Raw genomic sequence first — 116,784 nt, 5'->3', positions numbered from 1 at the left:
CCACAGGTAGCCTTTTAAAGCAGAAATTATTTTTACATCAAGAGTTCATAGGAAACACCTGCCTTTCTACACTCCTTGTGCCATTCACCAAACTTCACAAGGCGCTGGAGGAGCTAGCATATTTTATTTACAAAAACACTTGCATTTTTGTGCTGTGCCTAGTGTATTTTGAATAGAACAACTTTTATTGGAGACGATGGCCACTTGTCTCATAAATGAGAATTTCCTTTTCTTTGGGAGAATTACTTGCGTGTCTTGGAGTGGATTGCTTCTTCCACTTGGAGCAGCAGGCCAAGTCATGACAGACAACTATCTCTTTCAGTTAGAGGAGAGTGCCCTCATACTACTACGTCTTTCAGTACTGCCTGCTCTCCTCATGGGGCTTATGTATTGGTCTATTTCCTCTGCACTTTCAGATAGTTATTTGTGTGGGCCTGCCCACACAAGACCAGTTCCAAAGATCATCGTGAACACATTGTAAGCAGGTTCTCATCTGTAATGAGAACCTTGTGATTTGTTATTAAGTACTTTGGGTAGTGTCCATATATGTACATGGTGGCTCTTTCCAGGCTCCTGTGCAGGATTTCTGTACCTGCCAGAGGTATACCTCCTATTTGTTGCAGTCTTCTGTTCTCTGAGTACAGCAATTAAAAACCTGTTACATGTGTTAAATTCCCTTCTGAGAGAGCTATGACTGTGAAGTAGCAGTTTCTACACCTCTATAAAAGTAAAGTGTGCCGTCAAGTCAATTTTGACTCCTGGCGCCTACAGAACCCTGTAGTTTTCTTTTGGTAGAATGCCAGAGGGGGGTTTACCATTGCCTCCTCCCATGCTGTATGAGATGTCTTTCAGGATCTTCCTATATCACTGCTGCCCGATATAGATGTTTCTCATAGTCTGGGAAACATACCAGTGGGGATTCAAACCGGTAACCTTCTGCTTGTTAGTCAAGTGTTTCCCCGCTGTGCCTTTATACAAAGTGTGGATGTGTCCCTATTCAAATATTTATCTCCTTCCTGCTGTGCCGAAGAGGGATAACAAGATTAAGATGAAACAATTCAAACCATCATCAAAGTTAAAAGTAGAAGTCATGGAGCTAATGCAGATTTTACACTTACTATGGAGATATGAGATGATGTGGCAGTTGAGGTGGATCATTATCGTATGTGTTTAATTCTTAACTCCTCATAATAACTACTATGAATATTTATATAGTGGTTTTTCTTCCCATGATGTATTGCTCATGTTTGGGGAGGTTTTCTAGGACTTGCCTTTGTCTCTGCTCTTTTCCAAAATAGTCATCCCTTGCCAACCACGGTTTTACCAACCACAGTTTTGAGTATATGCAAGTGGGAAATTGTGATAGGCCTTGCCAACCGCAACCCAAGAATCTGTGGTTGGTGAGGGTTTTTTAGTGATGAGGGCGGGGTTCAGCAATTTGGGGGGAGTTCAGAGGTTCGATCTGCTCATTCCTTTTGGTGACCCTTGTTGACCTTGCTGTCCCTTGCCGGTTTAAAATGCCTTTGAGGGATTTTGGGGGTTCAAAAAATTTCCAGAGGTTTGACTGCTCATTCTTTTCTTAATATTACAGAAATTTTTGTTTGTTAGCAATTTTTTTGTATTTTTCCTTTATTTTTAGGTCTTTTGCGGTCGCGCTTCCCCTAACCCCATTTCCCAAATTTGCCAACGGCCAGGTTTTGCCAGAATGGAGCCCTAGCGGTTGGCGAGGGATTACTGTGCCATCGTTGCCCTCACTGCTTGGTCATACAAAAGATACTGGTATTTTGTGATAACCATAAAGAATTGAAATCTTAGTTTCTGCAAGATAAGCTACTCTGGCAGCTAAAAAGAGCAGCATTTCAAGTACAAGGAACACTAATGCAAATAATTATAAATAATGCAAATAATCATGAGAGAATGCCGACACTCCAGCTCGTAATGGAATTCATGATATAGATATCTGAGATGGAAAATGAGACACAGCATGGCTTGGGCACATGGCATGATATCTAAACCAATCCAAACACCACATGATCACAAGGTAAGTATAACATCTGCGTTAGCTGTCAATCCAACAGTTGAGAGAAATCCATTCCAAAGGCCTGCCTTCTGATTCCATTAATGGAAGACCAATTATGAAAGGGATGAAATATCTTCCCTAAATGACTTTTCAGTGCCACTATAGAAAAGACCCAAACATGTTTAACTACCTTAAAAGAATTGGGCAAGTCCCACTTAAACAAAAATTTTAAGGTGCTCTCGTTAGGCACCATTTTGTCACACAGAAGGAGTTCAGTTTCCAGGGTGTGAGAGATTTTGGTCTTGTTTCTCCCCCTGCCCTACAAACATTACTTAAATAACCTTAAAATCTAAAGCAACCTAGCATTCAAGATGGGGGCTCTTCAGAAATTTCAGTCTCTTGTGGAGAAAGTGGATGCAGAGGTGTGTTTCATCCCCCGCCCCCAATCCCTCTCATATAATAATAGAACTTGGAGGCAATCCAATGAAACGGATTAGCAGGAGATTAAAGACAAAAGAAAGTGTTCCTTATAATGCATAGTTGATTGATAGATGTTGTTGCCATTAGACTTGGTGATGGCCACCAGCTTCAATGGCTTTAAAGGGAATTAGACACATTCATGGAGGAGGGTGGGCCTACCAATAGCTACTGATCGTGATGACTACAGGCACTTCCAGACTCACAAACACCCAGACCTACAAAGCTCCAAAACATACTACATTATGTTAATGAATTCCCCAACTTACGAATGCCAACCCACACCACCAATATGTCGTCCCTCTGGGGAACCATATATGTTGCAGTTATAGACCTCTGCCTTATAAATGAGCTTTTAGAACACAACCCATTTGTAAGCTGGGCATTTCCTGTATATGCTACATCCAGGTTCAGAGGCCATAGGATGTGGAGCATAGTGGGAGGGGCACTATTGCCTCCATGACCTGCTTATGGGCTTCCCAGAGGTGACTGGGTTGGGCAAGTTGGGAAACAAGATGCTGGACATGATAAAAATTTTGGTCTGATGCAGCGGGATTCTTTCATTACTTCAGGGGGCCTTTTCACAAGTGAAAACTCTTTTACAGTGTGTGGCCACTCACCTTTCAACAGTTACAGATCCCACTTGAGTGGCAGCAATAAGCTTCCAGATAATAACATTTATTGGTTCTCAGGAGGGGGAAAATAGATCTTCTTTACAACCCTTTATATTAATTATAGGCTGATAAAAGGAAGCTTCTGATGGAGACTTGAGTCAATGCATTGGGCAAAAATCTGTTTTCTGGCATACACTACAAAAACAAAGGATCCATAAGAAGCTAGAGTGGGTGGCCACATGTAATTATGAATTTGCGCTGTGTTAGCCACTTACTGTAGGGATCGGTATAAAGGCAGCTCTTTGGCTTTATGAAGCTCACTAGACTAGATCAAAGCATACAAGTAATTGGAACCTACAGGCATGCATAATGAACAAGCGTGTCAGTCTATTGCTCATAGCACTGGTAGTGTTTGTTGATATACTAAATGCTACACATATTTGGGTTCCAAGGCAGCCTGGAGTGTTATTTCCCACTAATTTAAATGCGATTTAGTATATGTAACTTTGCACTATATTACAGCTGGCCAGTAACTAGGCTGAGAGTTATATGCTTCCTCTCATCTTTTAGATCAGATTTCAGGGATACCTTTTCAAGTGTTTTGGTGGAAATCCCAGCTTTTATTCTCTAAACTGTTTCACAACTATCATTAACCATGCTTGTGGAGTGTGGTTCTTTTCTGTCTTATTAAATCTTCCTGGTTTTTCTTCTTCTCTTCTTCTGTCTTTTTGCAGGTTACAAAAGTACGATCTCTTGCAACCCTTAGGATAGAAACTTATAAGGCGCAACAGAAAAACCTGTGGTCTACCTAGGCCTGCCTCTGTACTTTCTATTTGGAAAAGTTTACAGTCCTTTTTACACGCGCACGCGTACACACACGGTGCTAACTATGAATTTTCTTGAACAAGCCAATTATGGTTAAGAGATACCTTTTAGCTCAATTTTTGATTTTTTCTAAACTTTTTTTAAAAATTGAAATGACAAGAAAAAATTTCAGAAATGTTTGATATTACATTTCTGAGGCACAGGAAACAGAACCGTTTAATTTTTGTAGCTAAAATGGAAAACAATGTTGCAGAAGACAAACTTTACAACAAAAATGGATCTTTCAGATAGTGAGTCATATTCCTTTTCTGCATGGAGCCTGGTAAAAAGCAGGATTAAAAAGTCATTGCTATTTCACTTGCCTTGAAATGATCCATTTTAAACACATTTTATATTAAGCCATGGTGGTTCATCAGAACCAGATCAATTGATGGTTTGGCAGACTAATGAATCCCTTCACAAAGAAGTTTTTCCCCTAAGTATATATATAATCTGTGCATATGTATTTGAATAAATGCATCCTAAATGCTCATGAGACTGCTTGATGACTTATCTGCCTCAGATGAAGCTATTCTGCCAGGTGCTGCCAGATGGAGAACCACTGCAGCAGGAAGCTTCTTGGAGTGGGAACTAGGCTGGTAAGGCCCTCCATCTGTACTATTAAAGGTGCTGATCGCCAACCCACCTGATGCTGCCTTGAACTGCCAGACTAGTTTGAAGTTGAGCCAAACCACACCAGATCGGTCTGCCAGACTGATCCAAATTCAAGCCTGTACACACCTCTAATACTGAGTCAGACTATTAGCTCAGTATTGTCAACCCAAACCGGCAGCGGCTTGGGCAGTAATTTCTGCTGTGAGAATGGGATGTTACAAGTATCCTTATTCTCCCTCAGACAAGGATTGTATCTGAGTATTATGGGTTGTCACGCACTACTGCTCCGAGACAGGGCCAATCAGAAGTTTTTCTCTCTCAGCAGAAGGGAGGGACAGCCCCCTCAGCCCCCAGTCGTTTGCCCTGTCTCGCTCCAGCAGGTGCCTCTTCGCGTTGCTCTGTTCGTCACTGTTTTCTGGCCTTTTCTCCTTTACCTCTTCTTTGGGTTACTTACCAAAAAAAGGTGGGGGAGAGAGAAAGAGTTACTCAGGTTTTTTGGGGAGACCAGCATTTTTGTGCGGCTGCCTGCGGTTTGTCTGTTAATCCGCGGCGGCATTGCTTTTGAGGGCATTGGAAGCCCAGGTTATGCGCTGTGAGAGGGAGGCTTCTCCCTCCCTCTCCAAAGACTCCGTGGCCCCCTCAACTTGCCACGCCAAGTGGGCTGCGGCTACCTCACCCGTGCCCATCGCTCGGGCCCCCCAAGGCAAAAAAGCTCAAGAAGCTCACTAAGGAGCAGAAGGCGGCGCAGAAGGCAGCGGCTCATGCTGCAAACCGCAGCGGTTCACTTGCGGCTCTGGAGTTAAGGCCGCCAGCGACTGCCTTGGCTGAGGGGGAGAGGAGCGGGTCAGTTCCTTCCCCCCTCCCCCGCCGCCGCCGCAAGAAGGAAGGTCGGCCAGCAGTGGTCTGGTGGAGGAGAGGGCCGCTCAGGTAAGGGAAGATTGTGCCAGCCCGTCCCCTGCCGAGCCGCCTGCAAAGCGTTCCCGCCCCTCGGGGGCTTTGGTAGATGCAGCACCTGCATCGGCGGTTGAGGAGGAGATACCTCCCAGTTTTGCTGCCCTTTTGAGGTGGGTGGTGGCAGAGGAGTTCGGGAAGCTTGTTCCCGCCCTAGCTCGGCAGATTCCCGCCACAGCCCCAGCAGCCGCCATTTTGGACGCACGCAGGAAAGAATCTCTGGTCACCACTCTGCCACAGCTGGCTCTCCCTGCAATCCCTCCAGCAGAGCTGCCCACCCCCCGTCCCCCTGTGTCTCCCTCCATAGCCCTCTGCAGGCTCCCGTTCTTCAGGCTGGTGGGCGAGGGAAGCCTTCTGAGAACACTGATTCTGATTCTGGCAGGGAGGAGGGGAAGTTGGGAGATGAGGGGGATAGCCTGCCAGCGGTGCAGGTCCCCTATAGGTTGTTCAGCCAGCCAGATTTTCCTGTGCTTTTGCATAAGGCCCGCTAATCCTTGTGTCTGGAGGGGCTAGTTCCTGCGCCTCAAGAGTCTACTGAAGGTGACCCAGCTGTGCTGCCATCCCTCAAGGCCCCAGAGGTTGTGGTGCCTTGCCTGCAGCTGTTCTTAGACATTATCCAAGGCGAGTGGGATCGCCCCTTGGAAAGTAAGGGTCCTCCTCCTGGCGTTAGGCATCTGTATACCACCACGAGGGCAGTCATGGACAAACTCCAGGTCCCACCAGTAGATAAGGAGATGGCTTCCCTAGTGACTGGTGCAGTTCTTCCAAAGGATGGCGATGAGGTGCTGCGCAATATAGATGACAAAAAATGTGATGCTGCATTGCGTCGGTCTCATGAGGCTTCTGCTCTTTCTTTGCGGGCTTCTGTAGCCAACTCAATTTTCGCACGGGCTTCAGTTCTGTGGGTCAAGGAACTCCTCCTTCTGGTCCCACCAGATCTGTTAGCTCTTAGGCAGGGCCTCATCATGTTGGGTAAAGCTTCTGCCTTTATGGCTGACAGCTCACTTGACATGGTGCAACTGTCTTCCAGGGCTATGGCCTCTGACATTACAGTGCGGCAACATTTGTGGCTAAAAAAACTGGAAGGTGGACCAAAAGTCAAGGTGCAATTTGGCCAATTCTTCCTTCAAGGGGGAAAAGCTTTTTGGTGAGGCGCTAGAGCCAGTTTTGATTGAGACCAAGGATAAGAAAAAGGCGATGCCTTCTATGGTTCAGCGTCAGGACCACAGGTTCTTCGCTCCTAGTTCATCCACCTCCAGCAATTTTGCCTCCAGGGGGTTCTGGTCAGGTTTTCATCCCCGATGGGAAACAGGACAAATCTACCTGGTCAAGGCCACAGGGTTCTTTTCGAGACCGGCCACAACCTAAGTTCCAGCAGTCCAGCCAGTACCCCAAGACAGGTTTCAAGCGCCCTGCCTCCCAATGACTCTCCTTTGGGGGTCCAAGTTGGAGGCAGGCTGGGGATCTTCACACAAGTGTGGTCGGGGACGTGTGCGGATGCTTGGATTTGTCAGACTGTCTCCCAAGGGTACAGTCTGGAGTTTGTTTCTCGTCCCCCAGACCGCTTTCTACTCTCCCCTCGGTCCCGCAAGCAGACCAAGCATGCACTGATGTTGAAAGCCATCCAACAGCTGCTCAGCATCAGGGCAATCGAACAGGTCCCTGCAGGAGAGATGGGGTATGGGGTCTACTCTATTCTCTTTTTAGTCCCAAAAAAGAACGGGGAATGGAGGACCATCCTAGACCTAAAATTTGTCAATCGCTTCCTCAGGGGGAGGCAGTTTCGGATTGAGACTCTTCGCTCCATCTTGATGGCCCTGCAGCAAGGGGACTTCCTGTCCTCCATGGATCTCAAGGAGCCGTACCTCCATGTCCCTATCCATCCTCTGGACAGGAGGTTCCTGTGCTTTGCCTACGCTGGGGCACATTACCAGTATTGCGCGCTCCCCTTCAGTCCCTTGACTGCGCCGCGGGTGTTTACCAAAATCATGGTGGCACTTGTGGAGAACTTGAGGACCAGGGGAATTCATCTTTATCTGTATCTCGGCGACCTTTTGATCTGTTCCCCATCCCTTCTGAGGGCTCAGGAGGATGTCAAGGAGACCCTCGCAGTACTGGAGGCCCATGGGTTCCTTGTGAATTTCAAGAAGAGTTCCCTTGTTCCCCAGACCAGGATTCAGCATCTGGGGGCTGTCATCGACTCTTTGCAAGGGACCGTCTCACTGACTCCCGAAAGGAGATTGAAGCTGTTCTCGGCATGTCGGAGGTTACGGAGCCTTCCTCACTCGAACGTTCTCAGTTTAGCGCAGCTACAGGGTCTAATGGTGTCAGCGATCGGGATTGTGCATTGGGCGCGCTTCCATTCTCGGCCTCTTCAGTGGCTCCTCCTACCTGTCCAGGACCTAGTCACCTCCAGATCTCATCTCAGGATCCCGCTTCCTCCTCAGGTTCAGTGCTCCATGGAGTGGTGGATGTCTCGGGCTTTGCGCAGGGGGGTAAGCTTCCTCCCGGTTGATCGTGTCGTGGTCACAACTGACGCCAGTCTTCTAGGGTGGGGCGGTCATTGCAGTCGGCAGGTGGCTCAAGGCCAGTGGACGGAGGAAGAGCAGCTCCAGACGATCAATTGGCTGGAACTCTGGGCCATTCAACTTGCGCTCATCCAGTTTCTCCCCAAGGTTCACAACTGCCACGTCTTGGTCCGTACCGACAGCGCCACAGCCAAGGCGCATCTGAACCGTCAGCGGGAGACAAAGTCGTGGTCCCTGATGTGCGAGGCCGAGGTTCTGCTGCACTGGGCAGAGCAGAATCTGGGATCTCTGGAAGCTGATCATATCAGCGGGATAGACAACACGGTAGCGGACTGGTTGAGCCGCTCTCAACTGGACCAGGCGGAGTGGGCCCTGGACGATCAGGTCTTCCAGGCAATCATTCGGCGGTACGAATCTCCCCTGGTGGACCTGTTCGCAGTCTCAGGCAATGCAAAGGTGGACTGGTTCTTCAGGTACCTGTCTCCGGGGGCAGAGGGGGTGGACGCCTTGCTGTCCCCCTGGCCTCAGGGTCTGCTTTACGCCTTCCCACCCATGGCTGTTCTGTCCAGGACAGTTCAGAGGATCTGTCATCAAAGGGCAGAGGTCATCCTGGTGGCTCCGCACTGGCCGCGTTGGCCTTGGTTTTCAGACCTGGTCACTCTGTCAACGGAGCCCCCTCTTCCCCTGGGGAGTCGGTCTCATCTCCTTTGACAGGGTCCGGTTATTCACCCAGACCCAGCGTGGCTCAGCCTTAACGCCTGGAGGTTGAGAGGGACTCCCTAGTGGCCTGTGGTTACTCTTCCGCAGTTCAAAATACTATTCTGGCTTCCAGGCGCCAGTACACGGTCCAGGTTTATCAGTCTACATGGCAGGCGTATTCTCTCTGGTGTGAGTCCTCGGCGGGGGATCCCATGTTGCCTTCTGTTGGACAGGTCTTAGGCTTCCGAGCATTATGTATCCGAGCATTATGGTATTGCAGGCTGGGTTAGACAGGGGGCTCCACCCCAATACCCTCCGACGTCAACTGTTTGCCATCGCTTCTGTGCTATAGGTGCCGGGTGCTCCTTCTCTGTCGGGGCATCCTCATGTGCAGCGGTTCCTTAAGGGGGCTGCAGCCCCGAAGCCTCCCCCGGTCCATCGTTTTCCCACTTGGGATCTGAACTTGGTGCTGAGAGCTCTGGTTAAGGCACCTTTTGAGCCTCTGCACACCGTGTCCTTGCACATCCTTACCCTAAAGGTTTTGTTCTTGGTGGCCATTACCCCGGCCCGGCAGGTCTCTGATTTAGGTGCGTTGTCGGTCTGGAAGGAGTTATGTCTCATTTTTCCAGATTATGTGTTGCTCCGCACGGACCCTACATACCTTCCTAAGGTGAACTCCTTGTTTCATAGGGCCCAGGAGCTTATGCTTCCCTCTTTTTGTCCCAGTCCCACTTCTCCTAAGGAGAGGGAATGGCACAAGTTGGACGTTCGCCGCGCCATTTGTATTTATTTGAGGCGCACTAAGGCGTTTAGAGTTACTGAGTCCTTCGTTTCTTTTCGGGCCTGTTCATTGGGAAGGAAAGTATCCACTTCCTCTCTTTCATGTTGGATTTGTCAAATCATCCAGCTCGCCTATGTGGCAGCAGGGGAGACCGTGCTGGCGGGTATTACGGCTCACTCAACTCGGAGCACAGCAGCTTCTGTGGCTCTTACCACTTTGGCACCCTTAGCCGATATCTGTAGCGTTGCCACCTGGGCCTCTCTTTCAACGTTTGTGAGGCATTACAAAATACATGATTGGGCCTCTGCCGATGCATCTTTCGGTTGGCGAGTTCTGTAGCGGGTAGTTCCTTCTTAGGACCCGACACTATATTTGATCCCGCCCATTATTGCAGCAGCTTGGGTGTGTCCCATAATGCTCGGATACAATCCTCGTCTGAGGGAGAATGAATCATTGGCACTCACCTGAATGGTCATTCTCCTCAGATGTATGGATTGTATCTGACCCTCCCATTCTGTGTGTCTGATTCTGCTCCCCGCTTTTCTTCACCTTCCTTCCTGTACCCCATATTGCTGTGGGGTGGTGTTTTCTGATTCTGGGGTTTTTTGTCTCCTTGAGGGGGCAGTTCAGAGTTAACCTTTTAGACACAGTTAAGTTTTTAGACGCAGGGATGGCTCTGCAGTCTGTCTTTTCTCTGTTCTTGTTACCTTATCTGTCCTGTAGTGTTTTCCTTTTATTAGCCGGAGCATCGAAGTGCTTGTTAGCGACTGAAGGCTGAGGGGGCTGTCCCTCCCTTCTGCTGAGAGAGAAAAACTTCTGATTGGCCCTGTCTCGGAGCAGTAGGTCGTGACAACCCATAATGCTCAGATACAATCCATACATCTGAGGAGAATGACCATTCAGGTGAGTGCCAACGATTCATTTTCATCCACAATCTATTGGGGGCCATGTCATAGCCACTAAAGGCTCTTGCCTATTAAAATCATCTATAGTATTGCAACCTGTAGTTGGACCTTCTCTGCTGTAGAGATGGAGCCCTTTTGACTGTCCCCCACAGGATGACATTTTGTGTGCATCTCCCTAGAGCAGCGTTTCCCAGGCTTTTTTGTGACACAGCATACTCCCCACCACCAGGCTCTTGTGTGGGTGCCACTTTTCCTGTGCTACATCATGAGACAGGTCAGTCCAGAAAGTGAGGAGTTTAAACTTGTTCTGAGAGAACTTGTTCTGCATTGTGCTGCAAGTCAGCCCTGAAAGTGGGATGCTGAATGTTTTTGTTTTCTAAGTTGACATATCCCGTGATAGCACAAGAGAGGCGTGCTTCTCCTGCCGCAGCAGAAGTGGGCAAACCAGTCCCCAAAATGAGGCATTTCAACTCACTGCTTTCACAGCTCAATCATGGTACATTGGTTGGGAAATGCTGCCCCAGAGACCCAGTGAGTATTACATCATCTCAATGCTGCCCACTATTACCCTAGTTCTGGGCTGCACAGCTTCAGCCCTCCAGCTGTTGTTGGACTACACCTCCCATCATCCTCAGTGGCAACTAGTAGTATGATAGGTGTAGTCCAAAAGCCGGTAGCAGGCCAAAAATGAGCAGCCCTGCTGTAGTTTTGTCTAGTTCTCAAACTTGACCTTGTACACAGTTATACCTTCAGCCATTGTGCCTGGCGATGATGGAAGTTGTAGTCTAACAACAGCTTGGAGAATGCCTGGTCTATATCAACTGGTAGCAGCTCTTCTGCCTTGTGGACAGGGATCTTTCCTAGCCCTTCCTGGAGATGCTAAGGATTGAACCTGGGCTCATTACACGTGGTATCCCCTTTTCAGGTGATCTACTGAAGTATCTAGGCAAGGGAGGGGCTAGCTGCAAAGCCAGCTCCAGGGAGCCCTAAGGAAGCTCCCCTCCTGGTGAGGGAGGTGTGTGTGTGTGTGTGTAGCTGCCACCACTATCAGCTGAAAGCTCTGGGCTCAGAGATGGCTCGTTTCCACACAGCTGCAACTGTTACTCAAGCGACTCATGACATGAAGTTATTGCCAATTCATTGTTTTCTGGGTAAGACGACGATATGAAATTGCAATGCTTTTTAGTTCTTTCTCCCACTCAGTGACAATAAACGTACTACGTCAGCTGCAGTCTGTGAGGAATGGCAAACACAATAACATAGGAAGCGCCCTTCTACTGAGCCGGAACACGGACCCATCTCCTTCAGTATCTTCCTCACCGGGGGTCAGCAACTGTTGGGCGTGGTGTGCCGAGTCTTCATTTATTCACACTCATTGAAGGTTTCATGTGCCAGTAATTCAAGATGTTTAGATTCTAAACGCTGCCCCAAGAAGGTCAGAGGGTCCCCTATGTGGGTTGTCCCAGAGAATTTCTCTTGGACTTGACTCGAGGGGTGGTTTGCAGGAAATTAGGGTCAGGCAGAGTGGGGCAATACCCCATGGGGACACAGCAGGAGAAGGTCCCTCACAGGGGCTTGCCCTTTGTTTTATAGCAGCTTTTCTCACAAACACAAAGTAATCTTACATAGATTTAACGAAGAGTTCATTCAGAAAACTTCATTTTCTCCTTCCCCTCCCTTTCTAACTCCCCCCCCCATTGGGCCCTCACTGGGACAAACTTATAAATAACAAAACATGAAAGATACTGGGTAGAATATGACACCATTCTTTCCCCCTGCCAATTTCCAGCAGGCAGCCCTTGAAAACCACCCCCCAGAGCTGAGTGTCATTAATTGGACCAGAAGTGTGCCACTCAGAATAATTTCACATGCCAGTTTAGGCACCCCTGCCATAGACAGCTGATCCTTGGTCTACACCGAGTCACTCTCCAAGGTTTTAGGCAGGAGACTTTCCCAGCCCTACCTGGAGATGCCAGAGATTGACCTTGTGACCCTCAGAGTACAAAACAGATGCTTCACCCCTGAACTATGGGCCCATGCACAAGTTTATTACTTTAGAGTAGCTTCCTTTCTGCCATCTGTCACACGACACTATCCATGTGCTACCCTACAAAGCGTGAAAAACCCATTCTGCTGCAGACACCTGCCTTCCTCAGAAGGGAAACACATTTCTGCACAAGCCCACATAAAACCCAAGAACTCAGAGCAGATGATTCTCCCACTTTGCATCCAGGTTTGAACAAGTTTTGAGCAGGCTTTTGAAGCGGCCATGGCAAGGCAAGGTTCGGGTCTTTAGCCACAGTCTGCAATAAGCCCAGTAGGAATGGCACAATGAAAACATAAAACAGAAGTAGCTGAGATCTTTTTATATTCAAGTGAAGCACAGTATAGTTGAATTTCTATTCAGTTAAGCACATGCCTGTACAGGCAGGCGCCACAACACCCAAACCGTTTCCTGCTTTATAGGAGTTTCCCCCTCTCAGGGCCATTTTGGACCACACCCTGGATTACCCAGGCTGTGGACTGAATCGCTAGAAAGCTCTGGCTCTGAAGCAACTACAGTCAGTGCATGCCAAGGATCCTACTGTTCAGTGGTGGCACCAGAAAAAATGTTGGGGGCATAGAAGCAGCAAAGCGCATTTATGGGTGGGCAAGCTGTGTCCCACCACGTTAGATTTATGAAACAGAAATGGGGGGCAATGAAGAGGCTAGCCACTTGGGGGCCCCTTGCCCCCCTCTGCCTTCAGTGCCACACCCATTCCCACCCAACCTCTACCACAGATGGCCATTGGGGGTCCAAGCTTCAGAACCTCTGTTCTATGCACAATATGCAGGCTAGAGCAAGTTCTTCCACCTTTTATGTTGTTGGGATATACAGCAGCTACTGCTTAGCTGGTTGTATAGTTTGCGGGCAATCTACAATGCAGCCAGAGGGGGCACTATAGTTTCCTCTATATTGGTTGGGCTAGCTAGGAGTTTCTATTCTCCTTCCTGTTCCTTTTGTGTACGAGTCAGCAAGTTCTGTACTGGTCTCCGAGTGCCTATGTCTCACAAGTCATCTTTCAAACCTTTCACTGGCATTTGCTCTGTCTTCCATGCAGACAGAACACACTCTGCAACAATGTGCCATGCACATGTGGCCACTCCCAGGGCCACAGGGACCTCTGACTCTATCAAGTCACAATAAATATGCTCTTCTGGTTACACATTGTTTGAGACGTGGCAGCTGCAGCAAGTTCTTCCAGCTCCCACAAACAGGAACATAGGAAGCTATCTTGTACTGAGCAAGACCATTGGTCCATTGAACTTAGTATTTATTGCCCAAATTGACTGGAAGTGGCTCCCAAAGGTTTCAGGCAGGAGTCTTTCCCAGCCACACCTGGAGATGCCGGTGACTCTGCACTGGAGACCTTCCACATGCAAAGCAGATGCTCTTCTACTGAGCTTCAGCCCCAACCCCACTTTGAAGTACAGAGATGCTGTCATGGCTGCAGGTCAGGGCTTTGGTCCTTAGCCACTCAACTCACCCATGTAGACAACATGCTGTGCATGTATGGGTTCAGATAAAGGCAGCTAGCAGAACTCTTTAGCCTTCCACATGGAATTAGCCAATGTTCCTGAAGAATGGATAGCCTGCTATTCAACAATAAGAGAACACTGCAGCAGAACCAACATCTGCTTTAAAGATCCTGGCACTTGAGAAATGTCATTTAGATCATTTAGTAGTAGTAATTCATGATCATAAGAACAGCCCTGCTGCATCAGGCCCAAGGCTTATCTAGACCAGCATCCTGTTTCCCACCATGACTTTTCCTATAGAAATGAAACAGCACGTCAGATCCTCCAGATTAAATGATGTCGGGCCAGTCCCTAGTAGCATCTAATCGTTCCTAGCTCCAAGAAGCCATTCACCTTCGCAAGTACAGGCAACAATTTTGAGACTGCTAACAACTTAAAATGGTCTGGAAGAAAAATTGGCAACTTGTAAACAAATATGCCGTGCTGGATCAGGCTGGGACCCATTCAATCCATAGTCCCCCGACCCCAGGAAATGTCCTCCCAACCCCCCCCCCATTACCCCCAACCCCTGGCATTGACTCCTGATATTACCCCCCACCCCAAATTTTAAAAATGATCAAATCGCGGATACTCAGGTCGCGGTTGGAAAGGGCAGTCACAATTTCCCAGTCACGGATACTCAAATCCAGACTAGTAGCCATTGATAGACCTGACCGCCATAAGAACAGCCCTGCTGGATCAGGCCCAAGGCCCATCTAGTCCAGCATCCTGTTTCGCACAGTGGCCCACCAGATGCTGCTGGAAGCCACAGACAGGAGTTGAGGGCGTACCCTCTCTCCTGCCATTACTCCCCTGCAACTGGTACTCAGAGGCACCCTGCCCTTGAGGCTGGAGGTGGCCCACAGCCCTCTGACTAGTAGCCATTGATAGACCTCTCCTCCATGAAGTCATCCAAACCCCTCTTAAAGCCATCCAGGTTGTTGGTTGTCACCACATCCTGTGGCAGAGAGTTCCACAAGCGGATCACGCGTTGCGTGAAAAAGTACTTCCGTTTGTTGGTCTTAGACCTCCTGGCAATCAATTTCATGCAGTGACCCCTGGTTCTAGTGTTGTGTGAGAGGGAAAAGAATCTCTCTCTCTCCACTTTCTCCACGCCATGCATGATTTTATAGACCTCTATCATGTCTCCCCACAGTCTTTTTTCTAAACTAAAAAGCCCCAGGTGTTGTAGTCTTGCCTCATAAGAAAGGTGCTCCAGGCCACTGATCATCTTGGTTGCCCTCTTCTGTACCTTCTCCAGTTCAACAATGTCCTTTTTAAGATGTGGTGACCAGAATTGTACACAGTACTCCAGGTGTGGTCGCACCATAGTTTTGTATAAGGGCATTATAATGTTAGCCGTTTTATTTTCAATCCCCTTTCTAATGATCCTTAGCATGGAATTTGCCTTTTTCACAGCTGCTGCACATTGAGTCGACACTTTCAACGAGCTGTCCACCACAACCCCAAGATCCCTCTCCTGGTCCGTCACCGACAGCTCGGATCCCATCAGCATATACTTGAAGTTAGGGTTTTTCGTCCCAATGTGCATCACTTTACACTTGCTAACATTTAACCGCATTTGCCATTTTGTCGCCCACTCCCCCAGTTTGGAGAGAATTCGTCATGCCATGAATTTGTCTAAGCCCCCTTTAAAGCCGTCCAAACTAGTGGCCATCACCACATCCCATGGTAGAGAATTCCATTTATTAATTATGCTCTGTATGAAAAAGTACATCATATTGGTTTTTAATTTCCTGGCCTTCAGTTTCATGGAATGACCCTTGGTTCTACTGTTGTGAGAGAGGAAGAAAAAATTATCTTTGTCCACTTTCACTACTCCATGCATATTTTAATAGACCTCTATCAAGTCTCCAGATCTACAATGTCCTCTTAAGATATGTTTGTCAGAACTGTAAACATTACTCCAAATGTGGTTGCACCATAGATTTGTATAAGGGCATTATAATATCAGCAGTTTTATTCTCAATTCCCTTTCTAATTATCCCTAGCATGGAATTTGCCTTTTTCACAGCTGAGTCAAGTGTCAACTCTTTCAATGAGCTGTGCATCACAACCCAAGATTTCTCTCCTGGTCATTCACTGATAGCTCAGACCCCATCAATGTATATGTGAAGTTGGGGTTGTTGTTTTGCACCGCTATATGCATCTCTTTAAACTTGTTTACGTTGAATCATACTTGCCATTTTGTCGCCCACTCACCCAGTTTGGAGAGATCCTTTTGGGACTCCTTTGTTGTAGATTTCACTAACCTAAATAGTTTAGTGTCATCTGCAAATTTGGCCACTTCATTGGTTACCCCAACTTCTCATTTAACAACAGGAGAACGGGTCCAAGTACAGATCCCTGGGGACCCCACTTCTTACTTCCCTCCTTTATGAAAACTGTCAATTTATTTCTACCCTCTGTTTCCTGTCCTTCAACCAGTTAGCTATCCACACATTAACCTGCCCCCTTATCCATGACTGCTAAGTTTACTCAAGCGCCTTTGGTGAGGAACTTTGTCAAAAGCTTTTGGGAAGTCCAAGTGTACTATGTCAACTGGATCCACATGCCTGTTGACACTCTCAAAGAACTCCAAAAGGTTAGTGAGGCAAGACTTGCCCTTGCAGAAGCCATGCCAATTCTGTCAGCAAGGCCTGTTCTTCTATATGTTGAACAATGTTGTCATTACATATGCTGTCCATCAATTTACCCGGCACCGAAGTTAAGCTAACCAGCCTGTAGTTTTCTGGATAGCCCCAGATCCCCCTTTTAATAACATGAGTTACTTCAATAGCGTAGCTCCATAGTTTTGTACATGTTGATAATATTCCTTCCTGATTATTGATAAGTGAACATACAAAATATATAGGCTGACTCAGAGATGTTCCATATCCTGCTACATCTATGCATACACTCAGATTTAAGTGTGTTAGTGAATCTAATATGATCCATACTCCATGTTTGCAGGGGGAAAGCTGGTCTTGTGGCAGTGAGTGTGAATTGGCCCCTTGGCTAGCATATCCACTCTGATTTGCATTTGGATGGGTGACTACATATGAGTGTTGTCTGCTGTAAGACATTCCCCTTAGGGGATGGGGCTTTAGCTTAGTGGTAGAGCATCTGCTTGTGTGCAGATGGTCCAAGGTTCAATCCCTGGCATCTCCAGGAGCATTTCCTCCAGAATGGAGGATATGCATTCACATATTGGCCAGATTTCCTCCAAAGTCCCTGCGAGATATCAGGGAGCACTCAAGACACAATTCAGGTTTTCATTGCTTAACCCAATTTATGTTCGGGGTAAGAAAAAATCCACGTTTTGCATCATGGGTGGGGGGCAAATTCAAACTTGCAGTAAACCCTGCTGTCTAGGAACATAGGAAACTGCCATATACGGAGTCAGACCATTGGTCTATCTAGCTCAGTATTGTCTTCACAGACTGGCAGCGGCTTCTCCAGGGTTGCAGGCAGGAATCTCTCTCAGCCCTATCTTGGAGAAGCCAGGGAGGGAACTTTAAACCTTCTGCTCTTCCCAGAGCGGCTTGATCCCGAGGGGAATATCTTGCAGTGCTCACACATCGTCTCCCATTCATATGCAACCAGGGCAGACCCTGCTTAGCTATGGGGACAAGTCATGCTTGCTACCACAAGACCAGCTCTCCTCCCTGGAAATGGCTCAGGCAGGGTTTGGAAAAACTCCTGCCTGAAACCTTGAAGAGCTGCTACCAGTCAGTGTAGATGAGGGCTGCACAACTTCTGCCGCTTTTGCACTCTACAACTTCCATCATCCCTATCGGGAGAGCAAAAGTTGTGGAGCCCTGGTATAGATATTGCAGTACTTAGCTAGGTGGACCAATCTGAATCTGTATAAGCTTCCTATGTTTCTCACTCTGGTTTATGTGGCCTATCCCATTCACTTCAAAGGGAAGGAGTGGGGAAAGTTACACGCACATATCCTCTGGTGTGTATGAAACTGCCCCCCTCCAGTGAAGTGTTTAGGGTAACCAAAGGTGCCCTTACTCCTGGACTTCAGGGCTGAAGTCCAGGGCCTCCACAGCCCCTGCCCCCGCCCCCAATCCTCTTTAATTTGTCGCTGGTGATGTGGTCGCCTGGCCAAGCATGATGATGCTTAATTTGCAGGGGAGGGGGCCCTTTAGGTCTTAAAGTAGGCCTTTAGGTCCAGGCTACAAAATTACCTAGTTGCACTTCTGAGGGTAACTGTGCATTCAGCCATGGTCCTACCTGTTGGTCCCAGAAGGTGATGCTGGAGTACTACTGCTCAGCCCCTCAGCTGTTGTCTTATGTGGTTCTGTAAGGTGCCGTCTTGTTCCACAGGCTGTTGACATGCAAATGCTGAAGGAGGCCATCTGGGGATTTGCAGTGTGAGGTCATCAATATGCTGACAATACCCAGCTCCCTCGCCCCTTTCCATCTGGTCCCAGGGAGGCTGTGGATGTCTTCAAGCACTGTCTGCTCCAGTGCAGGGCTGGATGTGGGCTAACAACCTGAAACATCCAGGCAAGACCACGGCTGGTCATCAGAAAAACAGGTCCAGAATTGGGTCCAGAGTCTGTTCTAGATGGGGTTGTACTTAGAGGAGGAGGTGGTTCTCAGTTTGGGTCTTAGACCAGTTTTTGCTCCTGGAGAAGCAGATAGCTGTGGTGACCAGAAGTGTATTTACCCAGCTTCAGCTGGTGGGTCAGTGGTATCCTTTCCTGGAGAAGGCAGGCTGGCCACTGTGATCCATGTCTTAGTCATGTCATGACTTGCCTACAGTAACGAACTCTACACGGGGCTACCCTTGAAGAATGTTCAGAAGCTTCATCGGATGCAAAATGTGCCTGCCCAGGTGTTATTTGGGGCTCCGAGTATATAAATCCTGATGCTTTTTGATCAGCATTGGTTTCCAGTTTATTTCTGAACACAATTCAAGGTGCTGGTTATTACCTATAAAGCCCGAAACTGCTTGCAACCCAGTTATTTTGAAGGACTACCTTCTCCCACATGAATCTGTTCACTGGAGGCCTTGCTCTGCATGCCATTATCTTTGGACATCTGGCTGGCAGGGATGCGGGACAAGGCCTTTTCAGCAGTGGTGTCCACTGGCAGAACTCTCATGAGGTCTAGTTAGATCCTCACTGCAGGCTTATGGACAGGCAAATGAGATACATCTTTTTCGTTTTGTTTCTAATGTATTGGCCTGTGTTCTTACTGTAACTTTATTGCTCTTGTATTGACTGTAGTTGGTTTCCCTCTATTCTCACCTTATCATTTATATTATTGTTGGGAAGTACGTTGTTAATCAACTTGATGGTCCCTTGGGTGCCACCAAAAGGTTGAATATTTTAAACAAAGGAAAGATACAGAAGCTCCATGAATGCAAGGAATAACTGACCTGGGGCAACTGAAAGCAAACAGACATGCCTAAATCTAGATATGTCTAAGTGTCAACAATGGGATCTTAAGTTACCACCACATCCCAAATGGCAAAATTCGAGCTTCCACATGTGAGGCCACAATCACCTATATCAATAAATGAGTATGGCAGTCTAAGGACTACGATCAGCCTGCAAAAATGCTGTCACCTGTCTCCTACTGAATACCAGTATGAGTCACTTATTTTTATCCACTCTCTGAGTCACGCTATGAATCGTATTTACTTAAGTGGCTAACTATTTTCAAAACACTACAAAAGTACACAATGCAACATGATTTAAAACATCCACAGAAAGTGTCCATACTTTTACCATCAGGCCAGCTTATCACCCAGGATGGCAAGTCTAATTAAAGCTTATTCTCAAGCAACGTTTCATTGGGAGCCAGTGGCTGACATCTTGGCTAATGAAATGGGTGTGTGAGAAGGGGCTGCAGGGGCATGGCTGGGGCCCACACACAACTCCCCTAGTCCCTCTACACACACACACACACACACACACACACACACACACACACACACACACACACCCCAAACACCACACACTTGCACATGCGGACAGAAAGTCCCCGCTCTACCTGCACAGCAGAAAAGAGAAACATTGTTGCCAACCCTCAGCAATGTGTTTCACTTCTGAGGCGTGGGCAGAGTGGGGGTGTTTTGGCTGCTTGCAAAACAGCCAAGGGGGCTGGGGGAGTTGCATGCAGGTCCCACGGTCCCTCTTCACAAGTGCGCTTTATTAGTCAGGATATCAGCCAGTGAATACCCCTGGAAGGATATAACTGGCATATATAAATTATATTACTCAATACTTTCCTGTCATTTGCCAAATACAGAAAATGCAAATCATTTATAACAGTTTGGGCTGATTATAACAAATGTGACAGAAGAGGAGAATGTTTAAAATGTTATACAAAATGCCTTTTTAGACACAGAGGCTTTTAAAACAACCGGTTAAAAATATACGAGGATAAATTCCCCAGAGGAATAAACATAACCAATCAAAACAGACATTTCCCTATGCTGCTTTGATAATGGTCTTTCAAAATATAGATGCACAATTCTGAATCCATTGGATGCATAGTATTCCAATGGTACCAGGTCCACCCATATACCCAATTTTATTAAGGCGTTCTTTGCGCGATAAGCTGTACTAACTCCATGCAGGTGTGGGACTTAAGAGGCAGGGGCAATGGCTGCTTATTTCCTATTGGGCCATCGTAGGGGTAGGAAGAAGGGGAATTATAAGTGAGGAAAAAGACCATACGAGTGGGGTGGGGAACTGTGAGAGACTCAAGTGGCAGAAAGAGCTTCCAACACAGGAAAGAGGAAGGAGCAGTCAGACAGTAGAGAGAACATGGGAAGCCAGTGCCTAAGACCTAGAGAGCAGGCAGAGAGAAGATTGTGGGAAGAGAGAAAAACCATCAAAACTGAAACAGAACATGAAATAGAAAAAAGGGGGGACAAATAAGAAAGAAGTTTTTAAAAGTGACAAAAAAGATACAGGCAGAAAAATAGAGGTAGGCAGAAGGAGAGAAGCTAGTGTAAAGGCAGAAGAAAGGCACACATGAAATTAGAGTAGTTCATCATCATCTATTTTAATTTACAATGTAGCATAACAGATACAACATCCAAAGTTTTGCTTTGTCTTAGATAAGATAAAACTTGGGGAGTATTTGAACTGTTTTATTGCAGATTTACTGAAGTCACTATGGCAGAGGGAGCTTTCATGGGTGGTGTCGCCATAACGTAGTTAAACACCCACATTATGAAAGATTCACACTGTATATCTTCACCCTTACTTCTCAATTAGAAAACTGCCTTTAAAAAAATGGAAGAAATCAAGATGTTTCATTTTCAGTAATCATGCTAATATATCTCTTCCAAACTACATCCATTTTGAGGTAACCAACACAGCACATCAATAATTAAATGCCAACTGTAAAACGAACCTCCAACTAGATGTTAAAATTTAAATTAATCCAAAATTGGGCAATAATACACAGTAGTCAACCATATGTTCCATTAGAGATTCTAAAAGCATTTGTGAAACCCACAAAGAATTTGAAGAATCCCAATTTAGAGGACCCTCATTTTTCAAATAGAAATGAAAGAGACATTGCAAGAACTTGAATATTTGGGCCAAGTGTGTGACAGTGTTAGGGATTTCAAACCAAAGTGATGTATATGCCCATAGCCAGAGCCATTGGATGGCTTCATATGATTGCCACCAAGTCAGTAAGAAGGCAAGAGAGAGTGAGTGAAAGCATGTTCCCAACAGGTGTCATATGAACCAGTCAATTGGTGGTTCCCAACCTGTCCACTCAAGATTCTACCAACTTTCTTCATCCACTTGAAATGAAGATTTTAAGTTGGGTGGAGAAAGTTGGTAAAATCTCAGGTAGATGGATCGAGAAGCACTGGCTAGTGGGTTCACATGACACGCCCATTGGGAACCCATTGTGTTTGCACTTACTGGGAACCTGCGGTTCCAATTTGGCAGTGATCATGTGAAGCTATTTATTCTAAACTTCCATAAGACAGAAAAGAGAAGCTTTTTGGTGTTACTACGTGAGGTACTTTGATCTCATTCACCTCTCCAATTCAACTGCATCTTCCAACAGGGTACGGTAACACTCCAGCCTCTTAACATCACATCTTAGTAGTCAGAATATTTTGTTTGGGGGAGAAATAAGGGCGACAAAGGCTACTGAGAGACAAGCCATCTGCTAGTTGCTTTTCAGAGCAACGAAAAACTGCTGTCAGTATTGAAACTGAACATCTTTGCAGGTAGGTTAGCAGAACATAGGGGAGCCTAATGCATGGTGAGAAGTCATCAACATTATGTTTTATTTTCCACAGTATCATTAGATTTGCTCAGTTTAAAATATTCCAATATATATTAACCACAGATGTAAAGGAGTACCTACGACAACATGCTCTGTCTCCAGACAGGTAGTTTTTGGCATGATTGGGGCAATACCAATAAGCACATTAAGAAAGACAACTCTGGAGGAAAATAGTTAATATGGTCACAGTCACAAGGAGCAGTAGCAACAGAGTTAACCTCCAATGCCCATGGAGTAATACAAGGTGGTATAAAACTGGCAACATGCCTCAAACACATTAATGTAATATATGCAGAGAATATTTAAAAGCTTAATTTTGTCGTCACTGCTAAAGAGTTCTAGGTGGTTGCACAAGAGAGCAACACAATGCTCTATAACTATACACACCCCACACATACATTTTTATCCATATGTTACAAACACTGAAATGTTTCCAGTTTAATAGTTTACATCTCTTTTGCCAAGTGTTTCCAAATAATAATTTAACAGAGACACACAAAAAAGACTCTGCGCCATTTTCAGTGTTGGTTTGAGCCAACTTTTTCCATGGTGTTCATCTGTTGCGATCAATTACAGCAGAGCCCAATTTCCGACTTGTAAAATTAGAGTGAGCATACTTTAAAATGGACTGTTACAACGGCCTGGATTCAAACTGGCATGATTGAGTACTTTGCTTGTGCATGGGACCTTTTAAGATACGCCCCGCCTTCCAGCAGCAGCCTCCGAAGCACGAGGGACCCATAAGGCACAGAGAACTGATGCCAGAAGGAAAATCTGCCCCACCTCTTGCATTTTCCACTTGCGCAAGGGATTCCCACCCAATATTTGCACCAAGGAATTTACACAAAGCAGATCCGACATCTCCCTCGCATTACCATTTTCCTTTTTCCACACTGGCATGCCATTGCTGCATGCCTTTTAGAAATACAGGTGGCCCTCTTTATTCACGGGGGTTCTGTTCTCGCTTATAGGCACAAATATGGAAACTACAAACAACAATATCTTATTCCAGGGAAATCTGGGTTAGGTTCCTAATACAAAAAAAGGGCCAAACAAACCAACATAAACCAAACAAAACAAGGGATGCAGAAATAAGAGGAGAAAAGCACTGTCTCCAGCTCTAAAGCAATGCCACTCCAACCCCCAGTCGAATATTCACCAATTGTTTTAAATAAAAGAGCCACAAAATGGCTCTTTGCTGTCAAATGCCAGCCAGAAATGACATCAGAAGTCATTTCCGGGTCATTTCCAGCCACTCAAAACTGTGGATAGGTCAATTTCATCTATTTTTAAAACCGTGATCTGTGGATAACGAGGGCAACCTGTACCCTAGCAGGATCAATTCCAGGAGGTAGGTGGCAGTGGCAGCAGGTCCCAAGACTTCTTTACATCTTGGCAGAGAGAGAGGAACTTAAAAAGGGTTGCTTCTGTCAAAAGCAGGAGGTCCTCAAGTCAAGTCAACAAGCCCAGTGGCTGCACACTGGTAAAAGTGGTCAAGTAACTCCATTGCCTTCCTATTTGCAAAATGCATGTCAGTACGTAAAGAATGCTGTTCACAGCTGTGGAAGAGATCTTTTTGCAGCGCAGAAAGAATAGACTCTGGACCTACCCAAATCAATCAAGTCCTTTAAAGACTGAAGCTTCTTGCAAAGTATTAAACCAACTGTAGAAAGCTCTGGCAGAACACAGTGTAGTTGAGTCCCACCACAATCAGCTTTTAATGGCATCCAAGAAAGGCCATAAAGAGAAGACCAGACGTGGACATTCAAGCTGGACACTGTAGGCTCTGATGCAGGGTATGGAAACCTTCTGGGCTTTCTAGTCCAGCGGAGCCACAGGCAGCTGTATGTATGTATGAATGTGTGTATACACACACACACCCCATTTGGTATTATACATACAAGGTAGCAGCTCACTTCACATTTTAGCACACAGTACACAATCAAACCCTCTCAGAGTTTGTAGGCTGTGGCCAAGCCTAAGCACACAAGACGCCATAAGCCAGCTTCTGCTGAACCGAAAACAAATATGAAATTTATTTTTTATTGTTAAATTTATACCCCGCCTTTCCTTAAGAAAATCCCAAGGCGGCTCACAATAAAATTTAAAAACAAGATTATAAAAAAGACATTAAAAATTAAGCTAAAAAATATAAAATTAAATCTGATTTAAAAAAAATTAAAATACTAGCATTAAAAAATGGTTCTATTCCAGACATATGTTTCTGCATTCTGCACTTACTAGTGGCAGGAACCCATTTATATCTTCAGGAGAGACACACACATGAATGTGGCAAACAATATGGCCACCAACATGTCAATTGAAATGTAAACCAAACACTACACATCAATGGGTTTGAAACTCTCCAGTGGAAACCCCATTGCTATGAATGAGTGAAGTTTTGAGAAATGCCTATTCATGGGGGGGCAGGGTACAGGAAAAGTACATGATGTACAACCTCTCCATTAATAGTTTTCTACAGGCAGGGAACAATGAAGTGGAGGAAAAGAGAAGAACATGGATTTGAAGAATAGATTCTCTTGGAGAGAGAGAGGGCAGCTTCACACCTAACATGGCAGAAAAGTTTGCCATTAACCACCAGCGACCCAGGAATGTGCATGCACCTGACTTCTGGTCGGGAAGGATATGCCAGCACTGGATGTGACGTGCAAACCCACTGTCAGAATATTCTCCCCTACTTGCAGCTCTGAACCCAACATCTGTAACCTACTTCAAATCTAGGTTACAGATGTTGGGTTCATAACCGCAAGCAAGGTAAAATATCCCGACACTGACGGGTTTCACACCCAATGTTGGCATATCCTTCCTGTCACTGGAAGTCAGACACACGCATTCCTGGAGCTCCGGTGGCTTGCGGCTGATGACACACACACACACACACACACACACACACACACACACACACACTCACTCACTCACTAAGATAGCACCACCTGTTTGGGTACAAGAAATAATAACAGAACTGAGATCCTGCCTCAATAGTCAACAGTGAAAGCTGGGTAGAAGAACAATTCCTGAATGAAAGTTGCTGAACATGGTTCAGATTATTGGATACATCTATAAGCACAATGCTTTGCAGGAGCATTTACTGTATACCAAACTCCTACTTCTTGCAACACATAGTGTCACATAAGTAGTGAAAAATGTTTTCCTATTCAAAAGGTGCTTTTCAGGCAGCATTTTATCATTATTTTTTACATTTGAACTGAATTGGTTTTGTTTTAGAGGAGAAAGAGAGGCCAATTCAAAAAGGAGGGAGGGAGATCATAGGAACCCAGCTGTTTTGGGTTTGCAATCTACAGTTTTTAAATAAGGGATAAAATGTTGCCCAAAAGTCTAATCATCTTTACACATTTGTGTGTGTGTTTTTAAGATCTATAAATCAAAATAGTTCTCATAGTTAAAGATACAATTTGTATCAACAGTAAAAGGTACTTTCTGGTTCTACAGGGTTTTCAACAATGGCAGCTGTGCACCTAGTTAGCAGCAGTAATACTGGAAACTAGGAAATAATCACAGTGTTGCTCTGCAGGGAATCCTAGTGCAGTAAGCAGCTGATTAAGATGTTTAAGTATGCATCACTGACTGAGATCTACTACTAATCTACATAAAATTACACTGTAAAGAACTAGCAGAACCCACATCTTAAAACCAGAAATCTCCCTTACTAAATACTAAAAGAGACTATTCTGTCTGCTTCTCCGAGGTTGTTTGTGGAAGAATCAGCCTACATAATACAACAGGCCAGAAAAACTAATTGTGAAAACATCTATAATATCTTACAAAAAGAACAAACCGTTCTCAGCTATGAGACCATTACTATAGTGCAGTTAATAAAATGTTGCATATCCTCAACACAACATGAAGCCTTCTCAGGCCAGGCTTGATAAACAGAGTGAAAAATACACAGTATCTTATATACAAAAATTGCATTGAGAACAATTAGTTTCATTTAAAAACAGGTATTTTATGAAAGGGGGGAAAGCATTTAGTCCAGTATACCTGTGCATCAATCAGAAGAGCAACAGACACATCTAAACAAATCTTAATTTCATTGCTATTTCTGATGACTGGAAGTGTACAACAGCCAGATAAGGTTGTCACCTAAATGGATACAGTCTGATTTTAGACAGTATGAGTTGGATGAGATCAGCATCTTCAAAACCTGCCTGTAAGGCTTTTGCCTTCTACATAATAAATTAAAAATAGCAGGTTCTTCTCCCACTGATTGCATCTGCTTGCACCAAAATAAACAGTAATTAACAAATAATTTCAAATTAAAACAAAACAAATGAAAGTGCCATACTATAAAGTACTAATATATTGTTACCCATTTCAACATTAAAACTGGTAACTCACACATTGTTTAAAAATAAAGTCAGTGCTGTAGGAGACTTTTGTTTTCTATAAATAAAATGATTATAAAAACACAAAGAAAATCACACAATAAAATAAAATAACTTAATTGCATTTAAAAAATAGTTCATAATAAGCTTGGCTTGGAAAACAGTTTGCTGGGCACATGAAAATCCTCTCAATTTCTGCAGGGTTTTTTTCTTAAAAAAAACATTTTGCATTTTAAGGACAAAAACACCCATTTAATAAACATGTAACAACATTAGAAAGTGCTGCATATAAAACCCCCAATGCACCAAAGATTCTTCATCAGAGTCCACAGATAACAATATTAATAATAAATTAAACTGGATAGACCTTCCAGTCATGAAAAATATATATATATTATTTATATATGTGTGTATATATATATATAAATTTCAAGTCAGCATTTAAAAACAAACCTGTTCTCTTCTGACGCATGGGGTTGTACATACAGATTCCATAGCACAGTATTTCACATAAATTGATTACTATTCAACCTCCTTGCCGAGGAGATCACAAATGCTATTGTAGCAAACCTCCCTCAGCATTACAGCTGAGACTGAACTAATAGACACCACAAAGATGCATCATCACCTTGTCATCAATACCCTTGCTGAGATTTCTCCACTAAAATGGCTGCAGCCAGTTGTTGAGCGTCCGTCATGTGGGGATGCCTTTTCATAACAATCCTCACAAGATCAGGGGGAAAGATGTTGCACAGGTTGATGTAGACTTTCTCTCGGCTGTCCTGGTACCTCGGAGGATCTTGAGGTATCCCACAGTAGGGTATCCGCCAAGGCTGATCCTGCTGCTCGGGCAAGCTTTGGAAGGCAAACTGCTCGTAACATGGCTGGGTGGGGTTACTGGGCAAGGAGTACGTTTGTCGATAGCCATATGCCTCCATCCCATAGCCCTGCCTATCCCAACTACCAAGGCTGTCTTGGCCGGAGTAACATTTTCTTTGTCTTAATGGAGAATTATCATACAAACGCGAGTCTGAGATGCTGTCTATTCTTGTAGACACAAGGGCTCTGCCCAGGTGCACGCCCTTGGAGTGCTGTGAACTCTGAGGAGTAGGGTAGTCCCCAGGACAACTAGACCGAGCCCCAACAGTTGGATGCTGAAGGTGTACAGCCATGTACGGGAGCGGAGGTTTGTGATGGTGCTTTGGTTCTTCATGACTGTAACTTTGTACTCTGGTTAATGTATCATGGTACCCCTGCAGGAAGGGCTGTGAATTAAGGTGGCTATGGGGGTGCATATGCTGGCACTTTAAATTCTCCTCCAGTTGGGGGTCAGGAGAGCTCACATAAGATCGATCATTGTAGCCCACGTAGGAATCACTACTGCCACAGCTCATGCTCCCTTCACTACTGCAGTCAGAGGCTACCGAACTGATTCTGTAATCTGTGTCCAAAGAGAAACGCCTTTCGGGGCTTCGGGGGCCAGAGATACTTAGGTTTGAATATGCATTTAGCATAGAGTAGTAACCTACATCCACCGGAGACTCACATTTGGGATACTGTTCGTAAGGCATTGGCGTTCCATGATTTTTGGTTGCCATCATCACTGGAGGAAACTGTCCCTGTGGCCTTGGATCCTGAGGTGGGAAATGAACTCCAGATGGAATGCCATTGCTTAAAGGTTCAGTACTTTGGGGTTTTGCAGCAGCAGAATTCGGTATACTCACTAAAGAGGGTACAGACCTGGTTTCCAATTTGTTTTTGGTGGGAAGCTTTTCCTCCAAGTCTTGGTAGACCTGAGTCCTTATACTAGGATCTGATTGCCGCTTTGGGGCAACTCGCTTGAGATCTGAAGTGCTATCCATCTTAGTGCTACAAGGAACGCTGTTACTTTTCACCAGCCCTCCTTCACTAGCAGCTTTGGCAGCTGTGCTCCTAGACATGGCACGAAGTTCATCAGCTACTGACCTCTGAGGCTGGTTTCCTCTTTCTGGATGGTAGTATTTGCATTTGTGTCCATAAGTGCATTTTTTCCCTGCAGAAGTTTGTTTGAAGATATTAAGCAAGTGGGTAGGGGGAAAGAAAGAGAGAGAATTTAATGCTGCCAAAAGTTTAGAGCCATCCTTCTCCGCTATGAACTTGCCTGGATATTATCATCTTCCTACGAAGCCCTTCTACATCCCACCCACTATCTTCAGAGGCAAGGTGCATGGTGACCTGAGATGGAGCCCTACCTGTGGTGATATTATGACTCTACCCTTCCTTGGTAGAATATAATTTTTCAGCTCCAGGTGAACACCTTTTCATTTACCCAGGCCTTTTAGATTTTGTGTTTCGGGGCTGTGCTTCAATACTGAACGTACAGAGTTGCCTTATAGCAAGTTAGACCACTGGTCCATCGGGGTCAGTATTGTCCACGCTGTCTCTCCCAAGGTTTCAGATTGGGTTATCTCAGTCTTACCTGGCGATGTCAGGGATTAAATGGAGCCTTCTGCATGGAGGCATGTCCTTTACCCCTAAGCTACAGACTCACCGGATGAGTTGTAAACTTTAAAAACAATAAGTACTGTATACATATTGTATACAAACCAAGGAGAGAGCTTTCATACAAGTTAAACATGCTGCAGTTGGGTCAGTGACTGGACACAGTGAGCGGCATCTTGACCTTGAATGGAGCAGTACTTCTGTTCATGGAAGGCGTGCTGCACTCAGGCAACGTGTCCTTGCGTGAATGAAAGGAGCTGCCACTGACAGAGCCCCACTCTGTTAAAGGTCTTGATGCCGCTTAGTGTGTATGCAAACAATTCCATGCCAGCATAATGAAGACATATGGCAGTTAGCTCACTATTTATTATTTTGGCAACTCGTCAACCCTAGAAATCAGCCTTCCCCACAACTACTAGGTGGAGTAGGCCATTATTACGATTTTCAAGGAATGGAACTGGTGTTAAGAAAGAGTGTCCCAAGAGCATCCTTGGCTGAGTAGAGATTGAAATGCTTGTCATCACACAATATAGCCACTTAATACCTGCTGGTCATAGATTCAATAGTGGCTGGTGTGGGCGTCGCTGGGGAGGCGGCGAGAGGCACCTTTAAGTGAAAATTAATAGGTGCTTATCTCCGCTCCCGCCACACCTGAACGCTGCTTCAAGCAGCAGTGTGCCCCCCAGCACCCTCTGCGACAGTGGATCACATCCACCACTCACCTGGCTGCTGGCGGGAAATCGGCTCCGTGGATGCCAGGTGAGTGGCGGAGGCAATCTCCTGTCACAGAGGGTACTGGGCAGCACGCTGTTGCTCGAAGCAGCGTTCAGGTGCGGCGGAAGCGGAGGTCAGCACCTATTAATTTACACTTAGAGGTGCCTCTTGACGCCCTCCTGGTGGTGCCCATACCAGCCACTACTGCATAGATTCTAATATAATCATTCTGATTCTGGGATTAACGTCCAACGAAGGAGTAGGGTCAGGGGTTAATCGACATTAAACCTGCTAGCTAATGTAAGTTGTGACACAATTCTGTAGCAGCTTTTACAGACAAATCAGCAACCAGTCCTCATTGACAAAAATACACTGGCATTTATTTAAACAAAATTACCATATGGACACGGCTGCTTCTTATGTTCCGGTACAATAGGCTTCTTCCTCAGAAAGTTATCCAGACTTGGGCCATGGCGGCCAAGAGGATCATCAGGAGGCATGAATCTACAGAATATATAGCAAAATAATTAAACAACTGAAAAAGGCATTTGCCCACCCACATTCTCTGATTTAATACTTGAAGTAATTACCCATTGCTATCATCACTGTTTCTGAACAGATGTGAAATACTCTCTCACAGATGACTTCAGATCTGTTCCAGACACTGTCCTGAAAAAAAGGCCTGGAAAACTAAACCTACATTTTACAGCAAAGATTAAGGGGGGGAAACTATTTACCAGGCATGTGCAAGATTTCAAGATGGGAAACTATGAAAAGAATGCAGAGACATATCACTGATGGTCCGGTTCACACACTGGGCTGGCCAGTGCTACAGTCTGCATAGTGGAGGAGGGGGTGTGGGCACCACCCACACAGGATAATGTGTGAATCAGGTGCTCTGCCTAGAGACCCAGACACACATGAACATACATTCTCCTGCCCATTCTGAGGGAGAAGAGCAGCACACATTGGGCCCTGGTGCATACCGGCTTCCGGATGGAGTGTCTGCCTCCTGCACTTTTGGGATGAATGTGGGAGGAGTGCATGCCGGCTCCTCGGCCACATGAAAGGATCGGCAATTTGTGTGTGTGTCAAACAACCTTACAGCTCACTATTACATGATGGCAATACTACTACTACTGCAGAATATAAAAATCCATAGTAGTAGTAGTATGACTATGTACTGTCTCCTCCTTGGTGGTATTTGCTTGGCCTTTGCATTCTGAGTACAGCAATGAGTATCCATTCAGTTACGTGCGCCTATCTAACAGCAGCAAAAGTCTAGCTGGGGAATGGCAAAACCCTGCTCACAAAATAAATTCGAGTACTGCCCGGTATGAAACAAAACAGCCTTCTCAGAACCAAGATCTGTAACAGGCATTAGACACAGGCCTGCTCAACTTAGGGACTTTTTGGACTACAACTCCTATAATTCCCAGCCACAGTGGCCAATAGCCAGGGATTATGGGAGTTGTAGGCCAGTATCTGCAGGAGGTTCAAAGTTGAGTAGCCCTGCATTAGAGCATTATATATTTTCTTCCAAAACTTAATTTTCCATTTTGTAGAGCTCTAGACAGAAACATTCCCGAACCCATCTGCCAGTGTGTCAGTCTGCCTTTTGTAAGGGTTTGGATATCCCCCTCCCTCACACACACCACAAATCTATCTATCTATCTGTCTGTCTATCTATCTATCTATCAAATTTGTACACCGCCCCAAACTTTCTTCTCTTGGAGGTTAACAATAGTATAAAACCAGTTAAAAACATATACAAAAAACTTAAAAAACAATTTAAAAATAAGCCAGAGATTAAAACCCCAAAATTTAGGAAACTGAGAAAGCTTGAGCAAAAAGATGGGTTTTCAGGTGTTCTTTGAAAACTGCCAGAGATGAGGAGGATCGTATCTCAGCAGGGAGGCGCATTCCACAATCTCAGGGCAGCAGCCGAGAAGGCCCTAATATTTGCCTAATATTTGTGCAATGCTGTGCACTGGGAGGCTCTGGGCCTTCATTTTAATGCTTGTAACTTGCAGCATCACAAAATATATGCCTTGGAGGGAGGAATTTTCTGATATTAAAAATAGGTTTATAAAATACAACATCCACTGCTGCCTTGCTTGCCTACCCCTCATCCTGGTTCTGACTCAAAGTCTTGTTAAGAGTTATTTCCTAGAAAGAGGTAAAGGCACTGCAACTTACTTGTCATTGACAAATGAATACATTAGCAGCCGCTCATCAATGAACTTCTTCCATTCAGGCTTTTCGTTCGCTAGATCCCTGTAGTTATCATTCGACACAATGATACCATCTGACTCAAAGGCCAACTTCACAATGAACCTGTCATCATAGCACACCACCCTTCTCCCCTGAACACGGCGGGATGGGGTGAACACCAGGATTTTCTCCTTTTCTAGTTTACGTAAGATTTCTTGATCTAGAAGTATGGAGAGAGAGAGAAACAATGCAAACTGCTGAAGAGAACTCAAGACTTCATTCAGTATAACTGAATTCTGTAATAGGTCAGCAGGTCAAAGTGTTTAGACAGACTATGCCAATTTAGCTTAATCAAAGCAGTTCTGAATCTGTTAAAAGCAGAGAGTTAAATATACAGCAACATACAAACACAAATATGAACTGCTCTTACCCACAGGATCTGAAATCATGCTTACAGGGATGACAAAAATTAATTCTAGCAACCCATATTTTAAAAAGCATTGTTCTCTTCGCAGTTTACTTACCTGAAGAATGGGAAAATTCACCCTACTCTCCAAAAGGAGGTTCCTCTTTTCCATCAAACAGAATGTAATTGATAATCAAGCACAAAGTTATATTTTTAACCTTTAATCCATATCAAAATCAGGGTTTGAGCACAACCTTTATGTTCAGTCTGTGTGTTTTAAAGAGCAACCCAAGGGCCTAAAACCAGACCAACTGGTTAAGGTTTATTTAAGACTGGTATCGCCTGCATACTATTTCCTGAATATTTGGGCTCAACAACATTAAATGATAATGAAAGCCAAATGTCTGATACAGAATAAAATCCTATTAACATGCAAAGCTGTTTGGAAAAATAATTAATTTTCACAGATTTAAATTTTGACCACGGAAAGTTAATTCAAATAATATGGTCTTATTTGCGGGAATCAAGCGCAAGAAGAAGTGGGAAAACGGGGCTTTAAAAAAAATTTCAGGTAATATAGAGGCAGAAAGCGGTAAGGCGGGTAGAGAAAACAAGAATGGAGAAGGAAGGTTAATATAGATAAAAGTAATGGAGGAAAGGAAGCGAGTGACACGAGATACAACCTCTCTGGAGCTAGGCAGGAAGTAAAACTGAGGAGATCCGCCCACTGACTCAGGGTTAAGGATCTTCAATCAATTTCCACTTCCTGCCTCTTGGATCAATGTAGGAGACGTAATCCACAAGTTGGATGACCTCCTACACCAGCTGAGAAGTTGCCTTTAGAGACTTAAAATCCATAAAAATTACAATATAGGACTACATGCAGGTGTTTATTAGGAGTTGCCCTGCCCCCCAAACAAACTCTTTTGCCTGCCCCCAAACAAACTGGGCTGTTCAAGTGGCCCAACTGAACATGGGAAATCCTCAAGGGGTCTTGCCAAGCATTCAATGGAACACTTGGGAGCCGGTTCAGATGAACATGGTCCCCACTGGCCCCCTACATATGAAGGTGGGCAGGAGGCACCATGAATGTGCCCGCCCCAACATCACTCAAGGATGTGCTGATGGTTCTTGGCATGTCCTTTAATCGTCTGAGGGGTGATCACTGGAATTGCCCCTCTACACACACTCCAAGCACACCCTTGTGCGACATCAGGGTAGGTGCGTTCTTGGCACGTCCCTGCTTTCATTGTATGTAGTGGGGTGGAGGGGGATGTATTCATCTGACCCAACCATCGGGGCAGCCCACAACACAGCAGTAGAAGGTAATACAGAAGGTCAAGTTACTAGCATTTTTCATTTCCCCTAATTCTCACACTGGTGAAACAGAAATGTACTGTGACTTCTAGGAATACATTCAGCTAACACTGCATGTGCTTACTGAAGACAGCTTAACCATACTGAATGTGAACAAGGAATTATTTGTCACAGGCAGTAACAGCTTTCTGCAGTGGAATATAAATGCATCAAAGAATATCTTAATCCCCAAACCATATGATTTACAGTGGAGGTCATCCAGACTAATGTTGTGAAAATTGCCCCTCTTCCTTTGCGCATGCACAACTTCTAAAATTTAACGTTTCAAATAATAACATTTAAACTTTAAATGATTGCTGAATCAATATATTTAAACAGTATATTGTCGATTTCAGAGGCCTCTGAAAAGCTCACAAGCAGGCAGGATAGCAATAATCATTCCCTGTTGCTTGTCCAGAGCATATAGCAGAACATAAGAACAGCCCTGCTGAATCAGGCCCAAGGTCTCCCTGGTCCAGCATCCTGTTTCACACAGTAGTTCTTGGCATGCAGGTTCCTTTTGGCTATCAAAGCTCACATTGTTGATAGATTCAGCCTCCATACAGTTGTTTACATCCATGAAGGTCCCACCAACTCCCATCCTTGGACAGCAAGCTTTAAACCTCAATATCATTCATGAGCCAGCTGGGATGGTGGGTACCATCTGGGGGGAATGAATGCTCATTGTGAGTTCTGACAAGGTCTGTGTCCCTAGAGATGGAAAATAGGTGATAGCCTAGACATGGAAAATAGGTGATTTCAACTCTCAATGTGTTATCATGCTTTTATTGTCTTGACCATCAGGCCTGCAGCTGCCAAATTTGCAATGCTGCTTAAAAGTGTTTTAAAAAGAGAGAGCCAGCGTGGTATAGTGGTTAGAGTGCTGGACTAGGATTGGGGAGACCTGAGTTCAAATCCCCATTCAGCCATAATACTAGCTGGGTGACTCTGGGCCAGTCACTTCTCTCTCAGCCTAGCCTATTTCACAGGGTTGTTGTGAAAGAGAAACGTAAGTATGTAGTACTCCTCCAAAGAGCCACTCGGGGCTCCTTGGAGGAAGAGCAGGATATAAATATAATAATAATAATAATAATAATAATAATAGTGCTTAAAAGTGTTTAAAAAGTTTTAAACACAAACTACAATCAAATTTTCAGAGGAATGGAAGTGATAATTGGCAGGTATGTTCTCCAAAGAGTACTCCATGGAGTAAAACAATTTGTTCCTTGTTACCCTAACCCTTTGTTCTGTGCACAAATGACTGCAATTTTACCCTATTGGTTTGGGGGTAGGGATAAAGGAGGAGTGAAAACCCACAGAAAGCTATAAGTGCAACAATGCTATCATCCATTTTTCATCTCTATGGGGGTTGACATTGCAAAACATCACTATGAGCATTCGTCCCAAGGTGGTACTGATGGTCAAAATTTGTGGGCCTGGCTCATGATACATGGCCTCACCATAAAAGAAGGGTGCTGGGGAGTGAGCAGAATGGAAGTCACAACTTTAACTTTGGCAACATTTTGGCTTTAAAATATCCATCCAGACAATAGTAGCGATAGCAGAAATGGCTTTGCAATCAGGCAGAGCAGAGTATACCTGTGATGAGAGCATCTGGCCGGGACTGTTCTTTCCTCCATGCTGGCACAAACACCGTCACATCCTTGTGGCCTCTTTCCAAAAACCAGTCCACTGCTAGTTTTATCCCCCGACAAGAGAATACTTCTTTGTTTCCGTGACTGAAATAGACATCTCCAAATTACTTATCTCCACCATTAAAATTCTCACATGAGTTTGCCTGGAACGTACAACGTGTTACTAGCAATGTTTCTACCTGAATTGAGCTTCATCACAAAGGTCACCTGCATTCTGCCCTCATTACTACAGACAGCTCCAAAGGACTTAAGGGAAGCATGAGAGAGAGAGAGAGTTTTGAAAGGTTCTTGTAAACAATCATTTAAGCTCTATATGTATAGCATAGCCAACAAACTGAAACCAGAAACAGGACTTTTCACTTCAGAAGCAGGGGTGTGCACGGAACCGCACACCTGTGATCCGGCACTGTGGAGGGAGTCCCTTTAAGGGCAGGGAGGGTTTACTTACCCCTCCCGCCGCTTTGCCCCCTCCAGCGCCTGTAGTTAGTGTAGAAATTGGGGCGGCAGGATACCTCCCCGCCGCCCCTTCTTGCTCCGCAATTCAAAAGGCTGAAACAAGCCTTCTGCGCACGCGGCGCATGAGCTTCACGTCGACCCGACGCGACGGGTAGAACGGGCCTCCGGCGATCAGAGGCCCGGTCTACCCATCACGTTGGGTCGACGTGAAGCTCGCGCACTGCGCCATGTGCACAGAAGGCTTGTTGCAGCCTTTTGAATTGCGGAGCAAGAAGGGGTGGTGGGGAGGTATCCTGCCGCCCCAATTTCTACAATAACTACGGGCGCTGGAGGGGGCAAAGTGGCGGGAGGGATAAGTAAACCCTCCCCACCCTTAAAGGGTCCCCCTCCACCCGGACCGGACAGGTCCGCACTGGTCCAGACGGTCCGTAGGCCTTTACAATGGCCTCCGGACCGGTCCGGACCCACCCCTATTCAGAAGCACCAAGAAAAACATTTAAAATAGATATAGTTCTTACTTTCTATCAGCTTCAACCCTTTCATAACAATAACTGATTAAAGTAGTTATTTATTTAGTAAAGGCATCGCATACTGATGAATCCAAGGGTGCTTGGGTCCCACTCACTGATGGGCTTAGCAAAATTATTAAGGGGCATCCACAGCAAACAGAAAGCTGAACTCTGATACACACATAGCCAAGACACTCTGGTTATTATAAACATTTGCAAAAGAGAGGTTTACCTCTTTCATACGGAACCTGAGACAAAAAGCCTACTTCACAGCAGCTGGTACACAGAAAGGCAGCAAACTTGCATACATGTCACAGACTGCATGGCGAAGTTTCCTTTCCACATAGTTGAGTCAGCTTGGAGTTAAGGGGAGGTCAAGAAAATATCTATACTTGCAGCGCACAAGCGGAATTCTCTGCCACAAGATGTGGGGACAGCCAACAACCTGGATGGCTTTAAGAGGGGTTTGGATAACTTCATGGAGAAGAGATCTATTAATGGCTACTAGTCGGAGGGCTACAGGCCACCTCCAGCCTCAAAGGCAGGATGCCTCTGACTACCAGTTGGAGAGGAGTAACAGCAGGAGAGAGGGCATGCCCTCAACTCCTGCCTGTAGGCTCCCAGCGGCATCTGGTGGGCCACTGTGTGAAACAGGATGCTGGACTAGATGGGCCTTGGGCCTGATCCAGCAGGGCTGTTCTTATGTAAGCTATTATTTATTTTCAGCAAACTTATTTTGACTGTTTTAGGTGTATTTGTCTACATTTTCACTAAATTTCCAGAGAAGCAGGGGTGTAGTAAGAACAAGATTTGAGGATGGGTCCCCTCCCACTGTCTGCCCTTCCCCGGGCAGCGCCTATGTGTTGGTGCTTGGCTGCAACTCTGCACTGGCCAATAGCAATAGCAATAGCAATAGCACTTACATTTATATACCGCTCTATAGCTGGAGCTCTCTAAGCGGTTTACAATGATTTAGCATATTGCCCCCAACATTCTGGGTACTCATTTTACCGACCTCGGAAGGATGGAAGGCTGAGTCAACCTTGAGCCTCTGGTCAGGATCGAACTTGTAACCTTCTGGTTACAGGGCAGCAGTTTTACCACTGCGCCACCAGGGGCACATGCCAGTGAGAAAAGGACTGCCTTAAATAGGGGCTACCTGTTCTTGATGTGACCGGAGCAGCTCTGCACCAGCTCAGTGACTTTCGAGAGTGGCTGGCACCACCCAGAGATCCATGGCCCCAGACACTGGTCCCCTCACCCCAGTTCAATGGTGGCTGAACCACTACAGGGGAGACTCCTGCTTTGCACAAAGCCTATAGTGGCTTTTGCCCTTGGTTTACCTAAAAGGTAGTATTTGATTACCAAAGCTTGCATTCAAAAAAAGTGCAGGGATACTAAGATTGTACAGAAAGGCCCTTTAAGAATTAATGCTCATTTTTGCTTCTCTTTCACAGCACACAGTCCACACGTACTTTGCCCAGGTTGTGCTTTCGTTATCTGAAGAGGTAGAAGCACAATATTTTGAACCTGGGAAAATAAGTTGTGCATCCCTCATAGTACACCCATCGCCTTTTCACATGCAGTGAGGACTGGAGCTATCCAAGGAATTATGGCCATCTAGGGGCTACTGTTACAGAAAGGCGAGATACAAGTATTGCAGAATGGCTAGAATGTAGTTGGGACATGCTTCCTTTGAAATGAGAAAGGCTCTAGCAATACCTGGGGAACAGCTGTGTTTAGAAGGCTATTTACAAGTAGGAGACTCTTAGGGTTGCCGGACTGGAAGCCAAGATACTGTCGTCCCTCACCCCGCTTTAAAACAAAAGGTAAAGTGTGCCGTTGAGTTGGTGTTGATGCCTGGCTACCACAGAGCCTTGTGGTTGTCTCTGGAAGAATACAGGGGGGGTTTACCATTGCCATCTCCCACGCAGTATGAGATGATGCCTTTCAGCATCTTCCTCTATCACTGCGGCCTGATATAGCTGTTAGTCTGGGAAACATATAAGGGGGGATTCGAACCGGCAACCTCTGGCTTGCTAGTCAAGTCATTTCCCCGCTGCGCCCAAAAAACCACCACCAAAAACAACTTGTTTGCACAAACTTCCTTATGACTTCTCTCCCCTCAACAAACCCTGAGCCACAAACCATTGATAAAATGTCAATTTTATCCCTCAGCAACAGAATACTGCTTTGTATCAGTGGCTGAAACAGCCATCCTATTGAAAGAACTGTCCCCCTGACTTGGCAGACATCTTGCCTTTCCCTCAGTCAAGGATGCAAGGCCCCTTCCCTGAGGTGCTACTCATGGCAGTGGTCAAATTATCACACCTCAGCTGCTGGTTCCCAAGCTTTAAACAGAGTTTTTGGATTGCCAATTTGGCAACCCTAGAAACGAGACATTTTCAAGGATGGTGCATATTCACATTTGTCTTAGGAAGTTTAAGGAACCAATATTATATGGTCTGAATGTATTTCTGAGAACAGCACTGGCTATGCTCATGATGCTTTATTGACCGATTGAATTTATATACCACCTAGTATAAAAATCTCTAGGCAGTGTACAGAATTAAAACATAACACATTTAAAACCCATAAGATAAAAATTAGATTAAAACATGTTAAAAACACATTAAAATTTAAAAATCAAATCTCAGTTGAAGGCCTGGGAACACAAGTGCATCTTCAGGGCAAAAGCAAATAGAGAAGGAGATGCTCTTATTTCAGCAGGGAGCGTGTTCCAAAGCCCTGGGGCAGCCACAGAAAAGGCCCGGTGCCACCACCAAACGAGTTTTCAGTACCCGTAGTCGGACCTCTCCAGATGATCTTGATAGGCGATAAGGTTCATGACACAGAAGGCGCTCTCTTAAATACCCTGGACCTAAGCCATTAAGGGCTTAGAAAGAATTAACAAAGAATTAAAACAAGGTCCCAAGTTACTTGCAACTTAGAAGTATGGTACAGTGGTTAGTGTGACTAGTGCCAGGGAGACCTAATCCCCATTTAGCCATAAAAGTTACTAGGTGACCCTGGGCCAGTGATCTGTTTCAGCCTCATCTACAGAGACTGGGGCAAGGAAATTTCCCCCTTACTTGCATTGTGCACATGCAGCAGTGAGTGTTCCAGACTACTGCTGCACTGCCACTTGAGCAGTACACGAGCCTAACTTTATCTTGGCAGTTTCAGTTTTAGCTTAGTGTTTCTCTTTTCGCTTGTTTTTGTTTGCTTATTGTAGACAATTTTGGATTATGTGTTAGCTATCAGCGGATCAAGCTCAGAAATTATCTGACCGTTGGCGGCTGAAATCTAGCCAAGCTGAAAGCTAGCTGAAATTTTATGGATATTTTGGTAGTTTGGTACAGGAGCAACAAGCATTAAATATGCCTAAGAATAAAAAGCCAATGTTTCAGAGATTCTCTCCTATGAAATATCATCAAAACAATGTCTATTAACAACATCCACAGTTATTGGAATATATAAGAAATTACCTTGAATATCAACTAGAGTTGATGACCTCAAAGGGACTTTTGATACGTTTTTTGGGAAAAGAACATTAGAACCAGAAAGATTTGGAGACTCACTGGCTAACTGCTTTCCCCAAGAAGTTTCACTTTCCTGCAGCATTTCCTGGTCATAACAAACCTTGTCATGTTATGGTTTCCATGAGTGAGTAGGAGAAATTAACTCCCACACGGATTATTTATCCCACACAGGTGATGTTTCAAATCAGATTGATTGAAATGAATAAGCATTGTTGGATAAATCACTATGTTATTGAAATATCCCCAAGTAGTCTCCTACACTGCCAGCCTAAGCATGTTGACCCTGTCAGTAGAATGGCTTCCTAGCAGTGTTGTGCAGAAACTGATCTTACTTTTAGGTGAGTAGTAATCCCTCTCATGCTAATTAAGTTGAAACATTTCCTAAGAAATTATGAAATAATTCCTGTAAGAGCCTTTAAGGACAAATTTTGTGTAGCCATTGTTTCATTCTTCAAGACAACAAAACATATACATAGAATGGTATATATACCGTGTATAAAGGTCTATTCACACACACAATGTACATTAAAAGCATATAAATTTGGCATATATATATAAACACACAATTACAGAAGAGAGAAAGGTTTCTGTTTCACAAACCCCAAATGGTATTGCTTGAAGGTCAATTATGTCCACAAGTCCTTATTACATGTAGATTCACAAAGTCCTTCCAGATCTTTACGTAATATAATTGGTCATTTAGATATGAGATTGGATAAGGAGCACATCCCTCGTGATTAAATGGGAGTGAAAACATCTGGCAGACGCCGTAGGATATATTAAGCTTCATTAGTATCATTTGAAGCTAGTACAACTTTGTATCCAGTAGGATTTCCAACTTGAAACCACTGGCAAATGCATAGTCACTTTTGAAGAGATAAATGTAAGTAATGAACAGATTTCTAACCCTTTGAGTTAACATAGCAATTTGTTGAAGGTACTTTTATGCTAAAATGATACATGTGTTATTGTGATTTAGTTCACTTCTCCTAATGAAGTCCTGCTCAAGCAGGAAGAAACAGGTAAAAAATTACCTAGGATACTTGTTGAGTAACATTTGGACAAGGAGCAACAACTTGAATAAGAATTTGCAAGAGTAAAGATCTGGAAGGACTTTGTGAATCTACATGTAAAGGACTTGTGGACATAATTGACCTTCAAGCAATACCATTTGGAGTTTATGAAACAGAAACCTCTCTCTCTTCTGTAATTGTGTGTTTCATATATATATGCCAAATTTATGTACTTTTTATGTACATTGTGTGTGTGAATAGACCTTTATACACAGTATATATACCATTCTATGTATATGTTTTGTTCCCTTGGTCAGTGTATCCTCTACTCTTTCACCTCATTCTTCAAGGTAACAAGGGGTTAAAAGTCTGGTGCAGTTTCTTCCAACAGGCAAGAAGATGACCATGGAGAGAATACTGTTAATAAAACAACTGCAGCTGCCAAAAACCAACTCTGCATTTTGAATTTGTGCCAACACTCTTCTTGTCTGGGGAGCAGTTCATTCACAAAGCCAATATATTGGACCTTTTATCTCTGCTTTGGATTCTACTACTTCTAAATCAGGCCTGCTCAACTTAGGCCCCACAGTTGCTTTTGGACTACAACTCCCATAATCCCCAGCCACAGTGGCCAATAGCCAAGGATTATGGGAACTGTGGGCCAACATCTGCAGGTGGGCCAAAGTTAAGCAGCCCTGTAAACTGAGTGAGGAACAGCTAAAAGTAAAATATGTTGGCATAGTCATTGATAGATCAACTGGCTGCTTGTTTACCTCCAGCCAAAGCAAGTCATGGCAGCAGTACAAAAGACGTGGTGCCTACAGAACAAGCTGGTATTATAACTTTGTCTCCTATTAAGAGCCCTGGGAAAGACATGGGTATCAACTCCAAGTACACCCAAGTGTGTGATCTTTTAGATATACACACACTAATAAAGAAGTACCAGACTCAAAATCAGATGGAAAAGGAGCAGATTTAGCATATAACTCATGATCATTCTTCCCCAGTCTAGCATTTAAATCACCCCCCAAAATAAAATGTGCTTGTGGATAGGAAGCTCGTAAATTGACAGTATAATCCATTGTTCCTTGACCTGGTCTTTATTATGCTGGACTTTTTACAGTTAACCGACTGGATTTGTATTTAACTCAATGGGGCTGTTAAAAGTGATCACTCAGGAGAATATACTTTCTGGAGGAGCCATGGTTCATCCACAGTAGATTATGTAATAATATCTTGAGTTTCTTTAAATCATTTACTCCTATAGAATTGAGCCCCATTTGGATAGTGGTCAATTTCCTGTCCTGTCTGTCATCCTTTAAACTGAATGGAGGCCAGCGGTTTCCTTATATTGATGCTGAGTTAAGAGCTTAAGCCGTCACAAGTAAGATGTACAGTTAGAGACCAACATGGCTAACTTGCTGTATTCTGAACCCTTTATGAGGCTGTCCCCCTGACAGCAGCAGGCTCCTGTAGTGCTTCCTTGGATTATTTTAAAGAACTTATTGACAAATTCCAAGAGTCAGAAGTAGTTGGACAGCTACAAAATCTCCTTCCTGGCTAAAAAGCTTTAAGTCATGATTTGATAGGGAATGTCTAATGGCTAAGAAATCCTTGATGAAATATTTTAGATTAGATCAGGAAGGGAGATCTGATTTCTCTGTGCAAACACTATTCCTATATAAAAAAACAATGTAAAGCTTTGTTAAAAGCAAAAAAAAAAAGGGGGGGGGGAGATGAAGGCTATATGGGAGCAATTGAGTCAAGCAGTGAGTGACAAAGATTTCACCCTGCTCTGGCGTATTACAACAGCTGAAACCAAGAGAGGGCGATCCAGACTCAAGTACTGTATTCCAGCTGCAGTCTGGGGGGAAAACGCATTTCTATCAGAGAATTGTACTCTGATAGTAGCGGTATCCCAGAACAATGAACTTGGGTCCGATTCTTTGCCAGACTGGATCCTACACCAGACTGGATTCTACCAAAGACAACCACAGGACTCTGTGGTCTCCAGGAGTCGACACCGACTTGTCAGCACCCTTTACCTTTAAACCAGCAAATTATCTTTATGAATTGACAGTTCCCAGCCATCGTAGGTCTTTTTCCTTAGCTCACTGGAATGCTCTGCTTTCTGCAGTGGTATCTGGGAAGTTTTGGAATATGCCATATAATGTTTGTCCTTGTAATTCTGGTGCAGTTGAGTCAACTGAACATGTCCTCCTTAACTGTATATTTTATCAGTCAATAAGAAATTCTTTTATAACTCCACTTTCACTGCCTTTCCCTGGGCATTCAGAGTTATTTTATGTCACCTATTTACTTTCTGGAGCAAATCATCAGATTAATTTTAAAGTGGCTAAATTCTGTGTGGCTGCTTGTATGATTAGATGTGTTAATTGTGGTTCTTGTGATTGATATAGTTTTATTTTTTTCAGTTTTTTAATACTAGCTGGGTAAGTTGTATATTATTCCCTCCTGGACCTAGACAGTAATAAAATATCCATTCATTCATGCCCCTGAAGGTCACACAACTCTCAGGGACATATTTTGGTGGTGCACAGTGATCATCAGAGGGAAGGGAAGGTTAGTAAAAATTACCCCTTCTCCCTGTTCAAGCAACAGTGCAGAGGTATTCTGGAATGTGCACTGCTGCACAAACACAATGCTAGCCCAGATGTGCAGCACTGTTCTAGTAACAATGAAAGGATGCCAATGCAATACGAGGCAAGTTCAGTAATTTCAAAATTATAATTATTTTTAGGTGATTATACCAAGGAAATGTGTGAGAGGGTACATGTGTTTTATGAATTGAGTATTCCAATAAAGACAGTTCTTTCCACATAAAGCTTTGAATGTATTTAGTATAAAAATTAGAACACATGAAGTGTCATTATTTCCTGTTTCTTCATCAAATATTTCAGTTCAACTATTTGGCTTCTTGAGAAGCTTTTAAAATACAGTGTGGGAAATGTAACAAACACTTCCACCATATTACAATATAAATAAGTCAAACAACGTGCCAAATCGGACAAAAATCTATTTGGAGCATCAGGAAAATTTGTATAGTAATTTTTCCAGTAAAAAGGTTATGCACATTTTATGCAAATTAGGTATAAATTTGCATGGGAAAGCTTCCACATTTCTTTCCAATTCAAAGTTTTCTGGAAACCCACATCTCTGCTCACCTACCTCACAAATTCTTGAAAGGATAAGATGGGAAAAGAGAACCACACACAACTCTCCTCTGCAAAGTGGGCAAAGCAGTGGTTCTCTTATACAGTATTCAGCGGGGGGCGGGGGGATCAACTTGCCTACCCAACCCTGCACAGAATCCCTCATAGTGGCTGTTGCTGGAATCTTCCTTGCATTTCATTTTAAGACTGTGATCCCTTTTGGGACGGGGAACCATGTTCTCATTCCAATTGCTATGTAAACTGCTTCGAGAACCTTCTGTTAGAAAGTATTCTTAACTGAGCTCTTGGGAGAAAGGGCAGAATAAAATGCAATAAATACTTTCCCTCTTGTTTTGGAGCTATGCAATATTATATTTAAGGGCAATTAATTAATTGTTATTTCCCTGAAATAATAACTATCTGTCTTCCCTACAATAGAAAGAAAAGACATTTTTCTATCTGTTGGTCTAGGAAGTGGGTACAGCAATCTATACTTCGGCCAGCTTCTTGGAAATACTTTCCCCAGCTTCTTGGAAATGGGAACATGTCACTAGCTGTAATTGGATGAACTTTTAAGGACAAGCTTAGCTTGGTTCAGTATTCAGCTGGCAGCTATAAGACCAGATAGGTGAAAGCTTGATTCCATTAGAGACAGTGGGGGGGTGGGATTGCAATTAACTCCACTAGGATTTCAAGCTAAGGTCTTTGTGATTGACTATGTGACCACTACAGAGCTTACTAAGTTTAAAAAAAGAGCTGGGTGCCCCAGCCTCAAATTTACAATTACATTCAATTAACATAAAACTGTCCTGTTAACAGATATCACTTTTCGTTTAGGACAATTAAAACTGGTCCAAGAAAGTAAGAAACAGGTCAAGTTAAAATGGTTTTTTCTAGCTTTCTGGTGGTAAAGAAAAACAAAGTAGTCTTCAGACCTCATGATGCTCTTCAGAAGAAGAGTCAGTTCAGGTGATGCTACAATGCTTAGGCTGCTGATCAGAACAAAAAAACCTAAGTTACATCAGTAAACCCATGGAGCAGTGGCAGCCACAACTGAAACGACCACAGTATACAATTCAGAGCAGGCTTCAGCTGCAATTGCAAAGTCGTGAGGGACTTTCCACACACATGTAAAGGGACTCTCCACATTCAGCCAGAGTGTTCTCAGTGTTTCTTGTCATCATCTGGTGAGCCAAGCTCCTTATCTTGTTGGCTGCAGCTGCAAAAGTTGCTGAGAAAGCCCTGGCTGCATACATGGTTCTCTCAAGATATTTATAAACAATGTCTTTGGGTCGCAATCCTAGCCCAGTCTTACACTTGACTATAAAAGGCACAGTAGTGTACTTTTTTTTGGAGTGATATAAAGTTATTTATCTCATAGTAGATTTTATGACCCTTTGGCACATCTTGGGGGGGAAATATCCCTGGAACTCAACCACCTAGGAGTTCAATAAAGGTAACCTAGAAAACAAAAATGCTTATCTAGCCCTGTGTAGGGATAACACCTAAAAATTTGATCCTGAACTCTAGAAGTTTGGGGTTAAAATGCTTTCAATCTTTAAACACACACACCTGCAAATGTGTATTTTTGTCCACCCTTTCCCCCTCTAAAGTAAAAGGTAAAGTGTGCCGTCAAGTCGGTGTCGACTCCCAGCAACCACAGAGCCCTGTGCTTGTCTTTTGGTAAAATACAGGAGGGGTTTACCATTGCCATCTCCCACATAGTATGAGATGATGCTTTCAGCATCTTCCTGTATTGCTCCTTCCCAATATAGGTACCAGCGAGGATTCAAACCGACAACCTCTGGCTTGCTAATCAAGTCAATCAAGTCATTTCCCCACTGTGCCTCTACCCTTTCACATTTCAGATCATATTTTTAAATCATAGTTTAGTTCATAAAATAAAGATATATACCAAATAAAATCTTACACAAATTTTTAGATTGTGAGCACTTTTGGGACAGGGAGCCATCATTTCTTCTATGTAACCAGTCTGGGAACTGTTTTGAATGTGATATATTAATCATACTGTAATGCGTGTTTCATCACCGTTATATGGTCTTATTCAAATACTGTAATAGAAAATATATGGGCAAAAGCTTCATGAATACACCCAATAGAAAGTTACACACAGTGGCTCTGAAAATTATTCAAATATGTTTATCGATGGCCCACTAAAGAAGGGAGTACCAGTGCTGGAGGCACTTTCAAGCGTCTTTAACGCAATTATGAGACACACACACACCCCATCTCCAAGTATGCAAAACAAGCCACAAACTTGTTATCAAACTAGCACCTTGAAGTTCTTGTTGAAAAGCCGCAGGAAGCCAGTTCAAGCTCCAGAGCACCAGTGCAGTGTGTTCCCAGTAAACCAACCCTGCCAGAAGAATATGTCCATGCATCCTCCTGCCAGGAGAAGCCGCTGCCAGTATGTGAAGACAATACTGAGCTAGATAGAGCAATGGTCTGACTCAGTATATGGCACCTTCCTATGTTCCTAATAGTGCTGAGACAGGCAGTTAGTGGCTCTACGACAACTACAAGAACTGCTCTGTTTGGAAGCTTGCGATAGCCTTTGCAACTTTCGGGGACATTTTAAGTTTTTTCTGCTCAGGGTGGCCTTTAGAGTTTAGGCCTAAGAGGGTGTCTTATCCTTTAATTTGTCAAATTTAGACTTCGATTTGGAATTAATATTTGTTTTCTAACATTACCACCACCTAGCCCCTTAGAATGAAGCGGGCTATCAATTCCAAGAAACCAGCTTATACATATTGAACATAACACCAAGTCATAGTTAGGGAAACCTAACTATGGGTTTGGCATTATGTCAGAACTGACGAGTCAGGTAGCAAACTAGATAGGGCCATCGCTCAGCAGTAGAGCATCTGCTTGTATGTAGAAAGTCTCAGAGTCAATCCCTGGCAGCTGCAGATAGGGCCTGGAAAGGCTCCTGAAGACACTTTGGAGAGCCGCTGTCAGTCAGTGTAGACCAGGGGTTCCCAACCTGCGGTTCTCCAGATGTTGCTGAACTACAGCTCCCATAATCCCCAGCTACAATTTGTGGCTGGCGATGGCAGTTGTAGTTCAGCAACATCTGGAGAACCACAGGTTGGGAACCCCTGGTGTAGACAGTACTGAGCCGGATGGACCAATGGTCTAACTCAGTATAAGGCAGCTTCCTATGTTCCAGAATCTGAAACTATACTTTGAAGTGGGTCTGCAAACCATAGTTTGGGATAACTGTGGTTTGGCACAATGTCTGAATTGACAAAACTATAGTTAAAACTGCTGCTCCACTGCCAGTTGCAACTGCACTATCAAAATGGCTGTGCGGCACAGAGAGAAAAAAGTAGTGATTTTAAAAGTGGGATGCTTTTACTTTGAGGCTCAGGTTATGTTTGGGTTCTGAATACCATCCTTTGTTTGGGGTGATGTCTTAAGCAAGCCAACAAGATAACTATGAGCCAGAAGAAACCAAAGTTCCTATTCAGGCATCATGTTGAACATTGTGTACAGGTGTCTGTACATTTGAGAATACTTGCATTCATTTAAAAAGTGAACCTGGGTACTGGGCTCATGGATACAGGATACAGACAGGAAGTGTACTGCTATACATATGTTGAATGTTTGTGAACTGTGCATGCATACACAGTTCGGATTGTACATGCACTGAACATGTCAACAGGGCTATAGCTGCCATTGATGCTTCAATGTAGTCTTTTCCAATACTTTGAACAGCTTCACGTCATAAGGAAATGGACTCTAAGGGACAATTTTGTGAGGTAAAGAATTCCCTGTTCATTTATCACTCAATTATTATCTTGCCAAGCAATACATATTTCATTTTGTACCTCCCAACAATACAAAATCAACTTTTGTTGAGCCAATGTGTTTAATAAGAAACAAATTTCTTCTGTCGAAGTTTGTCTTGTGCACCTACTCTTGATATTTTATTATGCCTTCATTATATTTAGTTTTTCAGATAATCTTGTTGTACACATAAAACATCTTAAACCAATGTTAAATCTATTCAAGCCTTATCCATAGCTTACACTAAGTTGCACAATTTAAATTGCATATTTCAGGGCTTGGCAAATCCCAGGCACAAGGAAGCCATGGTGCCTAGACTAGAATATTCAGAGGCAGAGTTATTTAACAAAATCTTTATTTGCCCCAGGCAGCCCTGTTTCTGTTCTAAGTATGTTACTTGTAAAGGGGATAAAGATAAGCCCGTTTACCCTCCCCCTCCTCAGTGTCCATCACCAAGTCCAGTAACTTTGTCAAGTGTCTACTGGCTGGCACCTAGATCTCTGTGCCCTTGCCCATGTATGAGTCAAAATAGTTCTACTTCCAGCTGTGGTTATGGGCAAAATACAAAGTGCTGGTTATTAACTTTAAAGCCCTGAACAGCTTGGGTCCGGGCTACCTTAGAGAGCGCCTCCTTCTGTATGATCCCCATTGCATGTTGAGGTCATCTGGAGAGGTCTGTCTCCAGTTACCACCAATATGTCTGGTGGCAAATTGGAGCCGGGCCTTCTCTGTAGCTGCTCCTGGCCTATGGAATGCACTCCTGGCAGATATCCGCAGTTTAGGCTCGCTGTTGGCCTTTAAGAGAGCCCCAAAGACTTACTTGTTTGGCCTGGTCTTCCAAGGTTTTAAAATTGTTTTAAAGTATTGTTAATTGGCTTTAAATTATGTTAAAATTGTTTTTATATTGTTTTAAGTAGTGTGTTTTAAATGTATGTTTTTTAAACTAGTTTTACACCACCCAGAGCTTCTGCGTGGGGCAGTTTATAAATGTAATAAAAAATAAATAAATAATATTCATTAATGTTTTAGGCACTTAAACATTCACAGCCAGAAGATTTAAAGAGCCTTTGGTAATTCAGGAGACAGGTTTTTATAACTGTATACAATAATGAATATTACTACTTTAAAAAAAATGTCTACATGGCTAGTCTATGATAATTTTAATTCCACAACCCTACCATGGTATTCCCATGAAGGTCTAATACAGTATTAATGCACTGAGCTTGTAGGCAGTTTTGCAGTTCAGCAAGTTTTCTTTACAACTCCAATAGTCTGTTTAGCACTGCTATGGCACTGAAGAATTCAAGAACCTATTTTCATTGAGTTTTCTCCTTGAAGTTCTAATATGGATAGCCACATTAGTCTGGTGTAGCAAACACAAAAGAGCCACAGGACCGTGTGTGGTTTTTGGAACTCTTAGTTTGTGGAAAAGCTTCAAACGTATTGTAACCATGAAGTATTGACACTGCAACATATGTAGTAGTTAAGCACTTCCTTGCTGTTCAGTGAACACTATTTTGGGTAAGTCATACTACAGTTCTATGCAGGAGTTCTACAAAAGAGTAACCACAGATACAGCCATAGAAATAAAATTCTACTTTAACATACCTCATTGCCACATTGCTGCCATCAATAACTATTGGTCTCAGGTTATCACCATCCACTGGCACATCTTCCTGAAGGGGAGAGTCAGACCTCTGAGACTCAACAGAAGATGCTTCACGCATCATTCCAGTGTTAATGTTACTTATGTTCTGATCGGTCTCAGTTTTATTTCCAAGTTTGACAAGTTCTCCCAGTATATCATTGATTAAAGCATCAGTACCAAGCTTGTTCAAGACAAGCTGAACCTGTTCTTCAGAGTAACCTAACTTAAGTGCAAACTCCAGTTTGGTTTGATATTCTTTCACTACATCAGGGGGTTTCTTGACTTCTTTAGACACGATCTGGGCTTCCTCTAGTTTAAGGTCTTGCAAGATTTCGTTCCGCTTTAATATATGGGGTTCCAAGCAAGGAGACCTGCACAGTTGTCTGTGAGTCTTAGGCAAAAAGCATGATTTTGTTCCAGTGGTTGTTGGCCGCTCCGATTCATTATCGGAATTTGTGCTCTCCTCAGAATCACAACTGGAACTGCCAGTTTCTTCAGAAGTCTCCTTGTTAGCATCTTCCTTCCTAGAGTTAATTTTATCCATCGTTGGTTTTTCTACCATCGACCAAGGTGCAATTGCACTGATCTGCGTCTCAGCACTGTCCTCATAGAGGTGGCCTAGGTCATGCCCCAAGTGATCCTTCAAGCCCATGAAGCTGCTGCATGTACTTGGCTCCACTTTGTTGGTTTTCCTGTATTCCTGAATATAAAGGATTCCTAGAGGAGAAATAAGGTTGGAACTAGTTAGAGCTTTTGCTTGTAATTCTCTTAACATTTAGATAGTTTCCTTCCCAACAGTGGATTCGAACCACCATCTTTTAATCACCTTATGGTGAGATCCAAGTCCAAAAGGGACATTACGCTCACAGAAAAATGAACTTGTGAAGCTTTCAAACTGGGCTTTGCCAAACTAGTGCTGGCCTATGATCTGCGTATATATAGGCTTTCAAATAGATATCAAGGTTTCAAGCCAAGAGATAGCTCATTTAATGGATATGCAGTTATGCACTTTTAAATCATCAGTATTCGGACAAACTAACAGAGCAAATCATACAGGACAGAATTAAACTGACTAAAGTGTTTTAACACTATTACAGTGCAGAAAAAGTTCCAAATAGCTATATCCCCAAATACAGTCACCTACAATGCTCTTCAGAAACACCGAGCTGGAAAAGTCTATAGACAAACTAAGGAAAATCCTTCACACATCACCACCTAGAGTCTTTGGAGGCGGTGGTATATAAGAAACATTTAATAAATAATAAATACATAAATAATCTCCGGACATACAATAGAAATTAGAAATACATGACTCAATTGGCAGATTTTGGCAGTAGTAGCTCAAATATTTTATAAAATTGTGATATGCCACATCAATCTCATATATAAAAGGAGTTAAGTTTACTCTTTATTAAACTTTCTTAATTTCTACAATAGCTACTACTTCCTTTAAGCATTCCAGTATAGCTAAACTTCAGCCAGCTTCCAATGACTAGCTGGTGTCTTAGTTACAACTACCTGCTTTCAGTTTCTATTGAGCCTTTGAAATATTTTGGCATTGCAGTATTTCAGATATATTAGTCTACAGGGTCTAGATCAGGCCTGCTCAACTTCGCCCCTCCTGCAGATGTTGGCCTACAATTCCCATAATTCCTGGCTATTGGCTGCTGTGGCTGAGAATTATGGGAGTTGTAGTCCAAAAACAGCTGGGGGGCCTAAGTTGAGCAGGCCTGGTCTAGATCTAGACCACAATGTTCTGCAACCAGGGAAACACAAGGGGCAAAGGAGCAATGATACTTGCTTGAGGCATCTGGAACTAAGCCATGTGCTCTACAGAGGGATTAACACAGATCTTTAATCTACTAATCTTGTTTTGTTATTCTACATATGCATTCTGACAAAAGCAGAACAGTTATCAGAAAACATTGTCTTATAGCCTTAAGATGTTGACTAATAATATCACCGTGTTAGCAAGACTAGACATATAGAACCTCACATAGCTTACCTGACACCCACACTGGACACAACATTAATACTGGACTGTTGGGTGTGTTTTAAAAGCATCTTCGTGTTTTTTTTAAAAAGGGACAAATACTTCTGCACAGCTTCTTTTTCCTTTTTTGGGTGTGGCCCTAATGCAGAAATGACAATCAGCATAAAGAAACAGGCTTTGGCTTGGTAACTACCTTTGCAGATGAGGTCCTATGTGAGAGAAAGGATGCTGCACAGGGAAAGCCCCCTCTGTCTTCAACACCTTAAGGCAGGCCTGCTCAACTTAGGCCCCCCAGCTGTTTTTGGACTACAACTCCCATAAGCCCCAGCCACAGGGGCCAATAGCCAGGGATTATGGGAGTTGTAGGCCAACATCTGCAGGAGGGCTGAAGTTGAGCAGGCCTGCCTTAGGGTGATTACAACAAATAGTCACAGGTAGTGTTGATCACTGGAGGGGTGGGAAAGGTAATACATCCCAGGCAGCCTATCCTGCCTCAACAGGTGAGCACTGCTGCCACACCTGATGCCACCAACCACTGCTCCTCATGAGGACTCTGGATTGGGGCCAATATGTATAAAAGAAATATTTTCTTTTCAAAACAGAAGTGTGGGGAACTGCTATCTAAAAATGGGTTCCAAATGATTCAAAACACTTTCTTACTGTTCTTTGTTACTTACGGACTCTGAGCTTACAATTACAAACAGAGTTGCTAGATACTGTACTGCTGCTATTAATACTTGTCGGCGATTGGTTAATAAATTATCGCTGTCTTAACTTTTTCAATCTTAGATATAAATGTATTTTAAGTTCTTTTAATCTTTTATCTAATGTACTGTTCATATTGTACTGGTCTGTGACTGTGACAATAAATGACTGTCTGACACTTTCTTTAGATGCATAGCCGATCCTGTAGGCAGGGTAGGTAACCATGTATTTCTGTTCCCAAAGGGCTCACAGTCTTAAGCAGCATGAAGGGCTTGGCTGGCGTGTGTGTGTGTGTGTGTGTGTGTGTGTGTGTGTGTGTGTGTGTGAGAGAGAGAGAGAGAGAGAGAGAGAGAATCCAAGCAATTTGGGGGGGTGGAAATAAAAGTGAATAAGATGCCAAGTTCATCCCCTAATGCTCCTTTGACCCCTTTCTCAGTCTTCTATAACCCCAGCTAAAGAGGCACCTTTTAACATGGTGATTCTCTTTATATAGCAGGGGGAGAGTAACTGGCCCTATCCACCCCCTGCACAGTACCTCCAGTGACTTTTGCTAGTGTCTGTCTTACGTTTCGTTTCTTTTTAGATTGTGAGCCCTTTGGGGACAGGGAGCCATTTTATTTATTTATTATTTCTCTGTTGTAAACCGCCCAGAGATGTAAGTTTTGGGCAGTATAACTAAACAAACAAACAAACCACCCTGAGCCATTTTTGGAAGGGCAGTATAGGAATCAAACTAACAACAACAACAACAACAACAACCACCCAGGCAGAGCTAGAGATGCTAGATCGTAAGACCAGGAAAATAATGACCATCAATCATGCTCTGCACCCCCGCAGTGATGTAGATAGGCTCTACCTCCCTCGCAGCTCAGGTGGAAGACAGAGGAATGCTGCCAGTCCATCAAACAGTAGAGGAGGAGAAAAGAGGCCTTGAAGAATATATCAAGGACAATAAAGAAGATGCACTTCAAATGGTCAATGATGAGAAACTATTAAACACCAATGAAACAAAGCAGGCCTACAAGAATGAACCAGTCAAGAACCGAGCAGAAAAAATGGAAAAATAAGCCACTGCATGGTCAATATTTGCAAAAAATAAGTGGAAAATCAGACATCACCATGACCTGGCAATGGCTTAAGAATGGCAACTAGAAGAAAGAAACTGAGGATTTAATACTGGCTGCACAAGAACAGGCACTAAGAACAAATGCAATAAGAGCAAAAGTAGAAAAGTCAACAATGAACAGCAAGTGCCACCTTTGTAAAGAAGCAGATGAAACAGTGGACCACCTGATCAGCTGTTGTAAAAAGATCACACAGACTGACTACAAACAAAGGCATGACAAGGTAGCAGGGATGATATACTGGAACATCTGCAAAAAATACAAGCTACCTGTAGCCAGAAATTGGTGGGACCATAAAATTGAAAAAGAGGTAGAAAATGAAGATGCAAAAATATTATGGGACTTCCGACTACAAACAAACACCTGCCACACAATACACCAGATATAACTGTAGTCGAGAAGAAAGAAAAACAAGTCAAAATAATCGACATAGCAATACCAGGGGATAGCAGAATAGAAGAAAAAGAAATAGAAAAAATCATCAAACAGAAAGATCTACAATCTGAAATTGAAAGGCTGTGGCAGAAAAAGACCAAAATAATCCCAGTGGTAACTGGCACCCTAGGTGCAATTCCAAAACAACTTGAAGAGCACCTCAACACCATAGGGGCCACAGAAATCACCACCAGCCAATTACAAAAAGCAACTTTACTGGGAACAGCCTATATTTTGTGATGATATGTATAATAACCAACAGTAATGACAATAAAATTCAGCCATCCCAGGTCCTTGGGAAGGACTCGATGTCTGGATAAAACAAACCAGTCAATAACACCTGTCTGACTGTGTAAACAAGAAATAATAATAAATAATATATCTGCTCTTTTGCCCAGGTTTTTAGAAGTTAATTCTAGAAATTTATATAATACAATTATGTGTATTATATAATATAGTACCTACATATATTAACCAAACTCTTCCATCCTGTACCTTACAGTTTTAGTACTAAATCACAACAGCAATTTCTCTGTTTATTTTAGTCTCTTACAAAACTATTATATTCATTTCTTGGAGTTCCCAGTTTTATTTGTTTATTTATTATATTTATATACTGCCTGATATATGTAGCTCTAGGCGGCAGTCTAGAGATTCATTTAAGATCACACAGTTGCAAAAATGCCTCTTAAGAGGATATCAGGGTTAACCAAAAAAAATCCCAGTTTGACTTTATAAAAAAATAACAGTCTCGGAGTTCATTCAAACAATGCCACAGTCCAAATAGAAGGCGAATTCAGGAAGTAAAGCTGAACAACACGGTGATTTACTAACTACTGCAATTCACTTGTAGCCCATCGCCACTAACAAATCACAACAACAGTATTCTAATAAAAGAATACAGTTCAAAACCCACACTTCGTCAGTCTTCATAAAACTACCACGAAAAAGTATCTTAAACAAGAAAAACCTATGGAAAGCTATGTTGCTTAGCAACCATCCTTTCGTTGCTAGGACGCACTCCTTTAACAAGCCATCATGAATGCTAGCACAGTGCAAGAATAATTTGGTAGGAACAAAGCCTATGAAAAAAGATGGGGACTTAAGTGCGTCTGGTATACTCTCGGAGAACAATGCAGCTGCCAAACCAATCTGGAAGCTCCGACATCATTGTTTCGTAAACCTTGCAATCTGCTCTGACTGGAGGAAGTATATTTAATGGGCAACACTTTTAAGCCGGACTGAAAAGTTTAGGTCCGCTCATGTATTGCAAGAGTAACACATTGAGATAACGGGTCGCTCACCAAATCCATGCACTGTGAAATGCTGCCTTGGCACTCAGTGGAATGCTGCTTGGAAGCAACTACCATGGATTTACTTGGATTATTTCCATAGAACACATTAGGCTGCAGGTATCTTTTGAGGTACATTAGAAGTAGGTAAAAGATGAGAATAAGAATAGGAAGCTCACACCAGAAATAACTTTATGCTAGAGAGGTGTAACACACAGTAAACCTGTGAGAAAATGTGAACCAACTTTGGCCGCTAAATGAAAATAGTGCATGACATTGTGTCATAGAGCTCCAGCCACATGTTATAAAAGAAGACTTATCACTAGTTTGTAAGTTGCATACAACATGTGCATTTGACACAGTCCAAATGCACACTAGTAATATATCTGAGAAAACCACCAAGGAAACATTTTGCACTAAATATTTATGTTCTGCTCCTGAATACACATGCTTGAAAATAAATCCTACTGATTATGATAGAATTTAGAAGCATTCTTAAGGATCATATTCAGGTATTTTCTCAATATTTATGATAGTCATGTAAAGGTTTACTGCTCTCAAAAGGAGACAAACAAGAATATTTTATTAAGGTAAAAATTTCCTGTTAAACTCCACTGCAAACGCAAGAGAAAACCTTGTGGCACTAAAGTTTGTATTTCCAGAAACAGCAGTCCTGTAAGCACATCTGAAGTCTGCATCTCTGTATTTTATCTTTTCATGCAAATGTGGCAACTGTGACTTTTATACAAGAAATCTGCAGCTACACCTCTATAAGATGTTAGCCTTAGGAAATAACATTTCTAAATGATGTACTAGATCACACATATACATTACATCCAATAGAAATTAAAGCAACAAATACAATAGATCAAAAAGTATATTCTAGCCATTCCTAAGGTATGTCTTGAAGAGGCCTTACTAAGACACACCAAAATACATGAATTTACACCATTGTACATTAGAAAGTTTTCTTAATATTTTAGATTGGCCCAGCTATCAAATACTTAAATTCTTATTGCTTGTGTAAGGAAAACCACTTTCCAAGATTCATGCCATCATTTAACAACGCCAGTTCAGTCTGTGGAAGTATGTCAGAACTGCTTAGCCTATGATTACTCTGTAAAACTTCCTGTTCACTTATCAAAATCAAGAATTTCATTTGTATATTTTAAATCAAGCTTTGCTGAATGACCAAGTATAATTATGCTTTACAACAGAATCCATATATACTCGTATGATTAAAGTCTGAATATATGGCAACTGTTCTAAATGGTCAAGACAGTATAACAAAGCAAATCAAAATAATGAATATGTAATACATATCTACTGCAGGAGTTTTTAATGTATTTAGTTACCATTGTATTTCAGAGAGCGATGCAGACCACAGCCTCATTCTAACAAAGGAAGGATGTCCCGTTGAACAGATTGGTTAATGCTCTGGGGCAACAGATGTCTACTGGAACTGCAGGAGACCAGCAACTGGTGGCCTGCCCATCTTCTGAAAAACTTTCAATAGACTTATGCATATGTTCACACAATAGGGCATGTGGTAGAAATGCAAACCTCTTTTTAACCCTTTCGTGTGGCCCCTCTCCCTCCAAACCAGTACAGGAAGGCATCCCCTCTCCAACCTTTAGAGTAACCCTGGAACATTGGTTCAAATAAGTGTTAGTGTTCTTTAGCCTAGTATCTGAAGGTAAAATATATACGGACTGAATAGTAACAAACTCTAAAAGCATTCACACACACAAACAACATGAAGATCTGAAGTCATAAAGACACAGATATCAACAGCAAAACATTGATTTTAAGAGAGCTGGACTGTTGCATTAAAAATTTAGAAAGCTAAAGAATGAAGTAAAATGCTGCAATACAGATAATGTAAATTCATCCCAGCCTAACTGCTGCCAAGTTTACCTTAAAATGTCTACAAACTGCTGAAATTGCAGCTTGCCACAAGTTAGAACTAGGTTTTCTACAATGAAAAAAATCTTATTCACTATTTCCAAGCTTCTAACAACATAACTTCTTGCTTCTTTTATGTTTCTTCATGGAACATATCCAATTTAAATACTGTGTTTTTAAAAGGTTATGTTTTATTTCAGTTTTTACATTTTTTCCAGTTTTTACAGGGTTCTCTTTCTTTTTTGTTTTAAATCCTTGTGCTTACTTTGTTTGGAATGCACATGAACATAGTGGTGGAAAGTTTAAAAAAGTACTTAATCCCTGGCAAAGGCAAGTCCAAGTACTTACGTTAACTGGACAGCACACAGACACTGGTTTCTTGTAGCAGTTCCAGAAGCAACTCCTTAACACAATTTCAGCTGCAAACTTCCAGGCAGGCAAGCAGAACAATGAATGGCTGACCAGATGGGAAGGCAATGTCTTTGCTTAACCTATTACTGAGCAGAAGAGCAGCCAATCAGAGGCCAGGAAAGGCTCACAATTAGTTGGCCAGGCAGATGCAAGGCAACCTCCCCACCCTGTGTCAGGTTTGTAGGTTTCTAAGAGAAGCAAGTTGATGTCATTCTCAGGGTCTGCCCCGGGCAGCATGTGTATTAACGAGGGGTGTGCAGCAACAATAGGCCATACAAAAGAGACTAGCAGGCAGCTGCTGTATGAGAGCCAGAGTCATTAGGGAGCAGGCTGCCAACAAGGACACCTGGCCTGGGCAGACTTCAGCTTTTCCTCATTGTTTCTAATTCATGAAACAAAGAAAGGGAATTATTTGTAAGTAGCAAAAGTTGCAAGGTTCTACTAGAAGAACTCAAAACAAAACATACGGCTTACTCCGGAACAAAGAACATTTTACTTCTATTGGGGGAGAAATGCAACAATACAGAAATAGAGGCATAATTATACCTGTATTATTCTCCAGCTTCAAAAAGTAAAATCCAATTGAGGCAATGAAAGCAAGAAAAAAGACAGAGCCTGGAAGGAATCTTACATTACGTAATGAGTTACTTTTAAGAGTAGTCAGCTTCTTGAAGCATTTGCTTGTTTTCTTAAAAGCCTACAAAACCCCTGTTTTATTACATGCCATTGTGTGTTAGAATGAGGACATTTGCGTACTATTAAGGGAACCAGGAAGTGACAGATGACAACTAGTGAGAAATATATCTATCTATCACTTTTGGCTATTTCTTGCTGAGAAATTCTTAACAGTATTTGGAAACAAATTGAGAAACATTTGAAGGTGGCAGCGGGGGAGATACACAATACAACAGTGAGTTTTGCTTATTAGGTTTCTTCTTGTAGGATGTTTCTAAGAGAAACAGCTATTTTACAGCACATAACTGATGCTGAGATCTGTGTAAATGCTGTTTTGCTCATGACCGACAGAAACAGTCAAGCCAATTTTCCAACATTTACATCATATACCGCTATAAGAACAATAAAATGAGACAGTCCGTACCTCATATTCTTATACTTTTAACAGATAACCAGGGCAAGTAACTATTCAAAAGATACCAGTAGTTTTAAGACCCTCTGTTGTATTAGTCTCAGGGTCACACAGGTATGCTAAATAACTTTTGATCATTATTCCAGAGATATATATTTGGGGGGGAAATTATATCCTGCTTTTCCAAAGCGGCTTAAAAAAAAAACCCCATATAACTAGCTGCCTATCTTTGCTTGCACAGGAGTTCAGCAGGGAAATCTGAATAAGATTTAACTGGAGAAGAGAAAATGAATGGTTTATTGTGAAGTTTAGTTCACTGCAATCTGTTGAATTTCAAACTAAAACAAGAAGGAAACCGTAAAATGTAATACAACGGACTGGAATACATATACCCACCCCGCCCTCACTCCACAAGATCTCAGCCCTACTACAGAATACAACTCTGTATTCATTGTTGCACTTAATCCTTCTGGTGGTGGCAACGGACAAATTTAAGCCAACCACACAAGAATCTCAGAAATGATTTCTAAAAGGATACTGCTCATATTCTGAGACTATCATGACTATTTTGAGGCTTTTAATCTGAAACAGGAGTTGCCGCCTCTCTAATTTCTGCCACTGTGCACACAAAGAATAAGAGAAAAGTACCCCAGGCCACAGCAGGAAGCCTGATCTCCAGCACTGGATTAAGCTTCTTTGCAAACAGCAAATAAAGGCAGTGATCTGAAAAAGCTAATCAGTCCCTGCTGTGGTATTTAGACTACCTCATTTACTGGTATTGGATAATGTTAAGCGCATTAACACATCTGTAGGTGAAACGAGGGATCCCCCGTCTGGTTTATCCTGTTGCAAGCACCACCTTTTCCTCCTAGCAGAATCACATTTCTTGATACTTTTCACATAATTGCAGAATTGCTGATTTAGCAAGGATAAGATAGCAAAAGGACAAGCAGAACACTAGCCACAAAGAATTACGGGAGCATAATGGAAGCAGTGTAGTTAGGGAAATATGCATACAAGCAACCTAGTTCAGGAAACTAGCATGATTGTGTACGTTCAGTACAAAGTTTACATGCAGAAACCACTCCTGCTGATGAGTTTACATGGCTGGTCCTCTCTCAGTATTGTGGGGTGTGTGTGTCCCTGTTATCTTTACTGTCTACCTCTGGCATCTGATAAAGTGGACTCTAGCCCACAAAGCTTAATGCCACAATAAATATGCTCATCTTTAAGATGCCACATGATTCCCTCTTGTTAAGTAGTGGTTCGTAGAATTTTTTGTCCTTTACAAATAAAAAAGGAGCTACTTTAAGTTATGTTTCATCTTAGCCCCTGGAAATGGATGCAATGCAAATCTGGCAACCAGCAGGGCTTTTAATCTAGAGGCATTAAGATATAGCAGGGACTCCCAGCATTGGGTCCCCAGGTACTGTTGAGCAGAAACTCCCACCATCCCCACTTACTGTGGCCTTCGGATGGGGATCCAAGGTTGGGAAGTCCTAATAGAGGACTCCAAAGCGCCAGTTGTAGAGAACTCTCCTGAATGCCAATGAGATTACTCTAGCAATGGATGAACACCGCATGGCTTGCTTCATAATTAGCTTGGTATTTCCAAGCTCTCCTGGAGGAAGCTCAGGGTCTCTGAGAATCCTCTGAAAAACTTGGAAAAACCAAGCCCAGGAGAGTTTGTGACCACCCCTCCTGCCATTTCATTTTTTGCCATGCAACAGATTTATCTTGCTAAGCAGAAAGGAAGAGGACTAGCTATAGGAAGTGTTGGAAGAAGCTTGAAAGTCCCATCCTTCAGGCATGGATCTTTGCTTTTGGGATGCAAGGCAACTGAGGTTTCCAGTGCCCCCTGGCCTAATTCATTAAACCAGAACGCTTTTGGAAACAATGCATCTGAGCAGCAATGGTGTAGTGATCAGACTCCTGTCCCCCTAAAGAGTTAACTGGAAGCAGGGTGGATTTGATTTAAATCAAACTGATTTAAATCACGATTTAAATCACGATTTAAATCACGATTTAAATCACGATTTAAATCACGATTTAAATCACGATTTAAATCACGATTTAAATCACGATTTAAATCACGATTTAAATCACTAGCAGGGTGGATAAAAATAAAAAAAATCTGATTTTTTTTATTTAAATAGGATTTTTTTTATTTAAATCGGATTTTTTTTATTTAAATCGGTTTTTTTTATTTTTATCCACCCTGCTAGTGATTTAAATCGTTATTTAAATCGTGATTTAAATCAGTTTGATTTAAATCAAATCCACCCTGGAACTAAGATTTGTTGATCTCTGAACATGGCACACTATATAGTTGGGATGTGCAAAAATCGATTTTTTGATTCAATTTGTGTCCCAAACAAATCACCCCTGATTTGTTTTGTATCCAAATAACCCCAGATTCTATCTGTATTTGCTTTGATTTGATTCGGACCACTTAAGGTCCTAGGGGCATCAAATCTGGCTGGTGGGTAGGTCCCCATGGGTGCCACCTACCACCCACATTTCAAGGCAGTTGGACACTTGGTTTATTTTTAATTTTTACTTATTTTGAACATTTCCGCCATAGGAAACAATGGGGATTTTAAGTTGCCATATCCTAACCCTAAAACAGACCCCCAGCTTTCATTTAAAAAAAAAAAAAAGCTAAGCTCTAGCCCTTGTAGAAGTGGAGTTATGGAGCAAAGTGTGCAGTCATTTTTCAATTGTTTGGATTCTTTGGTGTATAATAACTTTTCCTCATAATGAATCATTATGAGGATTCATTGCACACTTTAGTTTCTTCTGTTCATTTTGACTGTCACTGGACAGTGCCAACTATACCCCCCACTCCACCACCACCTGCTGTTTGGATTCTTTGGTGTTTTCATTACACACCTTCATTTCTTCTGTTCATTTTGACCCCACTGCTTTGAAGGTGGGGGTGGGGAATTAGAGGCATCCTATGTTCCAACTACACCGCAATCCACAAACCACTGGGTATTCAGTTTATATTTTAGGAATTTTTGAAGTGTTTAGACTCTTTGGTGTGTAATGAATCCTTATAGGGATTCATTATGAGGAAGGGTTATTAGACACCAAGGAGCCTAAACACTTGGAAAAAATCCTAGAACATAAACTGAGTAATACCCCACTGGCTTGAGGGTGGGAGTGGAGTGGCGTAGTTAGCACATGGCAGTTGACACTGTCAAAAAGATAGTAAAAATGAACAGAAGAAATGAAGGAGTGTAATGAATCCTCATAGGGATTCATTGAGGGAGAGCTATTATACACCAAAGAATCCAAACACTTGAAAAATAGTGACCATGCATTTTGCTCCAAAACTCCACTTCTACAAGGGCTAGGAGCTTAGCTTTTTAAAAAAGAAAGAAAGAAAAAGCAACCTGGGAATCTGGGAGAATTAATAGGAGGGATCTGAATCTTGAATTGATTCAAATTGAATCAAGCACGATTTGATTTGTACCTGGATCCAGCCAATGGACCACAGGGGTGATTTGTTTTGTTTCCAAATCACCCGAATCAGCTATATTCAGGTACAAATTGATTTGTACCAGAATCCATTTGCACATCCCTACTATATAGTTATTACAGGTCATGGGAAGAAGAGATAATTCAGACGCAAAAAGAGAAAAGGGGAACCATGTGAGCATGCAGCATCTTGTCCTCCAAATTATGGTTTTCAACTTGGGTTTTGTAACATTTGAACTCAGAGAGAGCGAGAGTGCATATATCTGACTTTAATGTGCAGAGCAGTAAAAAGCCAAAATGCTTCTATATTTTAGCTTGCTTTAAATAATTTCCTAAATGCTTCCTAGAAAATTCTAGACATTTGTTCAAGACTGGAAATTGCCCAAGGCAATTTTATTAACACATGTCCATGCTATCAGAAAAGCATCTTAGGCTTTTAACTAGAACACTAGATTTCCTACTGGAAACATCAAGGGCAACAACAAAGGAACCTTCACAGCAAACAACGTGGGTCTCTTGTCACACTGGTGACAGGGTATAATGGCATTACCACAAAGTACACAGAGCAGATGAACAAAGAGCTCTAGTTCTGCACCAAAGCCTCCAGATCCAGCAAACTGAGCAGTCTAGCCATCGCCCACTGCTATATTTAACACACAATGGTGAAATTTGAGGGGTTACTACAGGTCACTGAAAAGCAGCCTGCAGAGCTGTTCTCCACACTTCTGGGATCAGCCTTGAGGCAGATAGAGGTTCTTTGCTCAGTCCTTGCAAGACAATGACAATATGCATCACAGTTCACCAAGTTATTTCTGGTTACAACTCATTCAAATCATGGTAAGGGTAAAGTGGATTTTAATAAAGCATACCAGAATCGATTTTGCTGAATCAGTCCAAAGTCCATCTAGTCTAGCAGTTTGAGACACAAAAGTAGTCAGAGGCTCTAGAAAACAATTAAGCACAACAGCACAGCAATAATTATCCTGTTGCTTGCCCCTAATGTGTTAATTAGAGGTGCACTGCCAATGAAAGCAGAGGCTCTATTTTTATCCATCTTGGTTCAAAGGCTTTGATAAACCTATTCTCCATGAATGACAGTTGGAGAACTATTTCTGTTTTTAGTGTCCAGTGATCTGGCATTCATTTCTACTAACATGTCAGACACATTTGACAAGAGTACTGCCAGCAAGAGATCCACAGATGCATCAGAAACTGTTTACGGTATTTAAACAGAGGTTATAGGATTTCCAACACATATTCAGGCATACACAACACTGAAATACCTGACACTGGAGATCTATTCAGACATTACTTTGTACATGCATACAGGTGTCTGTACCTACCAGTATACTTTTGTGTGAATGACTGTACATTAATTCATGTTAAATGTGAACCTACATACAGGTCGCCTCAAGTGCAGGGCACAGATAAGAAGATACTGCTGTCCGTGTGAACAATTGTACTTGTGGTTACAGGTGGCCCTCTTTATCCGTGGGGGTTCAATTCTTGGCTACATCCGAGGATAATGAGACCTGAGGCAATGGGGATTGGCGGGGGAGGGGGGGTAGATTCCTGGAGACTACAAGATAGCTAAAAATGGGAGATAAATAAAGTGCCATAGCGTACCCTGCAGCTCTCCAGCTGTCCAACAGTGCCCCCCAAACCCCATTTCAGCACTTTACTGCAAAAAAACATGGGCAATATATGAAGATGAATATCTATATACCACTTTTCAACAAAAAGTTCCCAAATTGGTTCATAGAGATATAAATAGATAAATTATTTTACAAGAGAGCCACAAAATGGCTCCTTTCAGCAAAATGGTGGCTGGAAATGACGTTGGAGGTCATTGGAGGAAATGACCTTGGAGGTAATTTCTGGCCACCTAGGAACTGAGGATAGGCAAATTTAAATCCTTTTTAGAACTGCATATACCGAGGTCGGGTCTCCATTGCCCGGCCATAGATATGCAAAACCGCAGGTGTCGGGACCGTAGGTGACAAGGGCCACCTGTATACTGTAAACAAACTGTACATGCATTGAACATAATAGTGCAATGTTGTAATGCTGGGCAGCCAACTGAAACATTGCAACTCTTGGAATGACAAACATGCAGAAGCATTCACAGGAATTTACAGTATTGAGGTGGAAATTTATACACTTCCCTTGTTCCACTAGCAGATATATCTGCCCCTCTTCATAAGAGATTAGGCTATCCAGAAAGCAAGCAACCCCACATAGCCACTCGCCCACAGTGACCATCCCTCCTGAAAATGGCAGGTACCCCTGCCCTGCATGATGCAGCAGAAATCTTAACTCCAAGTTTTATGTGAATGGCAGAGAACTTGAGGATGGAAGGAATGTTTTCTCTGCCTTCACCCAGAGAGAAGGAAGGAGTGTTTCCTCTGTATTTGAACTGGCACCTGGTTGCTTCTGCCGAGTCCTAGTGCAAAGCCACATAACTCCCCTTTCCCTCTCCCAAGCCACAGAGAACTTGGAAGACAAAGAAAAGGCACTCCTCTCCCTGCTGGAAGGGGCTCTGGTGATTGCATATAACAGCTAGCTATTAAACTAAGCCAAAATATTTGGGCACACGCACCCTTGCACTATCCCAGCAGATTTGCAGCATCAGAAAAAACATTTCCAAAATCTCAGTTTGTGACACTGCTGAGACAGCAGCTGGTACACTGCAATTCTTTGTTGCTGCTGCAATTTCAGGATTGCGTCAATATGTCTCACCAGGTTCAGCAGGGCTTATCTGATTTATATACAGATATGCCAGAGTTAAGTGGTTCCTAGGCAATATACTTATGTTTAACCATGAGTAGTTAATTTATACCTGCAGAAATGCAAATTTCACTTTCTTTTGGTCATTCACTACTCAGACTTCCATGGTGGACAGTTTTGTGCACTAAAAGTCCTACCTACGGTATTATTTATAGAAGTACAATCCAGTCCAGATTAAATTATTACACAACTACGCTGGTTAAAAAGTTGAACCTTAAAGCTATACAGGAATCTGTAGGATTAAGCTGCAATTGAAAAACATGGAGAAATACACAAGCCTGCTTTCTAGAAGAGAAGCAGCTAATAACACTTCGATATCAATTATTTCATAGTAAAGCAATCCAGTGCACTGAAAACCCAGCACAACCAACACTCGGATCTAATCCAATATTATGCTTCTCACAATAGCCAGAGCAGATTGCCTCAGGAGAAAGCTTAATACTCCCCCCTCCCTTCCCAGTCCCCTTTTTAGCATTGTGTAGGGAGTTGGATTTTCTATGACCTCAGCTTTCATCAACAGGCCCCAAGGCAAAACTATGGTTCACTTCTATGATCATCCCCTAGTTGGAGGAAACACCACACATTTCTTATTCATACCCATCCAACCCAGGCTTTCAAAAGCCTAATCACTAAAGCTACCTGAAAGTTTTACATAAGTAACAAAGTTGCTACTAAAAGTCTTAAAAATACTAGTTTCATTTTAAAGTTTCTAGCTCTCTTTGGTTGCCCTGAAAATCTAAGTTTAATACAAACATACTGAAATCTCTTAAAACTGAAGCACGACCAAGTTAGTTAAAAGCTATTTTTCTACTGAAAGAAATGTAGAGAAAATAAACCGAGGTTAAATATTATAGTGTCACCATCTCATATTGTATTTATTTGCCTGAGATTCCTACTGGACTGAGCACTAGCATGTCATTGCAAGTGTCAGAACCCAGGAGATAGATAACCAGGATCACCCCTGAAGCCTACATGGCCACATCTCCGGCTCCTAGTTAATGGTCTCCAGCTACCTGAGCTCTGTGATCTGTTCTAAAAATATATGAATATTTATGACTCCACCAGACCAATTTCCATCTCAACATTTCCCCCCACTAATCAGTCCTCCTTTTTATGAAGTTCAAGGCACCCGGACCAATCCTATGCATGATTATTCAAAAGGCAATATGAATTCAGCCTTTGCCCTTTTGCTTTAGAACCTTTTTGCAAGTGAGATCAGCAAAAAGTTAAACAGAAATTTGTCTTATCTCTAAGCAAAGATAGTTCTGCAGTGCATCAGACTACATGACCAAAGACTTTGGAATCGGCTTCTAGGTTGTATCAAAAAGATTCTATTTAGTTGCAAACCAGGATGTTCTCATTGTTATAGCAACCAGCCAGTATACATGTCTGTTCGGTAAGTAGTTTCTTATTTTTAAGATGTGTCAATCAACGAGCGCTCAAGGACACCCAGATTGCTGGGTTGTAAACCCAGATATTCAATGATTAAACTGAACACACTATCAGCTGGACCGCACTTGTTCTGCCATATACATAACATTTTTTTTTTTGCCTACAAATGGGAAAATAGTCATGACTGTGACCTTCCTGTATGGTCATTTAAGCCCCGGCCCCACCAACTGAACTCCTTCCTATTTCCCAACCAGGAGTAGTCCAAGAGCTCCAGATGGAGAAGCATGTGGGGTGTCTGGGGGGCTCTAAGTACCCCCAGTAGCCTTTCAAGTACCCCCAAGCAGTGTTCCCTCTAAGGTGTGTGCATGTGCGCACGCTCACAAGTTTTTAAAATGTCCGCTCAGTTAATTTTACATCCTGCTCGGATTGAATCAGGAAGGCCCCATCTGAATGCACGTGTGAACACACTGCCTTGACACTACCGCCCAGAACAAAACTCATTCCACACACAGATGAAAAAAATTAGAGAGAACACTGCCTCCAAGTTATCCCAGGGGTACTAGTACCCACTGTTGGAAACCTCTGGTCTATAGTACTTTAAAGAATTCCATATCCCAGTGAAACACAGTGATTAGTGTTCTGCTCAGACACTGAACTGATTTGTACTTTGCATAACAAGCATGTTTGCCATGTGTATGCTCTAGCCTTCAAGTCGCAAAACAGATTTTTATTTCCTCCAACAATAAAGGAAAATATATGTTCAGATGCGTATCTGTGAAGAAATGGAATGAAACAGGTTGTTCAGCGGAAATATGGAATCTCCATCTCCATGAGAGTTTTGAAGAATAGACTAGAAACAAAATGTTTGCTAGACATTAGGTATAAGGCTTCCCAATTCTGGCTACAGGCTGTAAGAGCTGGATGATCTTTGTATCCTATCTGAGTAGGAAACTGATACTACTACTGTATTTATTCTCCTTCAAAAAAGGTCCAAAATATTCTCAAATGGATGACAGTACACAACTGGGCCACAAGTAAGTTCTGGATAAATCTACTTAGCACCTAAATTTGAAATGAAAAAAGATCCTGTGGTACTAAATAACTTGCTCCCCATATACCATGACTTTTCTTCATAGAACACCAATCAGGCAATTTTGCTATTTATCTTTTATTCCTTTCTGTTCTCTAGTCAATTATGCTCCTTCAGAAATCCACACATCAACCTTCCAAAAATGATGAATTTTAAGTCTTGCCTGGAAACTGGAAATGGCAGAGCATCTCTCTGAAAAGTAACAGAAGTCTCTTCTCAGCAAATTAAAAGATAATGTTGTATTTTTTTAAAAAATCTTTCATTTGCTGAGAAGAACTTACTTTTCATATTCAATTCCCATCAACAACAGATGGTTCAGTGGATCAGTCCTAATAAAAGCTTATTAAAACCAAACAGATTCCGCCCCCACCCCCCATGTATTCTTCTATACATCTGGGGGAAAGCTATACATTTTCAGCTACAGGGAGATAACACTTAAATTGTTTAATGGAATGGCAAAAAGAGTAGATCTAATCAATATTTTAGAAGTACTCCCAGTCCAATGGACTCACATGCTACACAGGCAAATTGTTTAAAAATGTGTACAGCTGTACCTCATTATCCACAGGGGTTCCATTCCTGCAGGTAACGAAACTGCTGATAATGAGGAATTTAGTCTACAGGACTGTGAGGATTAGGTTCCCAGACTAAAACAAAATGACTAAAAAAAATGCCCCCAAAACACAAAAATGGGCCCAATAAAGTGCCCTACCATGCTCCATGGAGCTGTTGGGAGTCCAAAGATAACCCCCACCCACCCCAAGTCACAAATATTCCATGAAAATTCAAGTGTTTGTTTTTAAACAAATGAGCCATAAAATGGCTCTCCTCCACAAAATGGCAGCCAGGCATGTCCTCAGAGGATTGTATTGCCTCCAAAGTAATTTCTGGTCACCCCCAACCCATGGATATGAGGAATTAACCCCCTTTTGGCCATTTTTTTCCATATATATGTCAAGGTCGGATTTTAATTACCTCCCTGTATAGCGAGATACAGCTGTTATCAGCTTTAGTAAGGGAGTGCCATATACTGTATATAGTTCTTTGGATCCTCAGCTAAAATGTTCAGTGTTACTACTTTATGAAAAATGAAGGCTCTATCAGTTTTCAAGGGAGCACAGTTGAGGGCGACTAGATTGTATTGCCAGATATGGTTGGCAGGTCCTAATATTTGCACTGTGCTTTTGTCGTCAGCTTTTATGAAACGCAAGTCTTGTTTGCTCAGGCTTTGACCCAGAATCAGAATACCACAGTCCTCTTATCGAACAAAACTTATTTGTACAAATATGCCCTTATTCCAGTTATCCTAAAATAAATTCAGGAATGAATGTGGGGAGAATTTGGAGTCTGAAGTGGGTTTTGTGCCACTCTAACCTTCTCCAGTCTATGACAAGTCCATTATCTCATAACAATATGCTTCAGCTTTCCATGTAGGCTTTTGGCGATTATGGCTGGGGATGATGGGAGTTGTACTCCAACAACAAAGGGAACCTCCGCATTAAGAATTTATATCAGCCATGCAATTCATATTCTCTAGTTACCTGAGATAAGCAGTATTTTCCCCCAAGGGTTCGAAATCACAGACGAGGACTGGAAAATAGGATTGTCAGGAACCCCAACTAAGTTGCTCTGTGTGAATATAGACTTTAAACACACACTGACATTTTAGTATTTAATCTCAACAATGATCCAGCATGTATATGACCTGGAAGACATACTTTGTCAGAAGAGATGTCTAGAGACAGGGGATCCTACTTGTATCTGATGGAACTGTGCTAAAATGCAACAGTTTTGCTAACTGATCAGAGCCAACATTAAATAAATTACAAAAAAACAAATTACATGTTAATCTATGAACAACCTAATGGGCTATATCAATGACGACACAAACTATTTCTATAAGTAAGCCAAAATCTAAAAGCAGTGTACCTACCCAAAGTACCCAAGTATAAATGTTAACCAACAAATAACAGATTGAATATAAAAGATCTGAGATCTTGCAATAATGAACAAGTTAATAGCAGATCCAAACCCATTAAAGGAGTCAAAACACACCACTGTGGAAGAGTGGTGGCCTACTATTCCTACCTGGAACCTAAACCTATGGACTGGGATAAGCCAAACAAAACTAACTTTACAGGAAAGGATCAAACTAAAGGTAGTCATGACTGTCCTACTGAAATTAACAGAATTCAAGTTAGCCACGGGCAACTTGCCTAATGCCTTATGTATTTCAATGGTGCTTAGTCGTGACCAAGATTCAGGATCCTATCCTAATTGAACGAACTAATCTGAAAATGTCAAGCTTCAAAAAGTAACAGGGGTGGTATTTTCATCTGTGTGGTTTTTTTTTCAACCTCAAAATAGAAAGTTTAAAAAAATACAGTTTCACTCATATGGAGAGAAAGAAGTACACCTTCAGTCCAACCCTTTTCACCAGGTCCAAGCCTGGAAGCTGCCATTAATGCTGTGCTTCCCCAGGAGGCTTTTCAGGCAGCATGCTTTACCATGGATTCACCGCAAGGCTTTATTGTGGGTTTGGGACATAACGGATACTCTGACATGAAAAGAGGATTTTTTTTTCAATCCTAGACATAAATTGATTGATGGATTTGATTTCTATACTGCCCTTCCAAAAATGGCTCAGGGCGGTTTACATAGAGAAATAATAAATAAATAAGATGGATTCCTGTCCCCAAAGGGCTCACAATCTAAAAACAAAACAAAACATAAGATAATCACCAGCAACAGTCACTGGAGGTACTATGCTGGGTAAATCAGGCTAGGTTTCAATATGGAGGGGAAAACCCAAATCGTGCGTGACGCGTTCTCTGAAATATCATATGGACTTTGGGGTAAATCAGGCCGATGTGTGAATGAACACCCACCCTCCCAAAGTAAAGTCACAATAAAGTTGCTGTCTGAAAAAGCTCCTGGCCTTAGGGAGACAGAGCGCTATAACATTTGTGGGCATATTTTCACTTGTTCATGCACCCACACATAACTCACTCTCACTGTCTCAGCAAAATGACACACACATACACTCACGAACTCAAGCCAGCATAATTCTTCGACTTATTTCCTGACTGGGGAAACACAGAGGATAACCACCACAGGTATCCTTACTGCCCAGTTTCTTCCGACAGATGATATTTTACACAGAATGGTAGGATGCAAATGGCAGGGAGCAGGGTGGATTTGATTTAAATCAAACTGATTTAAATCACGATTTAAATCACTAGCAGGGTGGATAAAAATAAAAAAAATCCGATTTAAATCAAAAAAATCTGATTTAAAAAATCCTATTTTTCAAATTTAAATCAGATTTTTTTTATTTAAATTGGATTTTTTTTATTTTTATCCACCCTGCTAGTGATTTAAATCGTGATTTAAATCAGTTTGATTTAAATCAAATCCACCCTGGCAGGGAGACAGGAGAAAAACAGAAAAGTGTGCAAGTGACTGGAGTGGGAGATGGGACTTACCAAAACTACCTACACAAGACTTGCATAAAGATATACTTATTGACAAGACTGCTGCACATACAAACAAAGCTATGCTTTTCTGCAAGAGAGCTGAAGATTACTATTGAAAAATTTAGGTAAGCAAATTCTGAAAAAATCCAGACCATTACTTTTATTTGCAAAGAAGCAGTAATGCTATCTCGACCTCCCACATTCTGTTATATCCTCTACATGTTGAGCTTCCAATGTCTTTTGCTTATGCAAGATATCCCTCTTCAACAACATAGCAACCAAGTTCAGTTTTTGTGAATTGAGTAGAAATGAGAGAATTCATGTCTCATAAACCCAGCTAGATCAGCAATATTTCCTTAGATTCTCAGCATTATATTTAGCAAGTAATCTAGACAGATTCTAGAATTAATAAGGCAGCTAAGTTGTCTCCTATTATCCAGAATAGAGAAGCACATGCATTTGTTGGAAAGCGGACTTCAGCGATCTCTTCTACCCAAGGACTGTTCAAGAAACACAGTTAAAATGGTGGATTTGTGGCAGCCTTTGCTACATACATTTATTCTATAATTATTACTTACCTGTCCCTCTTAGTTGCCAACTTTCCAGCAATTGTTCAGCTAATAGTAACTCGTCAAAAGTGATTAGGGAACAGTCTGAACGACGAATGGTCTTTTTGATGAATGGTATTTTTTAAAGCATCTTGGTAAATGATAGGGTAATTGCCACAAGCCTTTGCTAACTCAGGGCTTTGAACCAGTTAGATTACCTCTACATAAAGCCGCAAAGAAGAAACTGGGGTTTTCCCCACCATCAGCGCTGCGATTATATATTTACATATTAATTATGCAAATGCAGTATTTTTCAATGCCAGCATGAATCCCTTCCTTCTGCATCTTAGACATGCTCACCAAGCTGAGCAGGTTTCAGGGTAGAGGAGCAGACCATTACATGCGTCCCTTATTCCCTAAAAAGGTAAGGTAAAGTATGCCATCAAGTCAGTTTCTACTCCTGGCACCCACAGAGCCCTGTGGTTTTCTTTGGTAGAATACAGGAGGGGTTTACCATTGCCTCCTCCCACGAAGTATGAGATGCGTTTCAGCATCTTCCTATATTGCTGCTGCCCGATATAGTACCAGCAGGGATCTGAACTGGCAACCTTCTGCTTGTTAGTCAAGCATTTTCCTGCTGTGCCACTTAAGGGGACATTCCCTAAAAGTGAATATTCTAGTTTAGACACCATAACTCCCTGGATCACAGTTAAATTTCTAGGTGTCATGGCTTCGTGGCACCAGGGATTTGTCAAGCACTGGTCTAGGCATAAGAGGGTTCCATCCCCTACAGTCACTGGACGAAGAACTTGCTAACTCCCACTTCCTTACCATGACCCACAGAGACATGTTTAGGACTGCAGAACTACAACCGAACACTGTTTCAGTCCTACTGAAACTGAGGGGATTTCTGTGCAAGATTGTCAAGTTAAAACTTGCAGCTCAGATGCTCAAAAGGTAAATATCGCAACAGGCTAAATTACACACAATACATTAAGTTGTACTATAGTGAATCAGACCATTGGTCCATCTGACACAGTACGGTCTCCTTTGATTAGCAACAGCTCTGTCTTAGGCAGAGATTTCATCTCACTCTACTACCTGAAGTTGCTGGAGATTGAAGGTGGAATCTTGTGCATGCATACAAAGCTTATTCTCCCACTAAGCTATAGGTCTTTCCACTAGCTACTGTACCTTAATTCTAATCACCAAGAATACTCTCACATGAGGCAGTTACTGAAGGTTATTTGATGGTCACAAGGCAGTTACTGAAGGTATGAGATTATCAGAGACAATGACCACTGGCATATGTAGAGAAACCCTGGTTCCTCAACTCCTGTTACTCTTGACATTGTGTCCTGGTTCACACAAATCATTCAAATCTAGGTTTAATGTGGATTATCAAGATCAGCAGGATTGTATGAATCCATGAAGCAGGAATCTCAGATTCTTCTTGGGCCATAAACCACCTTGGTGTGGGTCCACCCAATCATGCTTATGTTGGTTGGTAACACACATTAAAACTTTGAGAACTAGGCCTGTATCCATTTCTGTTTCCCAGAAAGTAGAGATCCATGTCCACCCTATCCACAGGAACTCCAGGAACAAACTGCAAGAAATTGTGAGTGCTAGTAAACATGGGACAAGACAGATATTGGATATTTTAAAAGGATAAATTTGTTGCGGAAAAATCCAGAATGAACTGAATTACACTGAGTGAACATCCATAAAACCTGCCCTAGTATCAATGGGAATGGAGCTTAGTTCATGAGGCATGTAGAAGAATGATAAGCTTCTAGGAGTTTGAGCTAATCAGCAAACTCACCTGGGCAGTAGACATGATCGCTCCTAAGTGTCCTCTCCAACCTGCTTCAAAATTGGCCCATTGGTATATGGAAGAACTATGGGAACTGAAGCAGCAAGGTAGATGGCTGGAGCACAAGTGGAGAAAGACTCAACTCAAATCGGACAGATTACAACATACAGTGCATCAGGGTGGATTTGATTTAAATCAAACTGATTTAAATCACGATTTAAATCACTAGCAGGGTGGATAAAAATCAAAATAATCCAATTTAAATTAAAAAAATCTGATTTAAATTTGAAAAATAGGATTTTTTAAATCAGATTTTTTTGATTTAAATCGGATTTTTTTGATTTAAATCGGATTTTTTTTTATTTTTATCCACCCTGCTAGTGATTTAAATCGTGATTTAAATCAAATCCACCCTGCAGTGCATTTGAAGATCTATGTGCAGGCAATATGTGCAGCAAAGAAGCAATCCTTTTCTGCCTGTATTGCATCTGCAAACTCACATCCAGCGGAGTTGTTCAGGGTTGTGAGAAGGCTAGTACACGCCCCTCCTCACTTGAATCAGAATCTGGAACCATCAATTACCTGTTGTGATGTTTTTAATTAGTTCTTTGTGGATAAAACATATCGTATTTGGGCTGACTTAAGACTCAGACCCCACAATTATTGCAAAGTCTAATGGGGAGGTTTCCAGCAACTCCTCTTAGATGATTAGGCTGGATCAGTTTCAGTTTGTGACTCCTGATGATATCAATAAGCTGTTTGGAATGGCGCTGCCTACCACCTGTTCTCTTGATCCTTGTCCGACATGGCTTATACTATCTGGCAGCGGGGTTGTTGTAGAGGGCCTGATAGAAGAAAGGGCAGGATTCCTGCTTGTCTTAAGGAGGCAATCAGACTTCTTTTGAAGAAGCCTGCATTGGATCCCTGAGCGTTAAGCAACTATAGGCCTGTCTCCAGTCTTGCATGGTTGGGCAAGGTAACTGATAGAATGGTGGCCTCCCAATTCCAGGCAGTCTTGGAGGAAACCAATTATCTAGACCAAGGCTGCTCAACTTTGGTCCTCCAGCTGTTTTTGGACTACAACTCTCATAATCCCCGGTCACAGGGCCCAACAACAAAGGATTATGGGAGTTGCAGGGCAACATCTGCAGGAGGGCTGAAGTTGAGCAACCCTGATCTAGATGCATTTCAAACTAATTTTCGGGTGGGCTATGGGGTGGAGACTGCCATGGTCAGCCTGATAGATGAGGTCTAATTAAGAATTGACAGAAGTTCTTTTGAATTTCTTGGCAGCTTTCAGTACTATCGACTGTAGTATCCTTCTGGACCATCTGAGACAGCTGACAGTGGGAGGCACTGGTTCCACTCCTATCTCTCGGGCAGATTCCAGATGGTGTTGCTTGGAGACTGTTCTTCCAAATGTGACCTTTTATATGATGTCCCTCAGGGCTCCATACATATTCCAATGTTCTTTAACATCTACATGAAACAGCTGGGAGAGATCATCAGATTTGGTGCAGGGTTTTATCAGTATGCTGATGGCACCCAAACCTATTTCTCCATGTCAACATTATCAGGAAAAGGCACAACCTCCCTAAATGCTTGCCTGGAGGTAATGATGGGCTGGATGAGGGATAACGAACTAAGACTGAATCAAAGTAGGACAGAGGTACTTATTGTGCAACAGCCACCTAATGGTGCAGTAGGGAAATGACTTGATTATCAAGCTAGACAGAGGTTGCTAGTTCAAATCCCCGCTGGTATGTTTCCTAGACTATGGGAAATACCTATATCGGGCCGCAGCGATATAGGAAGATGCTGAAAGGCATCATCTCATACTGCTCGGGAGGAGGCAATGGTAAACCCCTCTTGTATTCTACCAAAGACAACCATAAGGCCCTGTGGGCACCAGGAGTCGAAACCAACTCAACGGCACATTTTACCTTTACTTATTGTGCGGGGTCGGAACTCATGAGACAATTTTGATCTGTCGGTTCTGGACGAGGTCACACTTCCCTAGAAAGAACAGGTTTGCAGTCTGGGAGTCCTTCTGGCTGCACAGCTCTCCCTGGTGTCTCAGGTTGAGGCAGTGGTCAGAGGTGCTTTCTATCTGCTTTGGCTGATATGCCAGCTGTGTCCATTTCTTGACACAAACTATCTCAGAACAGTAGCACAAATGCTGGTAAGTACCAGACTTACTGCAATGCACTCTATGTGGGGCTGCCTTTGTATGTAGTCTGCAAACTACAGTTGGTACAGAATGTGGTATCCAGGTTGGTCTCTGGGTCATCTGGAAGAGACCATATTACTCCTGTGTAGAAAGAGCTACACTGGCTGCCGATAGGTTTCTGGGCAAAATACAAGGTGCTGTTTATAACCCGTGAAGCCCTAAACAGCTTACACCCAAGTTATTTAAGAGAATGTCTATGAGCCCCATCACCCATTGAGATCATCTGGAGGGGTTTATCTGCACTTGCTACCAGCTCGTCTGGCGGCAACACAGGGATGGGCCTTCTCGGTTGCTGCCCTGAGACTCTGGGATGCGCTCCTTCCTGAAATAAGAGCTTCTCCATCTCTCACAACTCTTTAAAAGCCTCTAAAGACACAATTATTCACCCACGCTTCTTAACCGGACTTGTGGTTTTAAACTGTTTTAACTTCTGTTTTAATTTATTTTATATTGCTGTAAACCGCCAGAAGTTTGGGGCAGTGCACAAATAAATAAATCTAGTCCAACATTTTGCTTTCTACAAGCATTTACCTCTATCTAAACAAGTAAAGGCTGCTCAGTCAATCTTGAGCAGGAAAAAATAGATTGTGCCACAGGGCTAATTAAGTAATACATGTCTACTCCGGGACAGTATGCTCAGATAACACAAAAAGCCTAGATTGATCTCCTGTTTAGATTTTCTGCCATCTGCTCACAATTGCAATGAATCACCCAGCCACTACACCAGCTGTTTAAAGCAGTTTGCTCTTTGCAAGCATATACACTGGATCTGGAGGTCTTCTTTCTAGATTTCACACCAGAAGCAGAAAAGTCTGTAGAACTAAGTTTGAGCAGTCCTAATTCTGCTACTGCAATTGCAAAACTACTGGCAAGACCTCTAGCCCCAGTGCAGATTGTGGACAAAGGAATAGAATAGTGACCTTTTGGAGATTGATATTTAGAAGTTCTCTCAGATCTATGCCTTGCCAACATTGGGACATGTCATATTACTCTCGAGTGCTGAACAAAAAATTAAGTGGTTCAGAAAATATCTTTACAGCTTCCTTTTGTGCAGTAAAACAGGATAGAAAGGAAATAAAGAACCAGGAAACTTTCCAATAATGTTGAACACCACTTACTTGAAATGAAAACCACCATGAATATTTATATTCAACTTTTCAACAAAAGTTCTCAAAGCAGTTTACATAGAAAATTAATGAATAAAGATAAATAATTAAATGTTTGAGACCATGAACTTTGGAGAGTCCTCATTTATGTTACAGGAATAGACACACACAAAATCATTTTTACCTAATAAGAAAGCTCATTTGAAGATGATGGCTAGAGACATTATAGTTGAAATAATTTGTTCTGAATAAATATTACAGCTCAAGTCACTAAAGTGACACAAAGTCTTGAGTTGAGCAGCTATTTGTGAAGGCCTTAAGAGTTTTTCATCAGACAGTAAGCGGAGGGGGGAGAGGGGGGGAGTAGAGTTAGGCCTGGTGCTATGGACTTAAAAGCTCTGCATTTAATCATGCCCAGCTCCCCCTCTCCTTTTGCTTGTCCTATCATCCAGTCTGATGAAGAGTTCTTAAGAACTCAAAAGCTAGCTGCTCAAGACTGGTCAGTTTGGTTGATCCCAATAAAGGGATCACTAGAATATGGCTTTTGACACACTCACCCACAATGAAACCCCCCTCACAATGAACTAACAGCTCCTTGAAAGTGCAGCAAAAGATGGGGGGGGGGAGAGAATTAGCCCTCATTGATATAACAATATTTATATTTTTGACACCATCGCCACACCATTTGCCCACACAAAAAAAATAAATAAATGCCATATATCTGGCATCTCAGTTCTTTCTCAAAATATTTTTGTGTATAACATTTTGAAAAAAATACACGATTACCCCACTTATTCACAACAGCAGCTCTTGAAAACTGCGTAGACGGGCTGAATCTTTCATTCAAGAAAGATGCCACTGAAGGAGAAAATGCCACTTTCTATTTTTGGTTTGTTACAGTGAGACAGCTCAAAAACAAACCAAAAAAAAAAAAACCCCACCAGAACTGCTGTCAGCCTGTGGCCACGTATTTGTGTTTGCCAGTGTTTTAAGATGGGAACATACACACACGTTAAAATAAGACACACTGTGATTTGCACTTTCCCAATCACAAGTGTTGAAAATAGCAACCACCTCGATAAGATACGGGGCTCCCCATTACTCCTCTCCTTGAAACCGGGCATCTGTCTAAGTAGCATGCTGCGACCAAAGTGGGGTAAACCCAGTAACTCTATGCAGACGCTGCCCTGCAGCGCACACCCGCCTGGTCTTGCGCGCTGCTAGGTGCTGCCGGCTGTGGCTCGCTCCTCCCCCCGCCCCGGCGGCCGCGCTGCTCCCGTGTCTCCTTCCCGCGCTGCCATGACGCGAGGGAGGCAAAATGGGACTCACCCGGACGCCTCTCGGCCGGCTACTACTCGCAGCTGCTGCTGCTGCTGCTGCTGCTGCTCCTCCCCCCCCCACCCACTCCGCCCACCCAGCAGCAGCTCCGGAAAGAAACACGGGAACCGTGACGCGGCGGCGAAGGAGAACTAGAAGCGGCCCGGAACCCGGATGTCTCGCGAGGGCGAAGTTCCAGCAGCCACGTGCGCCTGTGTTATTTATAGCCGGCGCGAGGCAGGGGTATCTGGTGCTGGGAGCGCGTGGTGTGGGTGCTTTTTTTGCCGGCCCTTAGTTCTTATATTGGGCTCTGAGAAATAGCTTATCCCGGAAAGCAGCTGTGGTCGCTTTGCACTGGCGAAGGAGTAACGAGAAGCAGCTCAAAAAGGGAGCGGCTGCTGGGGTTGGAATATGGGACCTTTTTGCACTCGTTCTTTTGTTACAGAAAAAGGTCGTCAAAAGGAACAAAGGGGGGGCGATGTCTGTAAATCTGGGTCCTCTTTGCTTTTGGGGGCTACAAAAGACAAGTTGATCACAGGGAGCAAACTGGGATTTGTGAATGTAGGACCTGCATTTTTTGGAAGGGAGCGGCAAAAACTAGTTCAGAGGGAACCAAACCGATTCTTTATATGCTGCTTTTCAACAAAAGAAAAGAGTGGTTTATGTAGAAAACAAATATAACATAAGATGGCTCTTTGTCCCAAGAGTAGGGTAGTGAAATCCGAAACGGATTGTGAGCAGCTCCAAAAGGATCTCTCCAAACTGGGGGAGTGGGCGACAAAATGGCAAATGCAGTCCAATGTTAGCAAGTGTAAAGTGATGCACATTGGGATAAAAAACCCCAACTTCAAGTATACGCTGATGGGATCCAAGCTGTCGGTGACGGACCAGGAGAGGGATCTTGGGGTTGTGGTGGACAGCTCCTTGAAAGTGTCGACTCAATGTGCGGCAGCTGTGAAAAAGCCCAATTCCATGCTAGGGATCATTAGAAAGGGGATTGAGAATAAAACTGCTAACATTATAATGCCCTTATACAAAACTATGGTGCGACCACACTTGGAGTACTGCGTACAATTCTGGTCACCACATCTTTAAAAGGACATTGTTGAACTGGAGAAGGTACAGAAGAGGGCAACCAAGATGGTCAGGGGCCTAGAGCACCTTTCTTATGAGGCAAGACTACAACACCTGGGGCTTTTTAGTTTAGAAAAAAGAAGACTGCGGGAAGACATGATAGAGGTCTATAAAATCATGCATGACATGGAGAAAGTGGAGAGAGAGAGAGATTCTTTTCCCTCTCACACAACACTAGAACCAGGGGTCACTCCATGAAATTGATTGCCAGGAGGTCTAGGGCCAACAAACGGAAGTACTTTTTCACACAACATGTGATCCACTTGTGGAACTCTCTGCCACAGGATGTGGTGACAGCCAACAACCTGGATGGCTTTAAGAGGGGTTTGGATGACTTCATGGAGGAGAGGTCTATCAATGGCTACTAGTTGGAGGGCTGTGGGCCACCTCCAGCCTCAAGGGCAGGGTGCCTCTGAGTACCAGTTGCAGGGGAGTAATGGCAGGAGAGGGGGCACGCCCTCAACTACTGTCTGTGGCTTCCAGCGGCATCTGGTGGGCCACTGTGTGAAACAGGATGCTGGACTAGATGGGTCGTGGGCCTGATCCAGCAGGGCTGTTCTTGTGAGTGCTCATAATCTGGAAAGAAACATGAGAGAGATACCAGCAACAGCCACAGGAGGGATGCTGTGCTGGAGTTGGGTAAGGACAGTTGCTTCCCACCTGCTAAAGCCACCACCTTTAAAAGGTGCTCTTCGCACAGCAGGGTATAATTTTGCACTCTTTTTGGGCAAAAAACCATGGTAGGGGGTTTTCTTTAAAAAGGCTTATTTTATCTGCTATTCTGCTTATGGTAGATCATAGAACAGAATGGCAAACCAGAGCCTTCTCTTCTGGTTAAAAAAGAAGTGTAAAAATATCTTCCATATTGTTCTCATAAAATTAAGAAAAGCATTAATCCCATGGTGGGGGGGTGCTGAAAATTGACTTTTGCCTTGTAAATAATGCCTGGAAACATAAGCGATGTTTCTCACTAGTGTAGGCTTATGGTCCTTGTTCATATTTATTTTTCTTGCCCCTGTGATGTGTGTGGGGAAACATCCTTAAAATGCCTTATTTTCTCATTTTATGGTAGGCATATTTGAAGTTGCATCCTCTTTGTAATATCCATGGATTTAAAGGTTTATATGGTCCTTGCTGTTCTCTGATTATCAATAAAATATTCCATCTTTAGAATATCAACTGTACTGATGACCTGGATCTTGTAAGGTTTTTTTTAAATAAATAAATAAATAAATAAATATATATATATATATATATATATATATATATATATATATAGGCTTTGGAAAGCTGATAAAGGTCAACTTATGTCTCATTAGCAACAGCTGACATGTGAATCTGGGACTTCTTTATACCACTTGCTAAACGATTATTCAGGCTAAGAGAGTTGGAGAAGGTGAGTGCAGACTCATCTTACATACCTTTTTCTTGTTGTTAACAGCTGACAAGGGATCCTGGAGTAATATTCCTTCTACGCTGGTTGATGCATTCCAAGCAGGAGTGTAGGGAGCTTGGATGTGGCTGGAGGACAAAGTCCTCCAGTGGCTCCCCTGCCTCTTAGGTTTCACAATTGCGTGCCCCCACAAGCCATGCCCCCATATCTGACATCAGATGCAAGGGGCAGGGCCAGTGCCAAGGCAGGGAAAGGAGTCCCCAGTCAGCAGTTCCATGGACTGCTGACTGGGGAAGCTCTGCCGGGGCTATTGGGTGCCATCTTTGGCATTGGCCCCACCCCCTTGCATCTGACATCAGATGCAGGGTCGGAGCCACTGCCCAGGAGAGGGTCCATTCAGACCCTCTGCCATCCTTCCCAGGCAGTCTTTCAGTGAAATGCTGGCTGGGGAGAAGAGGGGCATGCCTTGTGCTCCCAGTTGGCGAGAACTTCATTCGCTGGCTGGGTGCAGGAGTGAGCCAGGGGGCACCTTACAAGAGGGCCTTGGCGCCCTCCCGACTCTGGCAACCGGGGAACAGTCATCCCCACTTGCTCCACGGTTCCTATGCCTCTGGTTGTAAGGTTACCTTACACTGGTTCCAACGGATCACTTTCTTTGGATTTTGTAACCTTTGTTTCCCCCTTGTATGCCCTACCTTTTGCTTGATTGGTGCTGTCTTCTCCAAGTGAACAATCTTTTGAAGTTCATTTTCCAAGAATTCTTGGTTCAAGCTGAAGCGTTAGCATCTTTACTTCTCTTATTTATAAGTTCCTTCCCTCTTTTATTCATTCATTCATTCATTCATTCATTTATTCAATTTTTATACCGCCCTTCCGAGCTGGCTCAGGGCAGTTTACAATTAAAAACAGAAATCATTAAAAACAATTAAAACAGAAATACAAATATAAACACCCATTTAAAAACATCTTAAAAAACAATTAAACTATCAAAACAATTAAAACCCTGAAAACCAGGTTAACATTAAAACAATTAAAACTAATTAAAATCCCTCAAAGGCCAGGCCAAACGGATGGGTTTTAAGGGCTCTCTTGAAGGTCAGTAAAGAATTAAGATTATGCATTTCTGCTGGGAGTGCATTCCACAGTCCAGGAGCAGCTACAGAGAAGGACTGCCTCTGAGTCGCCACCAAACGAACCAGTGGTAACTGTAGACGGACCTCCCCAGATGACCTTAACGTGTGGTGGGGATCATGTAAAGGAAGGCGCTCTCTGAAGATATCTCGGACCCAAGCTGTTCAGGGCTTTAAAGGTAATAACCAGCACTTTGTATTTTGCCTGGAAACATATTGGCAGCCAGTGTAACTGTTTCAAAACAGGCATAATATGGTCTCTCTGGGTTGCCCCAGAGACTAATCTGGCTGCCGCATTCTGAACTAACTGAAGTTTCCAGACTACGTACAAAGGCAGCCCCACATAGAGCGCATTGCAGTAGTCAAGCCGGGAGGTTACCAGCTGATGCACCACTGTTTTGAGGTCATCGTCTTTGAGGAATGGGTGCAGCTGTCGAATCAGCCGGAGCTGATAGAAAGCACTCCTGGCCATGGCCTCCACCTGAGATACCAGGGTGAGGCCTGGGTCCAGGAGTACTCCCAAGCTATGCACCTGCTCTTTCTCGGGGAGTGTAACCCCATCCAGCACAGGAAGATCTAACTCACCCCTCAGATTCTGAGCCCCCACAATAAGCACCTCCATCTTGCTTGGATTCAGCTTCAATTTGTTCTCCCTCATCCAGCCCATTACTGCCTGTAGGCAGGCATTTTGAGAATGAGTGCCATTTCCTGAAGATGAAAAGGAGATGTAGATTTGGGTGTAATCAGCATACTGATAACACCCAGCACCAAACCTCCTGATGACCTCACCCAGCAGTTTCATGTAGATGTTTAAAAGCATTGGTGACAGAATTGAGCCCTGAGGGACTCCATATAACAGCTCCTGTTTTGAGGAGCAACTGTCACCAAGCTCCACCATCTGGAATCTACCTGAGAGATAAGAACGGAACCACTGCAAAGCAGTGCCCCCTATCCCCAACTCTCCCAGGTGATCCAAAGGGATACCATGGTTGATGGTATCAAACGCCGCCGAGAGATCCAGAAGAACCAGCAGAGTCACACTCCCTCTGTCGATTCCCCAGTAAAGGTCATCTATCAGGCCGACCAAGGCTGTCTCAACCCCATAGCCAGCTCTAAAGCCAGTTTGAAATGGGTCTAGATAATCAGTTTCCTCCAAGGCTGCTTGGAGTTGGTCGGCTACCACTCTCTCAATCACCTTGCCCAACCAAGGGAGATTGGAGATTGGCCTGTAGCTGTCCATATTTTATTCAGTCCATGAATGGAGTTTGTCTTTTGTCTTTACAGAAGGTGTTCCTGTACCTGCAAAGGCATCTTGCCTCCTTCCTGGGTGCTTTCCAGATTACCTGCTAGAACTGTTATAAAATGCTTTGGCTTGGCAGGATCAAATGGAAAACGATCCCCAGAATCTACAATGGAAAATACAGCTACTTTTTTGCAACAGACACATGATGTTATAGCATTAATTCGCAGTGATAAAATCTAAAGTAAGGCATCCGAAATGAGAATGGCACCCTGCTGACTGCAGTGTCACAACACAGGAAGTACAGAAGCACACTTAACAGTTAAGTTGTGACACTGTTGTAGGGGTTAATCTGGAAAGCACCCTGATTGGGCTTCTCAGTTATTCCTTCTCTCCTCAAATTTCCTTTCTTCCAGATTAGCTGTTGCCACCCAGGCCCAATAATGAGGCAGACACTTATAACTGACATAATAAAGGGCCACAACTATATTACTTAACAGGATGTGATTAACTAGATAATCTAAACTCACCTGGTTCAGGAAGCTGATTGAGCTACCTCAACTTGTTATCTCCAGTTGCAGCCAAAGCTTTAGTGCAAGCCCACACTAGGTCAGTGCAGGGCAGCTCCACGATAGCTGCCCTGGTTGTAGCCAATTCTCAAGTATCTTGAAAGATTCCAACTCTGCTCACCACCCTCTCATCTTATAAACCTGAATGAGTCAAGGAAACTTCATGGGGTTCTGGTCCCTTCCCTCTGAGTCCAATGACCCTGAGGGGCTGGCTTGTGGAGATGCCATCAAGTGATTCCTCAGGCTGCCTACCAAGTTGTCTAAACCAGGGTTGCACAACTTCAGCCCTCCTGCAGATGCTGGACCATAATTCCTGACTATTGGCCACGGTGGCTGGAAGTGATAGGACTTGTAGTCAAAAAACAGCTGGAGGGCCAAAGTTGTGCAGCCTTGCTCTAAACCTACCATTTTCTTCTTGCATCCTCCAGCCACAGAATGGGACTAGCCTAGGTTTAGTGCCATTTTCCCCACTGGTGCTGGATAAGATTTGCCATACCTTGTTGGAGATTCTCCCAGGAAAATGTTATAACCCATGTTGGAAAGGTGGGTGCTGTTACCTGTACCAAGTGGCGGAGAGAACATGACAACCGATCCACACCACTGTGATTATGAAATAGCCCACGGTCTTGTTGACTTCACTGCACATCCCCTCTTGGCGTCTGGGGTCACCAAGCCCACCGCCATACTTCTGTTGAAGCACTTGAGAGCAGGCCTTTGTTCAGCTAATGTCTGAAAGTCTATGGGACTTTCTATGGTAGGATAGCTGGTCTTGTGGTAGAAAGTCCAGCTTGTCTTCTTTACTAAGCAGGGTCTGTCCTTTGCATTTGAATGGGAGACTACAGAGAACTTGTGTTTTGGGCGGTATAGAAATGTGTTAAATAAAATAAAATATGTTAAATAAATACAGGTGAGCACTGTAAGACAATCCTTAGGGAATGAAGCCACTCTGTGAAGAGCACCTGTATTCTTGCATGTAGGAGGTTCCAAGTTCCCTTCCTGGCAGGCCTGTCCTAAGGCTCGGCTCCCAGCCTGAGCCTCCCACCATGTGTGCTCCTGCCTGCCTTCACTCCCTGGGCCCCGCAGTGGCACACACTGGCCGAGCGAGCGGTGAGTAGCCTGCCTCTCCACTCGGCAGCCTCGCCCTCAGCTCCCGTGTGTGCTCACCTGCCCTGGCTGCTGCTTTCTGCCTCTATATTTTCTCTCCTCGTGCGGGAGGCAGAGCACCCCAAGATTCCCCCCTCCCCAGCCGGCATTCGGATGGCAGAGTTTCTGAGTGAATGGGGTGCGGAAGAAATTGGCTGTTTGGCTTCTCTCCCCCCCCCCCGCCCCCACGCAAGTAAAACAACAAACAAAAAACCCCAACCCCTATCTGCTTGTTTTGTGTGAGAGGGTGATTTGTTCCCCTTGCTTAAGCCAGTGTATTTCTCTTCCCACCCACCCCCATGAACTCTGTGTGTGAGAGAAGTAATATCAATTTGTGTGCATGCGTGTGTGTGTGTGTGAGAGAGAGAGAGAGAGAGAGAGAGAGAGAGAGAGAGAGTTTTTTACACTTTATAAAAGAATCATTTTCAAAGTATGCCAACACTGTTCTGGTACAAACTTCTAAGAACTCCACCCCCACAACAATATTCCTCCTTGTGCAGAAATTAGTCAGTTCAAAAGTATTAAAAGCTTTAAAGAGAATAAGAGGGAAGAAAAATGCTCTAACAAAATGGATCTGGTTTTGATTATGTTCTTGAGGATGCTAAACTGCTTAGAGCTCTAATCTGGTCTCTGTGTGTGGGTTTCTCCCCCCGCCCCATTAAAAAATATTCATATGCTGCTTTTTGAGCAACAAAGTTATCAAAATGGCTTAAATAACAATATATAAGAAAATGGTTTTCTCAACATGTTTCCACTTATAATCATTACTATTTTATCTTGTTTTGTTCATATATAAATAACTTACATCGTATCTTTTTAATAAGTTTGTAATGTACTATGTAATGGAAATGCTATGAGCATTTCTGCAGTGCTACACATATTTTCTTGATGCCCATTAAAAGACTGTTTCAAAGGGGAAAGGAAAATAAAACACCACTTTGGTGGGCTGAAGCAAGGAGCAGGTGTTGGTGTTGTTAAGTTACATTAAACTTCAAGGGGTGAGGCAAGAGGGATGGATTGAAGAAGGGAAGGAGGAGGGGAAGCAACAGGATCAATCTGTGGTTTACATAGGAACATAGGAAACTGCCATATTCTGAGTCAGACCATTGGTCTATCTAGCTCAGTATTGTCCTCACAGACTGGCAGCGGCTTCTCCAAGGTTGCAGGCAGGAATCTCTCTCAGCCCTATCTTGGAGAAGCCAGGGAGGGAACTGGGAATCTTCTGCCCTTCCCAGAGTGGCTCCATCCCCTGAGGGGAATATCTTGCAGTGCTCACACATGAAGTCTCCCATTCATATGCAACCAGGGCGGACCCTGCTTAGCTATGGGGACAAGTCATGCTTGCTACCACAAGACCAGCTCTCCTCTCCAAGTTTGATATACTTGTCATTATTTATTTAATTTTATTTAACCAACAAGAATGGTAAGCAAAGAATTTCCGTGCATAAAGTGTACAGGTTTTGCTGAGCCATGCCCACTTTTAGGAACATAGGAAACTGCCATATACTGAGTCAGACCATTGGTCTATCTAGCTCAGTATTGTCTTCACAGACTGGCAGCGGCTTCTCCAAGGTTGCAGGCAGGAATCTCTCTCAGCCCTATCTTGGAGAAGCCAGGGAGGGAACTTGGAACCTAGATGCTCTTCCCAGAGCGGCTTCATCCTCTAAGGGGAATATCTTGCAGTGCTCACACATGAAGTCTCCCATTCAGATGCAACCAGGGCAGACCCTGCTTATCTATGGGGACAAGTCATACTTGCTACCACAAGACCAGCTCTCCTCTCCTCAACTTTTCTTCATGGTATTCTTGCTTTTGTGGCAGAAGCAAAGCAATAAACTTGTGTGCTTCACAAAGTGTTTTACTGTCCGCTTAAAGATAAGAGCAACTATCATATCTGGGTTTCTGTCCAATATATTCAACTAGTAGGTGAGGCCGATTGTTGCGTGGGCAAAGTCATTTTGCCTAGATTGTACTGACAGAGGATTGATCTACAGCATGATGTGGTTTGGGAATTACTGATCTGATTATTGAGTGGTGAACATCTGTTGAGAACAATGACAGTTAAAATCTGCTAGTTATCTTGAGGATTTCTTCTTTAAAAAATACAAACAAAATGATATTTTAAACACCACCTCCCCCAGCATATTCTTGTATAAATAGTAGTGCATTCAGTTAATTTCAGTGGTGGGATTGTTCATGCAAAATCTGGTATCTGTGGGTCATTAGGAAGTATGACTGCATTTTCCACCAATTATCCAACATATATACAGTAATGGATTGTTCAACTATAAGCTACACAGCGGCTGCCATCTAACTTTGAGTTTAGTGTTGGGAATCCAAGTGTCTTCCTTCTAATGAGATTTTTATTGCAAGATAACTCAGTTTTGGAATTCAAGTTTGGAATGCAAATGTGTTAAATTGTGTATGTTTGAGTCTGTGTTTTACATATGCATATTAGAATGAAATGTCAAGGGGGCGGGGCCCGCACATGCTGATTCACCCCTGCTTCCTGACATCTCCAGACAAGGCTGAGAGGGACTCCTACCTGTAACTTTGGAGAAGCCGCTGCCATATTGGTCCAGACAATATGGACCAAAGGCAGCTTCTGACGTTCCATTATTTTTTTTAATTTTACTTTATTACATTTATAGACCGCCCCATCCAAAGGCTCTGGGTGGTGCCTGAATGCTTAAAGCTGTTCCTGCCTCTTTGTCCAGATCATTCTAACCCAGATGAATTGGGGCTGGGGAGATGGGATTGAGCACTGGGGCTTTGCCTTTCCCCCTCTTTTTACTCCCTTGCTTTATTTTTACTGCACCTAGGAGGAGGCGCTGGTTCTTCTAACTTAGCTCCTTCCTCCCCATTGATTTTTTTAAATAGTTAAATTTATATACCGCCTTTCATTAAAACAATCCCAAGGCGGTTTACACAGAATTAAAAACAAAATTATAAAAATGACACAAAATATTAAGCTAAAAATGTAAAACAAATCCGATTAAAAATTTAAAACAAAAGCATAAAAGCAATACAGTGTACAAAGAGCAGCAGCAGGGACAATCAAATAAAAGCCTGGGTAAAAAGCCACGATTTAACATGCTTTCCAAAAGCTGTGATGGAGACCGAGGAGCGAAAAGCCACCGGGAGAGCATTCCAGAGTCTGGGAATGTTAAACAGCATGGGGGACAAGACCAAACCCTGCGGGACACCACAGGCCAATGGCCACGGAGCTGAGCAGTAGTCCCCCAGAACCACCTTCTGGACCCTCCCCCCAAGAAAGGAATGGAGGCACTCCAACACAGTACCTCCGATTCCCATACTCGAGAGGCGGTGCAGAAGGATACCATGGTCGATGGTATCAAGCACCGCTGAAAGGTCCAGCAGAACCAACAGGGACACATTCCCCCTGTCCAGTTCCTGGAGTAGGTCATCCACTAGAGCGACCAAGGCATTGATCCCTTCCAGCATGTAGTTGCATGCCTTCAGTAGTTGAGCCAAGCTTCCAGTAAGTTGTTGGCTGTTGCCCCACAAGTCTCTCCCCTTTTCCCCTCCACTGGCTGCAAGGTTGCCCCCCACCCCCGCCACCTCCTAGGTTGGAGAAAGAATGTGCATGCTTATTAAAAGCTCTTTACACCATTAGGATATATATATATATTTTAAAAAATCAGCACTAAATGACTAAGCAAGAAGGTGACAAGCTCACTGGTTATTTTGCATTGTATGCTCAAGGATTTTGAAAGTGGTGGAGCAAGATGAGAATCGTATGTTCTACTCTGATGTCTGGGCTATGAGTGGAAAAATTGTTGAGCAAAAAAGACTCAGAGTAGTCCTAGTCTGACAGTCTGGGCTATGAGCAGAAAAATGGCTGGATATATCATATTTTGGGGACAAAGATATTAAATGTTTCAGTTGTTGCAGCAGATTTTCTCACAGCATATGGCCACTATTCTGACTACTATGGTCCCTAAGGCAGAGGTTCTGAAACTTGGGTCCCCAGATGTTATTGGACTAAACTCCCATCATCATCTGCAGCCACAGTGTAGTCCCACAACATCTGGGGACCCAAGGTTGAGAATCATCAGCTGATACAACTTCTACCACCAAATCCAAACCAGCTTCCTCAGAAACAAAATCCTTTGATCCACATTAGGACCCCAAAGATCATTTGAGAACTAGATCTTCAAATCCCATTTCCTCAGTCATCATGTCTTTGAGAGAAACAATGAGGCTATTCTCACGATCGCCCAAAAGTGGGCTAAGGGAGCCTATCCCGCTTTTGGCCAATCATGAGCTGCAGTGGGAGCCAAGCAGCTCCCGGCAGCAAACCTCCATAAATACCCCTGCCCTTAGACGAGGTTAACAGAGTGAGCGCTCTGTTAACCTCATCTTTTTTGAGGTTAAGCTCCGCACCAGCTCCGCACCATGGCGGCACACAAGGAGACCCTTGCCAGGAGGCTGCAAGCAGCCTCCAGGGCTCGGGGGTCTCTACAGGATGCCCCGTGCGCCATACAGCCCCCGCCGGCTCCGTGATGGAGCTGGCAGTCGTGTGGGCGGCCAGTCCGGCTGCCCAGGGCTGCCTTTGGATCGTCTGCAGGAGAGCAGACGAAGCCTGCTATCCCCACAGACGACCTTTCAGCGCCTCACACTGCCTGTGTGACTCGCCTCAATATTTTGTAGGTCGTCTAAAAATCCCTGTCTTCACACAGGGGCAATCCCCACCTTCTTATATCCCTCTCTGGTAAGGACTTTCTCTCACCCAGATAAAACCCATCAAAGCACTAGAAAACAAACAAAAAACCAACAACCAGTGAATTCATTTCATGTACAGCAAATCCAAGTTAACCCCCAACAGAAGGCCTGACAGCTGAAAGCTCTGATGGATGCATCTTAACAAGTACATCAAAAGAGTCTTGCCTCTGGCAACATGCATCAATGTGTTTATGGTATGTGGGCACAGTTCCAAAAACAACAAGCTGCTTCAGGTGTAGATATGTCACAACACTCCTCAAGGTAGCACAGGCTTGCTCAATAGGTGTCAGACTAGTAGAAATCAGCACACCAAAGATGGCAAGCTCCTTCAGGTGCTGGCCCTCACTCCTACCCTGCTCCTGGTATATATTCACTTGACAAATGCAAATACAGTATTTATGAGCAGCTCATGACATTTGTTGCTAACAACAGCTGGTCTTCTGCATGTGTAAAACTAATACTTTTCTCTGAAATTTTATTGTCCATAAGCAGGCTAGTTTTCAAAAAAGAAAAGAATACTGGCTAGTAACTTTTGTGGGCTTAATCACCTTAATCACAAGGCTGAGAAATGCTGCTGCATCATCATCATCATCATCATCATCATCATCATCATCATCATCATCATCATCATGCTATTTACACACAGTCTACCAGATGTTATTGACTGGATTTAGTACTTTTTTTTCCAGGCCCTTTCCAGGGTCTAGGTCAACTAAAGAAAAATTGAAGATGTCGTAGTATTCGTGCTGTCCCAAGTAGTGTGGCCTTCTGTAGTTAATGTGTTGTAATTTTATTGATGCCCAAGGCGTCGAGATGGCGTTCAAGTTCTTTTGGTACTGCACCAAGGCCACCAACAACTATTGGCACCACTATTGTTTTCTTTTTCCAGAGCCGCTCAATTTCAATCTGAAGGTTCTTGTATTTAGTTATTTTCTCCAATTGTTTTTCGTCGACTCGTCTATCCCCTGGGATTGCAATATCAATGATCAGAACCTGATTCTTCTCGATGACTGTCAGATCAGGCGTATTGAGCACTAAAGGCCTATCAGTTTGTATTTGAAAATCCCAAAGGATTTTTGCCTCTTCATTTTCTGTGACCTTCTCAATTGGATGATTCCACCAGTTCTTGCTTGCTGGCAATTTGTAATTCTTGCAAAAGTTCCAGTGGATCATTGCAGCAACTTTGTTGTGTCTTTCCTTATAATCAGTCCACGTGATTTTCTTACAAGGTGCTCAACCGTATCATCATCATCATCATCATCATCATCATCATCATCATCATTATTATTAATTTTAATTATAAATTAATAATTCTGTCATTTTGCACTGCTGGCACCAGGAGGATTGTCTTCATTTTCATTGTGTCCATACAGTCAACCTGATAAGCATAAAATAATCACCACTTTTAAAAGGTGCCTCTTTGCTCAGTGAGTGAGGGTCTTTCTTCCTCTAGACAAAGAAAGATATATGAAACTGGTAACATCATATGTATAACCTAATCTCTTACATAGGAAGCTGCCTTATACTAAGTCAGACCATTGATCCATATCGTCTACCCAGACTGGCAGCGGCTTCTCCAAGGTTACAAGCAGGAGTCTCTCCTAGCCCTACCTGTAGATGCCGGAGAGGGAACTTGGAACCTTAAGCATGCAAGCCTAATAAGGCGCTCCTCCCAGCGCATCCCCATCTCCTAAGGGGAACATCTTGCAGTGCTCACACGTGTAGTCTCTCATTCAAGTGCAAACCAGGGTAGACCGTGCTTAACAAAGGGGACAATTCATGCTTGCTACCACAAGACCTGGTCTCCTATTTGATTGCCTTTCCTTTGAGAATAAATTATTGGATTCTTAACCTTGACCTGTCCTATCCGAGACCCACCCTCCTCAAAGTGTAGCACCGTAAGACTGTGACAGTTCATTTGGCGGAGATTGGTCCCAACTTGGGTAGCTTTTCCTCCTACCTTGCTTCCACACAATCACTTCTACCCACGTTTTCCTCTTACCTTGCTTCCACATAACTGAAAATTGGGAGCACACACAGCTCCCAAACCTAGGTAGAACACAGTTTTTGATTGTGTGAATTTATTTTATTTATTTTTTACATTTATATCCCGCTCTTCCTCGAAGGAGCCCAGAGCGGTGTACTACATACTTGTAGTATGACCTCAGCATGTGTTTTGCACTTGGATCTCCATACACAGAGGTCATTTACACAATCAAAAACTGTGTTCTACCTCGGTTTGGGAGCGGTATGTGCTCCCAATTTTCAGTTGTGTGGAAGCAAGGTAGGAGGAAACCTGGGTAGGTGATTGTGTGGAAGGTAGGCGGAAAAGCTACCCAGGTTTGCCTCCTACCTTGCTTCCACACAATCATTTCGCTCAGGTTTTCCTCCTACCTTGCCTTCACACAACCAAAAACTGGAAGCGCACACAGCTCCCGAACCCAGATAGAACACAGTTTTTGATTGTGTGAATGATCTTACAGTGATCTACTGCTAACCTACTTCACAAGATTGTTTTGAGGCCAATGGCCTAGTCCAAAGTATGTCCTCTTGGAAGACCCACTGAGTTCATTGGAGCTTATTTTCAGGTCAGTGCACACAGGATTCCCGACAATCAGAGCAATCCTAATCCATCCTTTTGGATTCATTTGGACGTACTCCAAACATTTTTAGGCTCACACTGTAAGAATAACAGAATTCTAGAGTTGGAAGGGACCTTGGAAGTTTCTCTAGTCCAACTCCCTGCTCAGCGCAGGAACACTTGGCTCCTTGGCAGAGGGGTGGGTAAACATGTAATCAAATATAGAAATGAAATGGGAGGGGAAGCAGCTACATTTAATTTTGTAGTGCCTTGATTATTCAGAAAGAGCAGGGAATTTTGGCAGGGGGAAAGAACCCTTCTGGGTGGGGTGAGACAGGGGCAGGAAATAGGTTTCAATCTAAAGCAGGTTTGCTTGTCACAAATAGACATCTTAAGGGGCAGTAGGGAAGGATGAAGGAGGCCCTATTGTGCAGCTCTTGTGTGAGGGGCTTGGGGATGGTCCCTCACTTTCCATCAATTCAGGATGAGTCGGCGATTTTGCTGTCTTCTCCTTCTCCGTGCCCAGGTTCCAGCCTGGCGTCTATCCATGTCATGGCCTTTTTTCATGGCCAGGAGACTCCCTGATGGGACCTCATGGAGTTGTCCCTGTCAGCCTAGGCCTACAAAACAACCAATCAGTCACTTGGTGGTGGTGGCGGCGGCGGCGGCAGGGCCAAGTTACACAGCTTAGTCTCAGTACTACCCCCCCGCCTTGCTCCTGTTGCGATGTGAGATCAGGAACAACTTACAGGAACCTGTGGCCTCCTCTATTTGGGTTAGTACCTTCTTCTGTCCGTTCATCTGTCCCCAGGGCTTTGTTAGCCCCACAACAGAGGTGGCCCACCATGGCCACCTCCCCAAAGGAGTCACCTGCCAGGAATGAACAGCCATAATAAACTGAGGGAAGGGAGGAGCCTATGTGTGGGCCCCTGAAGTAGGGAAGTGCATTCTCCCCTGCACCAGGCCTGGGAATGGCTCTTCCCACAGGTTTCTGCTGAAGCCCCAATTCTCCATTCCTACAACTAGTGGCTAATAATATGTCAAGGTTGTCTGCGAGTGATGCTCTGAGATCTCTGCCCATTCATGGTCCCAGATGTGGAAAGGTACCCGTATTTACCCAAATAGAAGACAACACTGAATTTAAGATGAACCCCTTAAAAATAGAGGTTAAATTCACCCAAAAGGAACAGCAGTCTCAATTTAAGATGACCCCCACCTAATGGTGCAGTGGGGAAATGACTTGACTAGCAAGCCAGAGGTTGCCAATTCGAATCCCTGCAGGTATGTTTCCCAGACTATGGGAAACACCTATATCGGGCAGCAGTGATATAGGAAGATGCTGAAAGGCATCATCTCATACTGCGTGGGCCGATGGCTCCGTGGTCACCAGGAGTTAACACCAACTCGATGACACACTTTACCTTTTACCCAGTTTCTAATCTCAAAGAACTTGAAATTTTTTTAGTCTTGGATGCAGGTAAATACAGTACTGGTTGTCTGTTGTGCTTAATGCACTCTGCATGTACTCCACAGCACTTTAATTAATTAATTACATCTCTACACCACCCCATCCAACGGCTCTGGGCGGTTTACAAACTAAAAACAAAATATAATCATTCAAAAATCAAACATAAAACCATAAAATCTGAACAATTAGAACAGTTTAAAAGAGTTAAAACAAAACCATTCAAAATAGTTTTAACACTTTGTGTGTGCCCAGGCTGAACTCTGCTGTTGAAAAGCAGCTTTGCCTTGCCTTAGCCATTTTGCCTATCTATCCCTTGTCTAACCCACCATCCCTTCCCCTGGCATGTGCACACACAGAACGTTGGGTCCTGCACGAATGGATCAGGAATAACTACCCCATTCCCAGTTCGTTACTAAAAAAGACTAACAGAAATTAAATGTCTCTTTTCACCTTGAAGCAATGTGATGGACAGCATGCTTTTCAAACCCATCCTTGGCTTGCCGCTGTTGGACTCCCAGTCCTGCCTGTGATCCCAACAGCAGTTCAGGGCTCCGTGGACAGAGGAGCTCAGCCTGGCAAGTTCTTTTTGTCCCATTACACCCCCTGGCAGAGCACCGAGTTCATGCCTTCTCTCCTCAACCCCCATTTCTACCCCAAATGCCATCTCACACCAGATTCCCTACCCCTGTGAGCTTTCCTCTCCTCCACACACATGCAGGAGACCCCCTTGGCCATCACCACTGGCCCATGCCCTTCAATAACCTCTGAGTGCAGTCCACTGTGAGCTCCACATCCAGCAATCTGGCACTCCCATCTTTTATGTACACCCAATGAGACACGCATTAAGCTTGCTGTGAGTCCAGTTATTATTATTGGACATCATCACAGGACACAGTCTGCCAAAGCACTCCACACTTCTGATCATGTTAACCTCCATCTCTTTCTGTTCCTTTTCTCTCACCTCTCCAAGATCCTTTTCACTCCTCCAATCTCAACCATTCTCCAATCTCCAATCAGTATTAGACGGTCTAATAATCCTCCAATCTCGGGCCTAATAACCCTAATAATAATCCTAATAATAATTAATAATCCATTCTCTCCGGTCTACTAATCCTCTAATCTCCTCTAATAATCCTCCAGCCTCCAAGCTCTTCCATTCTCCAAGGTCCTCCAATCTCAACCAGTCTTTTCACTCCTCCAGTCTCAACCATTCTCTTGCTCTTCCCCTCTCCTCCCCTGTGTCGGGGGCTCCCAACCTTGTGTCCTCCCCAGATGTTGTTGGACTACAACTCCCATCATCCCCAGCCACAAGGAGGTGGGAGTTGTCGTCCAACAACGACCCTCCCTCTCCCTCTCCTCTCCCTCCTCCCCTTACCTCGGGGTCTCTGCCTCCGTTGTCCTGTCCCCCCTGCTTCTCACGTGAGGGATCCAGCCCTTCCATTCGTCCTGCTGCTGAGCGAGAAATCCAGTGGATCTGCTTCGACAACCTGCTGTTGCGGCCGAAGAGAAATTCCTCTTCAAGGACTTCCCTCCGAAGCGGCTGCTCCTCGCTGCAGACGCGGCGGCGGGGGATGGTTTGATCGCCTCCAAAGCGAGCCCCGTCGCAGCTCTCTTGGGCGACTCGAGATCTCTTCCTTCCTTCCCCTGGTGCTGCTCCGCTCCTGGTGGCTGGCTAGTGGGAGAGGCTTCCTCTCTAAGGGAAGACTGTTGTTGTCTCAGCGGGGATCTCTCCTTTCAGGACTAAACCTCCTCCTCCTGCTGGAGGGAGGCTGATAAGAATCCCATGCAAAGAATGAGATGCTCTCACTCTGCAGGCGTCAGAAGGCAGACAAGTGTCGGCTAAGTTTATGGGGAGGCGGCAGGCAGGAAAGAAGAGAGGTAGCAAGGAAGACGGGGAGAGGACATGTCATCAGCGTGGTGGAGCCAGCGTGGTGTAGTGGCTAGAGTGCTGGACTAGGACCGGGGAAACCCGAGTTCAAATCCCCATTCAGCCATGAAACTAGCTGGGTGACTCTGGGCCAGTCACTTCTTTCTCAGCCTAACCTACTTCACAGGGTTGTTGTGAGGAGAAACCTAAGTATGTAGTATACATACATACTCTGGGCTTCCTTGGAGAAAGAGCGGGATATAAAAGGTAAATTTAAAAATAAATAAATAAATAAATCAGGGTTTACTAAAAGCCAAGTCCCATTAGTTGTTTTCAATACCAAAAGAACTGAAGGGGCCGGAGAGCTGGTCTTGTGGAAAGGTAAAGGTAAAGTGTGCCGTAAAGTCGATTTCAACTCCTGGCGCCTACAGAGCCCTGTGGTTTTCTTTTGGTAGAATACAGGAGGGGTTTACCATTGCCTCTTCCCGCGCAGTATGAGATGATGCCTTTCAGCACCTTCCTCTATCGCTGCTGCCCAATATAGTACCAGCGGGCATTCGAACCGGCAACCTTCTGCTTGTTAGTCAAGCATTTGCCCGCTGCGCCATTAGGTCTTGTGGTAGTGTGCATGAATTGTCCCCTTTGCTAAGCAGGGTCTACCCTGGTTTGCATTTGAATGGGAGACAACGTGTGTGAGGACTGGAAGATATTCCCCTCAGGGGATGGGGCCACCTTGGGAAGAGCATCTGCATGCTTGCATGCAAAACGTTTCAGATTCCCTCCCTGGCATCTCCAAGATAGGGCTGAGAGAGATCTCTGCCTGCAACCTTGGAGAAGCCTCTGCCAATACTGAGCTAGATAGACTAGTGGTCTGACTCAGTATATGACAGCTGCCTATGTTCCTAACTCCGTTTGGGGATGGAATATGCTGGGGGTTCTCAAAGTTGGGTCCCCAGATGTGGTTGTGGAGAGAGTCCTCATCAGCCCCAATGGCCTTCTGTCATAAGCGGCTGCCTTCGACCATTGTGGCTGAGGATGATGGGAATTGTAGTCCACTGTCCAAAAACATCCAGGGAACCACGTTTGAGAACACCTTGGATATGCAATAATGATGGAAAAAGCACTTCCTTGGGGGCTTTTTCCTGTACTGGAGGGAGCCAGCACCACCTCAATGCTGTTTAAGGAGACAGAGGTTCCAGCTTGGGGGTGGGGGGGGCACACGGTTTCCATCAAGGCGTACATGCACCAGCAATTTTCATTTTAGAAATGGGGCCCTCTGCCTTCATGATTTAGAAGACAGGTTCCCAACCTTACAGACGGTTGAACTGCAACAACTCCCACCATTCCCAGTATGGCATTCTGCCACAAACGGCTGCTTCAGCCACAGTGACTGGAGATGATGGGAGTTGTAATCCAACCAGATCTGGGGACCTGGCTTTGAGAACCACTGCTATAAACGCATCTTCTCCAGTTCCACATCGAGACTCTTTGCTTCTTGAAGCTGTTGCCCCGCATTACCCCTTCCATTCTGCGCGCATGATTAGAAATACTTTCTTGTTACTCCATGATACTGGCTGGAACAATTTGTCCACTATGGCTTGAAAGGACAGTGGGGATAAGGATCTGAGCATAAATGAAATTTGTGTGCCATTGCTTGATTCAGATTCAGGCTATCAAATATGTGGAACAGCAGCACACAGCAGGCTTCTTACAGGCCTACTCAACTTAGGGCCCCCCACAGCTGTTCTTGGACTACAACTCCCATAATCCCCAGCCACAGTGGCCAATAGCCAGGGATTATGGGAGTTGTAGGCCAGCATCTTCAGGAGGGCCGAAGTTGAGCAGCCCTGTAAAATTTATTGCTAACAACTCACTGGAAAAGCACACAAACTTAGACTGCTAAAAAAAAACCAAGCACCATTTATCTGTGAACTTCTTTCTAGTTCACAGATCTGTGGACTTTTTCTAGTCTTTTCTCCAGTCTATCTTCCTGTTGGTCAATTGACCTTAATAAAGAAATGAATCTCCCTGGTCTATCTGAGTTTAGGACTATCCAGACCCTAGAGGAGACCACACAGGCCCAACCACTTACACAGGCTTCTGCTGCAAACCTGAAATTGTTCCTTTAGTTCTCTCACATGGCCACCTCATCCTGATGCCTTCTGAGCTTATCTCTTAAAGTGCAGTATACCACAATTTCTTCCATACTCCTTGAGAAAAACAATTTCTTTTCCGAATGCTGGCATAATTATAACATTAGAGCAGGTGCTGCTGAATGTATTTAGTCCTTGTCTAGGTAGATACCATGCCTATCGGAATACCCTGTAATTACTGTCTCTCATAAATGCATGAAACTAGCATAACATAATAAAACACAATTTAAAATCCTGCTGACAGCACTGGAAAAGCACAAAAGGGAGAGCTCAACTCATGACAGGAATAGGAAATAGGTTTTAGAATAATGAAGGTATTTGTTGCTCTGGTTTTTGCTTGTCATGGATGAAGGGTGACAGGGGTTTGAATTTATGCAGAGCAAACTTGAAAAGCAAGCCAGCCGACAGCATTTCCAGTGACAATTTGCTAACAAACTGTTGCATTTTAAGGGATGTGTATTAATTGCCGCTGCACTATAGGACTTTAGAGGTCCAGACTTTCAGTGTAATGTTGCAGCCACTGGAACTTTGTACAATGAACTGCTTGTCGACTGAGCATGACAACTGTGGATATTAGCATTTTCAGGGACAAGTATGTTGTCATTATCCTACTGGTGGCATTGGGAACGAGACACACCACTTTTTCAGAATCTGGGCCTCAAGTCAAGAGGGCTGTGTACGTACTTGCAGAACAGCTAGGGATGGTTGGCTAACCATTTCCTGATTTATTCTAGCTGTGGGGAAAGAGAGGTAATGGAAAGGATTTATTTAAAACTGAAAGGCAGATATAGTGGGCTAGTCACAAAGGCATGGCATATCTAGGGGAATGAAGAGTTCAAGGTGTTACTGACCACGTAAATGGCGTCCATGCATGTGTGGACGCAATGTGAGTAGTGGCAGGTTCTTGGGGGGAGTGCAGACACAGCAGCAGGAAGTTGCATGTAGGTAAGGACCTGCTCTCCTCTTTTTAAAAGTCCCCATTCGCCACTCCTCCACCAGTGCAGCCGAACCAGTTCGGACCTCTTCCGAACGAGTTCAGCATCGAATCCCTAGTAGCCCCATATGACATTGTAGCGAAGAGTACATGAAATGGCAGCATACTCTTCCTTTGTTCCTCTCCGTCTTCACTTCCCTCTCCTTGCTCTGCTGTCTTCCTTGTATTCTCTGCCATGGGATGTGTTGATGGCCACTTGCGGGGATGACTGTAAAAGGGGCTTGGACAAATTCATGGAGGACAGGTCTGTCATTGGCTACTAGTCTGGTGGCTATAGACCACCTCCAGCCTCAGAGGCAAGATCCCTCTGAATACCAGATGCAAGGGAGGAACAGTAGGAGAGAGGGCGTGCCCTCGCCTCTTGCCTGTGGGCTTTTCAGTGGCACCTGGTGGGCAACTGTGGGAAACAGATTACTGGACTAAATTGGGCGTGATCCAGCAGGGCTGATCTTATAGTCTTCTCTCTTTTAGAAGGTGGACTTTCAGAATAGGGACTTGTCTTCTCACTCTGTGCAAAGTGAGTTAGTGCTATGCAAATCAGATAGTGCTATGCAAATCAGTGATGATGATGATTGATGATGATATCAGTAATAACTAAATTGTATATTGTGGGGTTGTGTAACCCCTGTGTCTCCAATTTCCATGAGACCAAGGACACGATGATGCCCCCCCCCATCTTCGGGTGGGTACTTAGCATTCTCAGCCCATGCTGCTGAAACAGTGGTGGAGGCACACAAGCGCTGTCAGACTGCGCCACCAAGCCACGCAGTGGCAGCAAAGGCTTTCCTCGCTCACATGTGGCCCACCCCAGTGGCGCAGGGAGGGGAAATGCCATCAACAGCATGCCCAAATGGGGTGAAGAAGGACAGTGGGCAGAAGGGACGTTTGTGGGATAGTGCCTGTGGCGGCGTAGGAGGGGGGAGGGCTGGCAGTAGCCTCCCCCTACGCCCCTTCTTGCCCCCATGCCTGAGGCGACTATTTCACCCTGCCTCATGGAAGGCCAGCCCATGATTCCTAAGGAAGATATGGCAAAAACCCATATTATGCGTTTCAGGCCCCTTCTTATTAAATCTCTACCACAATTTGCCTGTCATAACCTACCTCTATTACAGGGTTTCCCAACCTGTGGTACTCCAGTTGTTGCTGATTTACAGCTCCCATCACCCCCAGCTACCATTTATTGTGGGAACCCCTGGCCGAGGCCGTCGTCATCTTGCAGGTGGGGAACATGGAAGAATCTGGCACCAAGCAGCAGGGGACTGCAAATCCCACTGGTGGTAAGCAGGGCCAACATTTTGACCTTATTCATGTTGTCCCCCTACTTGCTGGAAGCCTGCTAAATTTCTGCTTCAGTGTAAACAGTAGTCTGGAAGCTGCTCTCTTTAGCTCATCACTCTTATTCTCATGGCACAAAGCTGTGAAGTGTTTACTTGGTTCTGAATCAACCTGGAGAAGCCTCTTAAAGATTAGTCATTTTGGGTATTGAATACTTTCAACTCCCTCAGTGTCTTATCCAAACAAAAGTATCTGTGTGGCATGCAGAATGGAATGAAAAACTCATTCATCCATGAATAAGTATTGCAATAGTCTGTTCTTGGCTAGACAGAGGAACACAGGAAGCTGCCTTCTACTGAGTCAGATCTCTGGTCCAGCTAGCTTAGTATTGTCTACACAGACTGGCAGTGGCTTCTCAGAGGCTGCAGGTAGGAGTCTCTCCCAGCCCTATCTTGAAGATGCCAGGGAGGGAACTTGGAATGCATGCATGCAGAAGCTGTTCCCAGAGCAGCCCCATCCCCTAAGGGGAATATCTTACAGTGCTTACACATGTAGTCTTCCATTCAAATGCAAACTAGGACGGACCCTGCTTAGCAAAGGAGACAATTCATGCTTGCTACCACAAGACCAGCTCTCCTCCCATAAGCCCCCTTTTTGGTGCAAGCCTCAGATGATCGATCAATTGACATCAAGAGAATGGTGATGGCCCAGAAGACAGTCCTTGCAGGAGCAGTGGTGGTGCCCACACAGAGTATGCCCCAGAAGGAGGAGACTGGGCAAAGAAGAAAAGAAAAAGAGGAGGCACACTATAGCAGAGCAAAACGTTGCAACAGCATAGGGTGGGCAGGCAGGCAGGTAATGCCTGTTGGGGGCAGGGCTGTGGCCATCCCACGCCTTCCCCTTGAGTGGAAGATCTCACTACACGTAATACAATGCTGCACAGCTTTGGCCCTCCTGCAGGTGTTGGACACCACTTCCCATAATCCATGACTATTGGCCACTGTGGCTGGGAGTGGTGGGAGTTGTAGTTCAAAAACAGCTGGAGGGCCAAAGTTGTACAGCCCTGGTACAATGCAAGTTCTGGCCCTGTAAATGTGTATTTAAATGTCTCCAGCTGAAATGAAAAGTACTTGAAAGTGCTTAACTTTGGCTGCATCATGCCTTTTGTATTTGTTTTGCAATGTAGGTCAGTCGGATGCTGACTGCAGCCTAGTACATGAATCATCCAAGAAGCTGTTGCCATCCAGCACAGTTTTGTTTGGAAAGTACATTATGTACTGCGTCTGACCCTGATATAGAGTATATTCATTTTCCACAACAGCCTCCCCTTGAGCAGAATATCTCACAATCTATTTACTGATTCTGTGCATTAATAATTCTAGTGTTTCCCCGCCTTACGAGTTCCTGGAAGGCACCTCGAGGCATTAATAATGTGGTTCCTGGAAACAACAGCTTACTCTTTTATAAGAACCAGAGATATATTACTTATATGTATTTTGAAGAGTTTGTGGATTTGTAATAATAAGTAGGCAATATTGAGCTAGATGGACCAATGGTTTGACTCAGTAGAAGGCAGCTTCCTATATTCCTAAGTCCAAAATAAAATCATACCTCCTGATTACCAAAGATACTAAATTTGGCATACACAATCCTGCCACTAAATTAGCTAAATGTACTACATTTTACACTAGAATATGCTGGGTGAAAGTTTAAATCCCCCGCCACCCCCAGTATTTGTTTTTTTTTAAAGAAGAAATGCTGAATATAATAATGATCATATTTTAACCTGTTGTTGTTGTTCTCAGAATTTTAAACACTCAATAATCAGATCAATACTTTTTTAAAAAAAATTGTTTATTAAACGATTTAATATACCGTCCAATCCACAGACTCAGGGCAGTGTACAAAACAAGAATAGCATCTGAGATTTTTTTTTAAAAAAATAATAATTAAAGGGCAAATGCCTGGCGGAAAAGAAATGACTTCAATTAGGTTTTAAAGGCTGAAAGGGAAGTGGCAAACTGAATCGGGAGGGAGCGGGGAGAGTTCCAGAGTGAAGGGGCAGCAACAGAGAAAGCCCTTCCATGGGCCCTAGTACTATGGACCTCTCTAATACCAGGGACCAAAAGAAGGGTAACCTGAGAAGATCTCACAGGATGGGACAGGACTGGCTGAGAGAGGCGGTCCTGAAGGTAAACAGGCACTAAACCCTGAAGGGTTTTAAAAGTAAGAACCAGCACTTTGAATTCAGCTTGGAAGCAAATAGGTAACCAGTGCAGTGATTGCAGGAGAGGTGTAACACTATAGCACCCATAAGCAGGCAGGCCAACTGAAGTACATTAAAAGTAAAGTGTGCCATCAAGTCGATTTTGACTCCTGGTGCCCACAGAGCCCTGTGGTTTTCTTTGGGTAGAGTACAGGAGGGGTTTACCATTGCCTCCTCCCACGCAGTGTGAGATGATGCCTTTCAGCATCTTCCTATATCGCTGCTGCCCAATATAGTAACAGTGGAGATTCAAACTGGCAACCTTCTGCTTGTGAGTCAAGCATTTCCCCGCTGTGCGCATTACAGTCATCCAAACAAGAGATGGCGAGGGCATGAGTTACCGTTGCCGGGGCCTGCCGTTCAAGACAGGGCTGCAATTGGCAGATGAGCTGAAGCTGGGCAAAGGCACCTCTGGCCACAGCCTGCACCTGCTGCTCACACAGGAGTCATGTGTTCAAGAGGACTACCAAATCTCTGACCACCTCCTTCAGGGGCAGCACAACCCCGTACAAAGAGAGACTCAGACTTGGCAATTGGCCAGGTCGAGAAGTAAGCAAAAGCAACTCAGTATGGGTGGGATTAATTCTGAGCTTGTTTTGGCCCATCCAGACCCTGACAGCCTCCAGACACTGAGCAAGCACAGAAACGGGATCTCGGGATCTCCGGAGTGGCCTGGGGTGGCAATATACAACTGAGTATCATCAGCTTATTGATGGAATCTCACCCCAAACTGATGGATGATCTGCTCCAGTGGTTTCATGTAGATGTTAAAAAAGAATGAGTATGAGAACCGAGCCCTGAGGGACCCCACAAAGGAGTGGTCACAGGGCAGAGCACTCATCACCAAGGCACACCAAATTCAAAAATAACATCATGCCCAGGAGAAGCAGAAGACCTTGCTCAGATTCAAATTTACTATGCATAGTAATTATTCAATAAAAGAATAATATTTGAAGTTGAAATCCTACATATTTAAAATTATCATTTTACTTCCCTTTTGCAGGCACATTAATAAAAAACTCTATGACTTACCTTCTTGAACCTTCCGAGCAGTGTGATCTATGCAAAATGACTTTGCCTGGTCAATTGTGGGTCTCACGTACTAATTATATATGTTTGTGGGGCTATTTGCATGATATTATTACAGGGCTTTAGAATTGGTACTTAATTTATTAATAGTGTCTGCCCACAGGCTTTGAATACACCCGAACTGTGCATTTTGGATGTCTTGAAAAGGAAAACCTTCTGGTTTGTGTGGGGTGTAAATTGGAGAAGGGACATGGTAGGCAGGGGAAGGTTTAAGCAACCCTCCTTGTGCTGCCTCTCCCTTAAAACTGGTCCCCACCAACTGTTTCTCTTAAAGGAGGGAGGGATGGTGCACACAGTGGTAAGGCTCCATGTATGCATTTGCGTATAAAATGTGATTTGCAGGGGTGCACTAATCAAATTTTGCAGTTTGATTCGAGCTCAAATTGATTTGCAAAAACTTGAATTGATTCATCAAAAACAGCCAGCTTGGCTGATGAATTAAACTCAAATCACTCAAATCAATCTGAGTGATTTGACTGCCACTTTGAGGCCTCTTTTTCCGGGAAAGAGCTGGTCTTTCTGGGGAGAGCTGGTGTACCAATTGGAATTGGTAAGTAGACCAGCTCTCCACTCCGGACCCGGATAGACCAGTCCTCCGAGGCGGACAGACACGCAGTCTGCAGTGGAGGGCTGGTCTACTAGCCAATTCCAATTGGCAGACCAGCTCTCCCTGGGAAAAAGCATCATTTTGAGGCCCATTTCCCCAGCAAAACAGGCCTCAAAATGGTGTTAGCTTCACCTGAATCGACCTGGGCCAAATTGAAGGTGATTCTCCTCAACCCTAAATTGGGCCCTCTATTTTGATGGTGATTCAAGGTTGAATTAAACCTCCAATTTGACCCAAACTGATGGTCGAATTGAATTGTGTTTAGCACCCTAGTGGTTGCACACCCCTAGTGGTTAATCTATCTATCTATCTATCTATCTATCTATCTATCTATCTATCTATCTATCTATCTGTTTGATTTCTATACCGCCCTTCCAAAAATGGCTCAGGACAGTTTACACAGAGAAATAATAAACAAATAAGGTAAATAAATGAATCCCTGTCCCCAAAGGGCTCACAATCTAAAAAGAAACATAAAATAGACACCAGCAACAGTCACTGGAGGGGTACTGTGCTGGGGGTGGATAGGGCCAGTTACTCTCCCCTTGCTCAATAAAGAGACTCACCATGTTAAAAGGTGCCTCTTTGCCAAGTTAGCAGGTTTTAGGTCAGGGGTGGTCCAAGACATTTTGCTGCCTGAGACGAAGAGCAATATGCAGCTGGCTGCTCAGCATTCTTCTGTCAAGGCATCAGTGATGACACATGAGCCCTCTGTGCCACCAAGCCAGGCAGGGGTGTTCCTAGCTCACGTCGGGTGGGGGAGAAGAAGAAGTGAGCCCCAGAAGACCAAGGAAGGGGAAATGTACCCCAATAGAGTGAGTAAGGGGGGTAACAATGGATGGTGGGAGCCAGGCACTTACCCCAGTGATGCAGAGACTTGACACTTGCCCTCTGCTGTGCCCCTTCATACATCTGTGCTTGAGGTGACCCCCTAATCCTGCTTCATGGAAGATGCCAGAAACAAATCTCAGATGCTATTCTTGTTTTGTACACTGCCCTGAGTCTGTGGATTGGGCGGTTTATTAAATCTTTTAATAAACAAATAAACAATAAAGTTATTGATCTGATAGAGAGCCAGCGTGGGGTAGTGGCTAGAGTGCTGGATTAGAACCGGGGAGGCCCAAGTTCAAATCCACATTCAGCCCTGATACTTGCTGAGTGACTCTGGGCCAGTCACTTCTCTCTCAGCCTAACCTACTTCACAGAGTTGTTGTGAGGAGAAACCTAAGTACGTAGTACACCGCTCTGGGCTCCTTGGAGGAAGAGCGGGGTATAAAATGTAAAAATAAATTAAAATAAATAAAATGATTGAGTGTTAGAAATCTGAGAACAACAACAGGTAAAATATGATCATTATTATATTCAGCATTTCTTCTAAAAAAAATACCAAGGGGGAAAATTTAAACTTTCACCCAGCATAGGTAAAGGTAAAGTGTGCCGTCAAGTCGATTTCGACTCCTGGAGCCCTGTGGTTGTCTTTGGTAGAATACAGGAGGGGTTTACCATTGCCTCCTCCTGCGCAGTATGAGACGATGCCTTTCAGCATCTTTCTATATTGCTGCTGCCTGATATAGTACCAGAAGGGATTTGAACTGGCAACCTTCTGCTTGTCAGTCAAGCATTTCCCTGCTGTGCCACTTAAGGTGTCTTCACCCAGCATATTCCAGTGTAAAACATATTGCATTCAGCTAATTTAAGTGGTAGGATCATGTATGCCAAATTTAGTATCTCTTTGGTAATCAGAAAGTATGATTTTATTTTGCTCTAATGGGATTTTCCAGTTATTTTGCTTTGGCAACATGCAGCCAAAGGTGAGGGCCCGATCCACGTTGGGACCATGGTCTTGGTGATGGTAAGGCAGGGTTGTCTTGTTTTCGTACACCCTCAAGGATGCAGATCCTGCCTAAGCATTTGAGGAGTGTCCCCTCCTCCAATATATTTTCTCCTCGCCAAAAGTTTCTTTCCTCCCCCCCCCCCCGCAATTTAAGTGAGGAGTTGTTTCTCAAGCTTTCCTTCTGTCTGCATCACTGCATGCTTCTACAGGATGAGCAAAGGGCAAAGAAGGATTGAGAGTGCAGTGCTATTAGGACCACAGCAGGATACAGAAGTCAGTAGAAGATGGATGGTTTTGGAGTTTAGTGGGCCAAATGCCAGATGGTGAGGTGGGGAGGACAGGAGAGATCAAATGATGAGGCAAGATAATTTAGGATCCAGAATGGGGTGAGGGTGACACTTTAATCACATTTTACCTAGCAAGATCTCAAGCCATCCCTCATGAAGCTGACTAGTTTTTACTCAGAGGAATCATCTTGCTCTGGACTGGCTCATGGTTAAGGGAATTTGCATCTGCTGCTTCCTTAGGGAAATGAATGTTTATTCCCCTTGCTCTGTGAAACTCCAACTTACTGCATTTTAATAAAATATGCTGTTGATTGCTGCATTTTATCACAGAAAAGTAGAAAAATGAACACAACTGAGTTCTCTTCTTCTGACTCTCTCTATAAAGCTGGTAAAATAACAATGTTTTTACACACACATACACATAAAAAGGTGTCCTGATTGCTAGCCTGCCATGACTTTTGGGAAGAAAGATTTATTCAAGTAAATCTTCAAAGATTTAATCAGCCAGCAGAGATGTTACAAAGCAGAGATAGCAACATTTCAAAAACAACGGAGAACTTGGAATTCTTTCTTCTCTGAAAGAATAAGAGCTTTCAAGGTCTTGAGGCAGGTTCCAGTATATCCTGATTTCATTTTTATCTTCACAACATCTCTGTGAAGGAAGCTAGGCTGAAAGAGGGTTACAGGCCAACGGTAACCTTGGGAGGTATCCCAGGGCAGGCATAAAACCATGTCTAACCATGGCAAGAATCAGCCATGGGATCACACACTTCCTGCTTCACTCCCTTCCCCACTCCTAGTATGTATTCTCTGTTCCAGGGGTTCGCAGACTTGGGCCTCTCGATGCCATTGGACTACAGCTCCCATCAGCCTCAGCCACAATGGGCTTTGTCCAACAACATTTGGGGACCCATGTTTTGAAACCCCTGCTTGACTCCCTTCTTTTGTTGAGCTTCAGCATGGTATAGCATTACATCAATACAGGTGCCAGCTATGGTTGGCATTAACTAGGACAGAACCTAAATTTCAAGTGGGATCCTTGTTAATGCTAACCATGGTTGGTGTCAGTGTAGATGTGACATTCCTGGTGCTTGTTCCTGCTGTTTGCCACCCACCCACCCCATCTAGACTGCATCAAGTAATAACTCTACATCACATTATTATGATGTGGAGTTTTGCATGCGCCTCGAGGGATAATCTAGGCATGGTTATAAAGCAGGCAGTCAAGAAATTGACAACCCCAGATCAAAATCCTATTATAATTATTTCTTGTTTACACAGTCAGACAGGTGTTATCGACTGATTTGTTTTATCCAGACATCGAGTCCTTCCCAAGGACCTGGGATGGCTGAATTTTATCATCAATACTGTTGGTTATTATAGATATCGTCGCAAAATATAGGCTGTTCCCAGTAAAGCTGCTTTTTGTAATTGGCTGATGGTGATATTATTATTATTATTATTATTATTATTATTTACATTTATATCCCGCTCTTCCTCCAAGGAGCCCAGAGCAGTGTACTACATACTTGAGTTTCTCTTTCACAACAACCCTGTGAAGTAGGTTAGGCTGAGAGAGAAGTGACTGGCCCAGAGTCACCCAGCTAGTTTCATGGCTGAATGAGGATTTGAACTTGGGTCTCCTCGGTCCTAGTCCAACACTCTAACCACTACACCACACTGGCTCTCTTGAAATTAAAACATATTGTATGGATTACACAGAGAGGCTTTAATAATATGAAAATGTGGGGTGTCCCCACATGATGGAAATACATGTCTGGGCAGTGGGCACTATTGCTTAACCTGTACTTTGAGTTATCTGGCTATCTAAATGACTGGTTAAAAAGAACATGATTGACTATATGTGGGTAATACTAAATGTTTACTAAATAATATGGGATCAGGGGAGCGGGAGAAGGATGGCAAGGGGAAGACAGAACAAACAACACTGGAACTGAATTGGATTGTGGAAAAGAGAGAGGGGTCATCCACAGGGGAAGTGGAAAGTGAAGGATTCTGGATCCAAATGAGTTTGGGTACCCAGAATGGCTTGGGGTTGGTCAAGGGACCAAAGGGGGAATGAGACAAATATGGAGACAACATCGAGAGAGAGAACCAGTGTGGGTCAGACTAGAGAAGCACATGAGCAAGCAGACCAGTAGACAGAGCTACCCCAATCATAAGAAAGAACATAAGAACAGCCCTGATGGATCAGGCCCAAGGCCCATCTAGTCCAGCATCCTGTTTCGCACAGTGGCCCACCAGATGCCGCTGGAAGCCACAGGCAGGAGTTGAGGGTGTGCCCTCTCTCCTGCTGTTACTCCCCCACAACTGGTACTCAGAGGCATCCTGCCTCTGAGGCTGGAGGTGGCCTGTAGCCCTCCGACTAGTAGCCATTGATAGACCTCTCCTTCATGAAGTTATCCAAACCCCTCAATCGAGTTTGGGCTGCAGAGACAGGCTGAGCCCATCTGGATTTCCAGAAGACCAGTGAGTGGAACAATGGTCTGACTCAGTATATTTTATTTATTTATTTATTTATTTATTTAACATATTTTTATACCGCCCAGAACTTATGTCTCTGGGCGGTTTACAACAGATAAAAACAACATTAACATGGTTAAAAACAAAACAAGAAATTTAAAACACAACAATTTAAATTTGTTTTAAAACAGTGCTCTAAAACAACATTAAAAGCAATCAAAACAGTATCAGTTAAAAGCCTGGGTGGTATATGGCAGCTTCCTATGTTCCTGTTAACACAAATGACTTGGGTGCCTGTTTCAGGAAAAGTCTATTAGAAGGAGAGAGGGAATAAAAAGATAAGCCCCACCGAAGTTGGACTGCCAAACAACAAAGGGTTGGGAAAGTGTTGGGGGAAGACAGTGGAAGACAGAGAGTAGACTAACCGACTTTGGGAAGACAAAGCAGCCCAACCCCTTTGGAGGGTTGTAGAAGGCAGAAGTTCAAAAAGATTTGAGTAGAAGATCCAAACTGGCCCCACTGGACTTCCAGGTAAGGAATTTGAGAGCGAAACCTGAACAGACTCCGGTAAACTTAGCAGAAAAAGTTGTGGGGAAATGGCTCCCTAGTTTGCAGCTCTGCTGTGGCTCTGCTTTCCAACCATGGGTTAATTTTCTGGAAGGGCTATGTAGATGAAGTGGAAGTGGTGGTTTCTGGGGCTAGGTGCCTGGGAGAGGGGCACTCCCTGGCTTGCCAGGTGAGGCACCTATTGCTTATATGGCTTCCTTCTCTTTGTGGATCCCACTCTGCATGGGGCTGTGGTCTTGGGGGGGCTGACCATTTGGTTAAGGGTCCCTATGGGGATCCTTTTTTAAATCTGGGGAGGAGTTGACTGCCCTCCCCCAGGGATTGGGGATGTACTTTAATCCCACTCATCCTTGTAAAAGACAGAACTCAGAGAAACCTCCTAGTCTAGCTGGTTGGATTACTTTCTGCATTATCTCAGTCACACACACACACATTCACACTGAGGATGGTAGGGGGTTCTTGGGAATGAAGCAAAATAGATTCCCAGGGCCAGGAGGAAGAGAAGGGGTGCTCCCTACATTTACCTGTCCAAGATGAAATACAAGTAAACTGGATCTCAAAGAAGGGACGCTGGGATGCGATGAGAGGGCAACAATCTTGGGAATGAATCCCAAAGATTGTGTTTTTGTGGAGGGGCCAGTGAACACAATTTACAGGGTCAAGCTGGGACACTCCAGGGGCATAGAAAAAAACCCTTTGATTATGGATTGTCTGAAAGCACTTCCAGTGAATGGAAAAAATAGGACTGGGAAAAGGGGGAAATTAGAATCGAAAAGGTGTTAGATGGGAGATAAGCTTATCTGAATGGTCAAAACTTCAGAGCAGCTAAACAAAAAGATGGGCTAATCTTGCTATTCAGAACTGGTATCAGGAAGGTATCCTGTTTGTTTGTTTGTTTGTTTGTTTGTTTGTTTCAATTTTATATCCTGCTCTTTCTCCAAGGAGCCCAGAGCAGTGTACTACCTTTGGACTAGGGATGTGCACAAAACCGGTTCGCCCGGTTTGGTTCAGATTCGAACCGGGTTCAAACCAGGAGGGGGTGGTTCGGTTTTGGTTTTGTTTGAACCACCCCCTGGTTCGGTTCGAATTCGAACCGGTTCAGACCTGTTTGGACCAGTTCAGACACCCAAAAATTGGTAGAATGGTAGCTGGCACCCAGGGGTACCTGTCACCCAAACCCCAAAGCAATCGGACACTCGTACGATTTTTTAATGAATTTTTGAAAATTATTTTTATTTTTTCTCATAGGATATAATGGGACTCCAACCAGCCCATTATTGCTTATTGTGGAGCACCCATGGGTGCCAACAACCATGCAAACCCCGAAGCAATAAGACACCCCTATGATTTTTTATGAATATTTGAAATATTTTTAATTATTTTTCTCATAGAGTATAATGGGACCCAAACCAGTCCATATGCCCTATTGTGGAGCACCTAGGGGCACAAAAGCAGGGTGGGTGGTAGACAGACAGGGGTGCCTACCACCCAAAAAAACCCAAGGCAATTGGACACTCCTCTGATTATTGGTGAATTGTTAAAGTATTGGCGTACTTTGTTCTGTTGTTTCTGAGGTGTTCTGAGTGTGGATTCTATGATAGCAAATGAGATTTTCAATGAGCCACCATGAATCCACTCACTCTCATTTGCTATCATAGAATCTACACTCAGAACACCTCAGAAACAACAGAACCGCCATGGGTTAGCAACCCATGCGGGTGGTTGGCACCCTATGTGCACTACATCACCACTCGCTCTGGGCCACCCCAGCACCCCCAAAGTGCACTTATGGGGCTGCTGAAAGCTCCATTATACCTTATGAGGAAAAACCTTAAAGACGCGTAAACTTCAACAATTCACCAAAAATCAGCCCTCTGCCCAAATCCTTTGAAAAAATTCAGGTAGCTTCCTTGCCCCTACTTGGCATTACCACCAACCCCACACTGCTCTAGGCCACCCCTTTGCCCCCGACGTGAAGCTATACATTTGCTGACACCTCCATGCTTCTTTATGGAGAAAAACCTTAAAGACGCGTAAACTTCAAAAATCACTTAAAAATCATCCCTTTGCCCAATTCCTTTCAAATAATTCTGATAGCTTCCTTGCCCACCCTGGGAACTACCACCCACCACACTCCACTCTACGACACCCCTTTCCCCCCGACGTGAAGCTATACATTTGCTGCAATCCTCATTATTCTCTATGAGGAATTCAAAAATAATTTAACAATTCACCAATAATCAGAGGAGTGTCCAATTGCATTGGGGTTTTTTTGGGTGGTAGGCACCCCTGTCTGTCTACCACCCACCCCGCTTTTGTGCCCCTAGGTGCTCCACAATAGGGGATATGGACTGGTTCGGGTCCCATTATACTCTATGAGAAAAATAATTAAGAATATTTCAAATATTCATTAAAAATCGTAGGACTGTCCTATTGCTTCAGGATTTGGGTGGTTGTTGGCACCCATGGGTGCTCCACAATAAGGTATAATGGCCTGGTTGGAGTCCCATTATACCCTATGATAAAAAATAAAAATAATTTTCAAAAATTCATAAAAAATCGTACGAGTGTCCGATTGCTTTGGGGTTTGGGTGACAGGTACCCCTGGGTACCAGGTACCATCCTACAAATTTTGGGGTGTCTGAACCAGTTCTAACTGGTTCAAATCGAACCACCCCCTGGTTCGGTTTGAATTTGAACCTGCAGCTCGAACCTGATGGCTGGTTCGGTTCGAATCCGAACCTCTGAACCACCCCGGTTCGAATTCAAACTGGTTTGAATTCGAACCGGTTCGCACATCCCTACTTTGGACTTAAGGGAATCTGAAGGAGATGATTCAATGAGTGACTGCCTGGAGGAGGAACATGAGGGAGTGCAGGAACCTGCTGGAAATTTGACATGCAAAGGAGAGCTGAGTCTATAAATCAAATCAAATCAATCTTTATTACGGGCATAGACCTGCATAACTGAGTCTGTAAGTCTTCCAAATGGCGAAGAGCAGCTCTACCGGGAGAACTGTTTTTGATATTGGGGGGCCTTTTTACAGACTCCAACTAGATAGGAAGCTGACGCTATGCTTCTTTCCATAGCTGGTTCCTGATTACTCTTTTGCCTTAGTGTCAAACACTGTTCCTTCCTGGACCGTACTACACATGAACTCAGGTTTTCCATGCTGGACACCTTTTATAGGGGTGTTTAGGGAGGTGTACAAAGAGTCCAAAATTAACCTCCAGGACAACATCATAGGGGCATTTCCTGGCACATTCTAGAGCAGGTCTGCATAACTTCAGTCTTCCAGCTGTTGTTGGACTAAAACTCCCATCATGTGCAGCCACAGTGGGCAATAATCAGGGATGATGTAGTCCAACATTTGCAAGAGAGTCAAAGTTGTGCAGCCCTGTTCTAGAGGGAGGGAAATGGTGATTGGCAGGAGCTGGCCCCTGGGAATACAATTAATGCTTCCAGCGCTGATGAAGCTGCCACTGTCCCACTCCAAAGCAGGCAAATTAAAAAAAACTTGGAAGGCAATTGGACTTTGTGGATTTAATTAAAAGGCTATTTTAGTCCATAGAAGCTTATACCACAATACATATTTTAGTCTTTTAAATAGCAAAAGGTCTTTTCCAGAGAGTGGGGCAGTGCATTTTCTGCAATAGACTAACATGGCTACCCTTCTGAAATTTGTCAGCCATCACATTCACAAGCAGTAGCACCCTCCTTAATTACTGTATTTACTTGAATAGAAGACAACTCTGAGTTTTAGACGGCTCCAGAGGCGTAACTATAGGGGGGCAGGGGGGGCACGTGCCCCGGGCGCCATCTTTTCTGGTCACGTGGGGGGCGCCGCCATGACAAAATTTTTTTAATTTTTTTTTAATTTTGTGTTAATACAAATGTTTCCTGCTCAGTGCAGCAGCGTTGCAGCAGTGAAGGGAGTGCGTCGGCGCCCCCTCCCCCATGAGCAGTCCCTTCCGCGCCCCCCGCGCCCCCCCCATTGCTTTGCTGGCGCCTGGTGGCCAGTCAGTGGCCTGGCTTGGCGGCGGCGGCGGGCGCTTGTGAGGAAAAACCTAAGTATAATGTAGTATGTTTGGGGTGCGGGGGGGTGGCGCCATTTCAGTGCTTGCCCCAGGCGCCGTTTTCCCTAGTTACGCCTCTGGACGGCTCCCTTAAAAATACAGGCTAAATACAGGCAAACCTCTCTATTTGTGGACCCAACATCCTCAGTATCCATGGTCGGGTCATTGACACTCAATGGCATACATGGGATGTGTGTGTGTGTGTGTGTGTGTGTGTGTGTGTGTGTGAATTTCTGCATATCCATGGTTTTTGGGGAAAGGAGTTATTTTGTGGCTCATTTGTTGTTGTTTTTTTAAAGTTCCATGGAAAATGGTGGAAAATTGCAGATTTTGGACTTTTACATTACAGGACAGCTGCAGAGCTATGAAGCATGGTAGGGCACTTTATTTCCATTATTGCCACCATTTCTCCCCACCTTTCACCTCTCTCTCTCTCTCTCTCTCTTTTTTTTGGCAGTCCTTAGGAACCTAACCCTCTGATTCCAATTGCCCCAATCCCTCATTATCAGTGGTTCCATTATCCACAGTTGTAGTGGAGGATGGAACCCCAGTCGTGGATAACCAAGTCCACCTCTACACAGATTGTATCTGTATTTACCCAGGAGAGGACTTCGAATTTAAGACAAAAACTCCCCACCCCCACCCATTTCTAACATCAAAGAACGGAAAAAACTGAGTCTTGGATTCAGGTAAATACAATAATTATCTACATTAACCAATATATTTCCTGAAGGAAGAATGGTGAAGTGGCAGGTCAGAGAAATGGAAAAGAACAGAATAACGTCCCAGAATGTACAACTTCCCACAATGTTAGGAATGTCTTTTCCTTACAAGTATTAAAGCCCTCTCCTCCCCGCCGCCCGCTGCCCTGCCATCCTTCATGAATTTGTAGCTATTTCTGCAGAGCAGATCTGATGAACAAGATCCAAATATGTCGATTATATCATATGATCTGGTAAAGTGGAAGGGTACAAATGAGCTATTTGCCATGCCTGCCTCCGCACTGAGTGGGAGAGTGCATGCCTGCCATTCACAGATAATTGTCACCAATTTTCTACATTCTTTTAGAGGGCTTTCTAAACCACATGTTCAATTATTCATAGATTCATCATTTCAATAGATGGCTTGAAGATCCTGGATTCTTATTCACTGGTGAAGTCCAAGAGTAATGGATTGTATTCACTTTTTCTTTACCTTGCATCCTTTCCCCCTACAAAATTGTGAATTCTTGTATCTAGATTCTTGGTTCTGAGGAGTAAAATTATCTGAGTTTTCAGAAGAGTTTTGATTCTTATTTGGTTTCTGTTACTTGCCAATGTTGTATTCAAATTCCTTTTAGTAATTAATGAAAACGATCAGATTCTTCTGGCTAGCTGCATTTGTGTGCATGTGTGTGTATAGGTTTATCTCTTCTTTAACCTACCGTATCTGATGTATCCCATTTCTGAGACATGCATCTCGTTATGTCTCCATTGCTAGCCATTTTGGATTTTGACTGGCATAAACTGAATCACACATGCACATACATTTAAAAAAAAAAAATCTAGACCCTGCCCATCCAGTACACTATTGCTCAGGACAGCTCAAAACATTAATAAAATAGATACTGTAAAGTAAAAAATTAACAAAAATAAACAAGTTAAAAGACCAGGCTATACATCACTTCGTTACTTGACACTTGACGTGTATTAACTCAAGAACTGGATTTCACAATCAGCAATCTCAAGTGGTAAACCTTTTCCTGGAATGCAGCACTTCAGACTGTGTGTATCTTGTATCGGAGTGAATGACATCATCACAAACTATGCCGTTGAGGTGTCCCTATGTGTCCCTACAACTGTACCCAGTTTGGTTCATCTTGGTCCAGATGTTGTGAAGTTGATGGGGGGAGGGCACACGGACGGACACACAAACTCATGGACACACACACTGAATGCCGGGTGATCTCATAAGCTTACTGGAAAGTAGGCTAAAAATCCCTGCATATAGAAAACTAGCAAGATAGTGAAGGGTTCAACACAGCCATCTCCCTGTTATGTTTATATTTGCAGGGAACATTTGTTGTTGGTGGTGGTGGTGGGGAGCATAAACTCCTCACCATATAAAGCAGGGATGGCAAATCTTAGAGGAGAGCTGGTCTTGTGGTAGCAAGCATGACTTGTCCCCTTAGCTAAGCAGGGTCTGCCCTGGTTGCATATGAATGAGAGACTAGAAGTGTGAGCACTGTAAGATATTCCCATCAGGGGATGCAGCCATTCTGGGAAGAGTAGAAGATTTCAAGTTTCCTCCCTGGCTGCTCCAAGATAGGGCTGAGAGAGATTCCTTCCTGCAACCCTGGAGAAGCCGCTGGCAGTCTGTGAAGACAATACTGAGCTAGCCAGGCCAACGGTCTGACTCAGTATATGGCAGCTTTCTATGTTCCTATGTGGCTCTATTGTTGACAGACTACATGTCCCATCATCCCCAGCCACAAAGGCCAATAGCCAGGAACTGTGGGAATTAGAATCCAACAACTGTTAGAGGGCCTCAAGTTGTCCAGCACTGATATGAACCATACATTTCATAGGAAGCTGCCTTATACTGAATCAGACCATTAGTCCATCTAGCTCAGTACTGTCTACAGTGACTGGCAGCAGCTCTCCAAGGTTACAGGCAGGAGTCTTTCCCAGCCCTACCTGGAGATGCTGATCCTGGGATCTTCTCCACAATTCAAACACAATGCTAAAAACAATATAAAAACAATTCAAAAATGATTAAAACCATTTGGAGGTTACCAGCTGATCCACCATTGTTTTGAGATCGTTCTCAAAACGTGAATGGCCTATTGAGGCCATTCACAAGAAGAATGGGCAGAGCTGAGCCTTCCTGAAGCCACAGAGACCTGAGGCCACAGCACCCGCACCTCTCTGGTCAGTGGCAGGGAGGGAAATCACAGTCTGCCAGCTCAAGAAGCATCATGTGACTTGGGGAGCCAATAGGGTCCACTATATAAGAACTGCTCTGGGGTTGGCTCCTCGGTCTACATGTCTTGTCCCTAGGAGAAGGTGCCAAACTGATCTCTATCCTGCCCTTTTGTCTCTTTCTGTCCCAGAACTGAACCATGCAATAGAACTCTGGCCGTCAGATCCCTGGAACCAGTCTATGAGCCTGTCTGTAATCATGCCTGCTATTTCTCACTTTTTAGTTTGTCATTTATCTTCATTGAAAACTGATCCCTGGCGGCTGCTGCTGCTTCTTCTTCTTCTTCTTCTTCTTCTTCTTCTTCTTCTTCTTCTTCTTCTTCTTCTTCTTCTTCTTCTTCACTATGTCATTTGGCTCAGATTCTGCTGGGCCCTGACACCCTAGGTGTATGAATGGACTTCATTTAAAACATTTTTTTCTGTTTTTCTTCCCCCACCGACAATGAAGGGTTTGGAAATTGCATTGGGCAGCCTGAGAAAACCACGATGGGAGCTGATATAAAATGTGTCAAGCGTTAGCCTTGGAAGGAATTGTTGACTGTAAAAAAGTAAGGGATGTGTGTTAATTTTTCTATGCAGTTCTTTAGGCTCCTAAGAATTGCCTAGCTGATTTTTCTCAGGTCTAGCTCTACATATTGGATGGGCAAAGCAAGGTCCCATCAATACTGCATTTTAGCAAAATCCCAGCATAGCCGGAAGCAAATCAGAACCTTTGGGGTGAAAAGTAACACTTTGGCTTGTATACAATGCGCAGGTGCAAAAGTTATTGATTGCACAGTATATAAGATGGATGAACTGCCAGTGGTGGGGAGGGGGCACACCCAGAAGCTTTTGCTAGCAAGAAATAAAGCTTTGTTTGAAACTTTGATACTGGTGTCCAGTGAAAATCTACCTAACCAAGAGACGAGCGACAGGGAGAATCTCTCCCTTCTAACTGCCTGAAACTATGATTAATCATATCCATTTGAGAGAGAGCATAATTAAAATGTTATCATTACAAAGATGCCAGAAGAAGCACATGACTTACTTCCAAGTTTTTTCCAAAGTGGACCCTGAATATTATGCATTCACTTAAAAACAGA

At 43.6% G+C, this 116,784-nt stretch overlaps 1 protein-coding gene across 10 annotated transcripts; it reads right to left on the bottom strand.

Moving 5' to 3' along the window:
- Positions 1 to 22,275: 22,275 nt before the first annotated feature.
- ZC3H12C (zinc finger CCCH-type containing 12C) lies at positions 22,276 to 95,039 on the bottom strand. Of its 10 annotated transcripts, none has more exons than XM_053309362.1 (9): positions 77,852 to 77,944; positions 57,445 to 57,593; positions 56,547 to 56,697; positions 51,648 to 51,774; positions 49,603 to 50,359; positions 35,436 to 35,575; positions 32,060 to 32,294; positions 30,258 to 30,364; positions 22,276 to 28,697 (listed from the first exon to the last, which is right to left on the bottom strand). In XM_053309362.1, exons 4-9 carry the CDS (start codon positions 51,670 to 51,672, stop codon positions 27,301 to 27,303), a joined length of 2,661 nt encoding a protein of 886 aa, XP_053165337.1. In that variant the 5' UTR covers positions 51,673 to 51,774; positions 56,547 to 56,697; positions 57,445 to 57,593; positions 77,852 to 77,944; the 3' UTR covers positions 22,276 to 27,300. The 10 variants fall into 10 exon arrangements, with proteins under 10 accessions (XP_053165337.1, XP_053165338.1, XP_053165345.1 ...); XM_053309363.1 differs by lacking the exon at positions 77,852 to 77,944 and adding an exon at positions 59,243 to 59,286; XM_053309370.1 differs by lacking the exon at positions 51,648 to 51,774.
- Positions 95,040 to 116,784: the final 21,745 nt, after the last annotated feature.

Source organism: Hemicordylus capensis, chromosome 3 (genome assembly GCF_027244095.1).
Source record: "Hemicordylus capensis ecotype Gifberg chromosome 3, rHemCap1.1.pri, whole genome shotgun sequence".
Taxonomy (NCBI): Eukaryota; Metazoa; Chordata; class Lepidosauria; order Squamata; family Cordylidae; genus Hemicordylus; species Hemicordylus capensis.
This window is presented reverse-complemented; position numbering and strand designations above follow the sequence as displayed.

Excerpts from the sequence above, each read along its gene's own strand:
- ZC3H12C (XM_053309362.1), bottom strand. The coding sequence starts at position 51,672 with ATGTTGTGTCCAGTGTGGGTGTCAG. Across the intron at positions 32,295-35,435 it reads GCCAGATGCTCTCATCACAG|ATCAAGAAATCTTACGTAAA; the intron begins GTATACTCTGCT and ends CCATACTTCTAG. Across the intron at positions 30,365-32,059 it reads TATTCATTTGTCAATGACAA|ATTCATGCCTCCTGATGATC; the intron begins GTAAGTTGCAGT and ends TATATTCTGTAG.